The sequence below is a fragment of the Aphelocoma coerulescens genome, chromosome 1 (genome assembly GCF_041296385.1).
Source record: "Aphelocoma coerulescens isolate FSJ_1873_10779 chromosome 1, UR_Acoe_1.0, whole genome shotgun sequence".
NCBI lineage: Eukaryota > Metazoa > Chordata > Aves > Passeriformes > Corvidae > Aphelocoma > Aphelocoma coerulescens.
In genome coordinates this window covers 76,049,047-76,193,225 of record NC_091013.1, presented here as the reverse complement: position 1 = coordinate 76,193,225, position 144,179 = coordinate 76,049,047, and the positions used below count along the sequence as shown (strand labels likewise).

At 41.8% G+C, this 144,179-nt stretch overlaps 4 protein-coding genes and 2 long non-coding RNA genes across 12 annotated transcripts in view; 2 read left to right on the top strand and 4 right to left on the bottom strand.

Annotated features, from left to right (window-relative positions):
• The window catches only part of LATS2 (large tumor suppressor kinase 2), a 47,237-nt gene extending 2,325 nt beyond the window's left edge, over positions 1-44,912 (bottom strand). The window contains exons 1-6 of the mRNA XM_069013702.1: positions 44,768-44,912; positions 40,093-40,671; positions 8,172-8,304; positions 4,723-6,260; positions 1,434-2,016; positions 635-817 (exon numbers count right to left, since the gene is read on the bottom strand). Coding sequence (XP_068869803.1) covers positions 635-817; positions 1,434-2,016; positions 4,723-6,260; positions 8,172-8,304; positions 40,093-40,431 — 2,776 coding nt within the window. The 5' untranslated portion in view covers positions 40,432-40,671; positions 44,768-44,912. The remainder of the gene's footprint in view (positions 1-634; positions 818-1,433; positions 2,017-4,722; positions 6,261-8,171; positions 8,305-40,092; positions 40,672-44,767) is intronic.
• Positions 44,913-58,521: 13,609 nt separating this feature from the next.
• LOC138119065 (uncharacterized) lies at positions 58,522-68,982 on the bottom strand. The gene is made up of 3 exons (XR_011155367.1): positions 68,866-68,982; positions 60,519-60,697; positions 58,522-58,858 (listed from the first exon to the last, which is right to left on the bottom strand). It is a non-coding gene; the product is annotated as an uncharacterized lncRNA (long non-coding RNA).
• Positions 68,983-71,878: 2,896 nt separating this feature from the next.
• SAP18 (Sin3A associated protein 18) lies at positions 71,879-75,023 on the top strand. Its single transcript, XM_069013689.1, has 4 exons — positions 71,879-71,990; positions 72,200-72,309; positions 73,758-73,880; positions 74,549-75,023. Exons 1-4 carry the CDS (start codon positions 71,919-71,921, stop codon positions 74,703-74,705), a joined length of 462 nt encoding a protein of 153 aa, XP_068869790.1. The 5' UTR covers positions 71,879-71,918; the 3' UTR covers positions 74,706-75,023.
• A 6,129-nt stretch (positions 75,024-81,152) lies between these two features.
• On the bottom strand, positions 81,153-92,358 carry SKA3 (spindle and kinetochore associated complex subunit 3). Of its 4 annotated transcripts, none has more exons than XM_069013595.1 (9): positions 91,966-92,358; positions 90,302-90,366; positions 89,183-89,348; positions 86,855-87,278; positions 85,088-85,188; positions 84,174-84,361; positions 83,757-83,972; positions 83,500-83,618; positions 81,153-82,651 (listed from the first exon to the last, which is right to left on the bottom strand). In XM_069013595.1, exons 1-9 carry the CDS (start codon positions 92,066-92,068, stop codon positions 82,618-82,620), a joined length of 1,416 nt encoding a protein of 471 aa, XP_068869696.1. In that variant the 5' UTR covers positions 92,069-92,358; the 3' UTR covers positions 81,153-82,617. The 4 variants fall into 4 exon arrangements, with proteins under 4 accessions (XP_068869696.1, XP_068869721.1, XP_068869700.1 ...); XM_069013620.1 differs by having other exon boundaries at positions 83,757-83,969; XM_069013599.1 differs by having other exon boundaries at positions 84,174-84,358.
• On the top strand, positions 84,292-91,803 carry LOC138109731 (uncharacterized). Its single transcript, XR_011150688.1, has 3 exons — positions 84,292-84,370; positions 89,315-89,437; positions 91,391-91,803. It is a non-coding gene; the product is annotated as an uncharacterized lncRNA (long non-coding RNA).
• Positions 92,359-94,666: 2,308 nt separating the features above from the next.
• ZDHHC20 (zinc finger DHHC-type palmitoyltransferase 20) lies at positions 94,667-143,833 on the bottom strand. Of its 4 annotated transcripts, none has more exons than XM_069013632.1 (13): positions 143,635-143,833; positions 126,059-126,085; positions 121,085-121,179; positions 116,979-117,099; positions 115,549-115,618; positions 114,399-114,431; positions 113,503-113,623; positions 107,053-107,185; positions 105,346-105,472; positions 104,013-104,102; positions 102,815-102,930; positions 102,341-102,418; positions 94,667-100,222 (listed from the first exon to the last, which is right to left on the bottom strand). In XM_069013632.1, the coding sequence occupies exons 1-12, from the start codon at positions 143,750-143,752 to the stop codon at positions 102,381-102,383; spliced, it is 1,089 nt and encodes a 362-aa protein (XP_068869733.1). In that variant the 5' UTR covers positions 143,753-143,833; the 3' UTR covers positions 94,667-100,222; positions 102,341-102,380. The 4 variants fall into 4 exon arrangements, with proteins under 4 accessions (XP_068869733.1, XP_068869766.1, XP_068869744.1 ...); XM_069013665.1 differs by lacking the exon at positions 143,635-143,833 and adding an exon at positions 143,243-143,363; XM_069013643.1 differs by lacking the exon at positions 102,341-102,418.
• Between the last annotated feature and the right edge of the window lie 346 nt (positions 143,834-144,179).

Below are 144,179 nucleotides of genomic sequence, written 5' to 3'. Positions count from 1 at the left end.
GTAGGATCCAGTGTAAAATCTCTGTTAGAGAAGATTAGCCTTAGGGTTTAGCTTGCAGACAAGTCTGAACACCTGATCTCCTTACTACAGTGACCATGTCTGTTCTGCATGGATAGTCACAAAGTACTGTCCAAACTCGTCAAGCTAATCTTTTGAATGAAGGTTGTCCAGAGTAAATTGTGGAAAACTTTCTCTTGGGTTCCACAGGTTCTGGCTGGGAACATGGAGGACATATTTCCACAAGTTTACATCACCCATACTTAAGTGGCCCATCTGAATCAGTGATCCAGACCTATCAGCTGGCTACTCACTGGTCCGTGTAAACTTGATAGGGATCGGAGTTGTACTCCTCAAGTACAGATAATCTGCTTTATACTTGAAAAATATCACTTAAAATTATCCAACATATTTATTAGCAGTCTCACTCAAAGGCCTCAGTGTGGACATTACACAGACACACAAAGTATGGCCAAACCCAGTGTCAGTGAGGTGATACTAAACACTGGAGCACTGAGAGTTCTCCTTAGTCTGAGTGAATTGTTTCTTGCCTTCAGAATGACAACCTCCCAAAGCAGCAAGCTTATTCAAAGAAGAAAAAAAACAAAAATGAAACAGGAGAAAAAGGTTTACCTACCTTTACGAAGCAAGACTTCAGGAGCAATGTAATTAGGGGTTCCAACTAACGAGTGGGCCAGACATCTCTGGTGCTGCTTCTTAGCTCTTTGTTCCAATGTCTTCAGCCTATCTCCACATCGACAGTTGGACACATCATCCCAAAGATCACTGGGCTCCATGCTGTCTTGCCTGATATGGCTCCCTTTCAAATGGGAGAGAAAGTTTACGCTCATGGTCATAAAATACGACACACTAAGAGAGAAGTATTTACCCAGATCTAGAGCCATCTCCTACTCTCAGTGAAGAACAGCATTTGAACTTTAAACCCAAAGTATTTTCTTATGCCCTCCCATTCACAATTGGATTTCCATACAAAATGTCCAACAAAATGTCTTTGTCTCAGCACAAGGAAGTATACTTCCCATGGGGGATACAGTACCATGGAGTATACTTAAGTCAGCTACACCAATTGCTTATGACCTTTTTGCCAACAGAAAGCAGTACTCAATAGCACATGCAGAAGATGTGTGGACTACTCCAAAGCCGTGACTAAATCATTTCACCACCAAAAGAGACCCTCCAAACAAGAATAAACCGAAAAATTGCTGCTGCTGCCACATTACTGACAGGGTTTTGAACAGTATTGGAAACAAAAGGACTGGAAACAAGCTAACTGAATGAGTCAGAGAGAGACAGGCACATTTTATTGCCATTGACTGTTTATAGAGTTTCCTGATCTGGTGTTTCTGCCAAGAAGTAGGTGGTTGTTTCAAAACAAATAACACAATAACAACCCAGAAAAAGGCTAAAAATATTACCTTTCTGATAGTATTTTGAATTGTGAGTCCACCTGAATCCAGTACACAGTCCAAAGTCAGTCAGTTTGATATGCCCATCGAGGTCTATCAGAATGTTGTCAGGCTTGATGTCTCGATGAATAAATCCCATTTTGTGCACACTCTCTATGGCCAAAGTGAGCTCTGCAATATAAAATCTAGCCAGACGTTCTGGGAAGACCTCCATCCGAATCAGTAGGCTCATCATATCCCCACCAGGGATGTAGTCCATCACAAAGTACAAATTGTCTTTATCTTGGAAGGAATAATAGAGTTTAACCACCCACTCATTGTCTGCCTCAGCAAGTATGTCTCTCTCTGCTTTGACATGAGCCACCTGATTCCGGTTCAGCACATCTTTCTTTCGCAGAGTCTTCATGGCATACAGGGCATGGGTGTCCACTTTGCAGGCCAGGCACACTTCTCCAAAGGCACCAATACCCAGAGTCTTGATTTTCACAAACATAGATTTGTCCATTTTGGCCCTTTTAAGTCTGTTGTAGTTAGACTCCTTCTGGTAGAGAATTTTCCTCATTTGTTCCTGTTCTGCTTCACAGAGGCCAGCCTTTACAAAGGAAAGCAAACCACAAGAGCTAGTACTGTTATATTCATAGCAAGAGAACAATAAATGAGCATTCCCAAAACACATTTCTCAGAAAAATTAACCAAGAACCAGAAAAGATGTATTCATGAGAGATACACTCTCTTGTCTGTCTGTTGAGGTATTTCTGAAAAAAGGGCAAACTCACTGTGCCCACACTTTGCCTGAATTTGCAATATCTGAGATTGGTCTGCCTGTTTCATTTGGCTGAACAAAAAGGCATGGGGCAATAATATCAGAGAGGGGAATACAACATAAACCTGACCATGGGATTTGGTTATTTGGTTTACACCTTTCAAATGTGCACTTTGCCACTGTACTCCACTGCACATATGTGCATTTAAGTCCACCTTAATTTAAACTGAAACTTAAACCTATGTGCAGCAGTTCACTTTGTTCACAAATGGTTCCCTAGGGTAACTGACATTAACAGTTCCTAGCTGGGATGATGTTTGTTTGGTTTTGTGTTGTAATTAAGGAGTTGCTTGTGACCTACACATTCCCAGGTGCCTTGGAACCTTCTTTAGAAATTGTGTTTTTTCCTCTACCATATACAGCCTCCACTCTCAAGGTTTTTAGATCTGAGCATCTGTCCTATAAACTTCTCTTTTTCCCCTCCCAAAATATGTGCATATAATCCTCAGGTCTGGTCTCTTCTCAGCCACTGCCACCCAGACCCTGGGGCTATTTCCCTCCCGAATGTACTATTTTCCCTCTGCACCCAAGCTGTAGAACAGCCGGCTTGTCTACCTCCTGTCTCCAGAGAGCCTCTCAGTAACTACAAGTAACATTTCACAGGGCTGTGGGGAGAAACCTCCTGGAAAAGAGAGAAGCAGCAGTATCCAATCAGATTTTTCCCACCTTTCAAGACAGAGCCTGCAGAGTGCCAACTCTGCCAACTTCAGTACCTGGCCCTCTCCTGAGAGCCACTGGTGGCCTCCACCAGCAGAAACCCCCAGGCTGATCCCCAGGCTCCTCTGACAACTCACTGCAGCATGCTCTTTTCTTTCTGCATACCCCAATTCCAAAAGCCTGAATTAATTGGCATCAACTGAACTACTTTTGAGAGAAAGATCAGTGCCTGGTGAGAAGGGGCCACTGGGAGGGTGGAGGGGGCTGAAGCCGACTGATTAGCAGGCTAGAAACAGGGCTGCTGCTTAGGTTGATTTAATTCCACATCTGTAGTCTAGGTATCTAAAGATGAATGTGGGCAGACTATGCAAAGAGATCCCCATGGTATAAAAATTAAATCTGTATAAATAAAGAATGGAGGAAATCTACAGAAACTTGCAGAACAGGTAGGATGAATTTTCAGACTGAAGGAAACAGCCAAACCAAAACAAGGAATACTGTTTTCAAAATGAAAGGTAAGTACATCAATCCATAATAAAAGAAGGGTTTCCTTTTTAAGGTAAAATGACAAGTGTGTTCTGTTCTTGCTAATTCTAGAATAATGCAATATTCAGATAGCCAAAATCTCCTGCGTGCATATTTTCAGTCAGTGATGAGGTTTCTAGGGAAATGAGTTGTTTTGTACCTGAATTATCTCTGAATGAGGGAAAGCTGAAGAGTCAGAAGAGAAGAACTAGCACAATTAGATGCTGTTATATTTCTCTAGAGATTATTCTCTATCTCAGTCTCACGGAAATATTCACTAAATTCAAGCACACAATACAGCCTGTACTTGCAGTGAGGACAAACTATTAACTGTCACTAAAATGCCAACATTTCAAGAGATTTTCCAAGAATATTCTTTTAATTCTAACCTCAACAAACAAAACTCCCGAGTTTTCTGGTGCAATGTGAGCATCAAATTAATTGACTTTGGAAACTGACTGCGCTAGGAAAGATTGGGTAGTTAATTATTACCCATTACGTGTTAATAACAGCTTTCCTTAGAGTTTACCCTTTAATGCAAAAGTAGATTAGTCATATTCCAGTCATGCCTGGGAAGAAAAAAACCCCTCTTCCTCTTCCACATATAAAAATTACAAACATAACTGCCAGACCAACCATCAGAGCCTGGCAGCTTTGTTTTAAGCAGCACTATCAGAGAGTCAGCTTAGATTCAAAAGCTACAGTTCGGCATTAAAGAAGTTCTATCACCCAAAGTGCATCTCCCCAAGACCTGCCTCTAGAACAAGTTCTGGCAATGGTCCCAAAATCAGTTCAAGCTGGTCCAGATATGGTTACTTGCACAACAGTATTACTTACATGCGTTCAACAGACAACTTTCAGTCAAGTATTACACACTCAGCTGAAAATATGGCACAGTGACTACACTGCCAAGCTGAACCACGGCTTTGGTGAATGAGCAGCAATCATGGAACAGCGAGGAAGAACTAGACCAAAGAGTTTTGCAAGAGCTGCCAAAGTATTGGCAGAATTATCTCAGCCTCAAGCCTGCCTTCTAAGTTCTTACCTATAATATGGGGGGGTTTTGCTTCATTTTACTTTTCTGGTGTGAAGAAATATCATTTCACATCTCCGGTTTTTCAAACAGCCCCCCAAATCTGCATCTACACTTCTAAGTGGATGCAGTCTGGTACAGGGAGGTGTCTGATAGCTATTACTTCAGTGGATTCTACCTTTAAAATTTTTTTTACAAATTAAAAATAGTAATAACCAATTTGACCCTATTAGATTTTATTATAACAAAATAAGAATTACTTTTGCCATTTCTTGCTCCAATTGTAACCTTCTATTAATTTTCTGCTGGTAGGTCTTTATGACATTCTCTACATGTTGCTCCATGTAGAACTTGAAGGCAAAAGGTGAGTAGCTCTTTATTCGGGATTCTCGCTTTTCCTCATCTTTGCCATTTTTTCGTACAGGCACCGGAGATGTCTGAATCTGCTTTTTATCCTTGCTTGGTTTTTCAGCTTTAGTGTTCTTGCTGTTTTTATCATTTCGCTCACTGCTCTCTTCAGCCTTATTGCTCGTGGAACTGGGGACCACACGCAGAGTCTGCTCCACGCCCATGCACAAGCAGTTGACATCAAACTGCTCAGAGGTGCCAGGAAGTAACAAATGCTTGGGATAGGGTGGTGGTGGACACCGCAGTTCCTGGTTACCATAATCCACATCTAGCTGATAGGCATTAGCTGCTCCAGATGGTGGCACGTGCTGCTCCATGATCTCCAAGCCATCCACAGCCGGTGCCTGCGCAGGCAACCACCCAGGATGGGAAGGTCCCACAGCAGTCTGAGGCTCAGGTCTCATCACTCGCATGCTCTTCACTGGCTGGAGGATATGAGCAGATGTGACTGCCGTGATTGTGTTTGGAGACGCAATGGAAGGATCAGGTTTTCCTGGAGGAACCTGCCTCATGGACACTGTCACTTGTGGCTGTTGCTGGTGGTTGTTGAAGGAGTTTGTTCTGCTTGGCACTGTGGCATCAGGTCTGAAGGATACGTGTTGCCGTGGAGATGCTTCTATTCCCGGGTTTTGTAAAGAATCTCTGCGTGACGGGGTTGCTGCCTGCCACTGCTGAACTTGAGGATTATTCATGTCATAGAGGTCCATGTTTAGGCTATTTCTAGACGGAGTTAATAGATTTTGTGGTGGACTGTCTGAAAAATCATTAGCAAAGGCTGGACCTCTGGATATCACATGCATTTGATGAGAAGAAGGACTTGTCTGTTTGTGATGAGAATGTGAGATATAGAGGCTTGCTGGTGCCTGCTGAAATGCATGACCAGTATTGTTCTGAACAACTGCCCCTTTATTTGGGAGATTGGCATATCCTCCCTCCTGCTGCATCTTGTTTTGGAAGGATGGACTCCGCTGAACACCATATCCCATAGGTTCCCCCTGCACCATCATGTGCTGTCTACTGTAATGTTGGCTGTTGGAGCCATGAGATGCCTGCAGCTGCAAGGCCTGGCTGCTGTGATTAGCCACTGGATAATTAATCACAGAAGACTCCATATTTGCAGGGTATGCTTTCTGCTGGTGGCTCGTTGGTGTGCTGTGAGTGCCTACTCCAGAGGGTCGCTGCACAGGAGCAGTCATAGCTGAAGACTGAGAAGTAGAGATTAAATAGTCCATGTATGGCCTTGGAACTTCAGTAAGCATATTTGCACCTTCCGCTCCATAGCCTGTCCCTTCATAGGCTGCATTACTGATCTGATGGTAGGACGGAAAAGATTCATTTGATCCTTCAAAGCTCGGCCTGCGGGTTACATTATTTGGCACAATACCCTTTCCTTTACAAAAAGAACACAGAAGAATGTTAGGAAACAATTCAGGTGAACCAATTACTTTGTTTTACTCACCCATCTACACATACAGACATACACCAAACACATGCACACGACACAGGGAATATGTGTTATAAAAACACCTTTCAAAATCTAAATTAAGCACTCTGAACATTTGAAGTTATAAGTGCCAAGTATTCCTACTGATAACGAGCTACTGGCTCACAATATTGCTCATGCCAGGAATCATCAGGGAGTCCTATCAAATCATGAAAATAGAAGCACAAATTCCCTAACTATGAACTCATCAGATTACTCTACAGCCTGTTTTTTAAAGCTGGACCAGTATTACCAGTCATTGCTCTCAGACGGGAGGAAGCCACAGAGCAGGGTGTTAAGTACAACACCAGTGGGCAGGAAATAGCTCCTGGAAGGACTTTCCATATAACTTAAAGTCAACATTGCTATAAACTACTAGGCCATCACAGAGTCCATCTTATGTACAATGAGCCACCTGCTCACACTTGTTTTCTATTTACATCTCTCTCTTCCATCATTCTCAAAAATCCTTCTTTCCCTCTCCTTCATTTAAAGAAAGGCATCATACAGTCTGTCCTTCCTTCCAATGTGTTGGACACAGAGTACCCCCTCATATTACTCATCTTCCATCTGTTGGGAAGGAAAATCTTTCAGGGTGTCAACATATTAATCTTAGCTTGAAGAATGTGCAGAGACAAGATAGCAGCATTCCTACAGTGGAAATGTTAACGGCACTTTTCATCAGTTCTTTGATCTGAGGACAAATTGCAGGTGTATAAAGCACTGGCTGTGCTAAAAAGACAAGGGGAGACTCTGTGCTGTTGTTCTGTTTTTGTTCCTCTTCTGGTTCTTTAGCTTTCACAAATCACAGGACTTGGCCCATCTATGCCTAAACCATTTCCTTTTAAAATCTTGACTTCACAAAGCCTGTAAGAATAGTCATGCAGGCTTGAACAGTAGATTAAAAGCCTTTTGCAGTACAGCATGTCCCAGCTGGACCAGATGCAGCATACCTGAGCACAGCTGCTGCCTCCTCGCATTGACACACAAGCCCTGCTGCCTACAGACACACAGGGATGTGCACGGCATTAAGACAGGTTCATGCACCCTCTCTGCACACTGAAGAGGCTGCCACCACACTAAAAGATACCTTCATAAAGAATGCAATGTTTTGAAATGGAATCAGGTTGGACAAATAATCAGAGATCTTTAAAGTGAAATCGGTAATTGGCAGCTCTTTCTCCTGTCATGACATAAGGCCAGCATTACTGAGGTTGCTCTTACAACAACACCCGACAGCTCATCTGTTGGGACACAGTGAGATGCACTGATGAGGCTGTGGCAATCTAAAGCATCCTAAAAAATGGGTACTCTGGTGTGGAAGTGGGAGGCAGCCGTAAGACCCATCTGTCATCTCTGTCAGTAGGATTCATGCTGCGCCTCAGGGGCAAGCAGACTTTGCTTTCCCTTATCAGAGGCCACAAAAGAAAGTAGCAGCAATAACTGCCCTTCTTTGGGACACATAATTCAGCTGTGCAAATAATCTTGATGTCAAGAGAGATATGATGTCCACCTCCTTGATTTGTATACCAGTAAGTCTGTTCTGGTCTGATGGAGGAATATTTGGATTTGAGTAACAGATTTCTATTTGAGAATGTAGACTATGAAGGAGTACATAGACCACTCTTTGGAAGCAGGTGAGTTGTACTGAGGTTCCAGCCCAGCTGGCCTTGCAAGGCGAAGTTCACTTCACTATCTCCTACAGGACTGCTATGGAACACTGCTGTCCAACACTTCCCCCCAGCAATGACCCTACTTTAAAAACTATCTTACTGCAAGAAAGAAGAACACAATAAAAAAAAAAAAGTTCATGCTTACCTGGTGAGGTTTGCTTAATTACACGTACTATCTGTTCATTTCTAGGATCCAAGTAGCTCATCTTACTGATGTACTCCAGGGCTGCTTCAATACTCCTGCTCCCTGTCTGCTTCAGTGCTCGAACAGCCATCTCCTGTACAAAGCAAACAAGAATTGAATCACGTCGTGACAAACCCCAAGCACTGGATTGTGAGTTGTAAAGCAGTTAAGTGTTCTTACATTAATAGGAACATTTTAAACACCAGATCACAGCTGCCTGAAGCACAATGGACTCATATTTTGAAAGCATTTGCATGCCTTACACAACTCAAGAACTGTAAGAAGAAAATAACAAAACACACAGCCTACCCAGAGTCTGGCAATTAAAGAAGCCTGAAACTAAAATGTGTCCTTTGAGATCCCTTAAAACAATCTTTGAATCATGTATGGAAAAGGCAGCATAGTTTCACACTGGATGAAATGAAATGAAAATTTAGCTGCTAGTGTTTGAGAGTATGTCTCTCAGTCACATCTGAACATAGTTAAAACTTTATCCTTTCACAGATGCCACAAAGAAGCTAATTAGGCAGGGTTTGATTTCTGCTCACTAGAGTCAATAGGGAAGAAAAACTGCTGTTTTCAGTATTTCAGACATCATCCACTATTTGTTTGGAAAAGGACTGGGCATCCCAAACTGAAAGTCAGTCACACCGTCAGTCTTTTTAGCTGTATTTTATTGGGCACACATCCATCACTGAGAAGTTAATACGGGTGCCAGACACACGGCCTGAAAACTAAAACGAGGGCAAATATGAAGGCTCCAGCTAAACTTCAAACACAACCACAGTTAGCAATCCCTGCTCTACAGCTCCCTGCAGTTTGTTTATACTTTCACTTACACCTTTCAACAATGACTCTAGCATTGCACGGTTGCAAAGCAAAATTCACAAATCCTCATGAGGCTGCATGGTCTTTGCTGAAATGACGAAGAAACTGAAATCCAGAGCTTTGATGTTGAATTTAACTCACAGAACTTTACCCATCAAAAAGTTGGATTTCTACTCAAAAGTAGTTGCTGAGGACCTTTCTATAATCACCTCCAAAAGGCAGTTCAAAGAATAGATATGAGGAGATAAACTTTAGTGAGAAATGATTAGGGAACTAATCTGAACTGAACTCCCAGCTCTTAGATGGCTGAAGCTGGATGAAATGAATGCCACCACCAAGGATTTGCACGCAAACGTCAGTATCCTGTTCTCTTGCCACTTTACTGCTATTTTTAGGGGAATTCTGTCATTGCAACCTGCCCACTGGGTGCTGAATCAGATGGAGGCTGTGCCTCCCTGGCCTGGCTCACTGGTTGCAGATGTGGCAGCGGGGCTGGCACCAGTGCATGGCTCTCCCATGGGTCAGTTCTGGGCCCTGGCTGGCAGTCAGGAGCCTCAGCTGGAGTGAGGCAAGTACGTCACATACCCTCCAATTGTTTACTTAGCAAGGGAGGATCATCTCAGGTGACACCAATTCACGCTCAGCACAGAGCCACACGCTGGCACTTGGCTGGCCCTTGGCATCTTGCTCTGCTTAACTCAGACCCCTCCTACTCCCTCCAAAATGGCAGCGTTTTCTCCATTAGTCAGAGGTTCTGCTTGGGGAATAGCTATAGCAAGCTGAATATTTTTCATACAATTTATGACTCATAATTCATAGAAAGGCAGTAGTTGGTTTCACATTTCCTATAGCTGAAATACTTCACTGGCATCAACACATTACTAGGGGCAATTTTAATTCAACAGAAGAATATTATGTATGAAGGAAAGAATTTCCCACAATGTTTTTTCCTCTTTCTTTTTTCTTCTTGTGGATACATTTCTAAAGTATTAGCAAATTCACATCCTAGTGCTCAGCATTCTCATCATCCAGGGACTCTGGGCTTTACAGCCCTGTTCCACACAGCTGCTAACACACTCTGTCCCATTTACAGCAGTTGGATCTAGCCTTAGGTCACAAGTCTTAGTTTCCCAAATTAAATGTTCTCCATAAGCACATTTGGGCTGGTTTGGATGTTGGGTAACAACTGAATTAATGATTAATAAAACAGCCTACATAGTCCATTTCTCCCTCTCTTATCTGTGCTGGCTGTACACAGTTCAAAGGGGCTAAAATAGGAGAAATTTTTATCACCAGCATAGTGATATCATCTCTGAAAGCAATGCTCTGACCCTCCATACTATAACTTTCTCCTCTTTTGACATTACCTGTGTCTGAAAAGCAGAGTGAAAACAATGCTGGCCTTCCTGAAGCTGCATGTTCTACCTTCAGTACAGTTTAGGGGGTTTATATTCAGTGGGAATAATGTGAGGAAACAAGCATAATACATTCCACTGTGCATAGCTGGATAATGTAAGAGGCCAGCAAGAGCTTGGGACCAGCAGGTGTGTCACTGGCAATCTCACCCTCACAAGCCCCCACAGCAGCAGCAGTCCTGTGCTCCAGCTCCCCACTTCTCATCTTTCATTAGGTCAGCTCCCACCCTCCAAAGGGTTTCCTCATTACACACCCTGTTTGCTCAGCATTTACATTACTGCTGGAAAAAATGAAGTAAGTTTTTTTGTGATTAAAAAACACCTGTGATTCTCCTGTACAGCATCCCACAGCTCGGGCCCTTTCCCCTGTAACTCTCACGAGACACCAATATCCCCAGTTTCTGATACTAATTCACAAAAACCTCATATCATCTCCAAGCAAATGGAGAGTGACCAAAAGAAAAAAAAAATCCAAAAATCCACATATAAAAGGAAAAGGTTTTTCCTCAGAGGTAGATTACATATAATCCTAATTTTCAACCCAGGAGACAAATCCCTCTGGAGGCATGGGATACTCAAGGAGAGTGGAGGGCAACAAGAAGCTCCAGCACTGTTACAGCTGGCCTTTGTCCTCCTCTGCATTGTTTTTCCCACTGCCACTGTCCAAGCCTACAGCTCCCTTCCCTCTGGCAGTCACCTGAAAAGGGCTGTTACTTCCAGCACCTTTTCCTTAGGGACAGAGGACATGCTGATGCGTGGCCGAGGATCACAGAGGGTGTGCTCTGTCCACGGTGGCTGCTGGCTCCTGGGGCACGGTGGCTCTCTCCTTCCTATGTGCAACACAGAAATGAGCTCTGCTGAGCAAGGGAGCATGGCTGGGACGAGGCAGCAAAGGGCCGGCCTCCAGGAGCCTGCTGAAGGGGAAGTTGGCTCCCTGCTGGCAGCTGGGGCTGAAGCCTGGTCTTCATTCGCCAGAAATCAATATAAGGACTGTTTTGAAGTTTAGGAAGAAGGGCAGAGGATGGATTAAACAGTGTCAGTAATTACACTCGCTGGAGAGCAGAGGTTTAAGTGAGATGGAGGGTGTTTGTGAGAAGCAGCAGAATGGCTCAAAAAGGAGGGAAATCAATGCCAAAATCTTGCAAACCAATACAAAGACAGTAGAAGGGCTGAGGAAACAAGGACAGACACTGGGCAAAGATAAAAGTGCACAGCTACACTGACATGGATGGAGCGGTCTTGATTTTACAGCACTCAAAGGTAAGTACATTTCAGAAAGAAAAGGGAAAAAAAGAACCAGAAATGAGCCAGGGGAAAAAAAAGCCACTTGGAGCCGTAGCCAATGCCAAAACACTCCAGTAGGCACAGGATCAAATCCAGCTCCCACTGAGGTCAACGAAGATTTCCATAACTGCAAGGTGGACTGCGTCGGGCCCCCTGCTTCACATTGTTTCCTCTTCACCAGGCCAAGCGGGGTCAGCTGAAGCATGGGTTGGGAAACCTGGCTGCTGGCTGCGCTCTGCTGCCCCACAGCCAGCTGCCAGGCCCACGGCAGTGTGCACAGAAACCACAGGAGAACAGAGTGCACCCAGTCCATCTCATTCTCTGTATTCCCTTGGGAGGATCCAAACATCTCTCTGTGCAGGGCTTTTATGCACCTTTTTGCTTCCAGACATCACTAAGTATTGATGAAAAAATCAAGCAGAAAAAGTAAAGGTGAAGAGCTACAGGGGGAAAAGATGCATTTACAATTAACTCTAATAACTCTGTAATTAATGTAACAGCTGCAATATTAAAATGAGGTTTCAGTGGTCACCTACAGTTCTGGACAGATCTAACGGAAAGCCAAAGTTAGGCCACAAACCACAAAGCAGATTGAGGAAACTGCAGGATCTCAAATTTGTGGACTCAAAGAGAAAAATGGGGAGGGTGGAGTTTCCCAGCTAGTTCCTACAGCAGGCCACCTAAACCCAACTGCTGCGTGGTCCACATGCTCTCTGTTATTTCCCCAGTCCTGCACTGGTAGATGGCAATTTTCCAACAGATTTCAAGATTTTGCTAGAAGGAAGGCCACCTTTGAGCTCAGATGCACAACAGGAAAAATCCTTGTTTGATGGTAAACAGATATTTGGATGTGTGCATATAAAGACTTCATCTCACTGTGCTCTGCAGGCAGTGTGAAAGGCTTTCCCCATTTTACCCTCCCGCCTGGCTGCACTCCACCAGCATTGGCAGAGGTCTGCGTTCTTGCTGTACTACAGGGTTGTCCAGCAACATTTTTCATTCAGAAAGCTCCTCGTTGCCAAGATGTATTTATCATCCAAGCGAAGATTGCACAAGAGGTTACAATAAGTAAGACTTTTTCCCAAGAACATTGTGTCTGAAGGAGACAATAGATCCTCCAAGATTTGGCAAGGGTAATTAATTGCTAACAACAACAAAAATTAATTACTTGCTTTCCATTCACTAAGAAGGATGGGCGACAGATGCAGGAAACAGATACAGGTTCCTCGCAGAAGGGAAAAAAATAAAGCTCACGCCAAAAGAGATGATCCAGCATTGATTACAAGCTTTTCTGTGATAGCCCCCCATTGTAGGATTTTTCATTCATGATTTTAAACACGCAAAACCCAAGCAGTTCAGGAAACAATGTGCACAATGTACTCTATCAGAACCACTGCAGCCCCACAGAAAAGAGAAACCTATTTTGTAATATTCTCTCTCTGCAATTATTCTCTAGTTGGACCCTTTATCCATTTTAGTACTCTACTTTTGTTTTGCCTGTTTTCAGGTTGCTAACACCAGGGGCTAAATTTTGCACATAAATTCCCATGCCTACCATAACCTTGATTAAAATATTCTAGCCACATAATTAAGATACTATCCTGAGTATCATTAGTGCTTTTCAGTTTTAGTGCATCAAAAAAGCAGGAGAAAATTAGCAGGGGCAGAAACCTACTGAGTGCTGCGGTATCACTTAGTCCATTCAGAAACCATGTAAACCATTCAGAAACTAATGGACAGCTACCCCATGATTAGTTAAGGGTTTTCTGCCCCACTGCTCCTGTTACAAACTCCTCCGAAGCTATCCTGCTTAGGCAGGTATAAACTTTCAGCCTAAACTATGCAGGATCAGCTCATTGTCTCTGATTTTAGTTTTGATTGTCTTTACATAGTAGTTCTGCTGTAACCTACACAGTGAAGCCCCCTTCACACTAAGGGATGCTCACAGCTGGGCCTCCAGGGCTGAACTTAGTTTTCTTTTGTTAAAGAGGATTTTCATTCCTTTTATTGATGTAGTAGCCCATCTCTGTATCAAGAAAGATCAGACTGGGACATGATTTTGATAAGAGCCGTGCACACCATTCTTGATGATGTGCCAACAGTGGTGGAAAAGTCATCCTTGTGGTGAAGTCACTCGGAGCTTTAAACCTGGCTTTTAGTCCTTGCTTACAGCACTTCTACCTTTTGTGCTCCTGAATTATTTTCAATTCTGCTAGCACTCCAGCTCTGAAGGTCATCCATTCTTTTGGCTGGATGCTCTAGCTCTGCTTTGCACTGACTGTGCATTCCCACCTCACACTGTCAGAGTGCTTCCTTTCTTTTTTTTCATTCCAAGCTTACTAGGGGCTAAAGTATGCAGAAGAGACACACTGTAGTACACAAAATTGGGCAGACAGAAAAAGAATATAGACACATGACAAAATGTAAGACTCACTAAGTTAAATCACATCAACATATAGAAAAAATACATTACTGTAAATTAGGAATGGGGAATTGCAGGTAAGGAACAACTTTAACCAAAAGGGTTTTATATATATTTTCAACAGATATTTGCAGAACTAACAAAGGCAGTATGTGCAAAAGACAGAGGGAGGATTTTGTAAACAATACAGTGCTCTGGTAAATGCCCTATCAGAAGAAAAACAAATACAAATAAATCAAATGTGACAGTCATTGCTATGCCACTGCTCATTCTGTTTGCCTTCCAACACTTTTAGTCTTTATTTAGACATTCACCAACAGAAGACTGGTATATTTACTACTCTGCTTGTATGGCATCCAGTACAATGGGGTCCTGCTATTTTTGTGTTTATGGCAGCATGATAACTTACTATTAAAATAAGGTAATTAAGTCCAGGTCAAAATACACAACTTGGAGTACCAGGCAAAAAGATGTTGGAGGGTTGAAGTGTCAATTCTACTGGGTCCCAGCACAGAAACCCTTGTATCATGACCACCACAAACCACCTCTGAAATAAATTACCTTAATTCTCAAAGGCACAGAATATGGCACATTCCACAGAATCACAGAATCACAAAAGTAGCAAAAGACCTCCAAGATCATCAAGTCCAACTTTTGACCAAACATCACCACGTCAACTAGACCCAGGGATGGTGACTCCACCACCTCCCTGGGCAGTCCACTCCAATGCTTAATCACTCTTTGAATAAATTCTTCCTGATGCCCAGCTATATTCCTTCCATAGATATATTTGCTATTGCTATGGAAGGAATGAGACAAAATAAAACAAAAGTAACTAGATCATCTGGTTACTTTTTTTCACTTACAAAACCCATCTTTTGGTGATCAAAATGTTTCTAACATCTTTTTGGATTTAAAACAACTCTGGATAGTTAAAAATGAAACAAATGAACCAGACCAAGTGATACTAATATTTGAAATCTATCACTTTAGTTTTTGTATTTTACTAGCCCTACCGTGAATACAAAGTTCTTTCACAAGTATCACAGAAAAGACTTTTCTAGTGTTTTTTCCCAGAAGCTTCTCCTTAACTTGATGACTAATCAAAGCTATTTAAGTTCTTCCAAGAGAAGAAAAAAGTGCTATATAGATTTAGCAGCAGGGTAGTTATAAAGACCAGCCACCGTAACACCTTCACCAACTTAAAAAGGTTAAGAGAGGAAAAAACCAGAGAGAACAGTGACTGGAAATACAACATAACTTCTTGTCAGATGCCTCAAAAGTTACCAGTTACATCAAAATACTTTTTAACACTATGCAACTTATACTACCTAGCAGCATAGAACTTCCTTTATTTTTTTTCCTGGTATTTGTTTGTTCTTTTAACTAAGCCTTAACTATGCAGTCCATTCCCCCACCAGAGCTCATTGCAAGACACTGTGTTTGGCCATGGGAGCTTCATGAGGGACGCCTCCCATTTTACACTACAGTCCTTGTGTTCCATGAGTTGTTCAAATATGGCTCTTCCCCTGAAAAGGAGAGATATGAATTTCAGGCTATAAGCCAATCCACAGTCCCAAAGTTAGGACATTTGGAAATAAACCAAGCACGGTTGCTCAGCATAATTCCAAACAAATGCCTGTAAAAAGAAGGAAGAATTTATAACAAAGCATCTCCAGACAAAGAGCGCATACGTAAACACTTCAAGAAGCTCTGATGAACTATTCAAGAGATGCAATCTGCTTAAAGAGAAAACACACATGCACTGCAATATGAATTTTCAAATCCGATCAGAACATTTCATCAGACAGCTCCTGTTGATGTTCCAGAGAGTGTGTGTGTGTACTGACACGCATACAGGTATTCTATAACCTGTGCACAGCTGTGTATATGGTTTCCTTTACATTAATCTAATTTCAAGTGAGCCTCTTAAAAGCAATATGTAAAAAAAAGACATGACCTTTTTCTTACTTCTTCATGGACTTCTTTAATGAAGAAATAAGACTCTTATTCGTGTCACCAGTCAGATAAAACAAGTAATTTTATTATATTTACATATACATTTATTGTACCATTTCTGGAAGCACATCAGGCACTCTGGAAAGGATTTGGAAAGGGGGAGGTCTGAAGGAAGCTGGAAGAGGTCCTGTCCCAGGCAACAAAGCTGCACTCTGCACAAAGCTCAAGTGCCATGAAAGAACGAACAGGCAAGGGAAGAGAGGCCACAACACTAACAACAATAATAAAGTGAGTGAAAATAACAAAGAGCCACCATGAATAACACTTGTTTTCCCCCTTTCTTTCAAGTAGGCTGGGAAGGAAAAACAGAGCTGAGCTGCTCTCTTCCAGCCAGGACACAGGCATGAGAGGAAGGGGACCAGGGTACAGGCAGCTTTATCATGAAGGCAACTTAATAGATAGACCTGAGGAACAGTGACAAATAACCTGTTCTTCCTGTCCACACCAGCCTTGGAAAAAGCACATCTGTATCTGAAAAGCTGATGGCAAAAGCCTTGTTTCCCCACATATTTGGTGAAGGGAGTGATGCTGTAAACACCCAAGATCCGTGGTGATTTGCTGCCTATCTCAAAGGCTCTAATGCCCCTTTCTGAAGGCACCTACTCACTGCCCCAGCTTTTCAGAGAGCACACACTCCTGCTTTAGCAATCATACTTGGCCAACAGTACAGAAAATTCCCATTCTGGAAAACACATTGCTTCAGATCCCACATCAGCACAGAGCTGTAAGGAGTGAGCACACAGCATTCCATTTTGAACACATGTAGTACTTCAGGACTATCTATATTACAAAGCTCATAGGAGTTTACATTAATGATAAAAATAAAGCAGGGGGAAAAAAATGTGTATTTGTACATCTGCAGTGTTCTAGGTTATCTCCTAGCTACACAAAATCCTTTCTGCTGTGATGGTACCCCAAAGCCTTCTGCACTGTGCTGAGCCCTACACAAACACAAGAGAGGAATCCTATTTTGAAAAGGATTTCTAATTTAAAACAGAACAAACAATTGTATATACAGCCATAACTGTTCCTCATTACACTTTAAGTATGCTCACTGGAGAGCTATTTAAACTATTTGAGTTCAAGTCTAACCAAGTGACCCATGGCGGGTCCATCAGCAGACAGAAAGTTGGACAAATGTCTTCTAATCTTTCCTAATAGCAGGAGCACTATTATGTGCTAATTCAGAAACCTTATAGTGAGGCAAATCATGTTATAAACACCATTTACAAATTACTGCACTGGCAAGATTACATTACAGAGCAGCATGGAAGAGCTTTGCTTACTTCATGTGTGAGTGAACGCACATGCACACACGTGCAAGTGCATACAAAACTCCTTTTCAAAGATCCTGTTTTACTTCCCTAAAATATTTTCGCTTTGGTTATAGGAACAGGGCACTTCCCATCCTCTGGATACAGTCTGCAGCAGTTTCAGCCTGGGCTCCAGTTGACTTCTGTCTGGCAGCCACTGCAGTGACCTGCATTCTGTCACACAGTGCTCCAGCCATATGCCTTGCATTAACAGTGTGGCTTAAGAGCTTCTCCTGATCCCACAAGGCCATACCTTTAGTATTGCAAAGGTAAGGTAACATCCTACAACAGCTTCTGAACCTTGAGGAAAAGAAACAGAGGGCAATTAGAAAACAAATTCAAATATAAGCTCATGAGTTGTCTCAAACCAAGCAGCACTATCATCTTCACCAAAACCCCCTTCCAGGTTCCTGTTCACATTTTTTATTAACTAGAGGTCTTATTGCACACACCATCCCCTTTTCATACCGACTCCAGCACTGGGCAAACTCTGGGGCTTACGACTGTAACTCAAGGAACTACCTGGTATTTCAAATCAAAACCTTTCTACATGGCACAGAAGCCAAGCCAGTGGAGAGCATTTACTAAGCCTCTGGATTTTAATTCAAGTTACTAAAGTGTTGAATGCAACACTTCCTGTCTCCCTGTTTTCCACTTCTTTTACCCTAACAGTAAAGCAGTTGGGTTGATGCAAAGAGAAGCAAACAGCAGCAGCAGCACTGAGTAGCAGAGTTCGCCAGAAGCTAATAGCAGACAATATCAGGTATTACAGCCTTTATAACTAGGAGGAAGGTACGCACAGGGCAAGAATCTTCAAATTCTTGGTTCAAAAACCCAGCCGCCATTTGGTTTGAAACCTTCCTCTGGATTGGTATGATCTACATCCAGAAAGCAACAATGAATCCAGAAACTCAATTTAAAGGCAGAACTCAGCTTCAAAAGACAAGAAAAGTAACACACAGAGGAAGTGTTTTATTATCACTTCTTCATAAGGCACACTGAAGCAATCAGCAGAGCAGGAGAGGTGCTGCGCGTGTCACCAATGCTATCAGAAAGTGTTCCTGCCCAAGAGAATGGATAGACTTCCACCAGACTAATTCCTCCACTTTTGCCCTTGTCTGACTCAGCCTAATGAAACACATAAATTCGGCCAACAGTGCTGATGTTAATACCAATGTAATTATTAATGTGAGGATGTCAATAACACTGCAGCACCCAGCTAAGAACCTATACAAATCACTGGAGGAAAAAAATCACAGCAAGCTGCCTTCAGGAATTTATTGATTCCACTGGAATCTCACAAACTCTCAACACACACAGAACACAGCAAAGAGCCTTGCTCAGAAGGCATCTTCAAAGCTAGGGTAGCATTGATCCCAGCCTCGAGGAAAAGGTGCAGCACACAGCAGAACAGGGCTGCTGTTTTCAGAAGGGTGCTCCAGGACAGCTTCACTGCCAGCTGTGGGCCAGGGTCCTCATAGATGAAATCTGGCCATGAATAAGAGACGAACCTGCTACTCTGCACTCTGGGAGTCCAGATGAGGGTCCCTACACTCAAGGTGTGCAATCTTAAAAGATAAAAACCAAAACCCAACCTATTCCTGATACAATGCATTTTAAGTCACTAAATACATTAGTGGCAATTCCTGCAAAAGCAACACCTTGCTGTGCAAAGGCCAGCTGTCATTTAATAAGCACCATACAAACTCTTTTAAGTCTACTCTTGGAATTGGGCTCTTTCATGTTCTTTCTCTAAGGTGGGATATTCTGTAGTATTAGTATTTACACTTATTAGCAACTAGGGCATACTTGCTGCAAGAGCAGCAGGCCATCCATGCTCTCCTCCAGACCCACTTGTCATATCCTGGGCTGTCAGAGTGGTAGCATGACCCCTTCCTACTAGCACACGTATCTCCCCTTTTTTCTTTCTTTTTAATTTTTCTTTTGAGACAGCTGTTTCTTACTCTATCATGGCAAGTAAATCAAGCTGGATAGAATAACAGTTCAATGAAGGTTTCATGATGAGCTTATTCCTCTTCATTAGCAGCAAGTGATATGTTTGCTAATTTTATTGCTCACGCATTAGCCAAAAATGCATTTGGCTGGCATTACATTTACAATAATGCTATTTGTATATCAAAGCATTTCTTTTCAGTGGCCACAGACACCAAGATAAGGGCTTCCCATTGCTCTTCCTTCTACTAAAAAGATACATATATATTATGTAGACTACAGTATTTTTACAGGTATTCACAGACTTTATGAATTATTCCTTAGACAAATTGGATACAAGGAACTTGTAAACTGGGTATTCAGATTCAGCAAGATGAGTTATGAGGTTTGCTGTCCAGGAATAAAGCCCCAAAGCATAGAAAATAATTGTGTCAAAGACTGGAAGAGATTTTTTGTGCTGCCATAGACAGCTGTTCCCCACAAAGTTACATGGTGCTGCAAATGTGCAATGCATTAGTACTGTTTATTGCATTTCTCCATATTCAACTCTATAAACTGAATTTTGCACCTATTCCTGTTAACAGTGCCTCTGTCATTTTTACTGAGTGCTGCCTACTTAAGGCACTACAAATTTTCTTTTACTTTATAAGATTTTAACATTTAAAGAGTGATATTCCTCTACCTGCTTTTTCTTGTAACATTATTTGGTGATTTGTTCAGTTTTAAACCATTAGAACTTTCAAGCATTGTTTTAAAACCTTCAAGGCAAGGAAAATTCAAGTGAAGACAGCAAAATTAAGCTGCTCATTCATATTCAAGGTCAAGTACTAACAATTTTTAAAACAAGGTTCCAGCATATTCCTGATCTGGCCTTTAGAACTTTACGAGAGTTTTTCTCCCCTAATTTTTCTCTGGGGAGTACTTTAATAGAACTTATAAAACCTCCAGGATATCTGGTTGGAATGCATTACCACTGAGCTGTTCTCTCTTTTGAGGATTTGTACCACAATGGGACCCCAGCTGACATCAAGCAGTAATGCAGAGTCTAAAAGAAAAAATATATCTGAGAAAAACAGCTCTGCTGTGAGACAAATGAAGGTACTTTCTCTCTCAGCCTCCCAGTGCAACACAGCACACCTCATGTGACTGAAGAAACATCTGGGTTTTATCTTGAGATTCCTAATATTTTTCTGTAGAGACACATACACACCGAATGCAAGTGCTGTGCAAGGCAACTTGCCGTATTTATTGTTCACAGTAGGAAGAGACAAAACTTTTACATAAAATATTATTTTTAAAAATTTTGTTGGCATTTTTGAATTATATGCGTTGATTGTAATGCTATCTTTCTTTTCTTTCCCCCAGTTCTCCTTCAGGTAATATAAAAAGGCCTTCATTCAGCTTTTAACATTTTAAAATCAATATGCTCAATCTTGTAATGCAATATACTCCTACACTGCAGCACTAGGGACCTTATTAGACATTTTCCAGAGGTCTCCATGCAGTGCTTAACTTAGTTTCATTAACCCTACCAAATACACATATATAACTACAGGTCCAAAAGTAAGAGCTGCTAAATAGCAGTGACTGGCATTTAACGATTTTCAAGGGTACAAAAATATCTCTTTGTACTAAATGCTTTACACGACTCAAAGTTACCACAGCTTTCTGCAGTTGCAAGATAAAACTCTCAAATCTACCAGTGCTAGAGGCAAAAAAAGAAAAAGACAAAGAAAAAAAACTCAGCTGGATAAAATTTCTTAAGGTCAGGCTTTTTACATGTAAAGCAGCCGCAGCAAAATTATTCACATTCTTAGCACATAGCTGACCAGGACAAGATTCCACAGAGAGGTAAACAATTCCCCCAAGAGAGCAGCTGCATCTTCTTCAGATCAGGAGCTAGTGGGGGGAGGGAGAAATGCCCACTGAGGTCCCCAAAACTGACAAGAAGCATGAAGACTACTTCTGCTCCGTGATAATGCTCTGCTCGACTGCTCCTGTGCTCCACGAGAATAGAGAAGTGTAAAAATAAGTAAGCACATTAATAAATAAATGAAAAAGAAATTGAAGCCAGTTCATAACACATGCTTTAATTAGTGTCCTAGAGGAACAATGTAAGCAGGAATCCAAGACCAGTTCAACATAGAAGAGTAGGGGATAAATATTAGATACTGTTGAACAGAACTTAAAGGAACTGAAAGAACTAAGTCATCCAGCTTTGCTTTTATTGTGTAATTATTTTCAAAATTATACTTTGAAAGTATAAAACTATTTCTTTCTACGTTTTCACATTAACGCTGAAGTGGTCCTTTTTTAAACTGTTTTTTTTCCTTAACAGTATCTTTAGTCAGTTCACCTCAATGTTACTTCTGATGGCTACCAGCCAAGTGGCACACTTTAATAGTCAAGACACACAGTACTGAAGAAGCATCTTTCTTGCTCCACTCCATTTACATGCAAAAGCTGTGAGATGTATTTAGGTTGTTGTAAGAAAAGAAATCCTCTGGGAAGATTCTCCTCAATGCCATCCCCTTAACATTAATATCATCTCACAAACCTGTCACGAGCCATCAATGAAATCAGCACAGCAATATAGAAAACAACTACATCACTACTTTTAGCATTCAGAACTTAGTATTCACACATATGTTCCAGCTGCAAGTGTGTTGGCAGAAAACTATTTCTGTCTTGTCCCTGGCTGCCTGTCACTTCTCCCTGTGCAGGAGGTATCGCCTGCTTCCCTCTTGCCTGATCACACTTGCCACCAGGGCCAGCTGGGTTAGCAGAGACCCGTGATTTAGCTGTTGAAGCATTTTGCCCCAAGGCAGCTGGGGTTAACTTCAGCAGCAGCTCAGCTGGGGCAAAAAGACCTTGGTGAGAGAAGGAGAAAGATAAGACAGCAGCAAGCAGATGGCCCTCTCTGGAGCACAGCTGGAAGGAAGAGAGCATGTGAGTGCAAGGCTGAGCTTTCTCTCGGCATTTCCTCTGATGGTGGTTGACAGCCAGGGCAGCCGCCACCACTCTCAACTTCTCTGCTGCTTTCTGTGCCTCCCTGTTGTACCCCTCAATTGTGCTCATGTCCCTTCCATCATCCCCAGAAAGTTATTTTTAACCTGGATCACTTCTCCAATCAGTCACCGTTCAGCTCCACAAACCCTGTGCAGGCACAGCTTTCAAGAATGAACTGGGGAGGAACAAGAGGGAAGACAGGCGGCTCTGGCAGCAACAACAAAAGCTGCTCTCCTGGAGCTCCAGCCCAGGAGTCTCCTCTACTTCCTTCACATCAACCTACAAACTTCCCAGGTGAATGGAATATGCTTGCGATATCTAAGACCATAAGGTTTTTCTTTTTTTTTTTTTTTTTTTTGCTTCTGCTGCCTTAAGGAAGTTTTTAATTGCCATATTTTTTATGTTGGTATCATACTAAGTTTAACAAGCTAATCTCTCCCTTACTTTTGCAGTTATCACCTAATATTTCAAGGCAAAACCAGGACATTTTTCAGAAATACATTTGATCATTTAAAAAGATATAGCTAAGGGGAAACAGTCTTACATGACAGGCTATAAATCAACATGTTAGATGAGTAATTTTAAACCACAGGAGAAAGGGAAAAAAAATCTCACTGTATCAAGCCAATAAAAACCCTCTAAAACTCTAGAATATATTGGACCTATTCCACAGCAACTACGTTTCTTATGAAAATACAGTATTTTCAACACTAGAGAAGTCTGAACCCGATTAAACTGAAACAAAGGAGAGGGAGGAAAGCAGAGCAGAGGACATGATTCTACTTATCCTTCCTTCACGACTGAAGTCTGAGGAGGGAGTCTGAGAAGGTTAAAACAGATACACTCTTGAAAAAGTCTCTTAGTGTTGACACATCTGCTTAGTAGTTCCCAGTAATACTGGCAGTGGATCAGTATGCCTCACCTCTCTTCTTCAAGTCGTTACTCAAACTTTTAGGAGACTCTTATTTTCCAATGCTTTCAACCCATATCATTGGATAGGAGAACTGGCAATTGTTTTTCACACTTCATTATTACTATTAAGTTCAGTACTTGGCCCAGTATCATATAGGTAAATGTTCACTGACGACACAAAGCTGGGAGGAGTGGCTGATACCCCAGAGGCCTGTGCAGCCCTTCAGAATGACCTTGACAGGTTGGAGAGATGGGCAGAGAGGAACTCTCTGAAATTCAACAAGGGCCACTGCAGTGTCCTGTACCTGGGAAGGAATAACCCCAGGCACCAGCACAGGTTGGGGGCTGACCTGCTGGAAAGCAGCTCTGTGGAGAAGGACCTGGGGGTCCTGGCGGACAACAAGCTGTCCGTGAGCCAGCAGTGTGTCCTTGTGGCCAAGAAGGCCAGTGGGATGCATTAGGAAGAGCACTGCCAGCGGGTCAAGGGAGGAGATCCTGCTCCTCTGCCCCGGTGAGGCACATCTGGAGTGCTGTGTCCAGTGCTGGGCTCCTCAGTACAAGGAAGACATGGAGCTCCTGGAGGGGGTCCAGCAGAGGGCTACGAAAATGATTAAGGTACCGGAGCATCTCTCCTGAGTAGACTTAGGGAGAGGGACCTGTTCAGCCTCGAGAAAACAGAGGGGACCTCAACAACGTATACAAATATATAAAGGATGGGTGCCAAGAGGATGGATCCAGGCTCTTCTCAGTGGTGTCAAGCAATAGGACAACAGGCAATGAGCAGAAACTGATGCACAGAAGGTCGACAGGAACATGAGGAAGAATTCCTTTACTGTGTGGGTGACCGAGCACTGGAACAGGTTGCCCAAAGAAGTTGTGGATCCTCCCTCACTGGAGTTATTCAAGAACCATCCGGACAAAATCCTGTGCCCTGTGTTCTAGGATGGCCCTGCTTGAGCAGGGAGATTGGACCAAATGACCCACTGTGGTCCCTTCCAACCTGACTCATTCTGTGATTCTGCAATTTTTATCATCATCATTATTATTGTTACAGCCCATGCTCAGCTGCATGAATACTATTTAAAGACAGCAGTGCTTCTTTAAGATCTTTAAGGGTGCAAAATATTAAGAAACCAAAAAGAGACAAGTGATCGCTTTTCTTCCTTGAGGAAACAGATTCTTAAAATTGAGGTCTACAGCAAAACCACACTGAGCAATATTTTTCTTGAGTGTTTCAGAAGCAGAATGAAAACTGGCCTGTGCTTTAGTGGGCTAACACCAGCAGTAACAAGCACAACCTACATGGCATGGGAGGGAGGATTCATAAGACAAGAGTTCCTGAAACTAAGACTCAACAATGTGCAGGAGTGCACAGGTGAGTGTCTTGATTTCTGTATGAAGTAAAAAGAATACAGTTTCTCTGCTCCTGCTTCACAAAGATGTCAAAGTTAAGGACACATGCCGGGTTAGACAATCAAGTTTCAACTTCCTAAACTTGCCCTAAGATAACTGGATGAAGACAGTACTACTGCTGATTGCTAACCTGCGTGCATGTTGCCAAGTACTGTTAGATACGTCCCTGCATCATACCACACTGCAGGTTCATGGGAAGATCTGTGTTTGTATTCTTCCAGCATGCCAAGCCCAGAACAAAGCTAAGCCTCCATGGTGATGATACATGGAGACAGTCCCTTGTATTTTGATGATCAGGTTCACTCTACACTGAGAGGTCATCTTGCAGTAGTTCCTACAGCTCCAGAGAAATGGTCTTTCCTCACTTTCACTTTGTGTGCATCTTAACTTGGGCTTCCGGCTGTGTGCACACTGCCTGGGATAGTGCTGTGAGATGCAGAATCACAGATGCAGTGACTCCTGAACAGCAGTGTTCAAGCAGTGCTTCCAAGGCCAACATCTGCTTCCTGTAACAGGCATTGTAACTGTCTATTCCTCTTCTCCAAGGCATCCATCAGCATTTAAAATTGTTGACATTATGGTTAATTTCTTTTAATCAAGCTCTCCAGTGTCTGCCACTACCTTCAGAGACTAACCACAGAGGCCAATGACAGGCAGGCTTAGATGTTCATGTATACATAAATTTATACACATACAAAACTGTGAAAACCTGAATTCAGGCTTTTTTTTTTCCCAAATGAAATGTGTAGGATTTATGTTTCAGAACATGCAATAGCTGAGATGTTGGAACTATCTGAAGTACTACCTTGCAAAAGAAAACAGTAATGCAGCCATAGTAGTTCCATATGCAGCCCATTACTTGAGTGACTGCAATGATTCTTGTGTATCAATTTTAATAGTTTTGCAGCTTTTCTCTGTAAAAGGTTACAGCCAGGAATCTAGAGTAGAAGTACCCTAAACTGTAATAATCTGGCAGCCCAGATTTTAAATAGGATCTTTGTGCTAAAAGCCAAATGAGCTTTCAATGAGTATTACAATGCTCCCATCTAAGCAATCTCTCTGCCAAGTGACTTTGCATTCTTTCCATACTGAAGCCTATGGACTGGGACATCCCACCAGCTGACTACTCATTTATTCCTGCCCTGAACACTTAGCCATGCTTCCAATACAACCTCAAGGTCTCCTCTTGTAGAACATTAAATAAGCAGACAGTAAAAACAACGGAGATCTCTATGCAAACAATAAAACCACTGAATATCATTATCCTTTCATCTCTTCTGCATTGCAGCCTTCTTACACCTCTACCCTAGAAAAATCAATCCAGGTTGTAATGTCTTCTGGATAGAGACCTCATTTTTGGCAACAATGTTGCACCACACAGCTTCACTCCAATGTCAGGGTGTAATGGTGGCTTTTTATTTGGTAATCACTGCAAGGCAAATGTGAAACCCGAAGTGAACAGTAAAACTCTTGTTAGCAATTTACACTGGTAACACCATCCGTATCACACCAAGGTTTTATTAGTTTCTAATATGCAGGTCATAAACCAAAGATCTTGTTCTGCCAGTAAAGATATTTTTTTTTTTTTTTATAATGTCATTACAAATGCTTGGAAAATTATGTGGAAAGTGACATCATAATTTAGAGAAGAAAGAGGGAAAATACCAGGTATGCTACAAGTTACAGGAATATCCTGGCTGGTTATTTTAACTGGTTATTCAGTCATCCATGTAATCTGAAATCCAAGCTATCAATATTAAAGAGATTTGAATGTACTGCCATTTAAGGCCAAAATCTGTGCCAAACCCTAAGTCTAAGTAAATGGACTTAGCATGTGTGTGTACTGGTGAAACAGGAGGACTCTTTTATTGCTCAAAATAGGCAGCAAAACTCTAGCCTGATAAAATCACTAGAATTTTACAGCTGATTCCAGTGAGGGCAGAAATTCAGCTCAAGAATCTTCATATTCTAGCATGGTGGGGCTGGGGATATGATCCCAGTCTAGATATATGCACAGTTGATCTGAAATCCCCAACACGGTGCTCTTTCACACAGCTTTCACACAACTTTCTCATCTCACTGCACTCTGCACAGCAGTGCTCAGACAACAGACGGGCTGTGAGCAGATTGTGCAGGCTGTTCACTTTTTGTCTTCTGACCCAAGCAACCAAGGTGGACCCCCTGTTGTTGCAGGTGGGGTTTGAGGAAGGCGGACACTGTTACTCAGTAGCTGACGAAATTAAAAGGCCTCCCCATCCCCCTGCAGCACTTCCTGCAATGCTCCATACACTAAAAGTCATATACCACTGCTGGATCGCAGCTCAGTGCATTCCACTGCACTTTGTCACGCTTCCCTGACCGATACTATGCCAAAAATTACTAGCTTTAACAGTTCTCTGGTGAATAAAAGAGCTTTTGCAACTCTGAAACAGAGCTGAGTTTTTAATTCATGTTAAATCTGCTTTTCTGTTCTGAAGGAACATTTTTAATGCTGCCTGTAATTCCCCTTCTGTGCTTTTTTTACTTCTGTAGTGACTTTTGTGAAGCTAAAGGAAAAATTCAAGCTGACCAGTTTTAAAAGCCTTAAAGAGACCTCTATAATATGCCTGAAGGAAGTAAAAATATGAAATAGCAAAATACAAAGATGAAAAAGATCCATATCTCATTCATACAAATCTAGAAATACATGGCAATAAGATTCAGAAGGCTAACATATATAACAAAATCCAAAGCACAGCTGAACTATCCAAAACAAGCATAGAGCAACATTACCCGAAATTTGCACATTTACTGTTTATTTACTCAGTACCCATCTGAGCACAATCTTGGAACAATACAAGACTGCTCCTGCAAACATCTTCTACTCAGATACTCTTGCAGTGTAGACTATGCCCTAAGAAACTTTCCTTTGTAATCTTTTATGCAAAACCCATGCCTACAATTACCAAAAGAACCTGATTATGAGAAAACTGTAAAACAAACATAAGCAGTTAACAGAGTTAAATGCTCATTATGACAATGCTCGGCTCCTCTCCATAGCAGAATACCAACATGATGCCTGTGCAACCCAAAAAGGGATCCCACCTCCCTCCAAGTCAGTTAGCTTTGCTCAGCAGATCAAGAGCTGTTGCCGGCTCCAGCCCATTTTTGGAACAGCAGGTTTCACTATCCAACCCCATCTCCAGGCTGACCTGGAAACATGCCTGCCCTGATTTCTCTTTGCATATGGAAATAATAAAGCTATTTTTACATGAAAAGCAAATCCTTTATTTTCTCAAAAGCAAGAACAGCCATTGCAACAAGCACAGAAGCTGGGTGTTTAGAATAGAGGAGGGTGTTACCTGAAAGTACAAAAAGCAATTAAGCCTTGTGAACAGAGCATGTGGGCAGAATGAGAGGTTAAGCATGACTTTAGACAGCAAGCAAACAAAAAACTGAAAAGAGGGTGTGGGGAGGAGGAATGCAAGGTAACCTGGAGCTCTTAAATTCAGTAAGCTGGGAAGGTGGGGAAAGCACCTCTGCAGTGATGCCTGCTAGAGCCAGCAGCAGGCACACACTGGGGGAACTCTGGTGGGGAACCCCACACTGCTCTCCTTGCTGTGCAGGGAGCAGTTCAGGCTCAGGCTGCTGCTTCTTCCACCCTACAGAGTGGAAGAAAAGGGCTTTCCCAACACCTGAGCATGATCCCTTCAAGCCAGATACTCCAGTTAAAACAACCAGTTTTCTCCTAATGGCTGAGCTCAGCACTACCACCTTTGAGACCCAACTGCCCTCCCCACCAAGGAAATGTTAAACATCATCCTCTCTGCTCACATACCCAGTTCCTGCTTTTTAGCAGGAGCTTCATCCTTGTTACACTCCCCATCTGCCATCATCATTGTCAGATATCACTCTCCTGTCAGAGTTTAAACCTCAACAGCAGTACTTCCTCTATCCATTAGCTGCCATGATCTGTGAGTCAGAAAGAAAAAAGAAGTCTTCCCAGACTGGGAAACCACAAAACTACTAAGTGAATGTGGCAAAACAAACTAGATCTCTGGTCTAGTGGCAGGAGTTTCCCCAAATTCCTGGACCCAATAGTTTGTGTGAAAGGAGGGCTCTGCTAGTTTGATTCAGGGTTTTGTCTAATGCTAGACAATGGTCCTACTTCTCTAAGTTAGTGGGAGAGAGGAAGAAAAGGAAGTTTCATGCATGGCAGAAACTAAGATAACTGGCCTGCCCCAGCTAGATGCAGATGCTGTGCTGATGCTACGGCTGTTGCTGTTTGGCCTGTGTAGGGCAGGATGAAGATCGAGTTCCTACTCCACTGCAGAGTGGCGAGCTTGGGAGCACAAGCTCTCCTGCACAAAGCAAGAAATGGTTCTTTGCAAAAAAACCAAGGAATCCTGCTAAGCATGTAGCACTGCTATTTGCCCAAAATAGTGCTCCTGGAGGTGCTGAACACATAGCAGGACACTCTGACCTTCCCAGGAATCTGGGAGAAGGCAGCTCTGCCTCCAAATCAGAGCTGTGTCTCAGACTCTCCCTCCTGAGCTGTGTTCCAGTGTTCCAGGCTTGGGGGGCAACAGATTCTCCCTGGCAGCAAATCTGAGCATCCATTTCTGCCCAAGTGAGGAGCAGGGCCTGCAACAGCAAGTTCTCAACCTCCACCAGCTTCTAATGCTTACAAATCACAGAGAAGTTCCTGGCAAAATCTGTTGCAAATGGTTTTACAGCACCAAAGTAATACTGAAAAATACTTTTTCTAGTTACTTTCATGTGGTTTAGAGCCCTGAAGGTTCACTTCTCAGCAAACAGAGATGAGGGGCGGGGGGAGGCACACCAACGCAAATGAAAATTCTTGTGGTTTGCTTTCGAATTTGCTGGCACTTCCCAGTGAGGTCCTCTTGCAGTGTGGGGAGCTGGATCGCCACATGTCCTGGCAGACATTGATGACTTTGGCCCACTTGTAGACTCCTAAGCTCTAGGTCCTCAATTTGCACTGCTGAACACTTCTCTCCACTATTTGCATGACTGCAACACCACACGTTTCACGGGTTCGTGATAAAACACCTTCCAGAAAGCACTCAATAGACTTAGTGCTTGCAGTAAAGAACATAATAAAAAGATTTTCTAAACAGGAGGGATGGCCAATGTGCAAGAAATGATCACAGGAAGGAGATGGAAGTGAGTTTCCAGAATAGTAACTGCTGAAGGACCTGGAAGAAAAATAATTCCATCCTGCTCCAGCACACAGCCAGCAAGTTGCTACCACGTCTGGGCAGCACAGATCACATGGGCAATCAGGGAATCATCTAAAATAAAGGGATCATCTGAAATAGAATCAAACTGAGCTCGACAACCCGAGAAAACAGGCTCCAGCAAGGTGGAATGCATATCGTTTGGAGCACTCATTTGGAGCCAGGACAAAAATAGCCCAATATGGAGTGAATTTATCTTCATTCAAAGGTCTCTGTCTTTTGACCACAACTTTCTATGTTTTTAATTGGTACAACCAGAATTTTTTTTTAAACAAGGATACCCCACACAAATTAGTATTTCCAAGGTTCCAATTACATTGATTAAATTGGATTTTAGGCATCTTTATCAGGCTAACGTCTGGCAGGATGGTGGAATGAATACAGCAACTGTGGCAATGCTGAAAGAAAAGCATGAATGGGACAGGTGGCTCATTTAAGCACAGCCTGTGGAGCCCTGACACTGAATGGAAGAAAAGACACAGAAATGAAAACATATGGGGTGTGCTGGCAAAGTCACGTTACAGTTGCATCTATAATTCTTTAAGATGTCACATAAAATTTTTTTAGATGCAAGGCTGAAGTCTGTAAAAGAGTTCTTCCTTAGTAGTTTGCAATTATAAAAAAAAATCAACTCATTTAGGGTATTCAGAGGCACACAGAGAAAGGCCTGTAGGAGGTGTTGAATATTAGTCATTCAAGCCAATGGAGCAGAAAAAGCAATGTAATAGGACAACAGGGAAGGAAAGGGAAGCATAGACTTGAAAAACCTAGAAGATAAGAACTGATACAATGGGAAAACAAAACAAACAGGGAGGGAATGAAGCTGCAGATCAGCAACAGTGATCTCTGAATCTCTGCTGACATTTTCTTTTGTTTTGAAATAACCCCGATCCAACAGATTCAAATGGTGGATAAAATCCAAATGCAGCTGTATAAAGACTTTTACAGGAGTAATTTTACACTGCTAGTTGTCCTTCTAAAGTCAGTCTCTTTAAAGAGCAGAAACTTAACTATATTATCACCCAGTAGCAGCAGTCTTCTTTCTAGTATTTTATGCAAGTGGGGTGCAAGACCCTGCATCTCTGCATGCTTTGGATTAACTGAGCAATTTACAAATCTTGCATTAGAGTAATGAATGATACAGAGAACGAGGATAATGAAAGGTACAGAAAACAGTTGGAAAATGCTCGGTCCTTCAAGCAGCATACATTTAAATCTCCCCATTTTCCCATTTACACTGTGTTTGTATTTCTCTAAGTGCACAGGAGACTGTGTGTGTCGCAGTAACAGTTTCACACACGCACCCATACACTGGTGACAATTAAAGACAAAGCAGCAGCACAGAACAGAGTCATTTTCACAGACTTGTCCTTGCCACGGCCATTACCTGATTCACAAAGTTATGGGTACACAGTGTTCTTTGGCTTCAGCCTTCTGAAAATTAACTGACCTAGAAATAATTTTTTTTATTAAGGATTCTCATATTGTCTCTCCATCCTTCGCCTCCCCAGGGAAATATTTTTAATTACTTGAATTCACTCAAAATGGAGAGCACAAATTTCTCATCAGGAAAAATCCATCTCTTACACCGCAGGGAAGCAGAACATAACCTCAAACACCAGAATCTTGTTTCGTTAGACTGAAAAAGAAATCTTCAATGCAGTACCAAATCCCATAGATTAAGTTCTTCACAAACAGCTGGTACCATGCAAAGACTGCAATCATCCCAAGACATACATGCACACATGCATTGCTTGTATGAAACCTAATTCCTACACATCAATTTGTAACCCAGAAGTTTCTTGTGAACTGCCAGTGACCGCCCAGATGGCGGGACAAGACCATTGGCAACAAACCAGTTTTGCCATGCTGCAGCCATAGCTGCATAGCTGGGAGACCCCATCAAGATCAGGGCTGACAGAACCACCTCAACAGAAGCTGCCTAGTAACATAAAGTCAAAAATATTTCTATCATCAACAGTATTTTGGGTGACCTGCAGCAGATGTGTAGAGCAGGCAAACAGCAAGAGTTTGACGGGCTGAGTTTCATCAGGCTTTTATTAAAGCATCTTCTGGAGATGAGAAACTGGGACCCCTCTCAAGCCTGGACAATACAAGACTGCTACTGCTAGGATAAGACCATAGACCACAATGCCACAGCAACTTCAGCCTCTAATTTGGTAATCAGAGGCATTGTTAAATTTAATTTTATTTTTTTTACTAAAAGCTAGGGTATGATAAAAACCTAGAAATAAGGACCAACGTTTCACACTCTAAGCCTCAGCTAAAAGCAACGTAATAATGTCAGATCTAAGCTACACTCACAATTAGGTCATGACCATAAACAGAAAGAGTGAAAAAAGTTGAATGTATTTCACATGCTACACACGTAACCTACGTTAAGTATAAAGCCCAGGTTAACACAAACACTTGTAGCTTTAAGCAAACAGATCATATGTCTGTCCCTCCCTCATTTTACTAGTGCAAATTGCATTTGTTCCAGTAGTACATGTGGAACATCTACTCTAGAGTAGCTACATCCATAGTGAGGCAGCTCACAATCCAGTCAGAATTCTTTCCTAGGTCAAAGAAAGGAAAACCTGGGTCTAACCAGCTGTTTCTTAAGAGTAATTCAAGGAAATTATGGAGAATTAATGGACATATCCACTACATGAGAAAAACAGCAGCTGGTGCCAGCAAGTAAAAAGATTTGAAAGGGCTCGTTCATGTCTCTCCTCATCTACTTTAGATAGCACTGCATACAAGCGTTCACAAGTCACAGAGACAGGCAGCACCCAAGCAGCAAAGAGTGCCAGTACTGGAGCCTGATTTATGGAAGATTAGGGGGACACATGGACAACACACATGGGACATGGATATTCTATAGGAGTTGCCACCACAAGCATCTGCTGAGCAGAATTTGAATGCTGGGCTCATGGGAGCACCAACAGGCTGTGTTCTGCTCGAGATGGGGGTAGAGCAACAAAAAACTGAGGGAAAACAAATGCAATTGTAAGTTATTTTATGTATATTTGCCCATGCTTTAGGAAAAAGAAAACTATTTTTTGCACGTACCTGCATATCACATGAGAAGTAGCCATGAACTTTTATTTGCATTCTACTGATATTCAATTAGCAGCTTTAACATAAGCTTTTAATTCATCTGGTAACTACTAGAAAAACATTCCTAGGTTGAATTAAATGAGTTCTAAATGCACATCTTGACCTACTTCTAAAGACTGTAGCATGCAAAAGTCTTGTATTGAGTCCTTCTACTGAAATCTCTCTGTTTAAAACTGCCATTCAATTTTTTGAAGAAAGAAAAGAACCCCCACAGACAACCAAAAAACATCCCACATCTCACTCCCAATGAAGAGATGCTATCTTTCAGTCTCATTATAAAATCACATTTGTTCCTCTCAGATATAAGCTGAAAGAACAGCAGAGATTTAGGCTGAGAACAGCATAAAAAATGCAAAAGGAACAGTTACACCCTACTACTATTGTGATATCAGCTTCCTGTTATAATAATAACAGCAATCTCCACTTTTGGTCACAAGGGCATCTTATTGAGAGACTGAAGTAAACGCTTATACAGATTTTTCACTGTGAAGAAGTCATTTCCTTTCTCACTAAAAAAAAAATATCCATAGCTCAAAATTCTACTGGCAATTAAATTTTAATAAATACAATTTAAGTATCCAGTGCAAGTTAATCCTGTACCTTGATATAGCAAGATAAATTTTTTTATTTTTTTATTAACTCTCAAGCTTCTAGAATGTTTATCTGATATGAGGAACAGGCAAGTTTAAGATAACTTGAGATTCACACTTATCTACCATTGAAGTCTAGCATCTGATTCCTGTCCTGTCATTTCAAACACAATCCTACTACCAAGATGCAATTTATTCTACAGTTTGATGAAGAAGAAAAAAGACTAACAAGAATTAAGGAGAGTTTAAAACACTCTTATTCAGTGCCATATTACTGCCCATCTGCCAAATCTTGTCATGCGAAGGAGAACATGCAATCATTTACTACTGTTAATAAATATTTCCACCACCACAAAAAATCAAGGGAAAATACCTTTCTTCCTTCTGCAGGACAAGCATATTTCCAAGCCATGCTTACACAGAACAGTAAGTACCAAGAGCACCTTCTCAAATACATTGTGGGAGGTGTCATGACACAGACAATCTAAGTATACTCACTAAGCCACTATCATCAAGAAGTGACAGAAACATAGGAAGACTGGAGACAAGAGAAAGGGCTTAGGAGAGAGGTGTCAGCAGGTATCAGCTGAAGAGCAATCTTCACCTCTTGCTTTCAGCCCCTGGAAAGCTATGACTCACTATTTTTCTGAAGCAACTAAGAACTGAAATGACTTAAGTTGCTAACCTCAGGCATATTAGTGGGAAAACACATTCCGTTACATGCTTTGATGGAAGAACACTGCATTATTCTGGAAACCTCTCAGAAAGGTTGAAACCAAAAAGGGAGGTTAGAAAGAAAAAAGTATAGGAAAAGGTTATGAAACAAGCCCTCAACACATCTGGTAAAGAGAAGGCAGAGTGAACAACTTACCTTCAAATGATGGATGCAAATGAAACACCCAAGAGACTGCTGACCTGAATTATCAGATCTATTTCAGTTGCTAAAATAAAACCTTTCTCCTGCATTCAGCAGTGAGTGCCCTCATTTGAACATCCCTTTTTCCCTCCCTGTAACCCAGAATACTTCTACAAGCAGCATAGCTTGTAATGACTTGAACCACATTAGCTCAGTTGGTCAGAGCATGGTGCTAACAACACCAAGGGCACATGTTATATCCCTATATGGGCTATTCACTTTAAGGGTTGGACTTGATGATCCTTGTGGATTCCTTCCAATTAAAAATATTCTGTGATCCTCACCTTTAACATATGTCCCACAGAATAACCCAGGCAATCTTGTAACAGCTCATTCTTCAGTCATTTTTCATTAGCCAAACAATCTGGACTGAAAACATCCAGAAGATGACTAAGATGTTCATCCTGGAGGTTTTGGTAAATGGCTGGGCAGGCAAAACTCCTAACACAGGGAAAGTTTACTCAGGCAAAAAGAAAATTTTGTTACAGGACAGGCCAATGTTGTGAAATTAATTCTCTTACTTGCTATTACAAAATTTGCTGTCCTTCACCTTGAAGGCAAGCTGTCTTTTTAGACTTGTCCTCTTAACAAATACATCACAACAGATATTTTACTACAGCAGAGCTTCAGCAAGTCTGTTATCAAAACAAAACTCTACACTGTATCTGCTTCCTGTCATCACTCCAACAATATGGTGAGAAGTCATACTGCTCAGTAACACACTGCTAGATGGCACATGGATCATAGGTGGGCAAGCACAACCTATATACAACAGGAAGAACAGAACACCAGTTCTACATGCAAAGTGCAAAAGAGGACCTTTTGCCCAAGCTGTACTAGGCAGAACAGAGCTTCCCTCACGTAAAGAAGTGCAAATATTTGTTCAAATTGAGATAAATACTTTATTTCCCATTCTCAAAACCTGCAACCAATCAGCATTCCCAAATCAGGGCAGAATCTTTGCCAAATGGGTTCAATAAAAAGAAGGTAAGCCATGATGTACGGATTGAAAGAATCCCGGAATGCAAGGAGGACTTAAAAAAAAAAGCAACCAAAAACCCCACCTCTACAAACTGAATCTCATGAATACAGCATATCACTGATGACAAGGCAGTCAACTTGATATTCTTATACACATTACACCATTCCACAGACACCGTTCACTTCCTTGAAAGACAATGCAATTAGTATCCAATGGACAGATCTTCCCCTTCAAAATATCCTGATATTGGCATGGGGCGGTGGGGCAGAGTGGTCCATGTTTTACTACAGACATTTATAAAAGCCTCTGGAGAAAATAAAGCATAAGAACTTCCCTGCTTCACATAGTCATAGTTGTACAGCAGATAGCATGGTACTAGCAGTACGTAGCCTGTAAAAAATTCTAAAACATGATTTTTTCTTAAAAATAGCAGCCCAAACAAACCATGTCTAGAAATCTTCACCCGGAAAAGGCACCCTTTGCTCAAAGGAAAATTTGCTTGAGGGAAAGAAAAAAAAAAACCCACAAAAGTGACAAGTGTGTAACGTTCAACAGTTCATCTAGAACTGCTGTAGCCCACTCTAAATTACAATGTCAGTGGCTGTTTATGCTCCAAGGAAGTACAGTAAGTACAGTACAGCCCATTCAGGTTGTTGGAATGCCACTGATCATATGCTCAATTGCATCTATTCATCAGAAACACTCAATCCACAACAGCAGCTGCATTTACCACCACACCCCAAACACCACCCAGTTGCCCCAGGTGATTCCAGTGGTTTACCAGCCCACAGGACAGACACACTCTTGTCCCTCTACAGTGACTGCAAGTTACACTTCCAAGCCCAAGGACTTTATAAAGAATGGCATATTAGGTGTGCTTTTGGCTTCAAGATGTTTCAGCGAAAAAGGTCTGGTCTTTTGCAGTCATGTTCTATGAGTTTCAAAACTATTTACGCTGCACTAATTATTTTTGATTGAAACTCACTAAATAATTACTGTCGAAAAGATGACTTAAGCAAACAACAGACAAGTTACTCAATTTGTTTCAGAAAAACAGTGACTAATTATGTGTGTTATTTGTTTTCTATGTCTTAAAAAAAAAAGATCCCGGTAATCCTGGCTTCTTTCAGGTCAATAGTGAAGTCCCCATTAAGTTTAGGGGATCATATTTCACTATAAAATCATAAACTACACAATGGTGGAAAAATAAATCTTTCTGGAAGAAAACGTCCCATTTAAAAGAACACTGGCAACTTCCTAACCAATTAAAAAAAGTCTGTTTTCACAAGTAACACCTATGATAACTGTAACTGAAAGACACAAGAATTTAATATTTACTTCACGAATTACACTGCGTTTCATATACTTGTTAAGTTTACCAAGTGGCTTATAATGAAATTCCTGGCTGTGTGGGTCTTTCATAGAGCAAGAGTAAAGTAACAAAATGTTATGTTTCCTTTTTATTCAATAAAACCAATTTCAATTTCATCTCAAAACTTAGAGACACTTAGGCAGAACAGGGAGCATCTCCTGTAAGATGTGAAACGGTTGCTGTTAAAATCTATCCATGCTACAGATAGAATACATGAGTGGAGCTAGTAGGAGTATTAAATAGAAGTATCCTTTCCCTAGCCCCTAAAATAATTTTCTTTTTCAATTGTCACTGCTTCCCTTCAACCTTCCAAAAATCCTTATTGTGGCCTAATAAACAGACTGAAGAAGAATCCTGATCCTTGCATGGTGTCCACCACAACAGAGTACCCACAAGGTTAGCATTACTTTTCAGTGCTCCATCTAGAACACCAAAAAGCATCAGCCCAAATCCAGCTGGAAAATGAAGTTCCCATAAGATCAAACTGAGTGTTATAGCCATCTATTCCTTCTTCACAGCTTCCTAGAATTCTCACAATTAGAGCTTCTAATGACAAACTGCCAGATGCTTCAGGACAATTGCAGCTGCTGAACAGCTGATTTCTGCACCATGAAGCAGGATCGGGAGGGGTGAGATTTTGTATTCTGCAGGCTTGCTGTGGGGGAAGGCTCAAGTAGAACATTAGCTATTCATGGACTGAAATCCTTAACCTCAAAACGGCTGCTCCTGGCATTTGAAAAGGGACAGTGGGGTTTGGGCTTCAGTGCCCATTTACCAACCTCACACTGGCACTGGGTTCAGAGGTAAATAAAAGCATCCCCAAAGAAACTGAAGCTGCCTTCACTTCTCTGTTAAACAGAGATCTGTTAGCTGCCTACAGGACTACAGAAGGTGTCCATGTGGTAGGCATTTAAAGGCTTTGATTCACAAGCAGGGACAGGGTAGCTTGGGATCACTGACTTACTACACATCATAGTATGAAACAGTTCAGCATCTAATTCAAAACAGCTCAGGCATCAGGGGGAAAGGAAGGACCCAGAGGTAGTAATCAGGTCTGTCACCCTACACCACACCATCCCCAAGGTCAGATACTATTCACACCATCTCAAGAAGCTCCACTCATTCACAATCCTTCGGGACAGCGAATCTTCATATGGTCTGGACTCACACTAGGAAGCTCAGCATTTTTATTTACAGGATTCTGCTCCTGAAACCTCTGTTTGGACTCTAGCCAAATGTGATCCTGGTAAAGCCTAGACCTGAGTGCCGAACACACCTAAGGGACAGGCCCAATAATGCCATTGCCAGGCAACAAGTCACAGCTAGGGAGAAACAACAAATGGGGAGGATGGAAGGGTCATGGCCAACGGGGAGGGGCAAAAAAAAGCCCTACCAAAAATGTGAGCAAAATTTAAGGATGTAGCAAAAATCTCCACATCAGAGTCAGAACCAGGCTCAATGTTCTAGAAGCAGCAACACCACTGTATGAACACTGAAGTCAAAATAGCTGAATATATAAAAAAATTTACACATATAGTTCATTACACTGCTTTGCATACCAAGACATTTTAACAGGTGTTCAGGTATTTCTGTTTTATACATTGGCTTAACATTACTGTGCTGTAGTGTGCTCAAAGTACTTTCCAAGATTTCAGTCCAACAAGCCAAGTTCTATGTGTGAACGATTTGTCCATGTAACCTACCAAATGTGCATTTCCAATCCAGAATCCAGCTGTGCTCATTTAACCTTGGCTCATACACACAAGGAGTATTCCCATCCTAAACAGCTAGGGAAATTTAGAGGGTAGAGTTCTAAAAAACACTGTTTTCATGGCGTACTAGAGATCAGAGAAAACTCTTGGTTCCTCCAGTTAAATAATTCAGTACAGAATCTTGGTTCACTGGACTAGGAAGTGTTTAGTTGTACTGCAGCACTTATTAGATATGCAATCTGCTCTAGCTCTGATTATCTTGTATAGCATAAACTCTTTGGCATAGAAACAGCACTAATTAATATTTACATAGCTCCAGGGAAATGCATACTGTTACACTGCTTACAATAATGCTTGATGTTAGTTCTGTTATACAGAATCAGAATATAGTCTAGGAGAGCCAAGAGACTCACATTCTGCCATGAATTAATGGGGCCTAAGTTTTGAAATCAGGGAGATGTCACTGAAAGCACTTTGGTTTTAAATCTCTCCAATTTGTATCAAGGACTTAAATGGAAATGTTTCAGCTTGTCAACAACTGCTATTCAATCACATGGGAAAAAAAGTGCTCCTACAACACTCAGAATCTGAACCCAAACCAGCACTTTTTCTCTAAAAAGCAAAATTTTGAACTACTCCTGGACAGAGGTGAAAGTCAATACTGGAAGCACAAGCAAGATGAATGCAGCTCAACACAAAATGACCGTGTTCTGCACCTAGTGAATGGTCTATGAATTAAGAATACATTCTAGCATTAATGCCAGGATGACAAAAAAAAGCATCTCTACATCAAGTCTCTTATCTGAGCAGTGCTACCACCTCTTAGTAGAAGCAGAGAAAGTGAAAAGAAAAGGTGTGGACAGAATCACTGCTGTCAGCTGAACATCCATCCAAGCCCTCCTGCTTTCTGGCCAACAGCAAGTGAGCTTCTTCAAACACCATATATTGTTTCTATAATTTCTTACAGTTACTTCTGACAGTGAACTGGGTTTAGATGTGCTAGACAAAATTCCACCCTATTACTCACAGCTAAGGCTTGTTACTAAGCATTGCAGGGAAAATTAAGAAACAAAAAAAAAAAGAAGAAAAGAAAGGTAAAAAAAAGACAAGCTACCCTGTTCAGTCTCAGATATCAACTGGAGAAATCATAGAAGAATCCTAGAGGTCACTATAACTGTCTTTAACATAAATGAACCCCACAGTAGGCACATATGTCCCGAGTAAGTCCATCTACTCTGCTGCTCATACAGCAACATGACTGCCAGAACAATCAGTGCTTTTCCAAGATTTTGACAGCCACCATCAAAATCCTTTCTTCAGTCCAGAGTATAAACTTGCTTTGACAGCAGTGCCAATCCCCCCTCCCACCCCATACGTACCTGATCACAACCTGCATTCACCAGCTCCTGGAGCATCTGCCTGTTGACTTCCACGGCTGCTGTGGTGCTCGACTCATTAGCAAAGGGCAGCAAAGAATATCTGATTTCTCGCAGAGCTTTCTGATATGGTCCAAACTTGGGCGTTTGTCTCATCTGCTGCTGCCTTGCAGCATCCTTCCCCATTAAAATCTTAGGGTCCAGAGAAGTTTCACTGCCTGCTCCAATCGGTAGTCCCTGACCTGAAGATTTGGATGGCTGCTTTAAACCTTCTCGAATCTCTTGTAACCTTTGTCTGCTGTTTCCAGAATATGTCGTAGCAGGAAAAGTCTTTGGCCTCATTGTTAATCCAGTTTTCTCTGAGCATAAATACAGCTTTATTCTTTGTTTCTTTTAAATTATTTTGAAAAAGTGTCACTTGATGGTATCAATTTCCTGTAAACATAATCCTTCAAAGAGGAGAAGAAGAAAAGGCAAAATTCTCAAGAGATTTCTGCCAAAGTTTTACTTCAGCTCACAATCTTCACATTTCCTACAGAAAATGAAAATCTGTGGAATCATCATTTTGCAGACTGACAGTGTCTGAAACGAAAGAAAATAAAAAGTACATTCAATTAAGTTGATATTGTAAATGCCTCTGAAGAGACAGCATGAGAATTAATCAAGTGAAAATGAATCCGTTTAACCTCTTAAGCTGTCACAGTCGGATACCTTTTAATGATTTTCACTTTATCTGTTTTCAATAACAGGATTCTAAAAGGCTTTCTCAAAATAACCAAGTAATAATTCATTTTTCTTTTAAGTTTAATTTTCAAAATAAATTAAAATAAACCCCCTAAGAACTAAGGTTTAAAAAAACTCATTTAAGAATTGTACAGTACCTAACTGTGGCAAGTTTCCTATCCAGTTGCATAATCGAATTCTGGAGAAGCCTATCCTATTTCATAATTAGGGAAGAGTATGCTCATGAAATGTTTTTCCCCCACTTAAGATTTTGTTTGTTTTACACTAGCTGAGCACAGTTTCAGAAGTTTACGAAAAAGATTTATAATGGAAATATTGATGACTCTAACCATACCAACTTCTAGCATTTCAATAACAAAGTGAATAACAGGAAGACAAGATATTTTGCCTTTCCATGTGAATAACTTATCAAAGCCTGAAGGTAACAATTCTCACCAGAACTGGAAGGAGAAGGGGGAAAAAGAAGAATAGAGGAAAGGATATATGATACTTCATTAGCTGTGCCTTATAGGGAAGAAAAGGAAAAGAGGTGTAAATGGAGCTATACAGTAAGAGCAGAAGATGAAGAACCAGATCGTATAGCATCCCAACACAGAGAAAGAAGGCTTTGAGACAGCTTTATGCACCTCTTCTGACAAGCAGCAGAGAACACCGATGCAGCACAGCTGAGCTACCATCAGCTTGTGATCTCCACGCAGCACAAAGTTACAACAAGAATCCTACCTTAACTAAATCTTCATGCATCACCGTAATATAAACATGAAATAATGGTGCATTTGGAACAGGATTAAAAAGACAGCCTCATCAAAAATGCAACCTAGCTACTGATGCTGCTTATGCAAATTGGCTTCTTCTGCTATCATTTGCACTTGTAAAGTGACTTCTGAACGCTGCACCAGCCACCTTGCTGGTAAGGAAAGAATTCCGTTCAGTTTTTTCCAAATCGCAAATACAGAGGATGGTAACACACCGTATGTTTCTCTCTGGCACTCAGAAGCCAATTGGATTTTTTTTTTTAAGGTGCTTCACTTTTGATCATAGCACCTTTATCACTGAAAAGAGTTTCTCTGGGAAGTACTGCTCTCTAATTTCACATGCTCATATTAAAACCTCTTTTTGTTGTGATAGCTGCAGCATTTCCCAAAAAAACAACCATTTCCATACATTTACCAGCACTTCTCACTGCCAAGCAAACAGCAAACAGATTACTACTGTGAAGCCCAACAGAATCTGGACACATTCACTTCTGAAGCCCACCACCACTTCCTCATCAGTACAGAGTCTGCTTCAAGCTTTCCTCTACAACCAAGGTCTGAAATACAACAGTGAAGTCAGACCCCAGACTCCTCTATGATGGTTCACCAGCCTGAAATGCAGGAGCACAGATTAATCACTTGAGATTAACCCATGTCAACCTCTTTTGCTAAGATTTAAATGCTCTGTTAACTAAAAAAGACCAATAATGTGTTTGAGGTCTTGAGTTCCTCCACCCAGTGCTCTCCATGAATACCCTGTGACACTAACTCACAGAGAACTGATAGTGACATGTGCCAATTGTTTTAAGGGAAGTGCTAAAGCTGTTCATCCAGATTTTGATGTTTCCACAAATCAGCTATTGGTCAGTAACAGATCAAGCTTTCAGTGTCCCAAGAGAAGACAAAAGCAACTGCAGGATCTCAAGAACAGATTTTTTTTCTACTTGGACAGAATACAGCAAAAGGTAATACACAGACTTCGTAAAAAATAAAACACAGTAGTATTGCAGCCTTCTTCGGATTACATCATAACTAGCTAGAAGATACAGAGCAATTAATTGGTCTATAATTGTCTTTCTTTCCCTGACAGCAGCAGGCACCATATGGCTGGGTTTAGGCATCTGGGTTGTTCTTCCTTTTCAGTCCCTGTGCCAATCCTCAGGCCTGGGACGGGCTGGGAAAGCTGGCAAGCCCCCCACCTTTTTGCAGCAAAAGACTGCTTTCCCACTTACACACATGCTTCACATAAAGAACTTCTGTGACCTTTAGCCTAAGCTTGAGTCTAATAATGCTGGGTCAAGCCAGCTGGCAACTTCCTCAGCTTACATTTACAATACTGCTTAAACCAGAAAGAAATGTTGCTCGTTTAGACAGTATGAATGAGAGCAGCAACAACAGCAAGTACTGGAGCTAACTGAAAACCTGTTTCATATTTTGCAGGGCTTTTTTTCTATAATGAAATACGTAAGATAAGCAGAAAAACTGGAACACTAAATATTACAGATAATTTACAAAGAAAGACAAGCTGCTGGCTTTTTAAAATCTTCATGAGATTTGCATTCTTAGCAAAAAAATAAAACGGTTGTATGCTTTAAAAGATATGTAGTGCGTCTCATTCTGCATTTCTAACTGTACATCTAGATTTGGATAACTTCAAATCCTTCTAATCTACACCCTGCCTACAGCATAAATCTATCAATAGATTTCTTTCTGCCATCAGGAGAAATTAGAGTTCTAAGCCATTCTGACTAAACAGTCCTAAGGTCTTTTCCAAACTGTTATATGTTCTGTACTAATTAGAAGCTTGCCCATTATCCTGGAAACATGACATTTCAAGGAAGTTAAAGAATTTTTCAGTAACTGATTGTTTCATTTGATAAATACCAGTAGCTGCTCTGTCAGTAACCAACCAACCGACGACACTGAAATCATATGCTGATGTCTGTTGTCCCAGCAGCACTATCTATTCACTCTCCTGTTTCTTCATTCACCAACAGGCTGCATGTGGTAGTGGCTTTGTGGAGCTGGGACACAGGCAAGAAACTAAAGCTCGCCCGAGCTGGTGAGCTGTTTCCCTGTAACTGTGCAGGCACCGGAGTGAGCTGAACTTGCAATCACTGCAGTATAAGAAGGAGTAAAGTTTTAAGAAGCTGCTAGAACTACCTCCCCCTCTCAATTTACAGGTATCGCTTTGGGGTTTTTTTTTGGAGGTTTTTTTTGGAACACAAATTCAAGGAGGCAGGAACTGTTCACTTTGTATTGGAGGTCTACGATGGGGGGGAAGCGTTTCAGGAATTTCATCATTATACAAACCGTGCTTCTCTTTATAAGTGGGCACATTGTGGAAGTGAAGGAAAGTGGATTTTCCCTAAGACGATTCCGCCTCTCCTTCCTCCTGCTAACAGAACTGTCCAAAAGTGACTCTGTGCCCGTGTCCCACTGCCAGCTACAAGCACTGGCCCAACGCAGAGCTGTGGGAAACATCTCGCCTTCCCCCTCCACAGCAGCCCGGCAGCGACTGACCGCAAAGCCCGGGCACTCCAAACGAGCCCTTTTTGCGTCATTTGCGCGAGTGCCTTTCCCGGGAAAGGGGTATTTCAACACGCACACCGCTCACGAGGTAGCGGAGAGGGTGGCGAACTGCTGGGTTTCGGCAGTGACCTTCAGCTGACTGGGAACAGCGGGCCCCCGCCGCAGCCAGACGGGACCCCGCGGGCTCTGGATGCCCCCGGCCGGCTCCCCGGGGCCCTCGTTCCCTGCGACACCCGCCCTGCAGACTCTGCCCCGGCGGGTCGCCTCCACTCCCGTGCCGCCCACTCCTTTCGTGGGCAGAAAGCTCCAAAATAAACTCAGGCCATTTATTAGCAGCTCCGGCCTGCTGGGGCAGAGGCCTCGGACAGGCGGACCCCCATCCCGCTGCGCCGGGGCTGGGCTGCGCTGTCACACGAGTGTCCGGAAAATGTCGGAGGGTGCGGGCAGGGCGCCCAGGCTGCCGCCGGGAGGGGACTCACACACGGGACGCTCACTCCCGCTTCGAGGACCGACCCACGTCCGCTCACCCGCACCCCCCGCTTCTCCACAGGACTTTCCCTTCCGCGCAAGAGCAGTTCTGGGGGATGGGGAGCGCTCCCACCCGGGGCTGAGGGGGAGCCCGCGCCCCCCGCGCCCGCTCCGCTCACCTCCCCGGGGCGCCTGGCGCCGCCGCTCGCCCTCCGGGGGTCGGCACGGCGCGGCTCAGCGGCGGCGGCGGCCGCGGCGGCGCGGGCCGCTCTCCATCTTCCCCCCTGGCCGTCCCGGGCGCCGAGTGCGGGGCGCAGTCGGGACATTCGCTACATTGTTGGCATTCCATTCACGCCACGTGACCCCGCGGCGCCCGCGTCATTCCACTCCCTCCCGGCGCATTCCAGCGGGGGGAGGGGCTTCCAGGGCGGGAAGGGCCGGGAAGGGCTGGCGCACCCTCCGGGGACCGAGGTGCCGGGGGCCGCCTGCCCTCTGCCCGCCGGCCCCCTCGGGGCGCCCGTCCGTAGGTTTACAGGCTGTACGAAGTGACACTTTTTCCTCTCCTGCCTCCACTTGCTGAGGCGAAAAGGGCTGGGGTAGAATTATGGCATGGCTTGGGTTGGAAGTGACCGTAAAGATCATCTGGTTCCAACGCCCCGCCCATGGAGGGCACCTTCCACTAAACCAGGTTGCTTAGAGCCCCATCCAACCTGGCCTTGCACACCTCCAGGGATGAGACATCCACAGCTTCTCTGGGCAAGATAGGTGACTTGGAAGTGCTCTTCCTGTCACCCCATGCTCCAAACTTACTTAAATTGAAATGTCTGTGCTGATAACTGTCATTCCTACCACTATCCATTCCATGCTGGACTAACCAGGCACACAAAGTGGCAGCACTATCAATGCCTACTTGGGGTTTCCTTTTGGTTTCAGGTTTGCTTGGGTTTTTTTGAGGGGGTTACTTGTTTTTCATGTTTCGTCATGGTGAGGAGACAAGGGAGCTATGAGGTACTGGAGGAGGGCAGACAGGGAATCCACATCTGGAACAAAAATGCAGAACCAAGCTGCAAAGGATATTTGGATGCCAAGTTCATGTTTGACCTTTTTATGGATGGAACTACCTGGAACCAGAACCATAAAATCACTAAGACTGGAAAAGATCTCTGAGATCATCAAATCCAACCATTAGCCCAGCACCAATGTGTTCACCACTAAACGACATCCCCAGGTGCCACATCCACGTACCTTTTGAACACTTCCAGGAGTAACGACTTCACCACTTCCCTGGATAGCCTGTTCCAATGCCCAACCACCCTTTCAGAGAAGGTATTTTTCCTACTATGCAACCTAAACCTCCCCGGCACTACTTGAGGTCATTTCCTCTTGTCCTGCTGCTTGTAAGCGGGGAGAAGAGACTGACCCCCACCTCACTAAACCTCCTTTCAGGTAGTTTTAGAGAGTGATAAGGTCCCCCTATTAACCCATTTTTCATGCAAGCAGGAATATTATGATTTTAGATATTTCTCTGGTTTTTAATAAAGACAATTCACAATGAGAAATAATCCCCACACTCCCAAATACAGTAATTTTTGGATCTGGAAGGCTGGCTCTGACCCCTCAGCATGACAGATATGCATGCTAGTCATAACCATGCATTAATACAGAGTAAAAACCATAAGAAAGCAAACTTTCATACATATAAGCATATATCTTTAGATCATTAACATGGAAGAAACCTGCAGTCCTGAAATTCTTCAAAATTCTTAAAATCCTGTTGCAGAGCTGAGAGGTGCTCATTGTAGAGTTTCTCTGTTTGGCAGGGAAAATGTCGGTCTTGCAAATTGTTAAGACCCGTTTAATTATGCGACGAGCCCCAGTGTCTTCCACTGGACTGTGAGCACGTATAAAGAGAAGTCTGTGCATAACTGTCTTTCCAGGATGGGAGCTATTTTTACAGCCTTTTCCAAGCCATGGAGACTATTTTTGTAAATAATATACTCATGGGCAGTCCTGTCTCAGGATATTTCTCTGAGCTTGTTTATCATAATTTTTTTTTCAATGTCTTTCATGCAAAATTGTCAATAGTGCCTATACGTGAATAATGCTTGTTAAAAAATAGTGCTTATAAAAGTGCTGGTTTGGGAGGAGAATAGAGTGCTACATTGCATGAGAAAAATGCAGCTTGGTGCACAGAAATTGTTTAGTGTCTCATCTGAGGGCAGTCAGTTACTGTATATAAATTGCTGTCAGAATTTCAATAGTGTCATCGATTGGAATATATTGTACGGCAGGGCGGGGTGAAAGAGGAAGCCTCTCACTCTGGAAAGCTGAAGATAAGGAAATCCACTAGGTTCAGACCAGATTTCAGTGTTGGCAGAATATTGCAGGGTAATGTGGCTCATTTTGCAATCTTCAAATACCTGCAAAACTGAAGTAAATTTTAAGTGATATGACAGATGCAGCATGGCTTCATTTTCTGAATTACTGCTGTGCTTATCCGATGAAGCATAGCAACATGATTGCCCAAACTAGACATTGCTCAATGGCTTGAGACCTTTTCCCAACAAAGTTCAGGCTGGTTTAAAGGAGCAGCATCAAGATAAAAATTGCTTACTCTGTGCTATTATGCTCTTTTGTAAGATTTGCTTGTTAACCACTTTCTTAAATCTAGGTAAAACAGATCTTTTAATTTGTTTTTCTTCTTTGGAATTTTTTGTTCCATTTTGATGCATTCTGATCCATCTGGGAATGAGACTCAGCTGCACTATTTTGCTTCCTGGTTCCAGCCAGCTGCACTTTCTAAATTTCATGCATTTGCACAGAGTTCCTGGGATAGAATTCCCACCAGCAGAGCAGCAAGTACAGGTGAGATGGGTTGCATCCATTCTCCAGAAAGAGCCAGATGTAGAGACTGTAGACAATTTCTGCTTTTACCTTTTAGAAATGCAAACTATATGTTCCTCAGAAATACTAGGGAAATTAAAATCAGCTAGGTTGATACAATGACTTGGTTAAAACATGATTTGATCTTTGTAAGTTTTCTGGAGATTACTATAAAAGTCATCTCTTTGGAAATTACTATCAAGTCTTTCTTCCCAGCTATCTTCTCCCCAATAAGGTACCTCCAGAAGGAAAGATGCCCCATAAAAAGAACAATGCAATTTGTCTGTGCAGAGCAGCAAATCTGTTCCCAGACGAGACTATGAGATAATAATCGACCATGAGTAAGGGTCATTGTGTTTATTCATGGCTCTGCTTCAGTGGGTGATGCTGCTGGATCTGTGGTGATTACAGCACTCACCTCCTGACTTGCCTGAGCAGCTGTCTGCCCCACTGTGTGGGCAAGTGGGAAGGACCACAGAACCACTATTTCACATTCTTTCTCCTTCCACCCACCTACAACAGAGAGGGAGGCGGGAGCTCTGTGCAGCTCCATCCTGACATCTAATGCTGTGTGTTGCCTCATCCCCTCCTGGTATTCTTGTTTCACTGTTTGCTGGGCCACAGTGTCTCTTTCTAAACTATTGTATTTGGAACCAATTACCAAATCATACTGCTAAAAATACTCCTAGCAACCAAATAATTATGATGTGGGTGGATGAACTTTTTTTCTACACAGTACTAATTGCCAATAAAAGCTTGAACCCGTTCAGAAAACTTGAAAAAGAAAGGTAAAGGAATATCATCAGCAATATCTAGTTCTCTGCTAGTTTTTTTTCAAAAAGAGGAACACACACATGAAATAATAGTGAACATGTGAATGTATGTATGTATGAGCATACAGACACAAGGAATTTGCTGACAGTGACATTCTCTTTAGAATAACAGTGACATGTTTAGGACAAACCAGTGTGATGTAAAATGAATGATGTACAAGAAAAAAGACTACAACATCACTGAAATGTTCTTGTTTCAACACATTGATTTTCTCTGCAGAGTGATACTGGGGAATCATTCTTTCCAAATCACCAATGCAGAACCAGTTTGAAACAGCAGTTCTGAGTTCTACAGCACAGTACAGACAATACAACCTATATGTGAATATAATATACATGTTTAATCCTGACGCAAAATTGCATTTCTGGTGGTCAAAGGTCGGCTCAGTGCTTCAATAACTGAGTAGGTGAAAAAATAAACTCTAACCAAATTCTAAGTATGGTTTAGATATGCTTTTTTTTTCCCCCCTTAGGAGTATGCCTATGGGATCTATCACAGCACTCTTTTGGGGTGGCAAAGATGCAGCGAACGTGAGACCTGGTATTTCAGAAATTCATTTTATTTCAACACAAAGTAGTGAAACAGGATAAATCTGACTGGGAAATTGCCTCAGCTTGCACACAGACTCTGGTTAACTGGGTAAGGCATTCTGGATGCTCAGACTGCCTTTACAGCACTCACAGGTTCAAAAGGTTCAAAACTCTGAATTTCAAAAGGACCCATGCTCCTATGTACTCTGCTCCCAGCCCCAGACTTTGTATCAATCATTGACTGCAGCTGGAACCCAGCAGAGCCCAAGAGGACTGTAGGAATGTCGGGACTTTGTGTGGAATTTCACCAGTTGTGCTCTCCATTTGGAACTGAATTGCTGAGCCAGTTGCACCCCCCCATTTGGAAATGAATTGCTGTAGTGTTCAGGTCCCTGCAATCAGCTTAATGGCATCACTTTGTTCAGATGCAATGCAGATGGCTTTTGAGCAACACAGCCACCCAATCCCAAAATTTTAGAAGTTTTTAGGCAGTGCCCTTCTGATCCTGGAGAAAAAGAGAAGGGTAATGCAGGACATGTGGAGCCCTGGTAACAGGTCTGGGCATCCAGCAACCATCAATCTAGCCTGCAATTATCTTTTCATCAAAGGCCTGGCACAGCAGCATCTCCCAGCATAACAATACCCCCACCACAGCTTTGTCCTTCCTGCCACAGATGCTCTGAATGATTCACACTCTGGACAGAAGGAAAAGGTGTGGGAGGAACACATGTGTATTTAAAGCCCTTGGCTTGGTGCAGAAAATGAGGGACTTTGGAACTGGTGAGGACAAGGGTAATTTCCCAAAAATGTCTATGTGGGAGAAAAAATAAAGAAGGAGTTGTGAGGAACCCCTGTCCTGAGGGAACAAATGAGTACTCTAGAGTACTCTGGAGAAGAAAATACAAGAGCAACTGGTATGGAGGTAAGGATTCAGGATTAGGAAACTCGAAAGGAGTGCAGCACGTGAAAGCAGCACCAGAGCACATGGGGAGCAATGAGCCACGTGTAGCTTATGGAGACTACAAAGTGCCCCATGCACACACACACACCCCCCCACACAGTACAAGGGCATTTTGCAATCGTAAGGGACCATCCACGGCTTCAGAATGCTGATACACCACTGAAATGTTTCAGGTTGATTTGGGTGAGGGGCTGGTAGCCAGGTCTGTAGAGCCAAAGATAACATAGATCAGCTTTTTTCCACTCCCTGTCCCATTTTGGGACTGACAGCAAACTGTTTCACTTCTCCACCTGAACTTCCCTGCCTGTAAGGGAAGAGGGGTAATTCCTATGTTTTGGAATTTCCAGGAAATCTCTGGATGAATAGCTCTTTCTGTGACCTATCATTATGTTAAATTGATGTCTCAAAGCCCAGCATCAGAATTCAGCATTAATGTAAAAGAAAGCTGTGTTCATTTCTCTGATCATTTACAGTACCTATTTAGAAGGCCTGGTATTAAAGCCCCGTGCAGCTCTATCCATGAGTAACTCATACATAGGGAAAGATCCAAGTCTTGTTTAAAGATCTGATCCCATTAGATAAGACCCTGGAATAAGAGGCAAAAATTACTCATGTGACAAAGACTGCAATTTACTCATATGAAGCCTAAAATAGCAGTGAACAAAACTTTACTGAAACTGGGTATTTTCAGTTAGTTACTTGCTTGCAAATAATGCCTGGTCACTAAAGCTAAATGTCACATTCCCCAAAAGCAGCACTGGGAAGGCACTTACAAGACACCTCAACAGAGAAATCTGACGGATAATCACCAAGAGGGAGACAAAATGTAGTAGTCACAGCAGGGAATGCACACAGCTCACATTCTCAGGGTTAGTTAGGAACCCATGTCCATTTGGTTGCAAACCAGGCTGAGTCACGGGCATTTTACCACAATTACTCCTAACCCTTCCCAGAGCAAAAAACCAAAAGCATTTCAGGAAGCCTTAAGGTGTACAATATTTAGAAACGTATCAAGATCCTTCTTGTCCTAAGGAAGGACAAATAGGTATAGGCTGGAAAGAATAAATATGTTAACAAAGGAGTTCAGCAGTGAGGGCTGTGCCCTTGGAAGGTAACACTAGATAGACTATAATAATCTCAGTTTACAAACATAGAAATGGTCCTCTCCCAGCTAAAGGCTTGAATGGAGTCACAAGTTAGCACATTTAATAGGCTGCCTTATCAAAAGCCTTACTAGGAAAAGCAATACTTCAGAAAAGGACTAGAAAGTGTCAGATTAGATATAATTTGAACACATTTTGGGTTCCCAGCATAATGTGTGGTTTGGACTTCATGTGGGTCCCAGCAGAAACTATTCCTCTTCTGAGACGTTGCTGGATCTGACGGAGTCTGTAAAACTATAGCTGGAAGATTATAAAAAAAATAGTGATCATGGTAATGAGCCTTGGATCAGATCTTTGAACAAGACTTGGATCTTTCCCTGTAAGCCTTGTTATTATGACTAAGTCAGCTCTAAAGGAAAAAGAAAATAACAGCAATGAATTTCAACTGATTAAATTCTGAGAGAAACTGGACATGGAACAGAGTAAAGGAAGGAATGGAATAGAAAAAGCGGCAGTGGCATATGTTAAGAAGCACTATTAATGTGTATTCAAAGACAATTAAAATAATAGTACAGATGGGTAAGGAAGTACATAGATAAGAAAAAGACACAGTGCAGAAGAAGAGAACTAGACAGATTGCAGACTGACATCAGTAATGCACAAGCAAAAAGGGGTGAGTTGATATAAAACATGGAAGTCGAACTGTGAGAGATTGAACTATGTGCATTCAAATACTCCAGATACACTGAATAGGACTTCAGTGGAAACAGGGAAACAGAGGTAGATGTCAGTTATAGAAGCAGAAAAAAACCTATTTCTACCTCTATTTTTAAAAAGTCTGCTTTTGCATCAAAGAGTGACAGAAGTAGGTGACAGAAGTAACCATAAATTGAAAAAGAAACAGAAGTAAAACCATGCTGATGCAAGGCAATTGCATGTGTGGAATAGCTACTAAACAAGAACATTCCAGGGAGGCATAGGGAAAATATCAGTTAATCTCGCTATATGTGATGGTGCACCAGAAGGCTGCAATTGTTACCAAAAAATCCCAAACCCATAATAGGGACCACCTCTTCAGAGCAGAGATTACATCTCTGCAGATAAGATGGACAGAAGAGTTGAAGAGAGAAGCAAGGCTAGGCTGTATGAACGTTCACAAGGAAGTCAGCAATTCAGTGGCAAAGCCAGGACCAGAATCCTCATCTACCAAATAACGATCAACAACTAGATCATACTGTCAGTAAAAAAGAAACAGAAGGATGCAAAACACAAAGAGTCAGAGGGGATGTCCAATTTCTCAGTTCCAGGCTATTGCCCAGATACAAAACTCTAAGGCAAAGGTGTAAGACTTAGGTCTTGCCCTAGTTAATCCACAGAAGTTCAGATCCTAGCTGCTTAGCCTCTCTTTGACAGACAGTAATTTTCCAGTGGTGCTGTAAGCCTATTGCTCCATCTCATTTTCCTAAGTAAACTGGCTTTTCACAGTGACCGTGCCAACAGAGCTGGCCTTACAGCGGCATACCTGCCACAGCTGCATGACGGCGCGGAGCTGCCCAGCGGTGCTGCTGGCTCATGGCATCTCCTGAGCTTGGCACAGCGGGGTTGCAGAACTCTCCTGTTCAAGGTCTGCCCTCAGAAGTGGCAGGGTCTCAGAGCTCCTGCTGAGCCCAGCACTGAGCCACCATGTTTCTTGTGCTGTAAGAGAGGGCCTGAGAGCTGAGCAGTTGTGTGGTGCAGTAGTGAGGGGCAGGGCTCCAGTGGAAGCCTCCACTGTTTGGATTTCCTGCAGGAAGGAAGTGGGATAACATACAACTTGGCAAAGCATCTCAAAGCAGCATAAGAAGCTCCAGTCAACAAACCTCACATATTTTCTTGGGGGAGAAAGAATGATACTGAGTAAAAGAAAAACTACAGTCACACCTCTATGTACTCTGGGAGTCAAAATCCTGTGTGCTTTGTACTTGTTTACACAGCTTTATCAGCAAAGGATACCAGAAAACCGAGAGAAGTATTTGCTATTGTCTGTGAGGTGAGTGACTTGCACAAATAAAATAACTTGGCCTGACCCATTGGTATAATCACAAGCAGGGTGGAAAGATGGGGATTAAGTATCACATGGCCTTGGCAATAGAAACATAAAATTGCACATTGGGACTTCTCATCCATACGTGCCATACATCCATATTAAAGCAAAAGTTTTATTGAAATCGGATTCAGGATTACAGCCCCTAAAAAGTTGTTGGGGAAAGTTCTGAGAGACCCCTGTGTAGGTCTGTTGGGTTTGCATGGCAAGGTTTCTGTAGTGAAGGACTACAGGGGTGGCTTCTGTGAGAAGCTTCCAGAAGCTCCCCCATGTCCAACAGAGCCAATGCCAGCTGGCTCCAAGATGGACCCACCCACTGCTGGCCAAGGCAGAGCCCATCAGTGATACTGGTAATGCCTCTGGGACAACAGACTTAAGAAGGGGTGGAAAAAAGCTGCACAGCAGCAGCCAGAAAGAGTGAGAAAACATGAGAGCAACAACACTGTAGGCACACAGTTCAGTGAAGGAGGAGCAGGAGGTGCTCCAGTTGCTGGAGCTGAGATTCCTCGGCAGCCCCTGTGCAGACCATGGTGAGGCAGCTGTGCCCCTGCAGCCCCAGGAAGTCCAGGAGGAGGCAGAGATCCACCTGCAGCCACAGAAGAGCCCAGACCAGAACAAGGGGAATGCCTGAAGGAGGCTGTGACCCCACAGGAAGCCCATGATGGAGCAGGCTCCTGGTAGGACTGGTTAATCTGTGGAGAGAGGAGTCCATGCTGGAGTTTGCTGACAGGACTTGTGACACTGTGGGGGACCCATGTTGGAGAAGTTAGAGAAGAACTGCATCCTGTGGGAAGGACTGACATTGAAGAACTTCATGGAGAACTGTCTCCTGTGGGAGAGATCCCACACTGGAGCAGTGGAGGAATGTGACAAGCCTCCTCCTGAGGAGGAAGAAGCAGCAGAGACACGTGATGACCTGACTGCAGCCCCCATTCTCTGTCCCCCTGCACCACTGTGGGGGAGGAGGAAGAGAATTCAGGAGTGAATTCAGGAAGGGAGGGGTAGGAGAAAGGTATTTTAAGAATTAGTTTTTATTTCTTATTATACTACTCCAATTTCATTGATAATAAATTAATTTTCCCCAAGTTGAGTCTGTTTTGCCCATGACTATAATTGCTGCGTCCTTTGTCCCCCTGTCCTTATCTCAACTCATGAGCTTTTGTTATATTTTCTTTCCCCTGTCCAGCTGAGAAGGGGTTATAGAGCAGCTTTGGTGGGCACCAGGCATCCAGCGAGGGTCAATCCACCACAGAAGGAGAATGAAAAATCCTCAGCTTTCCATAATGCTTTGCTAGAGTATCATCACAGAATAATACAACATGAAAACAGCATCGAAACTGACAGAGTTTCCCCTCAAAAAATGCTTTACCACCACGTGTTCCTGTTTGGTGACTGTCATTATCACCGCGTGTCTCCTAGTCTTCTACACAGTCTTTCAACCCACATCTATTTTGAATTAACTTCCCACACCAGCCACTGCTTTTAGCTCACTTCAGGAATACACAGTTCCACCTCTAAAAAGCATCACAGTGGTCCTACACATGCTTTCAATTTTCTAGCTATTTTCTTTCAGTCTCTGCTCTATGTTACCTTTACATACTCTGCTAGAACTCATAAAACCTGAACTCCAGGATTAAAGAAAAAAGGCTCTGAATGTTAGGGGGTAGCTTTTATTCATCACCAGTTAGTAAACTGTCGGTTGGATAATATGTGATTTGCAAATAATTAAAATACAGAATTTGGTTATAATGAATCTGTAACTTAAATGAGTAAAGTCTTCTTAAAGTCTTGGAATGTGATAAACACAGGAATAGGAATATTGTTGTGCTGTAAATCAAAGAGAATAGAGACACAGAAGTCACAACCAATTGTCTTAAAGTAGCATCTCATGACACCATGCAAAGCAACTCGAGCGGCCCTTGTTTTTCTATCCCCATTATTACAAATCATAGAATGGTTTGGGTTACAAGGGATCTTAAAGATCACCTAGTTCCATCCTGCTGCCATTGAGACAGGGACACCTTCCACTAGACCACATTGCTCTGAGCCCCATCCAACCTGGCCTTGAACACTTCCAGGGAAGGAGTATCCACAGCTTCTCTGGACAACCTGTGGCAGTGCCTCATCACCTGCACAGGGAAGAATTCCGTCCTAATATGTAATCTAAACTTGCCCTCTGTCAGTTTAAGGCTACTCCCCTTGTCCTGACACTACATGCCTTCATAAAAAGTCTCTCCAGCTCTCATGTGGCCCCCTTCAGGTACTGGAAGCCTGCTCTAAGGTCTCTTCAGAGCTTTCTCCTCTCCAGAAGAGAACAATCGCAACTCTTTCAGGCTGTTTTCATAGGAGAGGTGCTCCTACCCTCTGATCATCTTCTTCATGGTCTTCCAATGGACCCACTCCCTTGTTACATTGTGGACCCCAGAGCTGGATGCAGCACTGCAGGTGGGGTCTCACCAGAGCAGAATCCCCTCCCTCGCCCAGCTGCCCACGCTGCTTTGGATGCAGCCCAGGATGCAGCTGGCTTTCTGGGCTGTGAGTGCACATTACCAAAACACACTAAACTTCTTGTCAACCGTCACCCCCAAGTCCTTCTACTCAATGCTACTCTCAATCCATCCTCCATCCAGCCTGTATGTATGCTTGGGGTTGCCCTGACCCAGGTGCAGAACCTTTACACTTGGCCTTTTTGAACTTCATGAGGTTCACATGGACCCACCTCTCAAGCCTGTCAAGGTCTCTCTGGATGACATCCCCCCCCGGGGGGGGGGCATGTCAATCTCACTACACAGCTTGGTGTCACCGGCAAACTTGCTGAGGGTGCACTCAATGTCACTGTCCACATCACTGACAAAGTTGCTAAACAGCACCAGTCACAATATCAGCCCCTGAGGAATGCCACTTGTCATTTGTCTCCACTTGGACACTAAGCTGTTGACCACAATTCTTTGAGTGTGACCATCCAGCCAATTCCCAATCCATTAAGCGGTCCATCCATCAAATCCATGTCTCTCCATTTTAGAAATAAGGATGTCATATGGGACCATGTCAAATGCCTTGCACAAGTTCAGGCAGATGATGTCTGTTGCTCTTCTTTTATCCACTACTGTTGTAACCCTGTTGTAGAAGGACACCAAATTTGTCAGGCATGATTTTCCCTTACCGAAACCATGTTGGCTGTCACCAATCATCCCTTTTTCCATGTGCCTTAGCATAGTTTGCAGGAGGATCTGCTCTGTGATCTTGCTGGGCATAGAGATGAGACTGACATGCCTGTAGTTCCTTTTTTCCCTTTTTAAAAGTCTTCTCTGTGCTCTGGCCATTTTTTGCTTCAAGTTCTGCAATTAATGCACAGTTTCTCACCATGCTCCTTTGTCCCTTTAGCCTAACAAGAGCAGTCTAATTGCTCTTCTGTCTATTTTCCACTTCTCAAAGATTCACACATAAGTCCAGATGCTCAAATGCCATGCCGAGCCCATGGTGTGTATGGAGCAAGAGGGCAGGCTCCAGCTGTGACATGAATTTCAACGCACACCAGGTCTGTTTAGCCATTCTCTGTGTACTCAGCAATATGGGTGTGCACATTCAGAGATTACTTTTTAAGCCATGTGAAATGCAAGCAAAGACTGTGTTTGTATGCAACAAGTGTTTTCTTGGCCACTTGGAATTTCAGTTACTGCTGCTTGTCATGACCATTTGAAACATCACACTGAATCCTCATCTTGACAAATGAGGGGAAGTGTGGGTGACACAAAATGTGTAGTTGGAGATTTTTGTTTGGTGGCCCCTGAAACATGGCACTGCTGATCGTTCCATGCTCCTCCCCTGATTGCACCTGATCATTTCTGCCTGCAGCTTTCTAGAGGGTAAATTATCTTCTCTTCTGTCCATGACTATCCAATTGTAGATCCCTGTGGCTTTCAAAATTTCTTCTCCTGAAGCTCTTGCTACTATTACATGTTAATTCTGCCTCAAATCGATTTTGTTTGGTATAAAAGTATCAGTTCTCTCAAATCTGATTTCTGTACTTCCTCTATTTTTTTCTGAGTTCAGGGAGGGGTTTTTATCTTCTTTCCTTTTATTTCACATCACTGGTCTCTCATGAAAGGCCTAATCTGAGGCATTTCTTTTCTGTCTCAGTACTTGTTCTTGAAGTGGTCCTTGCTTTTCTATCACCGTGACTACAGTTCTTCTCTATGCTCTGGCCATTACCTGTTTTAGCTACTGTAATTCACGGACAGCTTCTCTTTCAGTTTTTCTGAACTCCCTTTAGCCTAACCAAAAATTTGTTAATCTACCTTCTCCTCCCCTACACTTGAAGGATCCCATCTCATTTCTTACTCTTGCCATTGGCTCCCTGACTCCTCACTCTTCAGAGGTTTTCCTCTTCTTTGCCCCTGTTTCCTCTCTTGCTTCCTGAGTACCTCCTGATGGTATCCCACCACAGTACCTCTTGTCTCCTCCCAGCCTCTGTTCCATAGCCTGCCTTTATTGTGGAAACTGAGTGAGTTGAAGTAATGCCAGTTTTACAGGGAGGACTCATGCACAGAATCCTCAACTCCTGAAGGTCACCTATGAGGTTCATGGCAGATCAGGAATGAAACTCCAGTGTTTCTGAGTGACATCCAGTTATTCAGCCCAACAGTTCCCTTCTGCAGATCTGTCATTCAGACCTGCTGCCCTGGTGATTCTTCATCTCTGCAGGATCCATTTTTCCCTGGAGACAATTTCGTTGTGCTTTTTCTTGACCACATTTGACTCTGAATTCTTTGGGAACGACTTTAGTGGTTTTGTACTTGCAAAGCACCCAGTTCACCTTTATAGTGCCACATAAATGTTTTCCCATCCTAATTATAGTAGCCAGTGGCTTAGACATGCTGTACTGTACTTGGGGAGGAAGCAGACAGATTTCTGTTCATCACACAGAGGAAATCAACAGACTCTGTTTGCTCACTAATTGAAACATTTCACTGACTTTAGCTTGAGCAATATAAAGCTGCCTTGAATAGCCTAAATGTGCCTCTGTTAAGATTTCAGATAAGATCTCTTGCCAGAACTGTGATGCTGCCGTGGTAACAGTGATGGTCAAGGTAAAGCGTTAGCTCCAAAGCATGGGAACAGAAAGCATGACCCCATATGTTCCCTCATCTTCTGGAATTCAAGGCACAAATATTCTCAGAAAACTCTTTGTGTTTTAGAGGATGAAAAATCTTCATTGTTTTTCTGGATTTATTATTGTAACAGGTTCAGAGACCCTTGGTCCTCCTTCCACTAAATTAGCACAGCACTGACTGGAGTAATGGCTGCTGCTGTCCTGAACTTGGAGCGTTCCCATGGGACCACATGTGGTCCCATGTAGCACCCAACTAGCTCTTTGATTGTCTTTTTCCCAGAATTATGCAGCTGGATTAAGTATGGATCAGTCTCGGTCCCCATAATTTTATACCCAGTCTCACCAGAACCAGTCAATGAGTGAATATCAAGTACATTTATTCAGATTGTACTTTAATAATTTACCATAAAGGTGAAAAGTGTCAAAATTGTCTGTACTGACATCAGGTCTCTGGTCACTGCCTGTCCATTCAGTTGCCCAGAGAGGCTGCGGAGCCTCCATAAGTGGGGATTTGCAAATCTGACTGGACGTGGTCCTGAGAAACCTGCTGTAGTTGACCCTGCTTGAGTAGGGGTTTGCAGTGGATCACATCAAGAGGTCCCTTCCAACCCTGGGTATTCTGTTACTGTGTGAACTCTTCCAGGTTTGTATCACCTACAATCCATATGTTCCTTCCAGGCAGCAAAGAGAGCTCCTACACAGCATGCAAAGCCCTTTGTCTGAAATCAGACAAAGGGTGGGGGGAGGAGGACCCCTGTTCATCCTGTAAAGAAAGTTTAGCTGGAGAATTTTTCTTTTCCTAACCTTATTCTCCTTATTCACATTTTTTATGAGTAATACTTGAGAACCCAGAGTACAACAGGCTGAACTTATTCATAGTCTGAGCATTATGAAAGCACCCTCTGAGGCAGTTTCCTCTCATGCTGCCACACCATTGAAGGCAGCCCTGACCTTTGGGGACCACCCTCTTCAGGAATGGAGGGTTATTCAGCCTGCATCCTGTTTGAGAACCACACACCCCTCCTGAGTACTGGCTCACCGCTGGAGCAAGGGCCTTGCCATCTGTTTCAGTGTTCCCACTGTGGACCAGCACTCCTGAAGGGAGCAGTTGTGAGAGTGTGACCCACTCTTTCTGGTACTGAGTCGGAATGAGCTCCCTCCAGGCATGCACAGCTAAAGCAAGACTGATCCCACAAACTGCAGGCAGAGGTGTCAGCAACTTGGCTGGCATCAGAAGGAAAACACACCCTTGGGATAGCCTTGCATATCATTTAACCTCAGCTGAATTCATGTAGGAAACAGTGATCTGGCTCCCTCAATTCATATTCAAGATAAGCCCTTTGAAGTCCATGTATTCTGCAGGCAGGGCCAGCTTGGCATTTTTGCCAAGTCGGTGAAACATTTTAACATCAACTGCTTTCCTTTTCCCCAAAACAACAACTGGCTCTTGTTCTGCCTATTTTAATCCTGGAAAAAAACTTCATCCCATTTCCATCTTGTTCTGCATTACTATTACCATTGCTGCCATTTCACACTGATTCCAGCAAGAGGCTGGAGAAGGGGAGAGCAGGTTGCAGAGCAGAGAACAGACTGTGCTCGCCATTCTTTATGCTGCAGAGAGTCAAAATAGTCCTTCCTTATAGGAAACAAGGCTGTGAAGGATCTAGTTTAGGCTGTCCTTCTTCACTATGGCAGATACTTGTCTAGTCTTAAAAACTCCAGTGCAAAGATTCCACATATTTGTCCTTGGGAGCTTGGTCCAGTGCTTCATGATGTGTTGGAGCCTCAGACTTGGGGCTACCCTCTGTCCAGATTTGCTAGATATTTTCTTTTTCTGCCCAGAAAATTTGTCTGCACAGATGTTTGAGGATTGTCTGTACTGCAGCTTGGATAGGAAGGCTACACATGTGGAAAACCTGGATATATCCCCAGGACTGACCTATTGTACAATCTGTGTACAGGAAACCAGACCAGGAAGCACTGGTCTTATTCTATGAATGGGTTGTGGTTGCTTGGTGAATACACAGTACATTCCGTGTCCCAAAAGTGTGGGATTTAGTACATAAAGACAACATAATTGATTGCAGAATTAGAGAGAAGTACTGGATTCACCGCATGGGCATTGCAGAGCATGACAGAAGTCAGAAATATACTGAAACTGGGATCCTGAAGACACACAACAGCAATTGTGTGATGCTGAGGTTATTACACACCGACACTTCTGCAGTATGTTGGGTCCTGCTTTGAGTTGCACTTATCCGTTCGGGCTTGGCCCAGCCTGCCTAGGCCTCTACCTTCTCATTCTTCCCCAATTATTTTCTCCCCCCCACATTAGGTTCACTAAGTACCAAATATATTTTGGGAGGACACCCTGAACAGAAGCACAGCAGCCCTATGCTGGCTGCAGGACATGACACACTCACCTTAATCATCCAGAGGTGCTGCAGCCCCGTGTGCACTGCAGGTGAGGGCAGAGCACTGGGGTGAAGAGCAGGGGGAAATCAAAAGGTACTGGGGAGCAGTACTTCCCTTCTTGTCTTCCACCACTCCTCGTTGTCATACTTTTATACTGACACAGCTGTTTGCATGACCACAGGATGACCTAGAAAAAGGGAAATTCCACACTAAATAATGTTTTGGATTTTGTTTGGGTTGTTTTTATTTCAGCCAACAAGCAATTGTGCTGGTCTCATTGAAGCTGCCACTTGACTGTCTCTGATCAGAAGGGTGCAGCAGGGCGAAATGCCCCTTAGACCAGTGCTGTGTAGAAGATCACAAATGAGGTGGCACAGTAGCAGTGCCTGTCCAGCTTCTTCATTCCCCCTCTGCCCTGTCCCCTTACTCTTGCCATCTCCTCCACTGACACTTGGGTATGTTGTGCAGTGTCATGGGTGGCTGCTTGGTGAACCAGCCCAGGCAACCAATCCAGCTGAAAAAGAACCCATTAGAATAAAACTAAAAGGGACCATTTTCAGTGCCATCCCTTCCTCAGTGAGGTCCACTGCACAGGTGGAGAGAAGCAAGGAGGGCATGGCTTGGTTCACCCTGTGCTCCTGCCTCAGCCTTTGCTGTGTGAAATGACAGCCTGAACATAGGCACTTTCCTCTCACCTAAACTAACTGTATTCTCATATTTTGTTTCTCAGCACAATCTTCCATTCTGAAGGGAAGGGTGGTAATTTTTCATGAAAATTCACATTGTTTTGTTAGCAAATAAACTCATGTTTGACACAACATCTGCCATGTCTGCCAGATCAGCAGGGGTTTTCTTTCTCTGCTCTGGCTCTTTTCCTCCTTGTTTTATTTTTCCCTCCCAGTACTCTCTTAATTTAGACTGGACTCTCTTGTAACAACAAGTCAGTGACTTGCTTTGGGCAAAACAATTTGTACACTAGATTTATTGTCTTCCTGCTTGGATGTCCATCTTGTAATGTCTTCCACATCCAAGCCCATCCAAGTTTTTTTCTCTCTTTTTTCCTCTGTACTTTGAGCTTAGTGTTTTGAAGGAAATTGATCAAACTGAGCATTCTTGTGAATTTGAGCTTGGTTGCCAAGAATGTAAGTGATTCATCCCCCTGTAAGGAAAAGTGCTGGCAATAAAACATTCCCCATTCCCCCTTTTTTACATGCAAAATACTGTTAACTGCTCAAAACAAGCAGATCTTTTTACTCAGAACAAAGTGTTACCCTATTAATTGCACAACAACTAGAATTCTTAAAATACCTTTAAGCTCTATTCTTAGAAGGAAATATTACCAGCAGAGGCCTTGAAAGTGATGAGATGTAAATTACAAGCACTAGTAAAGCATAATTAAATGGTACCTTGCCTCATATCCTTCACATTGTTATCTTACCCTCAGCAGGACCAAATTCCAGCAGTTTTTCCTTTATGCTTTGTGTCGTGGATATTTTAAGAACCCTTTAGGGAAATACTAAATAGTTTCAGGGGAGAAATGTGTTATTCCCTTGCATGAGGACAGTGTAGGAGCTGAATCAGCTATTCAGTGAGAGGAGTTTAATGTCCCAGTTTGTTCCCTATGGCGGTGCTGGTGTGGCTGGACAGGTGCACACCTTGGCTCAAACTCCCCAGGGACCTCCCATGGCCACATTCCCTGTGCAAGGACACCCTGCCTGCACCATGCCTGTCTCATTCCTCTTCTGCTACAGTGCTCCAGCAAGTGAAGGTTTTCACACTTCCATCAAACAGCAAGCCTGGCGCTCTGCACACTCCTTCCCCAGAAGTCAGAGGGCTTGTTTATAATTTGGCAGAAAAAAAGAGGTGTTTTGGGATTAAGGATGCATTGTTACAGTCAGGAAAGCAGGATTCATCTTTTCTGGAAGTCTTTTAAAAGCTATGACATTAGCAAAAGACTGCACTGCTGTTTGTCATAGTTTTGGCTTTGCTCCTGGCTGGACCAGGAAATGGCGTGCACGAAGTACAATTCCCACATTTCAGCAATGCCTCTGCAGCCTTGCTCCATCAGTGACACACAGGTAGGGCCAATAACACTTGCACCTGATGTTTTTCAATCTTGTCAGGGACCAGCTGCTTTCAAGTACCTTTTCCCATCTATTATCTCTGCCAGCTAGCCACTCACAATCCTGGTGGCTGGGATCATGGGATTGCTGTCCCAGCAAGAAGCCAAGACTCATTCAGGCAGCCTGAAGAAACTGTAAACTCTCCTGCAGTTCAGCTGTCAGCATCTGCACAGAGCTAACAGAGCTGTATAACTCACATCCCACAGAAGAGCAAGAGGAGGATGAGTTTTGGAGCTCCCAGGAGCAGGTCCACAGCCCACTCTTGGTGGTCTTCCACCACTGACACCACAAAAATTACCAGCTTAAGACAAGAGGCTCAAAGAATGCAGGATGAAAAAGCATTCACCAAAATCTAGGCATTCCTGAGTGCAAATGCAGTAGGAATTTCTCCATGACTGAACAAAAATGTCATCTACCATCTAAACATATAATGAAAAACGTGTAATGCCTCTGTAGGCCAAATCACTTGCATCAGCTGGCCACAGCTCAAAGAACAACTACAGCTATGTTGACACAAATACAGAAATCTTCCCACTTCGTTTGCAGCCCAAGATGGATGGATGCTCATGAATCTCTCATTCTGACTGGTCTTCATGGTTCCTCATCAGAAACCAATTAATAACTTCAACAGTGTATCATTTCATCCTTGGTCATGGCAAAAATCCTTTCTGAATCTCATTCATGTGACTGTTTGAAGCACGTTTAAGTAGCAGCTCCGTATTTTTTTGGTTGAAGCCAGGCCCAAGTCTGAAAGAAGCTCTCAGCAGCCAGACTGCTGAACTTCAACAACATTTTAGGATCTAGCCCATACAGCAGAATCTGTATGCAAGAATTTAGCAATAACTGTGCCCTGTGTTCTTAATATTTCACTTTAAAAATTTCAAACCTTTATGCTTAGTAATCGCTCACCTCTAACAGGCGGGGGATCTATCCATATCTCTGGGAACAGAATTCTTGTACTTTTCATATTTGAGAGTTTCAATTCCTTTTAATATAATGAGGGTTTCTTTTTCTAGTATTAGTTTGGTTTTTTTATTTGAAAACCCTGAGATCTCTTTTTAAAGGTAACTTTGAGTCATTATCACTCTATCTTTTAAAACTCTGAACACCTGCATTAAATTGGTGTATCAGCTTGTAATTATTATACCTTTACATTCCTTAAGCCCAAATAAAATAGAGCTTATTTTATCTTGCTTCACATTGAAGAAATCTAATCTAAGAGGTGTAGAAGAGCTATTTCTCCTGCTCTTCTATGCCCTGAAGTTTTATAAAAATGATTCTGAATTATTCTTAGCTTTGTAACAGGGATAACAAAACATAAACCTAACTGTAAAGAAGTGTTAACCCAAGATTTTTTTTTCTTATCCACTTATTTTTAAATAGTTTCTTTCCTCCCCCTTTCTTCACTTCCAAGATTTTTCCCTTTAGCCAGTCTGTGAGGCACTTACTTATTTTTTGGAGTGCTGTGCTTTCTGATACAACTTGTGAACACAAACAAAGAGTGCTGCTCGCAGCAATCTGAAATGTGACAGTCTGTCATGCTGTCACATAACTTGTCACATGGTACAGCCAGTCATTTGAAAGCACCAGCTTATGGACAGATGTCATCTTCTGACTCCAAGTGAACCACTGCAAGAAGGATGCCTTTTATTTCCATTCTGGCTCTCTGATGTACCAGCAAAGCTGCTTGTGTGAACCCTTCCTCACCCAGTCCAGGCAAGAGCAGCAGGATTTTTGTAAATTCTTTAAGCATGAAGCCTTTGCTGAGCTGTTTCATTGCAATAACTCTATGGAGAGCTCACCATGACCAGCTCTGCCAAGAGAGCTGATGGGGAAGGAACAGCAAGAAACATAAAAGCAGTGATTTCTTCCTGCCAGCACCTTGGGCACTGTGTGCACTTCTTCCCATGCCCTTATGATCGCTCACCTAAAACCCCAACGGGCCTTTGTTGCTCTGCAGCAAAACTTCCTACATTTACAATTTCCCCAGCACCTTCTGCCATGCTCAAAATGAAATGTAACACAACTGATAACCACTGCCAGCAGTACATACCGAGGTTATCCTTTCTTGGTCCAAGGAATAGGCATGCACAAATTTTCTAGGAACTTTCAAAGTTACTGTGTGCGGGAGCTGAAGTGATTCCGCCTTGCATTGTGCCTACAGCACATTTTATTTTACTGGCGCTGTTCCTGCCACTACCATTAGGGTTATTTCAATGTTTCCACCAAGCACTGTGTCTCTGAGGAGCTTATGGTAACCAAGCTGTCAGAATTCATTCTGGACTCAATCATCACATATCATAAAATCCCAGTGATGGACATTTCCTTTCTTTAAAAAATATTGTTAGAGTTAATTGATATTGCATAGCATTCAGAAAATAATTTGGTTTTGTACTGAATTATTCAAAATGTTGTAGGTAATTTATCACAGCCAGAACATTTTCGTCAAAAGTGGCCACTCAGAAAAAAGACACAAAAGAAACCAAAAATAAAAAGAAATTGTGTTTTCTGACCTTCTTGTTGAGCCACAAAAGATATTTCTGTAAGACAGCTGAGCTGTCTCAGGGTGCTGAGACTTTGCTTTGTGCTTGACAAGGCTGGCCACATAGAACTACTTATTTTGGAGAAAAGTTTTGCTTGACTCTTTATGACGATGCTTCTGGAGGCAAGACCCACATAATGGCTTACACAATATCATTCTTTCTTATGGAGGATACGCACTGCTCTCATAAACCTTCTGTGGGGCTCTGTGAGCCCAGAATGAAGCCAGAAAAAACATGCCTCTTACTTGGGCTGCTCAGAGAGGATTTAATTGTCAACAGTTTCCTCATCGTTACAGGATCAGTGTGAAAGGCCACAGACACGGGAGGTTCTTTGTGTTAAGATCCGTCATACTGGGGCAGAAAACAGAGAAGGAAATACCTGTTCTGGGCATGAAAGATCCATCTTTATCCATTTACTGTTTTCAATAGGAACAGTGTCTGCCACAGACTGGAAACTTCTAGGAGTGTATGGCAAGATGAAGAGAAGTGTAGCCAGGGAGCCACATGTAAAATATGTATGTGTTGGTACACTCAGTTGGAGTTTTCGTCTTCAGGAGAAAAAGCTTAAGTACTTTAATATTCTTTTATGGGAAGGGAAAATAAATATTTGGGGGAAGATACTGAAATAACCATCAACCAAATCTGTTAACACTTACTCATGGAAATGTTCCCACCAAAGCAGGAACAGGAATGTGTCTATCTGATGAAGACACTTTCCCCCTTCTCAGACTTTTGTGTTGTATTCAAGGATGGGATCACATTAATCCAGGAAGCAGGCAGGGAAGGGATTTGTCTGCACAGGAAATGTGGAAGAAAATATAAAGGACATCTCTTCCAGCTGCTGCTGTTGCGAGGGAACACACTGTCTGTGCCATGCAGGCCACTTGGAGGATAGTGCTGTTGCCCTCAGAGCAGCCAGTGCAGGGCTGAGGGTCAGGCAGCCTCTGTGTCCCCAGGGAAAATCGGTTCGCTCAGTGGGTGGCAGCAGCATCTGCAACTGGGGAAAGCACCAGCAATGAAAGTAACCTTCACACTGGGTTGGTTTCTCACCACAGCTTCCAGTAGTGGAGCTGACCCAGTGAAGGAAAACCAGGAAACACAGCTCCCATGGAGCACAGACAGGGACCCACGCTGCTGACCTAACTATCTGCAGTGATATTACAGGCTGACCAACTTCCAGTTTGGTTGTCCTCTCTAAAAAACATGTCTCATACACAATTTAAAAAATTTCCACTTATTGAAATGACAACCCATTTGTTCCTCCCTTACAGTGTATGAACATTTTTGTACTGAGGTAATTTCAGACAAACAGTAGGGGGGAAATCAGGAATCTATGGTAGAGTATTACCCAAGTTATAAAAGCAGTTTATTACTCTATTGTGTGTCTAAAATTTCTGGAATATTGTAGCAGATGTATTTTATAGAGAAATGACAACATGTTTTAATGAGATCCAGGTTTAGATTCTGGAAACATTTCTTCCTTAATTTTATATTTTGTAACCGAGTCTACAACTCCACCAGGAAAAATCAATACAATATTTAGTACACCTCACCATCTCACCTTCACGGGTATTTGTATAGAGAAGAAAATATCTCTATGTGACTTTTTCTTTACTTGAAACTGAATTCTGTTTTCCTCTGCTGACAGCTACAAGTTCCAGTTTGTTCTGATCCCCTCCAGGTAAAATTCAAGCAGGCATTACAATTTTTTGCTGGACCTCTCTTGCATAACCTATACTCTCTAGCTGATCTAGATTGTGAGCAGTTTGCACTGGCTCAGCCTGAAGTGCTGAGGCTCTCCAGCTCCCTCCTCACACTGCTCAGGGGATGCAGGCAGGGTCACATCCTGCATCCTTCATCTCTGCCCACCGTAGGGAGCAGCACCCTAAGGAAAACAAGAGAGATCTCCACTGTTCCCAGCTCCTGAGTTCAGGCCCGTGGCAGAGCTCAGGAGCAGTGTGGACATCCTTCTAAATCCCTCACATGCCCAGTTGTCCAATATTAGTCTCAGCTGGCTTCAGATAAATCTCAGGGTATTTTTTTTAATGTTACAGTTCAGTCAAGTGAATTTGCTTCATGAGACTATTTCTAACACAGAAGCACATCTGAAAAATGTTATTTCTTTCTCAAAAGTATGTGAATGCTGCAGGTTTCTGACAAACTGCTGTTGGTATCTAAAATGAACAGAAGTAACAGAAATGTGAGTGATAACTCTCATCTGCCTAATACATTGTTCTTTGAATATTTTTTTCTGAAACTGAAAAAAAGCATCCTGAGGATACTCTTTTAGGAAGCACCTGATGTGGAATAGTTCCAGCAGAATGGCAGAATTATAACATTTGGCAACATCACAAACCACTTTCAACTTTAATCAAGGTCTTACACTGGCAAGTATGAGGCAGCTTGTTTACAAGGCACAGCAGTGGCTGTGTCTCATGTACGCTGCCTGTGTGCCTGGAGCGAGCACAAGGCTGCACAGCCTGACTGGTGCTACCGCCACAGGAAATCATTAATGCTAAATCATTTTGCAATATTGTAGATCAGTAAGCCATCTTCAAAGCATTTTTAATTACTTTTGGTCCTTCTGACGACTTTACAGAAAAAAAAAAAGAAGATAAAAATGTATATGTAATTTATATACAAGTACAGATTCCTCCCAGGTAGCTAAGTCTTGGTGCTCCTGAATCAGGATGCTGCCTCAGGGGTCTCTGCAGGCTTTACACATCCAGTGCCAGAGTCCTTTTCTACATCCCAGCCCTGCCAGTCTGTCCTGCACTGACTCATTCACCTGCTGCCTCACGGGCAGGTTGAATAGCACCACAGAAGCTCAAGAATTACGGCGCTTTTTTTTAGGAGCCCAAATCACCTAAATTCAAAACATGGAACAAAAACTGAAGCTTAAATGAAACCAGTGTCATTGTCTAGCAGCACTACAAGGTTCTTGAAATTCACACTAACTTCGGTACAAAACACAGGAAATTAAAACACTGTAGTGAAATCTACTGCACACAGAGCTTTCCGAACATAAAATCACACCCATGACATCACCATGACACAAACAGTAGGAAATACCAGCAACTGTATTGCAAATCGTATTTGCTAAGAAATTGTGCCTGTGTTCTTCCTCCAGCAGTTAAAGCCAGTCTGCAGTAGAAGCTCCATCAAATTTGAGACTTTGCTCACTCAGTTGATTGTAAAGATGCTCAAAGTTGATTGTACTGTCGCCAGAACAGGGTAATTGAACTTTCCACAGTCAAGATAAAGACCAAGCCCTCTATCAAACAGGCTTTATGGGATACAAATACTACCAAGAAAAATTAGGGGGCTGTATGTAGTCATGGTTAGAAAGAACTCAGAAACACAGCCAATAAGCCAGAAGTCCTGGGAGCCTTGGGAACCTGGAAGTAGTATGCTGCTGAGGCTAACTCAGCTTCCTTGAAGTCAGATTCAATACACTCATGGTTCTGAGATGTTTGGAGTTCCTTATTCTGGTCATGTTACAAGTTTTCTAGTTTCTTGGAGGTTTGCCTCAATGGTTGATATCCCAGGTTCAGCTATGCCATTACTTTCTGTATCTTCCCAAGGACATTTGTTATTTGCTACAATCCTTCCGTTCTGCCTAGAAAGTTTTAAGTTACCCTGTAGCAACTGCTCCTTTTGTTTTTTCCTTTCAGTCACAATTTACTCACGGTAAGTGTTTTGTAGGCTCCTTGACCCACAGTGCTCTTCTCTAAAGGGCTGTGGCAGCTTTACCCAGTCCCATATCCTATTGGCACCGACTTGCCATCTCATTCATACCTGTCCTAGATGCCCCAACAAACAATTCACGGTTTGCTATTTAAATAACCACTTCCTTAGGAACAGCTGTTAACAATACCTAAAGAGGCAATTCACGCTTCCAAACCACTTGTCTCCTGCTCTACAGGCACTCACAGCTGAAAAAGTTTTTGAGTCGTATTTTGGGCCTTCACAACAACAAAGGCTGGAGACTTGCTCCTATGCACAGTCTTACCCTGCCTCACTACCTCGGTGAGGAGCTTTCATTTTCCTCACAGCACACCCTATATATATGTGTTTGCATGTACAGACATTTTTTGCACAGCACACAGCATCCCTGAACAAGCAGAGGAAACCTCCCGCCCCGCAAAACCTAAGGAAACGTGAAGGGAGGGGGAGGCAATCAGCCATCTCACTGCCACTGAAGGGACATCCCCTACTCCAGTCCTATTCTCTCCCTCCACCTCCCAGCTGTTCCTGGACATGCACTTCCCACCACTCGCCCTGCACCAAACAGGTCTAGCAATCGTGGAATCAGTTTAGAAAGTGTCAAATGAAATTAACTGACAGAGAGCCAGCCCCCACTAGATAGTTTCCTCTTAAACTGGGGAACTTAACTTATTTTTGGAAGCATCTAGTGAGATGCCTGGCAGAAAGGAGGGAAAAACCCCTCACGTGACTAAGGACAAGCAGCGGGAGCTAAATCCCCCTCCTCTGGAAAAAGCAAGCAGTTGGACCAACTCCAGTACACGTGAGACCTCAGCCTAAAGCTGTGGGAACCCAGCTTATGGTGTTATGCCTTGTTTAACCAGACAGCCCCATCCTGAGTAAAACCCGCACTCCGCAGTCACATCACTGCATTTTCATTTCCACATAATTTTCAACCTTTGCTTCCAAGCACATAACATAAGAATGTAAGATTTTAGACTGATAATAAATTTTGTTGATACAGTTCATGCATAACAAATTAATTAATGTTTTAATTTACTTAAAACTCAGGCCCACTAGAGTAATTTTTCACATAAATAGTGTACTCCAAAAGTTCTAGCAGAAGGAACTACTCAGATTTGTAGCAGAACTGCACCTTATTTGTTACAGCTGTTCCTTTAAAATACTTGATTCTAGACATAAATTCCTTTGTTTCGGAAATGGTAGTTCACACACTGAGCCCAAAGTGTGTATGATCATGGCAGATATAATTAAATTTAGCAGAGTAATAAACTGCATAGTTGCCTGAGAAATCAAATCCCACAAATGGTGGCAAGACTGAGTCATTGCCCACGGTAACAAAATGATGATATGCTGTACCTTAATGTAGATTAAAAACTGTACAACACTATCCAGACTACTACAAAAAGAAGTTAATAAAAACTGAGTGTGAACTCAGTTCCTCAAACCTCAGTAGGTTGCTGGTTCTCTCATCTTGTATTTGGTGAGCCATAAATCAACATTTTAAACCAAATACTGTTGGTTATATTAGAGCGAAATGCAAGAGCTTTTTTTTTATAGTGTGGACTCATAACCATTTTTCTTCTTTATGATGTACACAGAAACATCATATGTGAATATATTTTTACAATATTTTTCTCCCCTAAATATTTTTTAAATAATTAATACCTTTGAAACATGCATCTACAGTGTTTGGAAGAGTGAAATCAAACCACAACATCACCCTTAGAGCACAGGTACTTCAACATTTACAACACCTTTACAAGCACCTGCTTTTTTCAGGGTGCAGAACTTACTATACTTACATCTGGTGCCAGACTTACACTCGGGACAGCAGCTTAAACACACCCTGAACTCCCTGACTCGGAGACGTACACTGCACAACAGGGACTCTGAGACACAGCTCCAGTGGCACACATGCTGATCTCTGCTGCAAGCACCAACAGAGAATTGTGTGAGCAGTGCAGGCACACCACAATAATATAGCATTGAATACGGCTTAGCGGGGTGGTTAAGGGATGGGAGAATGTGTGGCATGAGGACAGGCTGGGAGAGCCGGGGCTGTTCAGAGAGATGGCTCACTGTGTGGGAATACTTGGCAGGCAGGAGCACACTGACAGCCAGGCTTTTCGGCGATGCCCAGCCACAGCACCAGAGGTAAAGGGCACAAACTGACAAAAGAAATTACCTTTTTTTTTGTTTGTTTTTCTTTGTTTTAACTGCAAAGACGACTGAGCACTGGAGCAGGTTGCCCAGAGATCTCCATCCTTGGGTATATTTAGAATGGACACAGACCTAACCCTGGGCAACCAGCCCTTGCTGATCCTGCTTTGAGCAGGGGTTTGGACTCGGCAGCCTCCTCTAGAGCTCCCTTCCAGCCTCAGCGAATCTCTGAGTCCCTGACATATGATTATTTTGCACCTGCAAGCACATATGCTTCTGAATAATTTTACAGAGAAACTTAATTTTGTTTTACTCTCAAAATGAGAAATAAATTCAGAGGAAATAATCCAAGTGTAAATTCTGCGAAAACAACTGAACCCCTCTCCCCACACTGCTCTGAGTAACAAGCAACTCTCGACATTTTAAAAAAGCTATCACATCACAAACCCACGGTTTTTTTACTCTTTCATAGATAGTATATATTCCCACTTATTTTGTGAGACACAACCAGAGACTCAAATTTAACCTAATGAAAGATTCCACTGGTAGAATAAGACCCCAAGACCGTAAATGGGAAGCGTATGCATTTGATCTTTCCCTGAATGTAATATTAAGGGAAATTATATTCTAAATAGATTTCCCGCTAATTCACTTCACCCTGCTGCTACTTAGAGCGGCGGATGGCACAGCTCCCCCACATTAAACCCCTACATTAAACCCGGCTCTACCCGCGGCTCCCCGTGGGAAGGGCGGTGCCTCAGGCCCGGGGGAGGAGCCCCGCCGGGGCCGCCCCCGCGCCTGCTCTCGCGAGATGGGCGGCGCGCGGCGGGACATCCGGGAGCGGCGCGGCAAGATGGCGGTGGAGTCGCGGGTGACGCAGGAGGAGATCAAGAAGGAGCCGGAGAAGCCGATCGACCGTGAGAAGGTGTCCGGAGTGCTGGGTGGTCGTGCCGCGCCGCTTCGCCGGCCGCTCCAGGGCGGAGCGGGGGTGGGGGGAGTGTTGAGCGTCTGGTGACGACGTGAGGCCTCAGGCCGCGGGTGGGGGGGGGCGTGGCGAACGGCCCCTCGTCCTAGTCCCCACCCCTGCCGCTCCTCGCCCCCATCCTCACCCCCATCCTCGTTCTCACCCCGCAGACGTGCCCGCTGCTGCTTCGCGTCTTCACCACCAACAATGGGCGGCACCACCGCATGGACGAGTTCTCCCGCGGCAACGTGCCCTCCAGCGAGCTGCAGATCTACACCTGGTGAGTGGCACCTCCTCTGCGCCTGCCTATGGCACCGGGCGAGCGGGGCCTCGCCTGGGTCCCAGGTGCCGGAGGGAGTTGTGCAGGCTCCGGGCGGAGCAGGAAACGCGGGGGAGTTTTCGCCGCCGCTGGAGTGGAGCGGTTCTGGCTGTGCCCTGGCAGCTGAGAGGGGGCATGTCTGGGAGCACAGCTTTGCGCAGCAGTGAGCGCTCAGCCACTGAGACTTAGTGCGGCTGAATTGCCCAGTTACTGCTGCATGTAATCGGTGGCTTGTGCTGTGCCGATGGATATCACAACGCATCTACTCAACGCAGACGTTCTCCTTTAATGTGTATATTTTGTTCTAACAGCCCCGTTTATCCAATAGAAGTAGTTGTCCCAGAAGGCTTGAACTGTAGTGTGAATGGTTTGTTGGTTTAACTTAGACCCTTCTGAGAGTGGAGTAATGAGGTTTTTTTTTGCATTGTCAGGTAGCAGTGCTTTAACAGAGAGCTGCTTTATATCACTGTCAAATTTATTTTGGAGAACTGCCTTAGTCTCCGTTGCAAACATGTTAGATATTGTTTGTAGTATATTGAAGAATGCCTTTGAAAAGTACTTATGCTACTTTTTAAACCTGCCTTTGCCTTCATGATATTTGCCAGAGTTGTAACTCGTATGTTGTGTAGTTGAATAAATCCATTTTTGTGGCTACCAAAGCATGCAGTTCTAATTTACTTCTAAGTGGGATTTATGGACTCTGTCCAGGCTGTTGGTGGTGTCTGAGTTGTTTGCTGCCTGCAGAAGTCAGAATGGGCATTGTCTGTCAACACACTGCTCCTTGGTTGCCAGAAGCTCGGAGTGAGTGCATAGTCTCTATAATCAGAGACGCTTTCGTTGCCATGATTGAGTACTTTTGTTCTTGAAATTCTAGACATGAGCTGTAGCCCTGCTCTGGTTGAAGGCTGGATAAAGGAGCGCTGCCTGCTAGGGCACAAACGGAAAACTATTTTTTTTTCTGCTTTTCTTACATTTCCACTAATAGTTATTATTAGAGCAGTTATCTCTAATACAGATGTCAGCTTAGGTGAGGAAACTCTTACACTGTGCCTTGTATAAATGCATTAATGCATTTAAAAAAATAGGCTCCTGCTGTTTAAATGGTAACTCTTCAGAGAGATGTGGAAATGCAGGTGTTGAAATGTGCATAGAGGTGAAGAGATTGGTCTTGAGTACGGCAGTGAATCAGACACAGTTGCACTAGAGCATGTTGGCTCCAGTGTGCAGTAAGCGGTGAATTCTCCCAGGTGTTACAGTCGATAACTGTGGTCACAGGGTATGCCAAGGCAAAGAAACATATGGTTAAATTGTAGCAATATATTGATTCTATAGTAAAAGTTTTGGGAAGCTTTTATTACTGTTCCTTTGAGAGTGTGAAGCACTTTGGTTTGTTTGTTTGTTTAATCTAGGATGGATGCAACTCTGAAAGAGCTGACCAGCTTAGTGAAAGAAGTTTACCCAGAAGCACGGAAGAAGGGCACACATTTCAACTTTGCAATTGTTTTTACAGATCTCAAGAGGCCTGGCTATAGGTAAATGAAATTTCTTCTCTGAGTTAATAGAATACTTTGGGCATCAGAGCATTAGATTATTCTTCATTAACACTGATTTTAAAGTTCAGAACCCACATACCAAATTTCTGAAGTTCTGAATGATGACTGCTACAAACGCTAAATTGTGCTTGATGACCATCCCTGTTAATGTGTTCCCAAAACAATGAACCTGTGCACTTGAAGGCTTTGGTTGCTGTATTGGCAACTGGAGCATGGCCCTCCAACTTGAGATAATGCTTTCTTCCTGGTAGGTCTTGCACCTGAGTTACAGCAGTGATCTTGTTGCAGGTGTCTCTCTTCCGAAATGGCATGAGCTAATCTTTGTCAGCATCCAGTGGATGTACCCTTCTCTGGAATCTGGCGGGGTCTTGTGCTTTGTCTGTATGGGAGGGGGTAAGGGGTTCTTGCTAGTATTTTAACATAATAGGGTAGAGGGCTCCACTGCCCTGTCAGAAAGAGTTTGGTGTAGCTTTTCTTGGTGCACCCAGGAGTGCAGAGAAAAACTGAGTGTTTTGAGTACACAGCCACGTGTGTGCAGTGCAGGGAATGGCATGGGGAAGGGGTTGTGAGCTGGTGCAGTTCCTGTTTTGGACACCTGGAAAAATTGGCCATTGATAACTAACTTGCCTTTCCTCTGCTACTCACAGGGTGAAGGAGATCGGCAGCACCATGTCAGGCAGGAAGGGCACAGATGATTCCATGACACTGCAGTCTCAGAAATTCCAGATAGGAGACTACTTGGATATAGCAATTACTCCTCCAAATCGTGCACCACCCCCATCAAGCCGCATGAGACCTTACTAAACTCTTGCTTCTTTGTATGATTACATATTCTGTTTACTCCTACTTGCTGTTCTAAAGCAGGCTTATTTTTTTGCTTTTGTTGCTAAGCACCTGAAGACAAAGCTGAACATTGTAGAAGAAAGTTAACTCTTAAACCTTAACTTTTAGTTTGTTTAGAAGAAACCCCTTTAGCAGCACCATCATCCTATCCCTGATTGTTATAGTTTGAATAGTAAGTTAGTCTGTCCAGTGTTTAAAAGACTTCCATGAAATATGACCAGGAGGATTACAGGTGTTCTGTAGTTTTGTCTTGTTTGGAATAAAAGTTGATGTTATTAATCTTTTGATCGTTTGTGGTGTATCAATGCTCGAGGCTGCTCTGTGTTAGAAGTTACTAATGAAGCTGGGGGGTGTTGAAGCAGTCAGCTTCTAGAATCGGAAAATGGAGGATGGGGTAGCTCAGGGATCTCAGTTGTCCATGGGGCAACTGGAAAACTGGTGTGTGTGGTGTTGCTTGGTACCTGAAGGAGCAGGAGGAGGAAGGGGTGACCCATTTCTCAGCAAAGTGGTGCAGTGTGGGACTTAGCTTGCTGCTTGCCAGCTCCCTCTGTCACTGCAGGGGGAGATGCTCAGATATGCAGTGCCTCTGGTCTTCCAGCAGGGTCCAGCTGTCCTCTGTCCTTGGCTGAGAACATCCAGCTGGTCCGGGCAGGACCATGTGCTTGGTTTCTGCACCTTGAGCCCCTGTGTGCTCAGGGCAAGGCAAGAGCAGGAGTAGAAGCAGTAACTGCTCATTAGAACTTCCACCTTCCTCACCTAAGGCCTGAGCAGAGGCTTGGACAGAAGTAAATGTTCCTGTCTGCTGAGGACAAGGTGTGCTTTGCTTCATGAGCTGTGATCTATTTTGGGCTTTTTTCCTCGCAGGAGTCCCTTGGCTCAGTATAGCCTGAGGGATTTTAGGTTCAGTTCAGCCCATGGCTTAACCCTCTTCTATCCCCCTTCTCTGGGTTCTGAGTTAGGGAGTTGCAATTTCAGCCTTCATGAATGTCTCTCATTTGCAATCACCTACATCTGAGTCACTTCTCCCCTAAGACTGAAAAGTTCTCCCCACCTTTTTTTTAAAGAGAGCTCAAGAAAAGACACTTATAAGTGCTGCTTGTAAAGGACTGAGCCTGAAAGTGGCAGTGGAGCTGATTTATTGCCAGAATTGGCATGGGTGGGATGTTTTTCTGTGGCACAGTCACCTCTGATCTGAGGCAATGGTGCTCCAAATACTGCTGCTGTGAGGAATCCATGTGTCAGAACAGCTCAGGGACTTGTGTTACATGGGGCAGGCTTGCTCAGGTTGGGGACGCTTGACAGACCTGGACAGACAGAAAAGCAAAGACCACTGCTAAGTGGTCTCTCACTGATTGCCCCAGGGCATCATCTGTCATGCAAAATGAGGGCCATAACCAGCACCTAATTACAGAATTGCACAGCTCCCACCAAAGGGAAGGACAAACCTGCCATTAGAGGTACACAGGAATATGGGCATTTCCTCAGTTTTGTGTGCTGGTTTTTGCTTTAATTGCATTTAAGGATAATTCTTAAATGTAGTCACTATATAAGGCAACAGCAGCAACTGAGCCTGTGTCTGTGACTCAGCTGCTCTGGGAGGTGACTTGACTTTGCTGCTGGAATGGGAGACATGGCCAGGGAATGCTGGTGTCTGCCCAGCTGGCAGAGAAAAACAACAGCTACTGGCTTTATATGTGGTGGCCAACATGAAGCAAAATCGCCAGGAAATGAACGTGCAGAACTGCCTTCAGTAGCAAATAGTTCATTCAGCTTGTTTGGTTGAGGAGTTTACCTTTCCTTGACTGCCATGAATGTATAAACCTCAGCTGATCTCTTCCCCAGCTGTTTCAGGATAAACATCTCTGGTCCTCAAATCACACAGAAAGGTAATGCAGAAGTGCAGAGCCTCTTATTATGGGAAAAGATACTTGAGAGATTAGTGTAGTTCAGGTTGGGGGTTTCCTACATCAACAATCCACCTGGCAATCCAAGCTGATGGCAGCAGCTGTGAAAGCAGACAGCACCAGGGTGCAACCATCTAGACGTGGCAAGAGGTGAAAGGGAAGTGAAAGCTGTCACCAGCTCAGCTCATAGTGCACAGGAGGGAATTCAGTCACAGTGACCTGGTTGTGTTTGACTCCGAAAGCTACTATGAAAGTTGAGGAGGGATGTCAGTCCCTAAAAAGAGCAAAATATGTAGAGCACTGTGGTTTGGGGAAATTAAAACATGGTCACCAACAGTGAGCAATCCCATATGCTCAGGAAGGGATGTAGACAACACTGTATCCAGATTTGTCAATCCACAGGATTTGCGTTGTATGCAGCAATTTGATGAGGAATTTTTGTCCCTCATCAATGCAGCTGGATGAGGTATTTTTCTTTTTTGGATGTTTAAAGGCCTAAGAGATACAACTCTGATACATGTCTACCCTGTAAATAGCAATCACTCCTCCAAAGCTTTTTACCTCCCAGCTGAGTAAGGCAAAGAACTAGGATGACAGCTCTCCAGAAAAGGTTTCCCGACTTTGACATTTCTCTGAGGTAACCCCCCCTGCCCAGCAGCCCAGCCAGCTCTTGCCTCCTGCCCATGCCCTGCCAGGGATACCACACCTACACCCCCACCTCCCTTGCAAGTGTCTCTCCAGGCCTCCCCTTGTCCCTGTCCTTTCTCAGAGGGCCTTTTTTTCTCTGCCTCCAACCAGTGACAAACATCCAGATCATTCCCGCAGGTCTCCAGCCTGTGTTCCCTGGCTTCTGGCTGCAGCAGCAAGCCTGGTGAGCTGGGCTCTCTGGCGGGTCAGAAGCATTCCACTTCCTGCCTGTGGGGTGCAGCACCATCAAACAGACCCAGCTACAGAACCGAGATAACTTCCCCTAATTTCCTTTTTGCCCTACTGGAGGCTGCCCTGATCCCATAGATGGGGCTTGCTCTTTCTGTGTCCCTTCTGGTGTGTGTTTCCTGCCTGTCTAGGTTTGGCTTGTCATGAAGGACTCTGCTGTGCTTCCCCAAGCAAACTTGACTCTTAGTTTCAATTTAGTCCCCTCATTTTATGCACCTAAGACAATGGTTTTTTTCAATCTAATAAACAGAAAAGAAGGTATATAAAAAATGCTATTTTTTTCCTCACCAAGAACCCCCCCACCGTTACCTTGTTACACCTTACATAAATATTGCTGCCAGTGTTGATCATTAGCCAGGCTTTCAGTTAACAGGGGGAGGAAAAATGATTCTTTTCCACATGCTCAGGCCTTAATTAAGTTTTCACAGTCACCTTCTGATTTCATTACCCCTCCAGTACAGGTACATATGTGTGTGTAGACACATGTACATATGTCCAGGAACAGAGACTACAGCATCAGAAGAGCAGCCAGCTCCTTTGCTGCAGTGGCAGCACAAGCCTGATATAAATTCTGCAACATCTTTGGGAACGGTCCTGGTGTGGGAGTTAATTCCCTCCGTAGTTTAAGGAGTGAGGACAACTCACTCATACACTTCCTCAATAACCTGGGCACTACTAGACACAGTCCTCCCTCCATGGTTGCTGTCTGACTGGAGCAGTTGTGGACACTCAAATTCTACTTTACAGCTCTGGTCAAAAGCAGAAACAGCTGCAATGCAGCAGGAAAATATTAAGCATTATCAGCAAGTTCTCACTTTTGTAATGGAAAGCATGGAAAAATGAGGAGGTCTCTGAAATCCTATTGTGTCAGAGTAAGTGAATGATGACAGCTATGGTGGTGTTCAAAGATCAGCACTGTAAGTAAAGCAACAGCTAAGGTTCAACCTGCCAAAACCAAAGCAAATCAATTATCTGCTGTTGTTGTCTCAGCTCTCGTGCCTGGACTTGTGTGTGACGTGGGTTAAAAAAAAAGAGTATTTCCCACAAATGCACATCTGTGCTACTTTTTTTTTTAAACTCTTCAACTTGAGTTAGGCAAGACAAGTTCAAAGAAATTAATGGATCTGGTCAGCTCGCTACTATGATGTCAATTGCCTCTTTGTAAAAGTAGGTATTGGTGCAAAAACAGCATAAGGTTTTACATTTAAGCTGATATAGGCAACATCAGCCAATGTCTTCCTGTTAGAGAGTTGTACTCCTCTGGAATAACACACACATGATTCCACAGTGTGGCCACTGGATATCTTCTTTGCTCCATATAAATGCCACAATATCTGTATTATTGTCCTGTGGGGAAACAACAAGGTGCTCCCAAAACAGAAGGCAGATCCAACACCAGCTACAGCTGTTGATGGAGCACGTGCAACCACTGTGAGTGCTGGAACATTTGAATAGTGACAAGTGAGAACAAAGCAAATACGACATTTTACAGGAAATTTAAAGCATCCATGGTGCTTTAAAAAAACAAGGAAGCCTGGACTCCCAATTATTGCTCCAGTGGTTAATAAAAACATCAATAAAAGCACAGTGGGAGGCACTAGAAGTAATGCTTGTCAATTATCCCTTTGACAACCATCTGGGAAGTTTCATTTCACTGAGAGATCTGTAATTGTGTTCAACCTTAGGCAAAGTATTTCCCAGATAAGAGAGCACTGACCACCTTATTAAGGGACTTCTTGGGCAGAACAATTGAGATGCTCCTTTGACAATAAATGGCATTAGGGAGAGAAGCTTCTGTTAGCTGACAAATTTTATATATTTAAAAAAAAAAAAAGAGAAAATATTAAGAACCACAGCAAATGCAGGAAAAGTAAAGACTATGCTTTTTTGGTTACTTTTCAGATGTTCTTAAATACTAAAGAGCAATTTTGCGCTGGGTTCAATCTTTTCTGAGAGCAGGCACTGCTAGGAGATGTGATCCTGTTCTTGCCCTTCCCTTACATCTGATCCAGCACTCACACGGGCAAAAGCTGAGCTTGAGATTACTGTTGGGAAGGACAAACTAGAAGAGAAAACAAAAATAATTAGCCTTTCAGTGTCTTGGGAAGTGAAGAAATCGATTGTGAAACTGTACAATCCCTAGATTCTGTGCAGGGGAATTGGTGAAACAGCCTCTAGTGGAAGCAGCCCCCCTGCCCAGTTAAACTAAATAAAGCACAACACAGAACCATATTCTGGCAATTTTGCTTGTTTTCAGGTGATGACTGTCTCTTGCAGAAGCAATGTGTTTGCTACTTATTTAGCTGTTTATCCAAACTGCACTTCCTGACAGGCCAATGCTGTTGAAGAAATTCACCCCACAACCAACCAACATGTAAAATTTAAGTACTTTTTCATCATTCCCACTTTGACATGTTACTAACTTTAGAGTGCAGCAGGATGAGCCTTTCTCCAGCAGCAACACTGGCTTAAGAGGAGTTTTACTCTCCTCCAGCCCCATAGCTACATCCTTGGTTATTCCAGTATATCAGATGGCCACACAGCCACCTGTCCCACCCCCCATGCAGCAGATTGCACAGGATTGCATCCAGGTGGGTTTTGATTATCTCCAGAGAAGGAGACTCCACTGCCTCTCTGGGCAGCCTGTTCCAGTGCTTATACTTTCACTTCTGACACTTCCTCACTCCCAATACTCAAACTATTGTTTAGGACATCCTGAAACCTAAAAAAATTTCAAAGCTGAAGCACAGCAAACTAAAACCAGTTTTTGTTTTGCTGCTGTGATTATATCTACCTCAGAGCAATGCTTTGCCTATAGAAAAGAATACAAATATAAACAACAATATTATGTGCGTTAGGGTAATATTGCAGGCAAGAAAAGCAAAACCGATGCGTACAACTTCATTTCTTGATTCCAAAAGGTCTCATCCCTGTATCATGGCATAATAGCTTGAGTAGACCAGAAGATTTTAATGTTTCAATTGTCATATTGAAGATAATTTGTATCTCAAAATATTAATTGAATCCCTTTCATATTAGTTAATGATATGTAGCACAAAATATTAATAGGCAAGCAAAATGATGCGAGTGCCTTGCAGTGAGAACCCCAGCACTGCAAGGTACAACTCCACAGTTCCCTAATGCAGGAAAGTACAGTGGAGTGCTGAGGTGATCCCAAGTTTAGGGAAAAGACTTCCCAAAGCTCTTTTATGAATTTTGTTAGTTGAAGGCAAGGGGAATACAGCAAGGTCTGGGACAGAAGTGCTGCTCGTTCCATTTCATATTAAAAGGAGATCAGGCTTGCTTCTGGGCAAGAAAGTAGTCATAAAGTGCTGTGGAGGGAAAATGCAGGCTGTGAAATCCCTCCTGTTTAGCGCTGGTAAATCTGTCGGGTTGAAACACTCTTGCTCTGCAGCAAGAGTACTTTGTACCTTTCCAAGGCCATGAAATTTCAGAACCAGCATTCACTCCACCAGGCTTTAATCTATGAAAAAGCTGGAAGTGGGTGTGGCCTTCACTCTCTGAAGAGGATGGGTAGAACAAATAAATGTTCTTATAGCAGACAACAAGCATTTGAGACAGATTTATTTAGTATCCAAAAGTGTTAATTAACCTCACAGACTGACACATTAATACATACATTTCTTTTAAACAGAAACTAGCTTTTTCTATGACAGCGTGCTCAGGTCAGAACTAGCAGAAAATCACCTTCTCCAATTAATTTGATGTACACTTATCCTGGAAAACTACTGTAATAGCAGGAAAAAGGCACCTTTACTTGTTAAATTTTAATCAGGACAAGTCTGTCTAAGCAACTGAAGAAATACTTGTAGGCATCTCTAGATGTTTGCATATTCTGAAGACTTAAAAAATGTGGAGCTGAGAGTTCAGAAAAACATCCCCTTATCCCCATCTCCTGGGACAGTCTCTCCCTTCTCATGCGTTGCATGTTTGCCCTCATATAAACGATAGAATTTCAGTCAACAACTGGAAGACAAATGATAAGAGCAGACCTGGAGTCAGAGGAATAGCTGACACTGCAAACAGCAAACTGGCTCCAAACAAGGATATGTAGCTGGGTTTTCTAGTGGAAAACAGTAAAAGTGGTAGTAGAACAAAGTCCTAATTACTATGACTACCAAAGAGTGCCAAACAGCTCTGAGAACTTAAGCTTGGTCAGCTACTGCAGGGTTAGATGTGCACATTTAGAAGTGACACCAGCACTGAAGAGAATACACGTGGCAGCAGCAGGAGCAGAAGCAGTCACCTACACGCCTGCCAGCAAATTCTTCCAGCAGTTGAAGATACACATAACCAATATCAACTTCACATTTTCAAATAATTTAACAGTCCAGCCAGACTACAAAGAAACCAGATGCATAGCACCTGATACTATGTTGATGTATATTAAGAAAGAAGCTGCATGGGAAACGCTTGTCTGCCAGAGAGGTAACAGCCAGTCTGATGCAGGAATGTGTCAGATACATCTTGGCACTGCAGAAATCACTAAAAGCACCAAAGTGCTTTAAACAGCAAAGCAGGAGTTACTCTTCCAATACAAAAAAAATTACTTGTTTCTGTTGATGATATCAAAGACTGTTGAAGTATTCCACTTCAGCCTCAGCCCTGAAACGGTGTAGGAGTCACCAGAAGGGCCAGAGATACCCACTTTTTTAAGCACTATACTGGACTTTCTTTCTATTACAACCTAACTGCACTCTCTACAGCCTACTGCAAATGCAATCCTACACAACCAACACCTGAACGTGAATCTCCATTCCTCTTTGAAGTGTAATATATTTAAAACCCCTCAATATATTTTGGCAATAATGTCAATAGAAAATTAAGCACAAGCTGTTAGTTCAAACAAGTTTATCCACATCATGGATAAAGAATTTTTCTCCATTAAAAAAGCTTTTTCTTGGTATGGCTCTTTCTTACCACCAGTATTTCCTTTTGCTTTTTGAACTTGTTATGATTTGGTGACAAGATCCATGAATGTGAAACAGTTTCAACATGGTCTTCAGTTAATTTCAGATGTTTGGCCTGAAAACTCCACGATATCCTCTGAAAATATACCCAGATGTGTTTGTGAGCTTATTTGAATCGTATTTTGAATAAGCAGAAGACAAAAATATTGAAAACTTGTCTTTTTCATCTTGACAACAAAAAATGAAGGATCAGCTAAAGTGAGATTACTCAAATGGATTCCAACTCCTAAGTATAGTAAGATACCAACTTTTATCAGTCTCACTCTGGGTTTTGTTCCTTACATGTTCCTTGTACCTCCTATTTAAATAATCTGTACAGACTCTAACAGATAATCAACTAGCATAATATATATATTACATTGAATCAGGAATATCTACACTTTGATAAAGTTGTCATAAAAACTTCTTTATATTCAAATTGATGGTGTTCTTTATAAAACTATTATTCACTTGTTCTAAGATTACTCATACTTATTGTAGGTTTTCAGTTCAAAGAATTTTGTCTTTGTCAAAACAACTGTGAAAACAGTTCTCAGATACTTTTCACCAGATTCTTTTGGTTTATTGCCTAAATTTACTCAGAAAGCATTCACTGGTGCTTTGATTGCCACAAAGCAAAGTATGCCTACAGATAAACCCTGCCTACAGTAAAACTCTGCCTTACTTTTCATTGGTGGTTTTGTTGGTTTTTTTGTTTGTTTGCTTTAAATTTGGGAGGATCCAAACACACCATCAACTATAATATCTGTTCTTTAAAAACAGGTAGTTTTTACCATGCCAAAATCCAGTTACTTAGTCACAGAAGCAAGAGCTGTTTTGGTAGTTGAGGAGCAAGCAACTGCATGAATTTCTCAGTGCATTAAAGCCTCTTTGTACCTCCTACAAATAAAATTACTTAACCAAATTTGTAAAATGTAATCATACCTGTTCTCTTTGTTGCAGTAATCACTGGAATCACTTTCATATCTTGTAGTATTTCCTGCCTTGGTCTCTATTTCCTTGGCTTTAGAAGAGTCTGCCTTATGATTATATTGGGAAAGAATCTATAGGAAACATTAAACAGGAATAAAAATAATTACCTAAGAACTCAAAACAAATGGATTACAGATAGAACTAGGCCCTTTTAATTTTAGTATTTTGATATTAAAAATAGTTAGGGGAAAAAAGGCATATTAGCTGACCTTTAGAACATCATCTGGTATCCTTGTTATTTCTGGAGGTGGAGGAGTATTGAGTAACTGGTCATAGTGTTTCAGTTTGGGAGGGGAAGAGTCCCCAAAATGTTTAAGATTCTCATCAGAGCGCCCAGCAAAAGGAATTTTATCTTCTTTGTATTGTGTATCTTTTGCATCCTTCTTTGTCATTGACTCAATCTTCCCCCCTGGCTTTACTTGCTGCTGCAAAAGTAGTATTAAATGCCTTCAGTTAATTTACTTATGTTAGGTAAAATATTTAGTAAATGTTCTTACAGAATTATGATTAGAAAAAACTTTTACAGCGACATAAGAAAAAAACTATTGGAAAAGAATACCAAACTGAGATTTAAAAATCTGCTTATGGCAAAGTATGTGAAAATGTATATAATTGCTATTTACTACCTTAGCTTCTGCTTTTAGCCATCTTGTTTGAAAATCTGGACACTGTGGTGTTGCTGCATGACTGGGAAGAGGCTGTTCCTTTGTCTCTGGCGACTTTGATGATACTGTACTATTTGTTTTGGAAGAGACCTTCACATCAGGAGTACAGAACACAAATACCATAGGAGAAGCCATCCAGTCAGCTGCTGCTATCAAGGGTGAGCGAAATAAAATTAAAAATATATATGTACACACACATACATAACTACTAGCAGTTCCAGTCTCATTTTCTAAAACATGTTTATCATTTGAGTTGATATTTTGTTTGATCCATCCAAATTACAGTATTCCTTAAAAGCAGCAAATGCAGAAACAAGTAGTCATTCTAGTCCCACTACTGAATATAACAGAAGAAGCCCAGCTTAAATCAACATTGCTTTCCCTTCTCATTTACCCAATCATCACTATGTTTGTCCCAAGATTTTTATGGATTTTTAAAATGACGTATTTCTCCTCTCAAAGAAGTTTTAGCATCACTCTTAAAAGTCTTAAATTACTGTCTTGCTAGCATCTTTCTTTCCTGTCTTTAAACAGATCCAATGGGTATTCTCAGAAAAAAAAAGACTTAGTTGGCAAAACAGTACTTTTATTTCAAATAAGGGTAAGCTGCAGTTACAAAATGATTAATTCTGCTGCATAATTCCCCTTGGATATGAGTACAAGAATGAGGAAAGATTTATACCTTATAAAGTGAGGAACTTTCCCATAGAAGCCATCAACATTTTTTAGACATTAGTACTCATACAATGACTTGCCCTGAATTAACTATATTTAACCAGAAATACAATTGAAGTTTACCCTGTGTTTACAATGCATTTACACATGCATTCTGTAAAAATGCATATGTATATTTATTTCACATATTTTTAACTTACCATTCTCAGCTCTCATACTTGATTTTGATGCAGGAGTAACCATGATTTCCTTGACTGTCATTTCTGGCAAATTCCCTCCATTATCATCTCCTTTAGCCAATCTGAAAACCAAATCCCCAATTAGCTCTCAAGTATTATGAAGAGGTCACAATTAAAGGAATTTTGTCAACCTGATCACTTTTCTAGTATTCATTAATGAATATGCAAGTAAAAAAATAGTTTTCTCAAATATGAATTTTTTATAGATTTATTATCTGTGATTCTTCTGCAGTTTGTAGTATGCAAATGTTCAGTCCAGCCACAAATGACCAAATACATTGAGATTTCAACCTAATGCATTAAGAAAAAACCAAACCCAAACCAACCAAAAAGATGTCCATGGTAGGATGCCCCAGATGATCAATTTTGTGTTGGGGGTTTTATTTTGGACTGCCTGTTGCCTAAGCAATTCTATAGAACAAGAGGAAATCTTTTCTGCTTTTAAACTAATGAGGGTCTTGTGAACACTGAAAGATTTTTAATTGAATTTTTAAGTTTAAATAAGATCATTTATCTTAATCAAATACAATAGAGCTTTAAAGCAATTTTAGTAATTACATAACTATTTCAAGGGAGAGATTCCAAAATTATTTTAAAAGAAAATTTAGTGATTTCAAAGTGACAAGCTATTTAATATCAATTCCATGACACTGGAAACAGAAATTTTAAAAACTATTTTTTCATATCCAATATATTCTAGTGAAAAAATGGCACATGCAATTAAGAGAGTACCAGGTAAAATGTGGAAGCTTCCCTAACCTACACACAAAACTGTCTGTTTAAAGAAAATTGTTTTAAGTGTTTAAAAAGTAATCTTAACTATGATAATCAGATTTAGATCTTCTCTACAAAATGTCTAAGCTTAAAAAAAACCCCAACAGACAGTATAGGCAGGATATGAGGCAGTATATTTTACTTAGATGAACACATCTCAGACTTTGGGTTAAATAAAAAAGTAACTTTTCAAGTCAGTTTTGTCTTTGAAGTCTTAGAGACAGTTGAAACCCAATGATTTTTAGTTTTTACAATGAGTAGAACCCATAGAATTTTTTAAGTGGTTTTCATGCATATGATCCTTGTTTTCCAAACAATTTCTCTAAATATCAAGTATTTAGGTACTGTCAGCTTTTAAAATTGAACATATTGCTAATACTAACTATAAAAACATGACCTATTAACTACGTGCATGACCTCACTGCTGCAATTATTTTTCTTTATAATTAGAACAGTGAAAATCTAGAGAAGTCTTTTCAGCTCCAGAAGACTGGAACAAAAGGAGCAAACTGTTTGTAAGGTGGTGCTTATGTTAGAAACAACACAGTGCTTCTATAAATTTACTGAATGCTTTACAAACTGTTTTCTGTTAACACTACTAAAGCTTCTGAAACCTTTACACTGGCTGTATAATATTTATGGCAGACAAACCCATGGTTAAGGAAAACAACAGATCACATCGTGTTTCTCTTTGTAAATACATTGTATATGGAAAATTCTTATGGTGCAGTCAAGGCAAAGAGCACATCAGATGTATTTCATGTCAGCATTTGGCACTGCAATGGGTATGTGAAAAGACGTGTACAGAGTTAAATAACGCAGGACCAACCAGCCAAGAGATAACAATCACCCACCTGGAGACAAAGAGAAGGGTGATAGCAGCAAGAAATTAGTACAGCAAGAAGGAAATACAGAAAATTCAGTAGACAAACAGTCTGAACTCCAGTAACTTACTTTTTGATTGTCTGAGAAGTTTTATGAATAAGTGACATCGTATAGTCTTCATTCATACACATGGTATGTTCACTAATGCCAAAGTGTTCAAGTTTTGGTGTCACACACTCATAGTCATCCATCTTTAGCTTACATTTCGGTGTTTTGGGCAAAGCACGGGGTGTTCGCAGGTTTAGTGGAGTCTCGTTCTTTGGCTTTTGTCGATGTGCACTTGTTGTGTGCTGAGCTTTCACTGCGCTCCAAGGCCTGGAGAAAGCGTATTGTGAAAGGCCAAAATCAGAAAGCTGGAGGTCATGCAGTGGGTCTTTGGGCAACAGTGGCTTCTCAGTACAAGCAGAGAGATGAGGTACATCATTTGCTTTTTCTTCATCAGATTTATTCTGGACAGACACTGCTGATTCATGGTTAACTTCTTCCTCCTCTTCTTTTTAAGAAAAGGAATGAAAAAAAAAATTATGTCAGAAGTTCCTGTTTTAAGAATTTATAAAATAAATTCGGACACTTCCCCAGTATTCAAATTTTTTTACTTGTTATTGTAAAAAATAGATTCCTTCTTTCACTTTAAAGTATTGAACCTGAAGCTACAACAGATAGCAAAAGCTTGTATCAAGCTAAACTATATTTATAAGTCACGTACTTACTGAATTTCACTCTGCTAAATATTATTCACTCTGGTAAATATTATTTCTAGTGAAAATGAAATTCAAAGATTTTTACACGAGTATTTTTCTCCCTGCATAGAGATGAAAAGGTTTTTGGGGAAAGAGCAAAGGCTGCAGGCAGTACTAGAATGCTCATTCTTCAGAAAAACAGTATTGAAGAAAGGTTATGAAGCAGCAACTAAAAACTTATGAGAGAAGATAGTTTTTTAGATGACAAGAGTCCACTGCAAAAATATGTAAATGTGTAATCTGTACATTTTTGGAGTTAGATAAACCAAACCCCCCCAAAACATTGGTGAATTTCTGCATGATGTAGTAAGTGAAAGGGTCTGGAGCACAAGTGCTGTGAGGAGCAGCTGAGGGAGCTGGGGGTGTTTAGCCTGGAGATAAGGAGGCTCAGGGGTGACCTTATCCCTCTCTGCAACTCCCTGAAAGGAGGCTGTAGCCAGGTGGGGGTTGGCCTCTTTGCTCAGGTAACAAGTGGTAGGACAAGACGACACAGTCTTAAGCTGCACCAGGGGAGATTCAGGTTGGACATTAGCAAGAATTTTTTCACAGAAAGGGTGATTAGACATTGGAATGAACTTCCCAGGGAATCACTGTCCCTGGAGGTGTTTAAGGAAAGGCTGGACACAGCATGGTCTGGTTGACTTGATGGTGTTCAGCCACAGGTTGGACTTGATTCAGAAATCTTTTCCGACTTAATTGATTCTGTGAGGTGGGTAGGGGGAGGGAGGCTATTTAAAGTAATGCACCTTCTGGTATGCACTGGTATTTTGTCTTCAGATATGCTTAGCTTAAAAATACAACTTAAAAAATAATTTAACCTTGTAACTCTGTTTGGAGACTTATTTAAAGGCAAAGAGAGTATAGGAAGAAAGGTACTATAAAAATCAGAGCCTTCTGCCCTATCTGTAAAACAGCTACAGTAGCTTAACTTGGACATCAATATGGTTCACAACCATAATTTTGTGTAAAGACTGGATAATGCTCAGGGAAGGTTAAGGCCCCATCAAAGGCTTTTTGAAGACTGATTGGACCCTTGATACCAAAAGGAGTATGTGTAGTACTGACAGCTGTAGTACTTTAACTCATTTGGCACATCTGGATTTTTCAGACAGTTGTGTGTGCATTTTCTGACTGGATTAAGGACCTCCTTCCCCCAACAATCAAGCTGCCACTGCTTGCCACATGCCACCTAATTCCTGTACATTCTTCTCTTGCCCCATTTGTGCTGTGAAACAGACATTTTAAGATTTTCTCTAGGACGATTTAAGTTAATGAAACCATCACATATGAATACAAATCAACGGAGGTGCATCTACAATAGCTCCTCATGCATGAGAAGCTGAAGCAGCATAATTCTCTGCGTTACGAAAACATGCTTGCTAGCATGTTTTCTGAATATAATTACTGAAAAAAACCCAAACCCCAACACAAACTAACCTAAAGGCATGCCAGAAGATCTAACTCCAAGTGTTTGTGTTTTGGTTTATTCTTATGGCACCAATCACAACAAAATCTTTTACCCTCTGGATATTATTATAAAGCAAATAACATGGATGTACTTGATCTCTTAATTAATAGAAATATACACATAGATAAAGAGAAACATCTTACAAAAATGATACTGTTCTTCACATACTGTATTGACAAGAAATATTACCTGTAGAGTCTTTGACATGTGGTTTGTAGCCATATTTCTGGAACAGCTCTCTTATTTTTCCAAGATCTGCTGAATTTCTTTGCATCAATATTTCACTTGCCTTCATAAAGTCACGAACTGCTTTTTTTTCAGAACAACTCCTATCAAGACTGGCACTAATATCTTCCTTTGGGGACACAGAGGGGGAGTGGAACATAAAAATACTGGTTTTCAAATCATCATAAGGTAGTTGTTTACACATGAAGCATTTTGGGAGTAAGTATTCAACTGCAATTCAGATGAAGATAAGCAGTGAATTTTTTTATAGTCTTTTCTATATTTTTATAGAAATATATATTATATATATTTATATTATATTATTTTTATAGTCTTTTCTATAGCTGAAAACCATGAAGTACATACACCTACAGAACACCAGGAATATATAGGGCATAAGTGTATAAAAACTTTTAAAGGTAACTGTAATGACAGTTCACAATATGATAACTACTTACTGGTAACCTTGAAAAAAAAAAAAAAGCTTTAACTCCAGAAAAATATGAGATTAGTTTGGACTCTTACTCTATATGTACAAAGAATTATTGCAGAGCAAAAGGTAAATCTCACATTTATATCACTCAATTATTTCTATATTGCTCATTTCTATAACCCATTTTTCCTACTTCTGTATAAGAAATAAACAATATTTTCCACAAGTTTAACTGAATGGCTGAAGGTACTGAAACTTCTGTGAAGATTGATTTTATTCTAAAGGCTGCTCATGGAAAACAAGCAAGCTTATATTTTTTGTTGGGAGCTGCTGCTCCTGAATCATTCTCCTCATATCTTGGCACAGCTACAGCTTCCTTGTAACCTTTGTTCACTGCTTACCTGAGTGACAATAGTGACTGCAAACTAATAAACATTGCTAAACATACTTTGGGTCACCCACAAGTTTTTGGGCATTACCCCAATATCCATGGCCATTATGAGGACTCAGAGGTAACTGAGTAAAAATAAGGGTTATAACTGCTGACCAACAAAGCTGAATTGTGGCTTATTGATCAAAACAGAACCATAAGTTTATGGAACATGCACATGCATGTAATTTTTCAAGAAGGAAGCGAGGTAAGATGTTACCTTCTGAGTCTTGATTTCACAGTGGAGGTCATGCAAGACTGTTGTTGGAGATTCATCTTCGTAGTCTTCGAGATTCACGTTCACATAAAAGAGTTTGGAAAGTAAAAAAAGTGTCTTAGTGTTTTAGCACATGAGTAACATTCTACACGGGAATGGAATTTCCTGTATTAGCAGATGAGGGGCTGGACATGACTCAGCCATGTGCCCTCACAGCCCAGAAAGCCAGAGGTGTCCTGGGCTGCATCCAAAGCAGCGTGAGCAGCAGGGCCAGGGAGGGGATTCTGCCCCTCTGCTCTGCTCTGGTGAGACCCCACCTGCAGTGCTGCATCCAGCTCTGGGGTCCCAGCACAGGGAGGACATGGAGCTGTTGGAGTGAGTCCAGAGGAGGGACAGCAGGATGGTTAGAGGAACAGAGCACCTCTCCTACAAGGAAAGGCTGAGAGAACTGGGATTGTTCAGCGTGGAAGAGAGGCTGCTTCAGGATGAATTAACTGTAGCCTTCAGTACCTGAAGGGAGCCTACAAGAAAGATAGAGAAGGTCTTTTTACAAAGACATGTAGTGACAGGACAAGGGGGAATGTATTCAAACTAAGAGAGAGCAGATTTAGATTAGATATTAGGAGGAAGTTCTTTGCTGTGAGAATGGTGAGGCTCTGGAACAGGTTGCTCAGAGAAGCTGTGGATGCCTCATCTCTGGAAGTGCTCAAGGCCAGGTTGGATGGGGCTCTGAGCAGCCTGGTCTAGTGGAAGGTGTCCCTGCCCATGGCAGGGGGCTGGAACCAGGTGATCTTTAAGGTCCATTCCAACTCGAACCATTCTATGTTTCTATGATATTAGAGATGTTGGATTTGTACATTAGACAGAGCGAGTCAATACAGAAAAAACCAGAGAGAACTAGTTTCTGTCGAGTACCTCGCACAGCAAAAACCTGCCCTTTGTATAGTGTGTTAAACTCCACAGAGAAACTGCCCAAGCTTCCACTTTAATGTTGCAGCTAATACTGTAGAAATGGATGTATAGAAGATATTGATAAAACGGGTTGGTCCCTGGGCTGTCAAGAATTACTAATGTTAAAATTTTATCCTCAAGGAGCTTGCATGAAATTGGAAAAAAGTGATATAGACAACAGTGAAAAACAAGTATCAGCAGAAAACCGAATTCTTCCACCGAACTTGCACGTGGGCAGATGCATTGCTCCATACACAACGCAGCAGTCATTACTTTTTTCACTGGAAACCAAGCCTAATGCAAATGGTGTAAAAGAGGGCACCTGCTACGTAACATGACATAGAAACACAATTAGAAGCCTGAGCTATCTGCCCAGAGAGAGAACATGCCCTGCAAATGTTTTCCTATATCCATCCACGAAAAGGAGAAGCAAGAACGTGATTCCCATTTCATCCCGATCATCCTGTCTTTCTCCACGACAAAAACTCAGCCACATACCCACAAAGGCGCTCAGAGAGACAACGACACGAAGAGGAGCCCAAACAATTCAGAGCCGAGCAACCCGCAGGCTCACGCCCGGGCCCACCAAAGGCACTCCCAGAGGAGCACAGGGGGACAGTGGCAGGCGGGAACGCAAATCGGGCAAGGAGCCCCGAGGGACAAGCGCGAAGCCACCAGCCCCAGGCGTGCCGCCCATGGCCGGAGGCTGCACTTACCCACGTCCTCCCGGAGCATGGCCCGCTCCAGCTGCTTCACATCCTTCTCCACCGTGAGGGCCAGGTCCCGCAGCTTGCCGAAGAAGCCCCTGGTCACGTCCATGGCTCCGAGAAGGGGAAGCGGAGCGCGGAGGTAGCGGGACCAGGGAGGCCCAGAGGGGAACGGAACGGAACGGAACGGAACGGAACGGAACGGAACGGAACGGAACGGAACGGGCCGGGCCGGGCCGGGCCGAGCCGAGCCGAGCCGAGCCGAGCCGAGCCGAGCCGGACCGGGCCGGGCCGAGTCGCGCGCGCCACTGAGGGGCTTCAAACTGCCGCCAGCGCGAGCCCCATTGGCGCTGCCGGGCTCCGCCCGCCGCCGCCTCTCGCGAGAGCCGCGCTCCCCGCCCGCCCGCCCGCTCGCCGCCATCTTGGCTTCTCCGTGGGGGTCGGAGCCGCCGCCGGAGCTTCCCGGTGAGTGAGGGCGGGAGTGGAACTGGGGCCTGGGGCAGCGGCACCCTCGCGGGTACCCGCGGCTTCGCTTCTAAATCGGGCCAGAGAGTGGGACGCCGGCGTACGGCTGCACCGTGGGAACGGGGTGGGTTAGCTTCACTTAGCGGCAGTGCTGGTTTGTGCCCTGGTAAAAGTGCTTGGGTGATTTACTTGGTCACGGCACCAAGGCTGACAGAGTTCATGAAGCGTTTGGACAGGCACATGGTGCGGCTCTTGGGGATGTACTATGCGTGGCCAGTTGGACTCGATGGTCCTTGTGGGTCCCTTCCAAGTCCGCGTATTCTGTGATTCTGTAAAGCTGATGAAATCCGGTGTAATGAGAAAGCCGGGCTTTAGGCGGGTTTGGGACTAATAATGAACAGGGTAACGAAGAGCACGTGTGTAAAATCTAAACGTCATTCGGCCTTTCCTGCCCACTACACCCACTGTGTTGTGTCAGTCTGTTCGTGCTTTCCGCTTACGCCACTTGGTCTAATTCAGGGTATTGCTTTTCTCTACCATCCCATTTCCCTCGGACAGAATACAGGACTAGGTAATTACATACTAAGAAGCTTACGGAGAGCCTGTAGTTCAAAACCTAGTGCTAGGAAAGGCCAGATTTGGATCGAGAAGACAGAGCTGGAAGTACTCCGTGTACTAAACACAGCTATTTGAAGAAGGCATGACTAAACTGAACCCTTCATTCTTGAGTATCTTGACTGGATTTTTCTTAAATAACTTATGGAGGATATGCTTTAATTGTGGAGTAAGGATAACTGAATAAATTCTTAAGCTACATAGATTTCAGTTCCCCTTTTCTGATAAAGTTTCCAGTATATCTGGCCTTGTGCTGCCTGCTGTGTGTGATGGTTTGTGAGTACCAAGTTCTGAGCTTGAACCTTCAAACCACCCAGCTAAAAGGCAGTGGAGTGAGTGCAGGGCTTTTAATTTTTCTTGTCAAAGTTTTATTTTTGTCTCTAAGGTAACGAGTATTTTATATTTCTGTTTATGTTTTAAGGCAAAATGTTTTTAACAACAGTATTACTGCGGAAGAGAATTCCGGGAAAACAATGGATTGGGAAGTACAGGCAGCCAAGACAGGTTACCACTTCAATGAAGCAAGCAATGATCCGAAGGTTGGAAATTGAAGCAGAGAATGAATATTGGCTCAGCCGACCTTACCTGACACAGGAACAGGAATACAAACACAACACAGAAGAGAGACGTGCGAAGTGGGAAGCTTTCAAAAGCCTGAAACAAGCCAAGTTCCCTGAGCACAGATACATCAGTGATCATTTAAACCACTTAAATGTGTCAAAGAAATGGACATGTTGAATAATACAGCATATTTATATTTGGCACGTCATGCAGTACCCTAGAATCTGCTCTCGTACCTGTTACGGTAATTCACTGTAATTAGGGTGTGTGACAAATAAGACTTCCCTGGGGTGTACGAAGTACAACATTAAAAATAGTCCTCTGGAACAGTGTATTTTCTTATTGTTTTGTTAGAGAAGTTCTTCGTGTGGCTCTCTACCATCTGCCCACCCTCTGTTCTTCAGGGCTTAAACAGCAAGTTACCAGGTGCAGTGGTGGTGATTTATAGATAACCTAGCTTATAGCTTCAGTGGTTGCCTTCTGAAAGCCTGGAGAACACTCCTGCTGTGTTGAAAGGGCTCATCTGCTGGTACTGGCCAGATGGCTCGGGCTAGTCACTCTCCCTTCCTCGGAGATTGTTCTGTGTACACCAGTACTTGAGCCACGACTATAACGCTTGCCATCAGGTGTGCAAGGACCAAGGGGAACTAGAACTGCAGAGACAGGAGGATGAGGCTGGACTTCATGGAATATTACAAAATGTTCAATTTTTAAAAAAACTTTCTGGAAAGAATTGTTGATTTTACATGCCAGTGTCATTGTCATGTCAATGTCAACTTGGGTGTTAACAGCCCTCTTACACAGATTGTTCCTGATCTAAAAGGAACACGGCTGATTCCTGTTTGAGTGACTGACTTCTAAGTCAGGCTTGGTGCCCTGAAGGAATAAGTTAGCCACAAGTCAGGTTTTTTATTTCCCCACAAGACCCAGTGACCTGAAAGATGTGTCAAGAGTGAGTGTAATCTAGGTTTGTAGCAGCTGGAGTGTAAAAACTGGAACAATGATGTACTGTTTCCCAGGTAGGCAGTTCTTGTCACTGATCTAATACACAGATGCTACAGCTGAGCACTTTTCAGATTCTTTCACATACTTTTATTAAGTTGATGTTGCATTCACTGATGAATTCAAGTGTCAAGTCCATTCATATCACTTTGGAATAGAGGCTTAAAATGGTACTTTTTCATTAAACATGAATTATACTTCAGAGAAGTATGAACAGGTCTGAACACTGATGTACAAAATCTTGAATGCACTTTCATAGGTTATAAATGGCTTGAGAGAACTTTATGGAAAAGTACACGTACAGGGAAATTGCAAATTCAATTAAAACATGAAGGAACTTCCAGGCAAAGCAATGTGATTTTATATTTAATTCATTTATAAAAGCCCGTTTTAAAAAGTTACTTCAAGTATTAAACTATAAATGGCAACGTTTTCTCTGTGCATAGGACGAGTCCTATCTGTAACATACAAAAAAATACAGTAAGTGCGTCATTATTACAGGTATCTTTTACACGTCGTCCCAAACTTAAATACAGCTCATTACAGGTTTAGGCAGCACAATTAAAAATAACTTTGTGGAAGCAGAATAGCTGGGACATTGTGATTAGTGCAAATGTTGATGATCCTTGCTGGCAAATACAAAAGGAACTACACAGATAACCCGGGGATGTTTCATTCATCTAAGTTAAAAAGGGGACAGACTTAACAGCAGGAATGCTGCCTCTTTCTGGGATAGCTTTATGATTGTGAATCATCATTCAGGAAGATTTAAGTTTCCCACAATAAAGCTGGTAACAGGATAAGGGACAGGAGAAATCAGAGAGGACCACGCTAAGTGTTTAAGTTGTCAGTAAGCAGTGTAAACGGAAGGGAATCAGCATGTCACCACCAATGCTTTGGTGACAATAAAAGTAAGCCAAATACTTCACGTCTGACACGTCTGCTTGACTGCTGAGCATGAGCTCTCTGTTTCTTGGGACGAGGTGGGAAGAAAGATGGGGAAACCTCCCCAAACCAAAGAAAGACATCCTGTAAACATTATCAGACTTCGCTACCTAATGGAAACAAATTCAAGTAATTGCTTCAGAAAACAAATGGCCAAACCCCAGTTTTAATCTGCATTAAAACAAACTACGACTCGTAACTTCATGTTGTTTCATGACAGTTACATAATTAAGAAAAATGTGTATAAAGCTCTATATACAAAATAAATTGATAAAAGTAACAAATGTGTTCAGTACTAAATCACTTCATGTGCAGCTGCTCGCTTTGGTGCCACTGAGGGATAGAAGAGCCTCTGACATTGCACACCTTGCTGTTTTTTAGGTACTGTGAAAAGACGTTTCTTGAGCTAAAAGTAGCTGCTGTTTGGAGCCTCTCTAAATGGACACCCAAATCCCCCAGTTAGACACAATTTTAGAGGGTGTCTTTGGAGAACATACATTATGAAGCTCAAAGCTGTTGTGGTTTTGTTGTTATTTAACTTCTAATAAAAATCTGGTCAGTCTGCTCCAGATCCAGGCAGATTTGGTCAATCTGTGTCAGAATCAGCACACCTTGGTAAATCTGCCAGACATAAATGCTGCTGCAAACACTGCTGCAGTTTCCCTCCTCTTGGGGCTCTGCTTAGCTACAACTGGACCATACTTCAGTTAGATCATGAAGTCTTTGTGTGCATACCCAGTGGGACTGAAATTCATCCCAACCCAAAAGATGATTTATAATAAAGAAGAACCACACAAGATCAAAGGAAAAACACAGTACCTGAAAACTGTAGGTATTCAGCACTCTGGAGAACAGGACCAATTTGTAAGAACAGCATACCAAAAGTAGCTTGGTACTTGCAAATTCCACACTCAAGAGGCAGCTTTAACAAAAATGTTACCATAATTTCTACTCAAATCACTAAAAATAGAAGTACCCAGACGTCCTCTAAAGTAACCCTCCGAATATTTAAAATTGAGGTTTTTAATCACATCTGACTTGTATCACGACAGTCTGAAAATAATACTGTAGGAAGTCAATTAATTAATGACAGAAACCTACTCCTCTTCCTGCCCTCCTCCCATAATACGCCTTTGGTAGGCACAGCAATGATGCGTGTGTTGTACACTCTGTGAGTAAATAACACTAAGAAAAACACCAATATTGTGCAGTTTTAAGTAATTTCTCTTTATGGATTTCCCTGCCTCATATTCACAGGGACAGGTTTATTTCAAGACATTTCAGAAATACGGAGGATAAATCACACTGAAATCTTGCGCTTCATCAGGTTTCTGTCCTCACACTGGGAATTTAAAGCCATTTTTAAAATTTTTTTGAGTGTATGTAGATTTTTTTAAAAGAGAAAATCAGCAAGAAACACGAAAGCAGTTTCTAATTGCAGTCAATGTCAACTATCCTACAATAACTACTACGTATGGCTTGCAATAGTCATTACTTTGATGGATCTAAAAGCTTAAGGGCTGCTATTTTTAATGACAAGACTCCCTGATACAGAGTAGGTTAAAGCACAAACCAGCATTTACAACATGGCCAAACACCCTAAACAGTTGTTTTGTCAGGATCCATCCCCCTTCTGATGTGAACATGTCCTTGTCACTGCATTCACTGGAAGGTTCCAGCTCTTCTGTGCATGGGCCAAAAGAAGCCACTTCCTGCAGCCCCCGCCTCTGCTCGCCGGGACACGTACAGCTCCCTGCAGCCCAACAGCCAGCCAGCCATCCTGCTGCCTCACGGACTGCCTGGCACAGCACAGCCTGGGGAGCACTCAGGACAGAACCCAAAGGCACAGGATGTCATCCTGCTGCCTTAGACATGCTGCTACCTCCTCCAAAGCCCAGGCTTGCCAGGAAAACCTGACCCCTCCATCCCGCTCACTGGCATGCCCTTAGAGTTCAGCAGTGCAATTCCCTTAGAGAACTTAATTCCTTTATATCAGCCTGGGGTTTCCCTTAGTCCCCAGCTCCCCAGGTGAAAAAAAAAAATAAAAGGGGTTGGGGGTGGTGAATGTGGAAGAATCATCTTTGACTGATTTTACTATGTTTCATATTTGTCAAAGAGACTTTCAGTAATGCCTGCTTTTACACCAACAGTAACTCTGGCTTTAGGATTATCCTAAAACCACTGCTAACTCTGGCCTCAGGATTATCTAAAACCACTGCTCTCCTTTTCTCACTTCAAATATGAGGAAAAATCTAGGACAAAATACTCCTGTGATCTGCCTAAACATATCAGAAATGTCAGTTCTTCATGAAAAGCCACAAAAATGTCCATCAGATACACAGAGAGGTGGTTTCAGAAGAGCAGCACTCGCTAGAGAATGCACATGGAGTTAGCCCAGTCTGTTTACTTGCAGTTTTTCCTGTAGATTCACTATCCTGACTTAAGAAATCAAACAAGTTCTACTGATGTTGGCCTACAGGATACATACATTCATGGGGGGGCATATGAAGCACTTTGGGGAGTGGGTGTGGGGAGCAGAGACCATACTGCTTAATCAGCGATACTCAGGATTCTGACATGTACTTTGCTTATAGTTCTGCTAGATGATGTCTGTGCATGGACATGTTATTTCAGCTATAATACACTGATGCAGTAAGAGCCAGATGATATCCCAGGCCCTCCATGACAGTTCCACCAGTGTTTGGGGCTGCAAATTTTGGTATTCAGAACAAGCCATTTGAATGTGCAGTCTTCCTTCTCTCTTATCTTCCCCAAGAAATTTTGCTGGTGCAGTACTGCTGAGAGCTTATATTCAGATGGGCACTTCTCACTTGACATTTGAGAAGAAAAAGCTAAACCTTTCAGATTAATGTGTAGCAAACGTTTTTGTAAGTTTTGGAATTAGCAATTGCAAAATTTCTTATACAAAGTTTGAAGAAACATTCTGCAACTTTTATAAAACATGCAAGTTTGGACCATTACGTCTGTCTCAAGAATATCCAACAGTGAAATCATGTTCATAGGTTCTCAAAGAGTTCTTTTTCCAGAAGATTAATATTTAAGAAAAATTTATTATATCCAAAGACAAAAAAATACTTATTTTAAACCTTAAAGTATACTTGATACCTTAGTATTTCCATCCTAAACATATTTAACTCAAGGTGCAATCAGTCTGGGAGACAAACCAAACAGGTTCTTTTGGACTAGAGCATCAATTTGACTACTACCTTTAGTCTGTATCAAAAGGGCTCATGTCTGTTTATAATCAGCATCAGCTGAATATCAGAAAAGTTACAGACAGAAAAATAGTATTTGTCACTTTTTCCAGGTGCAAAATTCCAATACCACCCAAAGATGAGTTAGCAGTCTTCTCTATAGAGGGGTGAGGAGAAAAAAACCCCATGTTTACTGTAGGTCTTGAGCTAAGGATGGGATGGACTTGACTTCTCACACAGGAAGCACATTTTACCTTTTGTGAACAGGTACACTGCTGCACAAAGCCATCAGTCTTTAGCAATTTCAGCATCACTTAAACTGGACTTGAAAGTGGGAGACTAAAGGATGCAATTTTTCAGTGTGCTAACACAGATCTATCATCCAACACTAATCTTCTTGTAAGTACTTGATATTTGTATTTTAGAACCAATAAAACCTTGTGCCTTTATTAAAAAGATAAAACAAAAGTATAAAACAGTATTTATAAACCATGAAGAGTCCCATGGAAAAAGCAGTAGTCTGCTGGTTCCATTTTCTAGCAACACACAACTGCAATATGGTTTTTCTCAGGGGTACTTTACATTTTGCTGCTGCCTTACACAGAACACAGCAAACAGTAACAGAAAATATAAGAACTTTTAATTCCTTTTTGGACTGGCCTTTCCTTGTAGGCTGACCAACAATTGTTGGAAAGTAATAATCCATGTTTTTTTCAACTAAAACCAAAGTTTTCTTCGAGCTCTGTCCTTGATATGGTTAAATAAATCAAGTTAAAATGATGAGGAAGCTCAATCTTATAGCAAAAAAGCAACACCCAAGTTAAAGGCTTTTATGTTGTTGGCATTGCCTTGCTCCAAAGCACAGCTAGTAGAAGGAACCCTCAGTCCCAAAAGACTTGGAGAGCTGTGATCATGGGGTAGACTGGTTAATAGGAAAAGAGAAGACATCATCCAGTCCCTTCCCCATCACCTGCAATCTGAACTATGTATACTCCCATTTCAGACTTGCTGACCATGCTCTATGCTGATTTTTTTTTCCTTCCTTTTCCTTTTTTTCCCCTTCTGTACTCTGGAGACCTGCTATGGAAGTGACTTCTGCAGTGCCTAAGGTATGAAGTTTGCCCATGAGGAGGTAGGAGTCTCTGCAATCTACCCCCACCACTGCAGCATAACAGAAATGCATAGTTCCCACTCTGGACCTTGTGCATCCAAGCAGGGCACTTCTGGATCTGGCCCTTTGGTAGCAGTATATAATTCAGTGTTGCATAAATGCACATTAAGAATCTTAAGGCATCTGTCTTAACTTCCCTGCTCTGCAATAGTGCTTACAAGAATCCATTGTACTGTGCAGAAACTTGAATTTCTTTTGTCTCTTCCTAGAATGTTCATGTTCCATTTTTTCCTGCTCAACTTCTTCCAAATTAAATTAAGTAATATTCAAGCTCAAAATGTGTTGCAGAAACCTAGTGAAACAAAAAAAGTAATTAATGGAATTATCCAATTAACTTTGAAAAAACACATCATAGTGCATTACACAAATGCACCTGGGTAAAGTAATTTACAGACTTCTGATTAAGGAAAGTAGTTAAGGCAACTTTGACTCAGAAATAGCCTTCTGGGAGGTGTGGGTTTTTGTTTCACACCACTTATGTTTTAGAAGATTATCTGTGCTAGGAACATCAATCCATCACCACTGATCTGTGTCTAAAGTATCCTGGATCCCTGACTGGCAATTTGATTTTTGAATTAAATGGATAGATTTGAGGACACAAATGGTATTTGCCTAGGTGAGGCCGGGGGACTGGCCTTTTGCAAATCAAGTTCTGTACACTAGAATAAGCCATGACTTTGCTTCTGCTGCGTGTTAACAGGCCCAAAATTTAAAAATACAACTATTGGCTTGTAACAGGGTATTATGGAAGTGCATTGGACAGATGCTGGATCTCACAGGTATTGCACAGTTGCTTACAAATGCAGGACTGGAACTAACTATCTTGGCCTACAGAAACTGTGATCAAATCCAGCTGAAATCAGGATGGTTCAAACATTGTGTTACTGAGTTAATTTAAGGTAACACATACCCAAATGCTTTTGCATTGGGTGCAATTATGCACTTTTATTTATACAACTTTTAAAACTAGTGTAGTTTGGGCAAGTGTGACACAAAGTACAGATTCTTCCTTTATCAAATCTGGCCTCACTTTAGGAAGATAGAAACGAAATTAATCTCAAACTACTACCAATTAACTGTCCAACTTAAGACAGTCATTTATGCTCCCGGAAAGAAAGATTAAGACGTTTCTATAATACCCTATCAAAGGCTGCTGGGATGAGCTGCTCTCAGAGACTTCTATTCCATTCCATGAAGAACAGAAAAGCCTCTGTAACCTATTTAGATCCGATTAGGTTTTATACAGCTAGAGGCTGAAAGGAACCCCTTCCTTTGGACATTCTTCTGCACATATATATATAGAATTAAGAAAAGTTGGAAAGGGAAATGTACCATTGGTGAGTTCTCATGATTGAGTAGGTTTTTCAGAAGTCCCACTAACTAGTCTAATTTTGGTTTTGTATGAGTTTACACTGAGCAGTCTGACCAACATCAGCCCAAGCATCACACCATCACCCGCAAAGACCTTTTAGAAAGATTTTTTTTCCTTGAAACAAGCCAAACCCCTTCCAAAACTATAATTTTAGGTCAGAAGCCTCCTTAAAAAAAAGAAAAGGAAAAAGAAAAGTGATCCTAAAATTACTGAGCATACCAAATTCAAATGTAGTGTTTTGTTTCTGATAAAAATGGGAATTACTTGCAAAATCATCCCCCACCAAAAAACCCACAACAACCAAAAAAAAGAGGCAGTGTGTAATGACTCAGCACTAGCTTCTACAGCTGTTAGTTGACCAAATAATATTTGTTTCTCTTGCAGAGCAAAAAAATTAATGGGAGCTTATAAGCTCACCACAGTAGAAAGTCAACATAAAAGAAGTCTAATTTAGTCACTGAAAATATACCAAGAGATGTTTCATATATGCACCAACACTCAGTGTATTTCCTAAATGCTAAGAGCACTTTAATGCAAAAACATTCCAGAAGATCACTGTCAATTCCAAATGTGACAGAGCTGCCTATGTGCAGACACCTGTATTTACTTACCTTCCTTCCTCGTGCACATGCAGCTTCCTAAAGAGCAGAACACGACCCACCAATGTATGACCAAGACATTTAAGGAGTTCTTCCTTAAGAACAGCTCTTCTTCAATACAGCGTTTCATCTTGGAATTGCATTTAGCATCAGATTCTTTTCCCTAGTCAGGTAACAAATCCAGCACTACCCACTTCAACCTGAATTACAGGATTAATCTGACCCATCCCAGACCTAGCCAGCCCATGTTTCCTGCACTACAGCATTACTCCCATTCTTGTCTTCTCAACAGTCATTCTGAATTTTGTTTAGACTTTTCTATTACTCATCCAACATCAGAGGACTCCTCCGCATTCCATGACTAGTTGATTTTTGACTTTGAGATGTCTATTTTTATTCATACATGTACAGAAATAGCAATCAATTATGTTAGTCTTACCTGTTTCTCATTGAGATGGTTGGTTAGTAATTAGCTGAGATCAGCTTTCCAATGAAACTATAATATGCTTTTTTGCACCTAGAATGTGAGAGAATCTCAATTATGTGTTTTTGCAGATTTGCGTAACAAATAGCAAAGATTTCAAACCAGAAAGCAAATTTACTGTGTTGTGCCTATTTTACAAAAATATTTTCTTCCCCCTAATCAAGCATAAAAGATCCCAAATCTCAGAACTGAAGTGCAAAAGTGACAGTTATCTATCCATCTACCACCCACTACCTTAACATAATAACTAATTTTGGAGCAGAGCATGGGATGCAAGTTAGCCTTAAGTTTTAAACATGCAGACTTGATTCCATGGAACACATTTTCTTCTACATTACTCCAGCCAATTCCGAAGGACTTTCTAGGCCTCAAAAAAAAAAAAAAAAAAAAAAAAAAAAAGGAAAACCCCACTATAAACAAAACCATTACCTGATTTCACATTTTCCTCTTCAGGGCCAGTTTCCACCCACTGACAATCACCAGCTAGCAACCGATTTTGTGATTCACTGAGTGGTCGAGTAGGAAAGGACTGATTGGCTACAGAGCTGAAAAGTAAGCAAAGTCAGCAGGAATTCTGTAATACTGGTACCTGCTTCAGACAATTCTAGAATAGTGAAATTACTTAAAAGCAAAGCTAACAACAAAAAACCTTACAGTGCCAACTGGAAATGGCTGCCTGCCCCCAACCCTAGTTCCTCTATAAGCTTGTTCCAGTCCTCAGTCTAAAATAAGCCCTTACCTGACACAGGGCACTCAGTTCTAATGGAAAAAACCCACAGATTGATACACGAGAAATGGCACCCTGACAATAACACTGCCACACAGCTAGAAAGAAAACCTACGCAGCACCATCTGGAAGAGCAACCAAATGCCATCTTATCCCATGCAAATGCCAGGGCCTTCTTCTGAACAATCTTCTGAACGTAAAAGGATACTTTGCTGTTTGCACAATGGTCCTGTTCTTGTGTAAATTCCACAGGTTATGTTGTACTGGAAGCACTTCTTCTCTGTATTGCCTTTGAACCCTCTAATGTCTGGTAACTCAGGTGACTGCTGTTGGCAACAACCTTCAGCTACAAATTCACCAAACTATGCAGAAGACTTCTAAAGTGGCAAATGTAAACACCCCCCAGAAACTGCACACAGAGACTCTTGTCTCTTTGAAAATACAGGGAAGATACAACACATGCAAATTTGGAAGGGATAAAAAGTAATGAGCTAAAATCCCCAGCATCAGAGATCTATTTCTCTTGCAAACTGTCTCAGCATTACCTGTTTAAGCATGCTCAAGGAGATGAAATACAAATAATACCTTGCCTTACACAAAAAAACCCCCAAACAAACAGACAAACCACTTCATTTTTTTTTCTTGCTTGCTGTTAACAGCCAGTAAACTCTCTTACTATCTATATTACTGTTTCCTTAGAGCCATATCCTCTGTTACCACAAAACCACGATACAGTCAAGTTTTTAATGTTAATCCATTCTGTCCTTCACTGAAGACTTACAAACTTACTTTGAAGATCGTAAGAAGCATAAAGAATTCAAAAACTAACTCTGAAACAATTTTTTTCTCTAGATGAAGTACTAAACAGTACAAAATCAGTATCTTAAGTGCTCTAGTTACCTTTTGGCAGGTTCATTTTGGCTTGAGACTGCAAGCTGCTCTGGATCCATAATCACCAAACGAGTTGGGAAAGTACATCCATCACCCAAACTAAATGAGAAACAAAGACTCAAATCACTGTTGGTAGTTGACTTAAATGAACTGAAAAAGGACCCATGCAAAAGGCAAAGGCTACAGGCTTGAATCAATTACCTGAGTACAGTGTCGAACTCCAGACTTTAGCAAGGCAATTCTACCACTAAATCAGATGATCAGTTAATTAAATCTTGGAGCTCAATTAATTCCCACCCTATCACTCAGTATGGATTGCTGTGCACAGCACAAGTCTGTGTATTTCAGAAACACAGACATATTTCTGTAGACTGTAGCCCTAATCTTCCCCCAAATCAGCATGCACACATAGTGAAGACTCTCTGGTATTTAGAACCCCAGAAGCTGTATCATAAATAACATTCTGGTTGCCATGCTTTCCCCTTCACTCATAATTCTGAAGTTAGCTAAGCCTTCTCTTAAAGTTTATCAGGCTGAAATGTGGTAACAAAACACATTGATCCATCTACAGTGGGGCTTCTGTCTTTAATCACATGGTAGTTGAGCAAACAGCTGAGTCACCTTAAGCTGTTGGTATTACCTCTGCTGTTTGATACCAAACCTCAGCTTCACAAACAGGTTCAGCAACAGTTTTTACCTGATACACAGCACCTCAAAAGCAGTGTTGCAACAGAGTTCCTACTTTGTTCTGCTGAATTCTGGTAGTGGTGGGAGTGGGCAGCACGTCAGTCTTGCTTCATCAAGCTTGTCTGCAACTCCCTAATGCTATCTAAGCTGACATTTTAAATCCAGCACTTTTCATATCAGATTTTTTCCCCTCTGTTGCTTATTTACATGCACATTCTTAGATGGCTTTCAATTCCTAAAGCATCATCTACAGCAAAAGAAAGCTGTCAAGTTTTTTCAGGGGCAAGAGGGGGTGCTTTTAAACTGAGGTTGTTTTGATGCAGCTGTTTGATCTCCTCTGAGTTGCTGATTTCAGCTCTATCATCAAACACTAAGACTACCACCAAAAGGTGTACAATTTTTGCAATATGCTTCTCAAAGCTTTCCAAACTTCTGCATTTAAAAGGTTCTTGTTAACAAGCTCCCTGTCTTTGAATGAAAACCATGTGCAGAGTTTGACAGCTTCCTCTTGCACATTTTCCCTGCACCAATATTTATTGTACCAGATATACAAGTTGGCTTTTCAGCTGTGCTTTATTTTTTAGTAGAAAGGGAAGCAAGGCGGAAGTCATGGAATCAATTTATTCCCTAATTCATTACTGTTCAGACTAAATACCTGGTAAAGATAGGGAGTAGCCAATACTTCTTTTCATCTCCAAAAACTTCCCTTAGATTTTTGCTGCATCCAAGAGAAAAACCATTTTTATCAGGACCATTTCGAAATGTGGGTGCACGAAATGTTTCTGTAAAACAAAAATATGCAATTCCTTAAACCAGTAAGGAGTTGGGGAACATGAAGAAACAAACTCAAACCTCTCTGCTGTGGAACCAGTGGTGGGCAAGGTGAGGTGATCTTGATGTATTATGGGGGGGGGGGGGAAGAAAAAATAATCTCAAGTAATCAGAGAGAAAAAAATCACAGGGTTAGTGAAAAATAAGAAAATCAGGTAGGCAGAACAGTCACCTTGTCATCTTTCTCTCTACATTTAACAGAGTCTGAGACAAAGCTAAGTACCATCAGCATGCCAAAGATAACCACATACATCCCTTATTCCTTGGTGACTTGCTCTCTCTTCAGCCTTCTTTGTGCAGAAGACTTTCCCTTTTAGAGGTAATTTACCATAAGCACTGCTGGACCTAAGCCCATACAGAAGAGGTTTTTCCACATCTGCCAAGTTAGGAAGCTGAATTAAGAGCATCCCGTGCTATCAGAGGAAGATGAAATCTATTACATTAGAAACAGACACAACATGAACTATAGCAAACCACTACCATTTTTCTACTCAGTCCATTTACACCCTTGGCCAAGAACTGAGAAGAGTCATTGCTCTCCCTCCACACCAATAGCCTGTCTTTTTGCATCATGATCCAGAAAGCAGATAAAGTACTGTGTTGCCAATTATGACCACTGACTTTTGGGTAAGGAATATGTTAAAAGTTTTCTTCAAAGCGAAAAGGAAACTGTGAATATTCCTTACTGTAGATATGTCAAAAGAAAAAGAATTCAAACAACTTTCCTGTCAACCAATCAAAAAAATTCTAGCAAAAAATTTCTACCTGAAAATTATTTTACTTTTAAGCAACCCACTTATTTTTGAGGTTAGAAATTTAAATTCCATTGAGAGATACAAGATTTTGACTTTCTCAGTTGTGGAAACACTCATCAGTCCCTGTCCCCCCACACATCGCAAAAAACACCCTCAAGCGGTTCCTAGCAAGAACTTCAAATATTTTAATTAACGCTTGGTTATGCTGATCAATGCCATTTAAAACATCTAGACATAAAAATTATGGGAATCTCTTATTATGTAGGAAATGTGCATCAGTGTTTTCATTTTTATTGCACTTTTACAAGCCACTTCCTAATAATAAGGTCCATTTTCTTTCACAGGATTTAGGAATACTGTTTTGTATGTAGTTCAAAATGTAGTACATGTTCATATACAGTAGAGCCTCTGACTTGGTAGGGGCTACCCAGCTACTCAAAGTATTAGAACAACAGATTGGCAAGTAGCAATTGGGTTACATACTTCACACTATATAAGAACCCAACAAAAATGCATGGTGCCTCAGAGGTCTCAAAAATACAAACAAAAGAAATGAACAGTCATCGTGAATCTGAATGCTTGGCTCTAGCAGAGGATCCCCCACAGGCTTCATTTTCCCATATGTTTCACCTTTAATTATTTACACCAAATATGCTTTTTATTGCACAGTATTTAAAATTTAATTTATATGTGATGGCGTACCATGTAGGCCTCACATTCTCACTGAATTGTCATTTTTCTGGACAAGGAAAAGTTCCATAATCCAATTAACTGACCTATAGTTGATCTGTTTTTGCCAACTAGCCAGCAGTGGTAGCTGAAGAGTGACAGTATGCTGATGAAGAACATGGCTGCCACAAAGAAAAGGAATAGTACGTGGAACTTTGCATGGGTATCTGGCAATTCATTCTGGGGAGAAAGAGAGAAAGAGATTAATATGTTAACACTTCCTAGTAACTAAGGCAGTATTGTTGCTGAACATTTCCTGCCACACCCAGTCTGCTATAGGTCTTTCACCTCAGTTTTCATGAAAGAAGAAAAGCACCAGCCCAGCTTTCATGTCATGTTAAACTGGTATACAACAGCATTTAAATCTCATGGGTACCCCTTCCCCCAGGTTTAGTATTGTGAGTGCATGCATTCATCTGTGGTTTTCAAATGCACTGTAGGAGGCAAGGCAAAACATTTGCTATACCAGAAAACGTTAACTGTGCAGCCACAGCCAAAGAGACACGGGGAAAATATGTCCAAAGTCATTTCCTCTGAAAGGGGAAAAAAGTGCAATTCCTGGCACAAGGAGTAATACTGAACCTAATTCTGAACTGGTATAATGAATGTAAAAGGGAAATGGTTGTCATGAACAAGTCCTAAACAGGACATCTTTGATTTTTGATGACCTCTAATGTTTAAGCAACCACAAGCATGTACCTAGCAAACCAAATTTGCCACGTCTGACCAGGCAGAAGTGATTCACCAGAAATCTATGTGAGAAACAACAATTTCAGTATAACCACCATAAACACACCAACTCCCACCCACATCAGATCGTCCATTCCATCCCGAACTAATTTCAGACTTCCACTTGCAAAAGGCCAATGGGATTTGTAAGAATACTATTCCAGTCTAATATCCTCAAAATCACAGCACTTTTAAGCAGCTGACCTTTAACAACATTATGAAAGCAGAGAGGCTATTTTTACTCAGCTATTTACTTAGCATTACTGCCATTGCTTTTTCCATTAGCGCATTCAGTACACCCATTTATCTACAGCTGACTTTCTTTTTTAAGCTAAAACACATTTCAATTAAGATCAAGTGCACATAGGTATATCCATTTCCCTGTACATGGCCTGTATTCACAGGAAACAGATTACAAGTCTCCTTCCTTCTGTGATGATGTAAATACCTGCCATGAATGCCTGGACTAGAAAAATTGTAGTAGGAACAATATTTAAATAATGACAGCAATATTTTACCTTTGGACAATTCTCTGCAGCTTTCCTGTGGCAAAGCTTTGCGCAAAGAAAGACAATTTAATAAACACTAGTATTATGTTAACACAAAGTGTTTGAAAACAGCACAGGCTTTGTTAAGAACAAAATGGTTGTTGTGTAAATGTGCTCTTGGATGTGCTGATTTCCAAAGCACATCAACAGCTTTAGCCCCTGTTCTCCAAGAAAATGGAGGAGAAGTATGCAAGAGCCCACTACTAACTTCCAAGGCATGAAATTTTCCACTAAAGCATAGAAGTATTGGAATTCAGATTGTGACTGGATCACTTTCAAGTGGTGGCTCAGCTTGGACAGCATGACTATACCAATTTCCTTCTTTGCTAGTTGTTTCCATCACAGGTAAGGTTTATGTGAATATTCTGTACGATGAAACTGTTCACAAAGGTCTGAAAGAGCTCAGAATACTCCTGAGGTATAAAGTAATGGTTTATTAATTACAAAATCTTTCTGACTTCAGAACATATCCATTACCATTAGATGTAGTTTCAGCCGAAGTAATAAAAAATAAATTGCCATTCTTTGCACAATTTTCTTCGTTTTAAAAAGACCAGATAACACATCAGTACAGTTTTTCTTCTTCCTAATTTCCTTCAATACAGAGCAGTTTGTAGGATGTATCTTTAGTGTAACTCCTGAAACTGAACCAGTGCTTGAGAAAACAAAGGAAAAAACAGGAAATCTGGGTTCAAATTAGCTTTTAAATTCCAAACTTTATACCTAAAGAGTGGTAATTAATCTTGGCTAAGAGGCTAGCACTTAACTAATCCATTGTAGGCAAGATGTATGGCTTTTAAATTACATTAATCTGTGCAGAAAGCTTAGGGAGAGCCCAAGCATCTACATTAGAGTACGGCAGATACACACAGCATTTTGAAAATGGTGCTGGCTACCATCACATAATTCTACAATAAGCAAATGACAAGCAGAGTCCAGCTCTCTAAACTGCCATTTAAGTTCAGTTTCCTTTTTACTGCCCATCTTATTACTTATTTACTGACAATTTATGCAACAGTCCCTATTCCACCTGCAGTAGCGATATGTTGTGTTTTACGATCCCCTGAAATCCAGCCTAGCAAAATACTCCACTTGCTGCTTATTCCTAAGCTTCATGTTGAAGCCGTAAGTCTTTCTACCTCAGAGCACATTGCAGTGTTCCCCAGTTGCCCAAGTGATTTTTGTAACTTGAATTCCTATGACTCTTTTGAAATTACATATTTAAACAAAATAATTCTCTACAAGGAATTCTCAGGACAGTTTATTTTGATACTGAGAAAGCAGCAGCAGCTTAGTCTTTGTGTTTTCTGTGGTTCAGAAAATCTAAGTTTATTGCACTTGCATCTTCCCATACCAGCAGCTCTATAACCTGGAGGATTTTTTGAATTATGCATGATTAATCTGCATGATCCCCAGGGTGCATTTACCTCTTCTGACTACCCAGTTTCAGCCACTGGTTGTAACTTCTTGAATGACAGTTGCGGAACTGAAGCATCTTTCAAAAAAGGCCAATTCTTTACTGGAGAGAAGCATGCAGTCTTTGAGTGTGTATAACAGGCTTATTCACAGTGGTCTAGCAGCAGTCCACAAGCCCCCCGCATGTGAAAAGAGAATGAAACTTCACACATTGGTTATTTAAGAACATTATGCTTAGCAGCAGCACAGAAGCAGAGATTTGCAGCTGAGAGAGCTGTAGAGTTTACAAAAGGAAGCAATTTGCACAACACAATCTGAACTACTTAGCACACAATAGGCTGAAGCCAGTCACTGTTCAAGAGTCCCCAACAAACTCCTTCACAGTCATTTGAGTGTGTATCAGGTCATAAAACCCCTCAAACAAAAAAGTGCTGTCTGAGCTTGATTTGTTCCTCATTTTTTAGTAGATAGGTCTAGCCTAATCTTGGAAAAAACCTCAGATCTGGTCTATGTCCTGAGTGTATAGGCAAGAGGAATGAGTTCTAATTAATTATGTGGAATCACTCTGTTTTTTTACTCCCACTTTTGTTAATACAACCAAAGTTTTGCAGAAGCACATGCCATCCACCCAGGGCACGTATCACATCCTTTATTTAGCTATACTCAGGAAAATTAATTTGGAGGACAGTGAAAGACACCGAAAATGACTGGAAAACATAATGGTTTCAAGAAAGAGGCAGTGCAGCAAGAGTAAGAGTAGACACAAATATAAGCTGGGAAGCACCACCGTGCACTGTGTAAAGAAGGCACCAAGCACTGGGTCTCCAGCCAGTGAGGTGTTTGTGTCAAATACATTTGGTTGAACTGACATTTTATCTGCTCATCTTTAACAACCTCTGAGGTAGAAATAAAAATGTCATGAGTATAGAAAAAGCAGTTATGAGTATAAATAAAGCAGTCATGTTCCCTTGATCTACAAAACAGATTTCAGCATCAGCATCAGGGTGCAAGCCTGTGGTAAACATTTCCAGCCAGCATACTTGTTCCACTATGGTATGCACAGGATCAAGACCTTTCTTCAGCACTTCTGCATAGAGCATGAAGGGTGCCATGTAAAAGTCTTGCACGTGCAAGTGAGAAACACAAAGGCTTTCTTCAACAGAAGAATTCGGTAGGTGTGCGTGTCTGACAATGTTTCCAAGTATCTGCGTAGGAGCATCACATCTCTATGCAAGTATTATCAACAGTGCAAAACAATGGATTGCTACATTTGTGTAGTTAGCATATACACCTCCACAACCTCTTTACAAGTTCTTCCCCCAGGCTACATTCCCCAAGAAGCAGTTCACACTTCTGTTCCACACTGGATATATCCAGCAGTTTGTTGCACAGTCTCTGAAAAACATCTGTGAGGAAGCAAAAAATACGCACTACCTTCAGAAAGTATACTGTAACATTTACTATAGTCAAGCTTTGAGGGGAAAAAACGACATTGATTTGCTCAGTTTGTTAGAGCATGGTGCTAATAACATCAAGCTTGTGGGTTTTTAATCTCCATATGGGACGGTTACTGAAGAGTTGGACTTGATGTTCCTTGTGGGTCCCTTCCAACTCAAAATATTTTGTGGTTCCGTGCATCCAGACAGCCTCCAACAGATAATGTCCAAACAGCAATCTGTCTGATACTGCAGCAGACAAAGCTGAGCACTAGAAATATACTGAAGCAGTCTACAGACAGCACGTGTCAGCAGCATTCTGCTTTGGTTTGCATACAGATGTAGAGAGAACCTTCCAGTCAACAGCACTTGCCTAAAAGCTTACATACAAGTGATACACAAAATTTTGCAAGCCTACATGATTATGGAGCTGCCACCTCCTTCTGGAAATGTACTTTAATAAATTGGTTATAAGATCAGAGGAGTCTTAGCTTTGTGGAGTGGGTGACTTAATATGAGTAAAGTGAGTCAGACCTACTCTACTGATAAGATCAGGGCATCGCCAGATTCTGTCTTGGCAGCATCCAGAACTGAAAGCAAGAAGTGCAAGTACACAACTACATTGTCTATTGTTACACTTCAGAAGTACCCCATTCTTGCAGGAAGCATTTTTAAAAACTAAATTAAAAAAAAAAAAAAAAATCCCTCTTAAGTTAACTTCCTCTGCTCAAGAGTCCACTTCATTATTGTGTCCGGTGAGCTTTGGAAGAGTCCTGCTGCAAACACTGGTATTAAATGTTTGTTCATTGTAGTCAGTTGTCCTGTGGCCTTTTTTGTTGCACTAATAATTATAAAGTAAGGTAACAAAGCAAGGGTTTGTTTTTTTTTTTTGCTCAAGCACTGACTGGTAAATGTGTAAGAGCACATCTACAGTCTCTTTAGAAATTGTGTACAAAGCACTGGAAAGCAGCCAGGCAGATGTTTGGAAATGGCACATTCACGGACTGAAAATTTAACTATTTATAGCCAAGCAAGACTGAACAGCAGAATCAGACCATTTAATTTGAAATATCTTTTAAGACCCAGCTATGACTGATAAACACATTTATGGCTTTCATCTCACAGTACTGACAGCTCAATTCCCACATAGTTCCTTGCTCTCCAGTGACAGGCTGCTATACGGAACTGACAAATTAAGAGAAACACAGTACTTTGGCAGATCAGACCCACGGGTTTAGATGAACATACACAAACTTTTTTGCACCATTTGCAACTACCATTTGCAACTTACCTAATGCCAATTGTCTCAAAGTACACCTATTTTGAATACACAATCAAGCTTCTCTAACCCTGACATGGCAGCAACCTTTTGCTGCAATAAAGATTATTTTTACTGCTGCAGATAATGACTGCTTTTCCCAGTTAATCTGACAGCAGCCAGCATCTAAGAAACACATGGTGTTATTTACTCAAGGATGTGCTTGAGACCCTTCCGCTTGCGGTAATTTTTCGCATGCTCATTAATGGAAATGGATTAAGGGAATTCTGCCACTAACACTTCAGCCTAGAGACAGGAAGGCACAGTAAAAGTTTTTGTAGATGAAAAGGAACAACTACAGAAGACACTCTGTTCAGCCTGGAATGTGACAGGAACAAAACTGATAGGAGCAATATAACACTGACATACAAGGATGGTTGCCTTCACATAAATGTTATTAAACTACTAAGTTGCATGTATGTGTATTATCCCTTTGACAACTGATAATAGTTGCAAGGAAGATGTATAGCATCCACACTGTACATATCTTAGCATTCTACCCATACCAGATCAATAAAAGCCACTAATATCAAGTTCAGACATGCCTACATAGGGACTCCAAAACAGAGCTCAGTCAGTTCCCAGCAAATTAATCTGCCTTATCTGGCAGCAGATTATCCATAGACAAGGCTAGGAAGATATAAAATTGTTATTTATATTTCACATTTGTCAGTATTTTTATATATACATATATATACTCATACATATATGTAACTGTTTGATATGGCCAGTTCTTTCTTTATCTACATATCTGTATCCCATAGTCTCATAAAAACTTGAGCTGTGCCACTCAATTTTGATGGAGTAGAGAAATTGCACAGTGTCCTCATCAAAACTCCTTCCCCCAGTTACTCATCCTGGGCAGTGTAATACATTTAATTCATCAAAATTCATAAGGTTCTCCTGCTTCAGTCACTTTGATTGATGTCATTAATGATAGTGAACCACAGAACAGAGTAAACTGTGAGTGACAACATGCTGATGCAGCCTTCAATAACACATGCAGGATTAAACAAATGAACAACAACCAAAAAAAGCCTTAGAACTTACTGTCCAAAACTTTATGAAGTACTGCAAGACTGTAGCAGCAACAAACAAACAGTACAGTAAGGAATACATTAAAAACAGGAGGAAGAATTTGTAGTTAGAAAATCCCACACAATTATTCACCCTAGAAGGAGGGGAAAGAAAAAGAGGTTACTAAGGTATACAAAAATTAAAACAAACAAAAACCTCACAATACATTCAGCTTTTGCAGAGCAAAATGTGTATGATGTCAATGGTATGTCCAAAATATTCTGGCACTAGTGTTTCAGAAGCATTTTAAGCCACTATTTAGAAGGAAATTTCTTTCCTCAGGCCAAATGATATGGGCCTCTCACGTGAATTTTGCCCCCCATGATTCTGTAGGACAGGACATGAGCTGGCAAAGCATTATGATACAGACAGTCTGCATAGGAAGGATCTCCCACTACAAACTAACTGCAGTCACCACAGAAAGTTATATGAACCTTGCCATCAATTTCAGTGGATGCTGCTTTGGTTACAAAACCACCTCTAAGTCAACTACTGGTAGCAGTGTTTTTCACAGTGATGGCAGTTAATATTTTTACTGACTACCACTGAATACAAAGTGCAGAATCAAGAAATGATTCTCCCAGTGCAGTGGGTATCTCCTCTCCTGCTAACACCACCAGTGTAAACAAAAGAAAGAAATGCCTTTTCTCACAGGTCTCATTAATGCCAAGGTTTCTCTATACATGGAGAAACTGTACAATTTGGACTCCTGGGCTTACAACTCTATGCCACAACAAGCATTAGGAACAAGATTTATTCTCACATATTAAAGAACTTCTGTGAAAATCAAGGTTTACTTCAGAAGTGCATTTTTGAAGCAGCATTTAATTCATCATTCTTATACTGATTTTATTTTAAAATAAACTTACCATGGACAGTGGTGGTCCATTTTTAATACACATCTGAAAGAGAGAATTTCCAGCAAGTTAAGACAAAAAATACATTTTCTTTCTAAGACACAATTTTAGCTTCTACAGTTTTGGGTGTTGTATTTTATTTATTGATTTGTTTCAAGTATTTTGCCCTACTGTATCTTTTTCAAGCTCTTCTTAATCATACCCACATTCTCTATATTAGAGCAGCCATTCTGTCACCCTAAAGGACCAATTGAGATTCAGAAGAGTTATGAGGAGAGTTTCTTAAATTAGCATGGGGAGCATTACTGAGCAACACCGTGTACCAGTTCTTTAAGCCACACTAGTTTTATGTGTGCCCAGAGAAAACAAATCCAAAGGATCTTTCAGGGTTGTGTGGATAAGGTATGTTTGCCTGGCATTCACTTCAACTAAGTCTACCTAAGGGCTATTTTTGCTACCATTTTGTTTGCTGCTTGCCTTTTTTTTTTAAAGCTAATAGAGGAAAAGAACAGCACAAAGGGCAATTTGAATAGTCCACATGCCTTTTTAATCCAGTTTTAATGTAAAGACAGATACTAGACATTTCAGACACAGAGACGTTCATTGTATTTGCTAACAAATTCGACTTTAGCCAAAAGATGTGTACTAGGTTCTTCAGTTAATGAGATTTCCTCAAGCTCAGCCTACTGAAGTCTCATGCAGAGCCTCAGCCTCCAGTGCCTGTGCAGACTTCCCTGATGATTCACAAAGAAAACAGGGAATAGCAGTGATGACTTTGAAATGTTAAAGGCATGTGATTCTCCTGTCAATTTTTGAGATAAACATTTTTGGCATTATTAGTAGAACACATCTGTTTAGTGCTACAGAAACAAGATACAATGAAACAGTTCAATAATGAGCCTTGCTGGTGCTGGTATCTCAGACCTACCTTTCTTTACTTTCAATCTATGATTTTTTTACTTTTTAATTAAGTTATTTTTTAATATAAGATTTGTTTTACAAAGCTACAAGCAGGTTTCCTAAAAAGTTCTGCCACTTCAGACAATAGGGCTGCACCATAATATTGTACCACTGGAAGGAACTGACCCACTGAAGACATGAACACACTAAAGTGATGATTGCAGTAAAGAGAAAATCTGTAATTCCAGATTCAGACACTTACATGTCACATGCAGAACAGTGGTGGCAGCGGTCAGGTTTGATCAGCTGGCATCGATCACAGTATCTGATTGCTGTATTCAAGTGCAAGGGTCAGGTCAGTAGAACTCATCTGATTTTATGAAAGCTTTCCCCCTTAACATGAACTGAATCTTAAAAGAGCTTCCTGCCCTCCCCTGCTACACCTGTTCTCACAGACTGTCATGCACCTAATCCCATATGACATGTAGTTTTGATTTTTTAAAGAAATGTAACATATAAAAGTATTCAAAAGAATCTCTTACTACTCCACTGAGTCCATTTTCATTTACTCTTTCGCTCCCAATTTTTCCCATCCTTCATTCTCTGGCACTGATCCCCCTTTCACCTCTGCAGAGGGTACTAAGGCATCCCATTGTGAAACTACATTCTTTCAGCAAGTCAACCTTCTGCACTGGCTTTCTCTATCCACTTCACCAAACAGTGATCTAGCAGACTGTTTAGTATATCAGTTCTTCCTCATCTTTCCTGGATATTTTTAAACAGACTTTCAGGCTTTCCTCAATGGAAATAAGACACCAGCACAGGCAGCTTGAAAGCAGAAGGAAAGCCAACACCTACAGCTAAACAGAATTGATAAGAGCTGGCAACAGCTTCCCAGACCACTCCAGGAACTTATGACTGGGATTCTCTTAAAGGAAGGCTTGTATTCAAAAGAGCCAGGTGTCCTTAGACTTTATTTGGAAAAGTCACAGTAAGCTTCAGCAATGGTTATTCTGCATAGTTTATGTTTCTGGAAATTCTACAGGGTTGCTAGTTTCAAGAAAGAGAAAAAGATAGATACACATATAAAAGCTATGAATTTTTAAAGAATATACATATGCATAAGACAGCACTTTCACAGATCATTCATATATAAATTGGAATAAAATGGCTACATATATTAGAAGCAAATGCAGAAATAGTCCATAACTAGATTTGTACTGAATTGCAGATGGGAATGAAATAACGCTTATTTGTTTTTAAATTGCAAAAGTATGTTAAGATCTTAAGTACATTTCTCCTCACGCTGAACCAAAATAGGTCAGAAAGAAAAGTTTAAATGGGGATAAAGATGATTATAAAATTGAGCAACACGTTTGAATTTCCCTATTTCAAGCTATCTTAGCTATATGTCTTTGTTGTGTTTATTTTTAATAGCCACAGCTAGAGATAACTGCTGTCATCTCTCTGCTTTCTAGAAGATAATTTTTTCTTTTAAATTTCAAGTAGTGGCTTTATGTTGAGATCACCAGAAAAAGGACTGCTGTTTCTCTCTGGGGAATTAAACACCAGGCCCAACAAATAACAAAACATCATGGCATTTGCAATATGTGCTTAATATACTGTTCATTCAATAGCAACAAATGAATAAACCAGCAACTTCAGGAGCATGGAATTATCTTTATATCTCACCTCTTGATGCTGTTGTCGTATAGATAGGCAAGTCTTTAGCAGCTCTTCTCAAAATCTCCTGCTGGGATTCTGGTCTCTCTTCTTTTTCATATTGTTCTTTATCAGCTTTTGACAAGCAGAACTAGGAGGGAAGGAGAAAATGGATAGAAGGGAAGAGATTAATTATTACTTTGTTTTCCAAGGAAAAGACCCTTTGGGTGCCCCCACCCAATGACCCAACAGCACCATGTAAACAAAGAAAAAGAATGCTACAGGAGATCCTTGGAACTCCATGTTTTTGGATGTATTTTCAAGAAAATAGTCTTTATCTTCATTCCATTATCTATAGCATCTCCTCTTCAACACAAGGGAAGGCAGAGACTCAGGGTGAGCTTTAAGGTGCAAACCTTCCTTTAATTCCCAATAAGCATAAATTAAGTAATCTGTGAACAAAGGAAGGTGCAACAGTCCTTTGCTGCTACAAGGTGCTGAAGTTCTCTTATCCCACTTCCTCTCTAACACAGAGAGGAGTACAAACCACATCGAGGGGGAAAAAAGGCAGGTGGGGGTGTGATGGGCTTCACAGTTCCAGCACAGAAGCTGAAAGAGTTTAACTGGAATTTTAACTTGGGAACAGTGAACACTAGTCTCAAAATTCATAAGTTGTATTGAAAGAAACTCCAGCAAAGCCTGTACAGTTTGAGAGTGCGTTACAATTCTGAGTAAAGCCTGACGAGCATTCCTGTTGAAGCCTCACTGAAATATAAGCCTTTACCCAGAAAAACCTGGAGAGCTTTTACTCATTTGTGAAACACTTAGCTTGGTATCCACTGAAATAGTATTTACCAGTAATCCCCACAAAATCCAGCGTGCTGACAAGGCCCTGTGCAGCAGGGGCTGAAATTGCTATTTTCTTTGGTATTTTTCTGTTCTGAAGCACTTCTAAACTCTGAGCTTCCTGCATGGACTACAAGAGCCCTCTTTATGAGCACATGCACAAAGCATTCATGGTAAAGAGTGGAAAATGCTATGTGTGCAGCTGGAACAAAAACTGGCTTAGTGTGATTTATTATGACCGTATTTTCCTACCAAAAACATGTGCGTGATTAGTTCACATGGATTTTCCCCTCATCTTGTACTTTTTCCTCTTTTGGATTACAGTCAGTTGGCAAGCAACAACGAAGACTCCACTTACAGAAAGGTGGAAGCAGTAAGACATTGCTGCAATTTCCCTGTGCTATTTCCTAACCCAGAATGCAAGTAAGATGCCTCATAGCTCACAGAATCTAGTTAAGCCTCCTGTCACATACAGTATCATCCCAGTAATTGAGCCTACCCACTCTTCAAGGGTGAAACATGAAACATGTTTAAATAATACCCTTTTAAATAACCAGACACTAGAATTAGTCTATGTGAAGGACGAAATTAAAGTTTAACATTTCAGCCATCACCAAGAGTTTGACCTCATAATTTACATTTAATCACTCAGATATTTATTCAAGTATGAAAACTGGAGATGCTCACATCAAAAGTTTAAGACAGATGTGAAACACCATTCCAGCAAACAGTGGTGCAAAACACCTTAATCCCTACTACCCTTGTGAGTCTGCTGGGTGACCCAGGTCTCTGTGACCTGCAATCAAGCAGCGGTTGCAAGAAACATGAGTACTCCCTCTAGATGACATTTCAAGGCAAACCAATGAGTGAATAGAAAAGGAACCAAATAACAATATTTAAAACTTTTAAAATTTGTCCACGTAACATCATAGTATTACTTCAAAAAATCCTGGATAGGATTTTGGTTTTCTGAAAAGCTACATTTCTGTTCTAATTTCAGAACTTAACAGGGCCATGAGAGCACAGTCTCTTAGGACAAAAGCAGGATATGATAAAAGACATCAAAAGTTGTCTGTTACCACATAGCAAACAGAATTCCCAATGAGGTTCCAGCAGTTCTTATTGAAAACAGAAAGAATCCCTTTGTTTCCTTCCTCTTTCTGGATCTTGTATAATGCTGATTGTTCTTTCTTAGGACAAATGTACAGGGATTACACTAAGACAACAGCAGCTGCAGAATCTTTTTTTTAGTTCAATAGTAAGATCACAGGATGCTATTTGTTTTGCAAGAATGGCCAATTTGAATGACTAAAAATATATACGTTTACACTCTCACACAATGGAAAGATTCTGAAGTCATGTTTGTTTTTAAGTATAACCAGCATAAATTACTCACTGGTACATTAACAGAAGGGATTTTCCCAGAGACAGAAAAAGTCGTGCAGGGTTTTTAAATTGGTTGGCTTTTTGCTTTTCAAAAATTTTTTGAGTGTTTTTTTGCTGTTATGGTGGGATAGGCTTTCTTCCCCTTCTTTTTTTCTGTTTAAAGCTAGCTGTAGAAGAAAATTTTATTACATCTGATCTATCTCCACAGTTAATATACAAAAAATTCATTACATGCCATATGCCCAAGCCATCCCTTTCACTTGCTGAATACAAAAAGCCTGCTACATAATCACTGTAACTACAGGAAAAGTACTGTCAGAATAAGTTTGCTATTAATGAAGAATTCAAGCAGACAGTAAAAGTTACTAGGCATTAGCATTAAGAGCAGCTCTAGTTCATATAGCTTTATAAAACCTAGAATAACACCATTTCAACCATATTTTAATTAGTTAACCTGCTTAACTTTACAATTTTCCTGCAAAACCATCCCAGAGAAAGCAAAAACAAATTACCCTGAAGACAAGCCCCTTTGAATTTTTAGGTTTAGCAATTCATAGAATCATAGAATCATTTAGGTTGGAAAACACATCTGAGGTCATGAAGCCCAGCCATTAACCCAGCACTGCCAAGTCCACCACTAAACCACATCCCCAAATTCCACATCTATACACGTTTTAAAATCTCCAGGGATGGGGATACCGCCACTTCTCTGGGCAGCCTGTTCCAGTGCTTGACAACAAGCCCTTCAGTGAAGAAATTTTTCCTAGAATTCAATCCAGACCTCCCCTGCTGCAACTTGAGGCCATTTCCTCTCATCCCATCACTTGCTACCTGGGAGAAGAGGCCAACCCCCACCTGGCTACACCCTCCTTTCAGGCAGCTGTAGAGAGCAGTAAGGTCTCCCCTGAGCCTCCTTTTCCCAGGCTAAACGCCCCCAGCTCCCTCAGCTGCTCCTCACAGGACTTACTCTCCAGACCCTTCAACAGCTTCATTTAGACTTTTTGCTTAGCTCAACAGCAGAATAGTGTTTAGCTTTTTACACTTTATATTCTCTGGCTTTAACATACAGATCTCCAAGCCATAATTGAGCACTACAGAGCAGTGTTTGCTTTTTCTTTGAAGCTTGGGAATAACTCTTCTCAAGAATGTTTAAGGTTGACATTAGCACTGAATGTCAGTCTTGCCAAAAACAGAATAAAAATTCAACCCCCACAGAGCAACCTATGCCTCAAACAGTTTAGGCAGTCTCAAAGCCTTGTAAAAACAAGGAAGAGAAGCGCAGTATTTTAAATTCAGTGCCAGTATTTAATCCTTACATACACACACATTAGAGAAAATAGAAAACAAGATATTCCATCTCAGGCTTATTGGAATTAATATAGTTCTTTTTCAAAACACAACTTCTTACAGTCATCATGCATTCTTTTGCTATTATATAAAGCTTCTTTATGTAGTCACGTCTCAGTGTTCCTCAACCTTAACCCTTGATTAATAAGTGGGTTCAGTCCTAAAGGTCATAAGTATACATTGCATTACTACCCTTTCTTACCCAAACAAAGGTCCAAACTGCCTGAAAAGGAAATATAAAAATGTCGTCACCTCATTTCATTTATCAGTTTTAAAAATTTCAGGCTTCAAGCAAGCTACTTCATAGCATGGCACTGTACAAGACTGCCAAACTTGTGATGATTTAAACACACATTTCATATAAGGAAATGTCATTACACAAAGCATATGGTATTTTAAGAGTAACTTGATCATTTTCATTCATGATGCACTGTCATGCTGTTCTATTTTAGATAATGAGAAGGGCAAGGTGAATCACACAGTACAAATTTCATCACTGAAAACTGTTCAGCTATTTATAAAAAAGGCATTGACACTTTTTCTAACATTGTAGTTACCTCATTAGAGGGGGTTGCAGGAGATGTGAAAATTGTCTTCCCATAGGACCATACAAACATGACAAATGACAGATGAAAAACCACAAGGTAGACAACTGCAATAAAATACAAATAAGAATTTGGTGAATATAGCTGAAAAGAACAAGAAATAAGCCTCCTGATCTTTGAGGAGGGCTCAACAACTCCACTTAGCACTCTAGGACTGTTCACTTAAAAAAAATTAAACACCCACCCTCACTCGCCAAATGTGATGGCTGTTCTACCTCAAGGAAATAACATTTTTATGATAGATTCACAAAATGACCTTGAATGCTTCCAGGGATGGAGCATCCACAACTTCTCTGAGCAACCTCTGCTTCTGCCTCGCCATTCACACAATAAAGAATTCCTTCCTAATACCTAATTTAAACACACCCCTTTCAGTTTGAAGTGATTCCCCCCTTGTCCTATCACTCCATGCCCCTGTAACACATCTCTCCCCAGCACTCCTGTAGTCCCCTTCAGGTACTGGAAGGTGCTATTAGGTCTCCCTGGAACCTTCTGTTCTCCAGGATGACAAGTCCCAGCTCCCTCAGCCTGTCTTCAGCTGGAGAGGTGCTTCATTCCTCTGATTATCTTTGTAGCCTCCTCTGGACTCACTCCGGCAGATCCATGCCTTTTCTCTGCTGGGACCCCAGAGCTGGATGCAGCACTGCAGGTGGGGTGTCAGCAGAGGAGGGCAGAGGGGCAGAATCCCCTCCCTGGCCCTGCTGCCCCACGCTGCTTTGGATGCAGCCCAGGACACCGCCGGCCTTCTGGGCTGCGAGCACGTGCTGCTGAGCCACTGGGGCTTCTCATCAACCAACACCCCTATGTCTTTCTCCCCCAGGGCTGCTTCTCAATCCATTCTCTGCCCAGCCTGTACTTGCGTTTGGGATTGTCCTGACTCGTGCAGGATCTTGCACTTGGCCTTGCTGAACTTTCCAAAACAGATTTTGAAGGAAAAAACAAATTGACAAAACCCACCCCTCAAAAACCAACCAAACAAAACAAACCACAAAAAAAAAGCCCCCACAAAACAAAACCACCCCCACCAAACAAACAAACAACCAAAACAAAAAACCCCAAAACACAAAACCCCAGAACTGAACACAGCCTCACATCCTCACTTCTGGCATGTAAGTGACTAACCTTTTTGAATAAAGACGTCACTGTAATTCTGTTCTAGATTATCACACAGTATTGATTACTTACTGACCTACATAATTCAACTTAATTTCTACTTCTAATAGAAAAAGCACAGTACTGTACCATTACAGAACGCACTGGTCATCAATGACAGTAAAAATCCCCAAACAGGGGTTTGGAGAGTACTGCACTCCAGTCATGCCAGCTGTGAGTTAAAGATTTTTATTATCCTCTTTCAAATCACCTGAGAAATACAAGCTGGAAAAGTCCTATTATAGTCACAGTGGCAACAAAATGTAGCTGGCTTTAGCAGGGAGCTCAGACGATTTACTAATGAGTCTGTATTATATGGCTGTCTTAAAGACCAGAAATCCAGACCTTATGACCCAGGAAGCTCCTTCCACTCTTGTTTCCTCTAATGGTTTCTTTTATCACTTGTCAAGAGGAAACAGATCAGTTGTGCCAGAACAGCAAGTCTTAGAAAAGTCATATTAAATATTTATATTATCTTCAGTTGCAGTAAGTAGGAAACCTGACCTACTTTTCTGTACAGATAGAATCCTTTAGGAAGCTGCATGATGTACTTCATGGATGGCAAAAAAGGTTCAAAACTTTGGGAACTTCCAACAGCTCAGAAAATGATTGTGCACAGTCAGAGAAGACATGGCTTTAATTTATCATCTTTCAGGATTTTCACTGTTTATTGCAATGAAAACAAAAAACTGCATTTGAGTTTTCTTCAGAAAATTATGCTTTTTACTTTGCCTCTGATTCCTCCAACCTTAGAGGCAGATTTGGCAGATTTTCAGCTGTGGAGCTTACTGAAAAAGCAACAAACAAAACCTTTTTCTAAAGTCATCCTAAAACTGTCTCCTAATAGGAAAGAAATTGTGTATTACTGTAGTAGGCACTACATAATTAGGAATTGTCTTTCATTAAAAATATACTGTACATTCAAACACATGGTTAAGCAATTAAAGCATGAGAAAATGGTTTGGAAGAGAGGAGAGAAGGATGTGAAACTGGAGTGGAATCAGTGGCACACACCAGAACTTAGGTGGAAAAGAGGGCGAGAGAAATTGAATAGAAGGAAAGAGGAAATGAGATATAGGGGAGGGCAAGGCACAGCAAAACTCACACAGTAAACAGTTCTATTCTGTCCATAAAAATCACCCCAGAATTCAGATTCTTTTGAAGGATTATTTTTAGTGCACACACAGTGCATCAAACATCAGAACCTCAAAGCTTTGTCAGGCTGTAAATGCCCCTAAAAAACACAGAATAAGAGGGACCATGGCCAGCTGTGTGAAGGGTACAGATCTGTGCCAGTGCTACCAGTATTTATTAGATAGAGGCAGCTATTAAAGTGCTCTTGTACTCCTCATGTAACTGAGATCCTGCGATCTGTCACCATCATTAAAAACCAAGGGTCAGTACTCAGTAGCCAGTGATGGGCACCACCCAGGGAAAGAACCTGCAATTGGCAGTCCATACTGGCTTCACTCTGAATAAATTCTTGCTTCTTTTCCTACTCCCATGCTGCCACTCCTACTGTGATTACACATAACTGTCCTGTCAGTGCTCCCCAGGAAATGAGAGGGAGGGAAGATACCATTTTTGACAGTTTTACTTTAGCACTCCACCTACCCACCACTTTGGGTATCAGTAGCTCCTCTACAGACTACTCCCTGAAGCATCTTGCATTTGTTTCCAGTACAAATGTAGACCAGATTCATTCCTAATCAGTTCATTGTAATTACAAGCTAGATAAAAAATACAACAAAAACCTCAAACCCCAATATCTGCCAGTTTAGCCAGACTCAGAGTCACAAGGGAAGTCTTGGCTAAACTAAGGCAATCCAGGATTGTCGGTGCCATGCTGTGACCAAGTGAAGTCAATTCTTTTTAAAGGCACTGATGCATACTATACCACAATTTATGGCTTCAGGAAGACAGTGTCTTAAGACATGCTCTCAGAATTCTTCTAAAATATGCTAAGCCCTCCTAAGATTTGCCCTTAACATTCTTTTCTGAATAATTTTTAATACTACTTCCAAGGCAGAGTCAGATTATAGGGAGGCATTAATACATAACAGTAGTATATTACACTGTTAACAGAGCTTCAGAGTTGACTTTATTCCCCTATCCTAACAGATATAAAACTGGACAAGAATATAAAATTACAAAGAAAAAATGAACTTTAATGGGGTGAAGAAATTGCCACTAGTTCAATCAAAAGTTGTCGTTATATTCAAATCATTTTACTGCAGTACTTATTACAACCAAAATATGGAGCAAAATACACCTGCTAAGATGCATGTTATTGATTTGCATAGCAATGTTCCTGGTACTTTGGTCTTTTGACTCTTCTGATGTTGATTCCTGGCTATCGCAAGCTGGCTTTTAAGAACTTTAGAAAACTTATGCCAGCTTTCTTTTCAAACAAAAAAAGACTTCACATCTCATTCGAAAATCAACCTTCATGGTTGATAAATGTATGCATACAGGATGCCTATGACATGGTTCAGAATGGGAGGTGCAAGCAGCATGCAGGTGACAGCTATTAAGAGTCTAACAGGTTCCAGTGATACCGTCACTCTCATTAATTAATCTCACATTTTCCTTCTCTGGTAGATTTAGAAGAACCTGTTTCAGTCAGATAGGCACTGCATTTGAAATAGAGATCTGACTATGTGACAAAAACATTGCCAGGTTTCCTTAACTGAGACATGGATCTTGCCTTTCCAGAAGAAATTAGAACGTAAAACTTATTCATCTACAAGTCAACAGCAAGCACAGCAGCAACTTGCAGAATTTTGTGAAGTCTATGTAAAGCCCAGCTGTGAAATGGGATGAAAAAATCCAATGTAACACAAGCTCACCCCTTGAATGGCTTACAGTTTATTTTGAAGATTTTCCTACTCTTTCAGCTCTCCATTAGAAGCTGAAAAACAACAACTTCCATCAAGAGTCCTTCTTTTTACAGTGTTCTGGTCGATGTTCATTGGGAAGAAAACTGCTAGATTAGCTTCCAGTTCTGTGCTCTTTTGCAAAATATTTAAGAGATGAGAACCTCTTACCAGTCTGAAACAGCCATCTGTAGATAGTTAAAATACAAATCTGTGCTTAATCTACCACTTGTGCTCCCCCATAAGCTGAAATGATCTCCCAAATAAATAACCCAGCAATAATATGATAGAATTTTTTTTTTCTTAGTTTGTATCTCTATCCCGTGTACTACCACCTGTGGCATATCCTTGCTAAAGCCAATATGAAGATTAAAATTTCTCAAAACAAGGCCTCAAACACTTGACCTGGAAATTTAAAATTATAATGTGTAGCCACTTTTGAAATGGTTGTGTTTTGCACAATTCTAACTACTCCTTAAGAATGGGATTCTGAGGAATTTGGTGAGCTGTTTGGAAAATATTAAGCGCTATAACAAAAATTAATCCTCTTTCAGAAGTCTTTCAGGCCACAGGCCTAAACAGAAAACAGAATTCTGGATCTGCAACAGTTCCTTCTCTCTTCTCCTTTTTCTGTTTTTAGCAGGTACCCATTTAAAAATAATTGCAAACTTAAATCATAGTTGCATTACTTGCATTAGTCACAGGTCTTGTCATCATCCCAAGTTTGTGGTATTAGACACAAAACAGACTCAACTGTACAATATTTACCTTGTTTCTTAGCACTAATCTACTCACTACACAGAGCTCACACATAAAGGAGTACATTTAAACTCTATGTCCCTTAGGATTTGCATGCAAAGCACCTATTCACATATTCATAAAAAATTTTAAAAATTACCTTTTTCTGCAGTTGAAGAAATAGTAACTGGAAGAGAAAAAAAAATGGTTAAGTAAATTCATACAGAATTAAATGTTTGGCTAAAAGTGAGATATACGAGGCAGTCGACTTGTTCCAAAGCATACTTCAGGTGTTAGCAGGGCCTCCCCACCCAACACCGGGGTAAAACAGGAGTCAGTGTTCCTCCTGCCAGCCCTTGCCCACGCTTGGTGAGTTACTGGAAGAGCTGAAGGGATGCAGTTCCCTGTGCTAATGAAGCGAGCGCACTCCACAGACAATAATTAGACAGAAATTATGCTTATTCCCCTTCCTATATGCACCTAACTAATTTTTCATGGTCAACAGCACTGGAAAGCAGAAAAGGAAATTAAAGCTCCTACAGAAATCCCTGTGAAACTGTTACATGTAACCTACTTCCTTCTCTTAATTTCTTCCCCCCACTTCTCTCTTCCTGTCGCATACTATTTTTTGCTTTTTTTTCCCGTGACCTGAATTCTTCAGGCATTGTTAAAATCTCTCCACCTCCTTATCTCCTATAGCCTCATCTCCTTTTACGCCAACAGCAAATTCCATTGTTCAAATCTACCTTGTATACTGCCTGGCTAGTACATCTTCCTGCCTTCAGGCTTCTTCAAAACCTTCAGACTTAGTTTATCAGTTCAGGTATGATGCTGAACAAAGAGCTGCTGTACTTGCTGTGTTCATATCACTTCCCTTGCTGGATCTCTTCCTCGGACACTGAATTACTGAACCTCAATGAGGAAAGGATCCTTCCTGACTCCATCTTACACAGTAAATTTAAGCTTCTGGTCACCAGCATGAGCAAAATCTTAATACAGCACACCATGCCTCCTGCAGTTTACCTCACTACACATTGCTTCCTCTCTCCCAGCTCTGATATTTCTACTGTCATTAACCTGTGTAACAGTTCAAAAGAGGTTTTTCCAGATGCACACTAGAGTCTTAAATCTGCAGGGCTTGAGTGTGCATTGCAGACTTCCTTCTGAAGGGCTGCTTTGTTACAGAGGTGGCATTTGTCGCTTATCTGTAGATACCTACAGGGAAAGGGTCTGCAACTATATTATGCAACCATGCCTCTTTTTATGGGCAACAAGAGGCATAATGAGACGATATCTCAATGTATGGATGACCCCTTTTTGTTCAGACATGTTTTAGGGTTTTTTCCTTCTTTCTTGCCACCCTCCCTTTCCATCAAATATCCACCCTCTGTCTGTACACAGAAGCCTCTGTGAAGTTAATGGAAAAGGTTCTGGTTCCTTCCACCTAAAGAAGGAAGAAATTACCATTTGGAATAGAACAATGTTGGCTTCAAATTCAAGGAGGTCAATCCTAAAGAACAGCTTCATTTCACATTAGTTACGCATACTTGCACAGCCTGCTCCCATGTTTCTGTCTGAAACTCCACTGCATGCTTCAGAAGTCAAATTATTTTTAAAGCAAATCCTGTGAGTGTTTTTGCTTAAAATTTTACTAGTGTGTTATTTCTCCAGTTAAAATGTTTTCAACAATGCAAGGAGAAGATAAAAATTATTTAAAAAGTGAAAAGGAAAATAAGCTTTCAGAGTATGGCTGTTTGCTCAACTTAAAAAAATATTAAAAGTACTTTAGATTTAGCTTTGTTTTTGGCTCCTCATATCTTAAGAAAACACCTTTGCACATATTCATAAACATGTATTTCCTTGGACAAGAAATATAAAAAAGTTCTTAATTATCCTCTCTTGGGGGTGGGAGAACATCGCTACCTGTAAAACTTCAGGAAATCATTTTGTAAGTAATTCTGGTTAAAGCACTGCTTAATTTGTAGCCTCCTTTCTGCTCTCAGCACAAAACAAAACTGTGAGCCAAATCTGATGTTTGAAGACTCAAAATAATGAACAGGTTGTACAAGCAAAAGCAAGACAAAAAGAAAAGGATAGTATTTTATCACATGTGAAACTTCACCAACAAAAGTTAGTGCCTTAAGCACTGCAATCGACACAAACTGTCTATAATTCAGAAACATAAGTGGTGTAAAACAGCTGCTCTTTTGAGGATTGTAAAATATATTGCCACATCAGTCTATTGCTCAGCTACAAAAGGAAAAATATCCTTTGGATTGGTTTCTTAGTATTAAGTTTCTGGTTTTGTGAGAAGAACTTAAGAAGTTCTAGAAAGATACAGGTAGGGAAGGGTAAAACATGACTTAACAGTGAAAGCTGCAGTTTACTTCAGTGCAAAGAGCTCAGAAGCAGGGACTTGCATGCTCAGGCACACGGAATTTTCACTCTGGCCTCAGAATTTAAAAGGATTCAACCTCTCAGTGCTATAGCACCAAGGGAGTCGAACAAAGTGAACAAGCCTTGTCTGTCTGACTGCAGTGCAGAGCTTTACCTCGGCTACCTCAGGGTTTCCAAAATCAGTCTAAGGAAGGAGTGCAGCAAACGTGCTTGTAAAGAGAGGTAGGTAGGCCTACACTGAACTTCATGCTGCTGCAGCTTGACAAGGGATGTACAGGAGCAACATGCTGTCACAGCTGGTCCACTGAGCAGCTTACACACTGGACCTCCCAATGTTTTGGGGACCCTGCAAGATGAAGCACACAGTCTGAAGTATGTGGGATCACTTTCTACAGAATACTACCTCCAAAATACACCATACAGCCTTTATTAGGCTGCATTCAAATGTACTTTAAAACCCCGTCCACTTAGGGGACAAGCGGAAATTGCATGTTTGACTTTCACAGAGGAAAAAGTTGTCTTAGTTTTGATTCAGACACCTAGCATGACCCCTGGCAGCAAAGACACTTTTTCCTTCATGACCCCAGTTGCTTGTTACACTTTCCTAGATACTCTTCCTCAAATTGTTGTCTGTTATCTTTCATCTCACCTAGGTCACAAGAATGAAAGAGGCAGAAGCCTACAGTTTATCACAGGAAACAATCCTGCAGACACAGGGACATCATTAGCTGTATAACAAATGAAACTGGGGGAAAATGTCATTTGTTGGAAGCATTCCTCTTGAGTGTGAACTGATAGAAATGTCAACTTCAGAAAGTTTTGGAGTATTTTTTAAGCTGCTTCAAGGAAACCTCTCAGAATATCTCATCTCTGAAAGAAAAATATGTTAGGGAGCTGGTTTGCTTTTAGTTTCAGGCTTATTTTCAGGGCTGCTATGAAGCGTTTAAGCATCTACCAAGTCACTGCATAATAGGAAAAAACCAAATCTCTCTATTCTGAGGCAAAGAGGTGCAATGATCTCCCAAGACCTCGCAGGAAGCATGCTAAAAGACAAGACATTTGCCTTCAAGCTTGGAACAAACTTCCCCCCATCACATATTCTTACTCCCCTAAAAGGCATGTTCCAACCATAGCTAGATATGCTTCCTGCAGAGGAAGAAATTCAACTCCAACTAATATAGAACTACAGCAAAGGACAAGAACTGATCTTGTTACGGAAGTGCTATGCTTATTTCCCCATCCACGCCCACAGTGGCTCTTAGCAGGAGTCATACTTCAGTTATTACAGCCTTTCCACAAATTTCAAAATAACATTCACTTTTTGGCTGACATTCCTCAAGGGTGGGAAGAAGGAGCGATAAATGTGCAATTGCATCCCTTCACCAGATGCATAGCCTTAACTTTTCTCAGCTTTTAAGGAAAAGGATAAAAATAAATAATAAATAAATAAACATACGTATGTGTGTATATACACACATGCACATACAGACATATATATCCAGAAGTTACCAGTACTGAAGTTCAACAGAAACCCCCCACAGGCACTGCCCTGCCTGCAAAGGCAAGCACCACTGACATCATCTCACGCGTTCAATTTGTTCAGAAAATGTCATTTTATTGAAAGTGTAACTTAGATTTTATGGTTACATAATTTCCATTTGCAAATGCAGACCTTAATCATTCACAAGAAGCTGGTAGAAACAGTACTGATACAAGCAGGACAATGAGTAAATTTCCTTGAGCAAATACTCATTTGGCTTCTGTCACAGGGCAGCAACAGAACACGAAGACCTTAGCACTTCTCCACCGTTCTCTAAAAGCCTTAATTCTGTGACCTTTTCACTGAGCTATTTCTTATTTCCCAACTGGCAGGCACCCACTAGGCGCTCTCCTCCCTTAACAGCTGGGAGTTGTTTTAGACAAATGACTCAAGATGACTGAGTTGACAGAATCATGTAGTCAAAAGCCAACGCAGGAAGATGCTGCCAGGTCCCTGCTAAAAGGCTATGGGGGTCCAGGAACCACATACTCAATTGCCACCTGACGCGATGCGCGTGGGAGGGCGGAAAGAGCGTTGCGTCCGTCCCGATTGCATCCCGCCGGAGCCGCTCCCGGGGGTGCTGCGCGAACACGCTCGGGCACACTCTGACCCACCGTAGCTGGTGGATATTCACAGCCACTCACACACACAGAGCCGGACAGCTCCTGCTGGGAGCTGCATCGCCGGGGACAGAGAGGCAGGAGGGGTCCTTTGTATGGAGTTCTGAGGGGTTTATTGGGGTCCCCACTCAAAGGGACCCAGGGACAAAGAACACAGAACACTGAGGGGTCTGGGGTTTTATCTGGATCGGCATCAGGGGAGGGCAGAACATCAGAGCCTATCCTTTGGGGGCCAGGGGGTGGAGAGGATGTGGGGTGACAGGACAGTGACCACTGGGGAAGGCGAGGGGTGGAACAAGGGAGCCGGGAACCAGTGGGGTATCAAGGAAAGGAGAACTATCTAGAACATGGACTTAAAAGGGGTAAAGAGGGGATGGTCTTAGACCTCTGAGCCTGCCCACCAGCAGACCTCCACTGTTTTGGGGCTCTGTGGCTCCATGGTCATTCCTGCAGTGGACTCAACCACTGCAACAGCCACCATGAATGTCCTCTGCAGAAATCTGAGCTATATGAACTCATTGAATATGAATTTGAAGCTATATGTTTTACCTTCATGTGGTGCTAGACTGATATATTTCAACTTCAGCTATCCAGGAATAGGACACAGGCTTCCCCACTCCCAGTGCACTGCCAGGGAATTCAGAAAGCAACATTTTATAGAATGGTGCTGCAGAAGTGGCTCCACAGCCCTTTGTGCTGAGCCAGCATGAGGAGTCACATTGCCACACCATGTGCCTCAGCAGCAGCACTGCCTGGGGCTGGGCTGCAGCATGGCTGCACCATAAGCCAGGTCTAACACTATGCTTGTCTCAGCAGTGTGACCTGTGGTGGACAATTCTTGCTGCAAGGGTGTATAAAGTTACCCCTCTTAACCATCTACCCACTCCCCCCGGCAGACAAACAGCAAGAGAGAGCACTTGCCTTCACAGACACTTGGGGTCATGTTTGAGCTACCAGTGAAGGCAAGCCTGTGTGACCACAAACAGCAGGGCATTTCAGGGCTGAAAGGGGAATGGCAGTGAGTGGCCTCTCACTGTCCTGGGTCAGGCACAGTCATGAGAGGGGAAAGAAATGCTGTCAGGGATGCCAATGCTTTAAAGCACAAGAGCCAGAGCCCAAACTCCTCACACACCCTGTGCTCAGCAAGAGCACTCGATAGAGTTGCCTTGTGACTTCAAGTGATCAGAAAATGATGCCTTCAAAGGCACTGCAGGTAGTGTGTGTGTGTGAGAAATGTGGGGTGGGAGGAGAAAGCAGGAAGAAAATGCAGCCAGGAAGAGACACTGGTACAAAGAGGAATGCTCTGTGTTTTATGACCACATTTCCCAAGCTCACGATTGCCATGCCCACTGCTACAGGGTTCAAAGAAGCATTATCACACGGACAGATAAAATGAATTAATATTTCAAATAAGGCAGTTCAAGCTGCACTGCAGAATGTTTCTGTTATTTGTTACCAGCCATCATTATGATTTGTTTCATGGTTTAAACAATATGAACACGATTCTTTCACTAGAACAAGTAATTTAGAGCAGCCAGGGGCTTGCTGCCCAGAAAATATTCTCTTATCACAATAATAAAGCAGCTTTTTATTTAGCCAAGGTCTTTTCAGCCTCAATGCAGAGAGTATATGCATAAATACAAACAGTCTACAGCAGAAATTACCATAACCAATGCAAGATACTTCTTGGGTACTGAATTACATTTAGCAATGAGTTTAGCTATGACAACTGGGAACATTTCTGCCATGTATTATGGGAACAGTGAACTCTGTGCTACCACTTCCACAGTTCAAAAACGTAGCTACAAAGGCAGCTGACTTCTGGAACCCACAAAATCCTACAGATGGTTCTTTGCCTCTGCATCTACAAAACATTCTTGAAAGTTATACCAAAGGTCTCCTAATGGTCTTCTCAGCAAGGATGCCTGCACTTTTTAAACTATTTCAAAACCTGGTCAGCTTGCAGAAGGAAGTGTCACCAGGTCTTAACCTCAGTCCCACACTTGCATCTGTACCAACTCTAGTGTATTAAGAGATGTATCAGCCCAAATAACTAAAGGCTTTTTCTACATATGAAGTTAGCATTCAGCTCCAGCAATGTACCAGGTCTGCTGTCCCTGAGAAGCCCTATTCCCCAATAAGCACTACTCACTTTCAATTTACCATAGTTGCTCAAAAACCCCCTAAAGTAACTTGATTTTCTTCAGCTATTTAATCACTATTGACACTGCTCATTTTATTTGCATTTTGATTTATTTTAAACCCTAGCATTACTTCTACACACTTTCTTCAGCTGGTTACTCATACTACTGGACTTCATTCAATTCTTTACCAAAAATTCGGCTTTTTCCTAACTGCTTTAGTGCTCAGTAGCATGGAAGTGCTGTGCATAAATTTCTTCCAATATTACCTTTATGCTATCAGACAGAGCCAAAAGAAAGCCTGGTTTCCTCTTGAAAGACAAAGAGGGCTCTTACTCGTATCAGTCAGTGAGCTCTGCTCCCTCCAGCACATCAGAGAATAGGAAAAAACAGAATTGACAGAAAGGCATGGAAACTCAGAAGCATCTGAGTGGAGCTAGGTAATGTCCACACCACAAATTAATTATACTTACACTTGAAGGAGAGGTATTTATCCTCAGACTACCCAGATCAAGCTCGTAGTAACACTACACTCAAGTATCTGCACATCTGAAAATGCTTTTTGTGTTAGGAGTAACTCAGTGGTTCTGTATTTGACACTACTAGGACACTTGCAAGAGATAGGAGTGACAAACAGGATAATCACCTGGTGTTGACAAACTGCCAGTATCATGATGTTGTACAGAGCTGTCTTACACACCCTGCACAAGATAAGGTGTTCTGCAGGTCATACCAGAAACTGAGAGTATATTTAAAGCAAAAACTAAGGCAAGCAAAAATCCACTCAACTAATATATATTTTCATACAGTATTTTTCAAATAATTAACAATTTACCAATTCTTTTTGATAAAAAGAACACTAATTTGCAGTTTGTGACTGCCAGTCAGTAACTGCCTTGAGTATAAAAGTCACTCAAAGCTGTCTTATGGCTCAGGACATTACTAGTAAATCCTTTTACTTTTACACCAGACAGATGACAATAAGCAACAGTCTTTATTTACCCATTCCACACAGCTGTGAGGTATGATAGCAGGAGGGCAGAGGTGTCAGTTCATGGAGAACAAAAATTCCAGACACAGCTGCTGTGACCTGCAGACCTGAACCTTCATCCAGCAGTGAGAACGGTCAGCAGCCGGGAGGGACCTGCTTTGCTAATCAGGCACCTTCTTCATGTTTGGCTTCAGACTCTTCCAAAATCAGGTATTTCCTTGCTTACTTACTGGCCTAGTTTGCAACAAGTGTTTCCCCAAATGTCAGGATAAAATCTCCTTGCAAAACTCTGTGGATAAAGACCTCCTTGTAAATCTCCTTACAAAGTATTAGGCGCTCTGTTTTCTGAGAGGAAGATTTTGCTGTCACCAAGTTCACTGGGTAATGGAAGAAATCAAACTGCCCAGCAAGCTGACCTCCTCCCATGCACTGTGTCAGTGGATTCCCTAAATGAAGTTTCAAGCTTGCAACATTGGTCAGTTTTGACTGGTATTTGCCACCTGAGGTTAAATAAGGAACTACCTATGATAAGAGCTAATTTTCAGCCAACAGCCCATTGGCAACAGAGCAGCCAGTAATGTAATTTACATTAATTCCTATCAAGATATTAATAAGCCAAGCTCCTGGACACAGCCTTTTAAGGAAGTTTTGTATTGAAAAACATGTAATTTAAAAACAAGTATATTAGTTGTGGGAGAGTAGCGATGGGGAACTCCTGTCTTCAGCATACTGGACTTGGAAATACTAATAAATATTTAGTATTTTAAAATTATTATTATAAAAATATTTATGGAATAAATAAAGGTTTAAAGACTTCTCTTGGTGATTTAGGGAATCTGTTCACATACGGCTTATCAAGTTGGTTGATAACAAATGCTGCCATCTTTTGATGCTGGAGGTTTTGCTGCTTGTTCTTTTTGTAAAACAAAATGTTATACATTAAACCTTACTTAGACTGAAACATCTTGAGACAAAGCTTGACTGTAACTAAATCTACACCCTCTAGTTTTATTGCAAAAAAGGAAGAAATAACAGCAACTCCCCAGCAGCATTAAAAAAAATCCAGATGCTGCAGAGAAAAAACCACTGGTAATAAAAGGACAGAAAGTTATGGATAGAGGACAAGACCAGGACACCATTTTGTTGCACCATTTTGTTCCAGGTCTCATTTAAGTACCAGACTACTTAGGAATATGAAAAAGTGAGAGCACTAAGACTGTATGAGCCACTGCAAAGGGATTTTTGGATACTGCAGAACATCTAGACTAAATCTTAGTTGTACTCCAGAGTTAACAGAGGCAAGCATACGAAAGAGCAGAGCCTATCATCTATAGAGCTCTCATTCAGTAACTATTGCTTCCAGCAAATAAATGAAACCAAAAAAATCCTCAGAGCTCACCTGCCTGCTGACAGTTCGCCACATATTCTTGGAAAGCATTAACTTAGGACTCTAAGAAGGTCAACTGGAATACTCTAAATCCTAATGCAGTGTGTGCCAAGGGGAGAAACAGTTCTCCCTGCTGCCCCGCAGAGATGCATTAGAGCTCCCAGGGCAAAGCACTGGATGTAACACAGCAGGGCTGGCACACTGCCTAACAAGAAACAAGCAGGGCTTGATGCATGCATGACTCCTACTAAGAGAATTAACTTCTGTCATCTTCCTAGGTGATCACATCCTGTAACACAGTTGCAAGAACATCCGTGGTTGCAGGTATTGAGTAGGGCACTCCAGTGGGAACTAATGCTTGTGGTGTCCAAGAAACGACTGCTGCTGGTTTAACACAAAAGTCAGTGACCACAGTGAGTTGTAGGAAGTTAGATCAGGAGAGTGATTATTTCTAAACACCTACAACTAGGTGTGAGTTGGCCCAGACCCTTGAACCTGTTGTCTCCTGAGAGGCTACACAGAAACATCAATTGGGATGGGATCAGGGGGTGCATCCACTGGCCTAAAGACTCCAGAGAAGCCATGCAGCAGGAGGAGAGCACTGTCACATGCTGCTGGGAGACTATCACAAAACCAGCCAGGTGAGGCAGGGAAGCGCAGCTCCTGAGGCCCTGCATGTGCCTAAAAGCTCTCCCAGAGCATTTCTACTCATAAACAGATTCCCGTTTCCACTCTTAATTTGGCAATAGGGTTCCCTAAGTGTGGGAAGTAGTGAGAAACATAGGATATTTACAAGTTTGAGGATGTTAACAGAAAAAAGCCACACAAAAAAGAAAAAATAACTGAATCTAATACTCAATAGTCTTTAAGCTTTCCACTGTCAAAATTTATTATTTGTCTAAATTATGAATTATTACAAAAGTTCAAGCCTACTCACTGCACCACTTGCTGCTTTAGCTTTATCTCAGCAGGTATCTACCATGAAACACAGCCATAATATCTCTGTATGCAATTACTAAGCTGAACTCAAGCTTTTTAAAAAATACAATTATTTAAAATCCCCCAACATGAAACTTAAGGAGCAGCAGATGAAAATATACACACACAGAAACCATCCCCCCAAAAATCCTATGCATACATTGCATCCATTGCATCCATTTTCAGATACTATAAAAAAACCCCATGTGAGTGTTAGTCACATAAGATTTTTCAAAACAGAACAGAAACCAAACTCTGCTCCAAGTTTTCGGCTCCTTTGCAATGTTCAGGGTAAATCTGCAGGTCACAAACCAACAGACGTGAAAGCCTTCAATCGCAGCGCTGTGGAAATACACTTCCTTTCTCTCTTTTTTTAAAATCCAAACTTGACAAAGCCAAAAGCAATGACTACTTGGCATGAAGAATGGTACAGTGACAGGGGATGCATTCACAGCCATGACAAGGCAGTAGATGAGGCACTTGACATATGTTTTAAGTCCACCACACAACTGCAAACCAGCTTATACAATAACTACCTGCTTAGGTCTCCTCAAACAAATAATGTCTGTTTCTTTCAAGGTTACTTACATTTAATCTAAACTTTGTTTCATTCTCTCTGCACTGGCATCTTGCCTAATTACAGATTAATTACTTGCAGCTCTAAATTTTTTTTTGTCACAAAAAGGTTTAATAAAAGGAAAAAAAAAACAATCCCAAACAGCTATCTCTGTGCTTAGCACTTCACAAGAGATACATAAAAATCCCCCACACTGCAGGCAAACACACATCGAGATGCACAAGAGAAATACCACAAATAAAAGAATGCTTCTTTGAAACCCTCACTCAATCTCTCTGTAGATTGTATGATTAAAATGGTTCCATGCTTCACATTCAAGACAATGCCACACCATCCATAGCAGCAGAGAGACTGCTGCAGAAACTGCAAAGGGAAAGCATGCTGCTCTTGTGATCCACTTGTCTTTGACAACCTCACAAGACAATTTTAAGAGTCAAAAGAAAAGATGAAAAAGGAACAGATGAGCCATTTAGTCTTTTGGAAAAAAAGGAAAAGCAGAGGCTTGAAATGCTGCAGAGGGGGAACTTGACTTCTAGCACAGATTAGAAAAGATGGTCAAAGATTAGGTATTCCACTGAAGATTGTGGGGAGGAGGGAAAGCAGAAGAGTGGGAAAAATCTGGCTTGTTTGTTTCTTGATGCAGGAGAGGAGGAGTTAAGCACATCCCACAGAAAACAGTTTAGTGAAATCAGAAGGAGGTAATATTGGGGAAGTGGCTAAAAGAACAAATGAATTTGTTACAATTTCATTATCTCTTTTATACCCGATTCATACCTTGGTGAAGATTCAGCTTACACAAAAAAAAAAGTTGTCTGCGCTTACTTCCCAAATGTTTCTATTAAATTTCATACATTCTTATGAGGAAAAAAAAAGGATACTCATTCTATTACAGAAAGATTATGCATCAGCTAGAAGAAGTTAATGACTGAGATCAAAACTCCATAAAAGCTGTTTCAGGAGCCTACAGTTTGTAACACTTGTAAGGAAAGTACATGTTAAACCAGCATAAACTTTTACAGTTGTAGCAAACTGTTGAACAGTGATGTACTGAATGGGTGAAAAATGAACAGCATGAACCCTCAGCATTTACAGGCACAATTTTAGGCAGACCATTAGAATCTTGCTCCCATTTTCCATCACTGTCTTGAGTTCCAAGAGTAAAAGCAGGTCCAGTGCCATTCAAGTATTTCAACTATCACAGGTATATGAGAACTCAGCTCTGACACCCATCTTTTAACACTGTAAATTCTTTGATTATGAAAAGCATATTACATTAACTCATAAAAATATGAGCCAATAGAGAACAAAGTTTTAATTATTAAAATTTCACCAGACAGAAAACCTGAAGTTCACTGTATGTAGAGGGTCAATGACCTCAAAGTAATGTCTACTGAAAATATATGCTTGAAATTCTGGTCCTTTTATCCATAGCATCTTGTAGGAAAACAGAGACTCATAAGTGATGAAGTAACATAAAACCCTTGATTAAAAATGAAAGTGACATTTAGATCACTGTTCTAACTCTAGAGGCATAAAGAAATCTCCAACTGCTGATACCACAGAAAAATTTGAGAGAAGTTATTTTCCATAATATTAAATACTAATTCTATCCATGCCCCTTCAAAGCAAGAAGAAAAGCTTTATAGTCCACATCTGAAAGGCAATCAGGAAGTACTGCATCATGGCTACAAGAAAGTAAAACCACAGGAAGAGCTCCTGCTTTGGCTCAGACATTTACTCAGCTTCTTGCTTTCCCTAAGCCCCTTCTCTACCCTACTGCAAAACCATCCTGCTCACAGACCAGTTTCAGACAAGTGCTGAGGCTCAGTGAGGGTCTCACACAAAGTGTGCACCACTAAGTTTCATCAAAGCTGTTGGACGGTAGAAGAGACAAACCCACACTCCCTGGCAGCAGAGAGCTGCTCTGAGCTCAGGTGCTCATTTTCTGCCTAGTCCCCTGAGCAAGCCAAGCAACACCAAAGCCACTGCACCACACCTCTCTTTGACCAAATGGTAATTAGGGATCAAGGAAAGATGCGAACTCCTGCAGAGCTGTCAGGAGTGGTTTAGCAGATGCAGGGGCTGGGGCGGGCACTGCAGATAGAGGGTTGGGAGGGAGAAGAGGGATGGAGGCCTTCTGATGACAGAAAAAACAGCAGACACAAGACAGCTCCTCAAGAGACCAGGCTGCTGCACTTGGAACAATTTTTTCATTAGAGGACTGCCAAGAGAGCAGATTGCATTTTCATATAAAAGGCACATGCCCACCTGTCCCTGTAAACTAGTATGACCAATACAGTGTAAGGCACCATAGAAGATAATCTTTCTCCCCAAGCCGAGCACTTAGTTTTCCAATAATTTGTATCCAGTCTGAGAACCTCAACAGGAATTCTCATTATTTATAATATCAGAAAAGGCTCTCATTTAAGATGATAATATGCATGCTTATGCTGAGAGATTACAACAAAATGAAGTGTATGCAGAGTGGTTCCATTTCTATATTTTTAAATTCATGAGAGGCATGTAAACATAGTTAACTGTAACTAATGATCTAACCTGTTTAATTTCCTTTCCTTTTCTTGAAAGGTAACCCTCTTTTCCTATGGAAATGCTTTTTACATGTTTAATGTGCAAATGTTGTACCTCGGTGCTGATACTTCAGGTTTTTCTGTAGCTTGAAATCAGAACTGCTGTTGGTACCACCTTACCATTGCTTGAGAGATACTGCATTAGCATTTTCAGTAGGGATTTCTTCTGGAGGAGGCAGATGGAATTACCTTCTCTCTGTTTATGCAACAGATTCTTTAGATGGGAGCATTACAACTGATCACCATGTGCTTCTCATAAGGGCCGTGCTTTGGGGAAATCAGAGCTAGCTCCCTACTGACAAGAGACATTGCAGTCTCCTGGAACAGCAAGGAGTGTAATTTGTACTATTAACATGAAGTTATGCATTCTAAATTACAAACTGCTTTGTTTGCCAGGATTTTAGACACCCTAGACATTACACTGTATCAAAAAAAAGCAAACCTTCTGCAACTAGATGCTATGAAAAGAATATACAACTAGTTGCTCCCATAGCTTTCAAAATCACAGTCTTCCATACTTTGCAGAGCCCGAGGCATGAAAACACTCATACATTCACATTTAGCCTATAAATATGTAAAACAAGTGATTATTCTTGAAAGTCCTGGCCAAGGGGAAGAATCGGGGCTGTGATTTTTGGAAGATAGAGTTTTCAGTGTAGAAGTAAAAAGCTAAGCTGATCAATTTTTAGTTTTTTTCTTTTTAATAACACCAGTCAATACACTTTAGTTAGGAGCTGCAGACAACTCAAAGTTAACTTCCTCTTCTTTTTCTCAGTGCAAGACTGCACTACCAAAGTCTGCTAGTGTTTTAGCAAAAGGGTTGCTACAAGAAACGAGCAGGCTTCACCCACCAACTCCGACTATGTACGTCAAAAACAGTGTCCTGTGACCACCCTCTGACCAGTCTGTATTACAGCCCATCACCTACCAAAATGTCTGGGACAGACAATAAGATACAAGTCAGCCACAAACGAAAGAGAACCACAAGAGAAGCGCTTTACTCTTTTTGAGCATCTGAGGGATGTGGTAAGCAAACACAATCAGTCCAATTCAGCAACAGCATAATATAGCCATTGTTTACAACAGCAATGTGAAAAGCAAAACATGTTTTGATAACACGAAGGAGCACATGAAATGGTCTTTAACAAAAAGCTATTTTGCAACATCCTTCATGTGTTGTGAGGTGTGTTTTCTTGCAAACAGAGCTCTGGGCAAGTTATGTGTGAAAAGAAGAAATAGTCTAGTAAGAAAGTGTTCATTCAGATTTTTCTACTTCAAAGCACTTTAAAAAGCCCTCTGAATGAGATGTTGCCTTGAGTCTTTTGCAGTTCCTTCGGTTACATGTGTTCACCGAATTTTTACACTCTGCTGACATTCCCTCAACTTACACACATTTGGCTGTTTTCACCTTTCCAACTATCTTAATAGCTATTTTACTTGATGGATCACAACTACACAGCAATAGTGGTCTAAACAAGCCAGTGTTCAACATCTTCATAGAGACAGAAGGATGCTGGCAGTTCCCATGGGAGGAAAACAATAGACAAGCTCATGAGTCTCCTTTCATCTTATCCACACCAGTCCTCCTCGGTGTTCACAGCCAGTATGCAATATAATTTAGGGTTACAGAAGAGGCATAACCCAGTAAATACATACTAGCAGTGAATTACAGGGTAAGCCTGAGTCCATCCGACACCACAAGACACTGAGCAATATCTGCGCACCCCATCAGAGGAGGGTGGGGCAAACAGCACAGAGAAGCAAAACTGAAAGGAAAAGGGTGAGGTGACAAAAGAAAAAGCCCCAACTTTACCATCTCCTACTTTATTAGGAACACTTTATGATACTACACTAACCCTGGCTTCCCACTTGATCTACTAACTGAATATATGCTTAACCTTTAATAAATGACCAAGGATTACATGGAAAAAAAAAAAAAAAAAAAACCAAACCAGGAAGAAGTAATAATTGGGGAAATAAAGGCTTTCCCACTTCCCGCTTCCTTATCAGCATCACGTCTCAATAGTAATCGAATTTTTAAGAATAACCTTTGAGAAAACACTGGTGTCTGTGGGGTTTCAATTTCTCTTTTACCGAGTATTTACTCGAAATTTTCTATTGTGTCTCCTCTCTTCTAAAGCTTCCTTTCCTCCATCTCTCTTTCCTTTACGAGGCACACATCAGCCTGTTACCAAAGCAATAAGCCCTGCTTCTGCACCCGCCCCATGTGAACATCTGCAAAGGCCTCATTCATTAGCCGTGTGCTGGAGGCACATCCTTGCTCTTCTTTGTAGTGCACAGTGCAGTAGTTCCCAAAACAAACAGAACATAGGGAGCACCGGCAGAAAGAAAGCATACCTGCCAAGACAAGCAGAAAATCCTGTATTTTGCTATAAATCCTCTCAGTCCTGGTTCGAACTCAACTGCAGAGTAAAAACATGCAAAGGAAAAAAATCCACAATGCAAAAAAGACACAAACACAAAATCCTTTTCCTCTCCCTTGGTGAGATGACTTTTTCTCAAGAGTGTAAACGAAATTCAACTGGTTAAAAATAAACAAACAACAAAAAGACCCAAACTCACAACAGAAAAAAACTCACAGACAAATAAAATCCTTGGCCATCAAGCATGATTTAGGCAAGTAACAACTGAAAAATTCGGTGACAGCAACAGAAGTCAGTAAGTACTTTGCTTATTAAATGACACTTTTTCTTAAAAGCCTGTATGTGCAGACATTAATAAAGCTGGTTCGTGACCAAAAAGTGCCAGACTTAGAGACGCAAAAGTTCTCACATCAACAGAAGCCAACTTTCTCAATAATTTTCACACAAACGAAACCCTAATGAGCTCAGAAGGGCTCTTTGCAGCTTCTCTATTTCTACGATAGAGAAATCATTCACCAGCACCCAGTCCTGACCCACTCTGTGACCAAGACACAGAGCTGGGACCCAGAGCTTGAGGCTCTGTTCCCAATTCACGCAGAGACCACCTGTGCGACCTTAGGCAAGTCTCTTAATCACTGAGTTTTTGTTCTTTTCTTAGGAATAGCCCTAATCTGCCTTTTGTCATACTAATTAGACTGTAGTGGGTACAGAAAACCTGTAAAACGCGAGTCTATAACCTCACACAGCCCCTTTCAGGACTACTGTTACTGCTACCCATGCCCCAGACCTCCAGTAGACTGACTCAAATTTGTTTTCAAATGTTCACAGTTTTAAACATGATTTCCCAAAAAACTTATTTATTCACAAAGACAACTGAACAATAGTAATTTGGCAAGTTTGGATACACTGACATATTTGCAACTCTCTCATGTCAATATTTCACATAGTACCCCAACAAGCATTATTTTACAGCTATGTCTCTACTATTTAAAGTTCAAGTAACATTTTTGCCAGTGGTTCATGTTCCAGTCCAGATCTCTAAATACAAAAGGCTGTGAAATAACATCACCACACAGAAAAGTTATCCAAAATACTAAGTCATTGCAGACAAAAAAATGAACTGATATTTCTCATGGAAGGCTGTCTGTACCAGTTTACACAGATATAAAGTACATGCAAACCTTTTTTTTTCTAGCTAGGATATCAAAGCTAGGGTATCTAGCTAGGGATATCAAAGCATGTAGTTTACACAAATAACAAGTAGTACCAGGACATACAGATACTAGGCAGACCTATGTGTAGCTTAAAATAGTTCTTCGTACTTTTGAGGTCCTTCTTCATTTCAGCTTCCTCACTTAAACACACCAAATGTCCAGTAACCCGTTCCTTAGTTTTCCTATGCTGCTTCCAACTTTCAGCAAGTCTGATGAATACTGCACATCACAGTTCCCCGCCATTTACCCGGCTCAGAGAAAGTCACATCCTCCTGAACTGAACTTTCCTCCTGAAGACAGTAAAGGGTAAATATCACCCTGACCGACATCGGCTGCAAGTCAGATTTATATAAAGACGAGCCCTCGTCCAGAAAGCCTCGATACGGCCTGACAAAATCCCGTAAGCCCTAAATCCTTTCCCCAGCCCGCTTAAGTTGGATGTTTCCAGCCTCATAATGCTTCAATGGCACACGGCTTCTTAATTAAAAGGAGGGAGGGGACCCCCCTATACACCCATAAGGAGTTACCTGATACATCAGACGGATGAACAACAGTAAAACAGAGGGGAAACTCCTCCCGGGGAGCCACGAGGGGCTGAGCCCTTGAGAAGTCCCTGTCCCCAGACGAAGCAGCCCGGACCCCCTGCCTGGGCCTCCTCCTCTACCCCGAACCCGTTCCCCGCGTCTCCACCGGCAGCCCCGGGCCGGGATCCCGCCGCCATGAGGCGCCTGAGGACGGGAGGACAACAGGTAAAGCCGGCCCAGAGGGAGCGAGGGACCGCCCGAGGCAGGGTCTCCTCCCGCCGCCTGAGCGAAAGCCTGAGGCGGGCGCAGGGAGACGCGAGCCCGCCGGGGCGCAGGGGAGGAGGTGGCCGGCGGAGGGTCCTCCCGGCGCCCGCGACTCTCCCGGGTCCACTCACACACACACAGCTCCACCACGTAGGCGTAGTAGGACCAGGCCACGACCAGGGCGATGAAGGCCACGGGCACCCAGGCCAGCACCTTCTGGCAGCACTTGAGGACGTGGGACGGCGCCATCTTCCCTGCCGGGCACCGCGGCAGCGCCGGCGCTGCGACGGGCGGGCGGCGGCTGCAGCTCCGGCCGCCGCTGCGGAGCCGGCCCCGGGCGGGCCCTGGGCGGGCCGCAGTGGGCGGGAGAGGGGCGGCCCCAGCGCCCGCCACCGCCTCCTTCTCGGGGCGCCGGAACGCCTCACCGGATCACAGACTGGTTAGGGATGGAAGGGACCTCTGGAAATTATGCTGTCCAAGCCCCTTGCCAAAGCACGGTCACCTAGAGCAGGTGATACAGGAACGCGGCCAAGTGGGTTTGGAATCTCTCCAGAGAGGGAGGCTCCACGACCTGCCTGGGCAGCTTGCTCCAGTGCTCTACCACCCTCCATGGAAAGAAATCCTTCCTCATGTTGAGGTGAAACTTCTTGTGTTTTAGTTTATGGCCATTGCTCTT

What these genes read in the sequence shown, in the direction of transcription:
- SAP18 (XM_069013689.1), top strand. Translation starts at nt 71,919, where the DNA reads ATGGCGGTGGAGTCGCGGGTGACGCAGGAGGAGATCAAGAAGGAGCCG. An exon ending in AGCCGATCGACCGTGAGAAG is followed by an intron (nt 71,991 to 72,199) that starts GTGTCCGGAGTG and finishes CTCACCCCGCAG; the next exon opens with ACGTGCCCGCTGCTGCTTCG. An exon ending in GAGCTGCAGATCTACACCTG is followed by an intron (nt 72,310 to 73,757) that starts GTGAGTGGCACC and finishes TGTTTAATCTAG; the next exon opens with GATGGATGCAACTCTGAAAG.
- SKA3 (XM_069013595.1), bottom strand. Translation starts at nt 92,068, where the DNA reads ATGGACGTGACCAGGGGCTTCTTCGGCAAGCTGCGGGACCTGGCCCTC. An exon ending in AAGTATGAGAGCTGAGAATG is followed by an intron (nt 84,362 to 85,087) that starts GTAAGTTAAAAA and finishes CACCCTTGATAG; the next exon opens with CAGCAGCTGACTGGATGGCT. An exon ending in TACTGCAACAAAGAGAACAG is followed by an intron (nt 82,652 to 83,499) that starts GTATGATTACAT and finishes GTATATTTTCAG; the next exon opens with AGGATATCGTGGAGTTTTCA.
- ZDHHC20 (XM_069013632.1), bottom strand. Translation starts at nt 143,752, where the DNA reads ATGGCGCCGTCCCACGTCCTCAAGTGCTGCCAGAAGGTGCTGGCCTGG. An exon ending in TACGACAACAGCATCAAGAG is followed by an intron (nt 115,619 to 116,978) that starts GTGAGATATAAA and finishes ACTTGAATACAG; the next exon opens with CAATCAGATACTGTGATCGA. An exon ending in ATGGACCACCACTGTCCATG is followed by an intron (nt 113,624 to 114,398) that starts GTAAGTTTATTT and finishes CCCTCCTTCTAG; the next exon opens with GGTGAATAATTGTGTGGGAT.